At 41.8% G+C, this 120403-nt stretch overlaps 1 protein-coding gene across 6 annotated transcripts; it reads left to right on the plus strand.

The window, feature by feature from the left end:
- The first annotated feature begins 14125 nt into the window (after positions 1–14125).
- On the plus strand, positions 14126–112295 carry hycc1 (hyccin PI4KA lipid kinase complex subunit 1). Of its 6 annotated transcripts, XM_080207099.1 has the most exons (13): positions 14127–14260; positions 42567–42692; positions 43894–43966; positions 49798–49899; positions 59437–59616; positions 61325–61405; positions 63300–63415; positions 63902–63997; positions 74254–74370; positions 75635–75722; positions 96753–96912; positions 105880–106166; positions 109959–110072. In XM_080207099.1, exons 3-12 carry the CDS (start codon positions 43916–43918, stop codon positions 106131–106133), a joined length of 1245 nt encoding a protein of 414 aa, XP_080063225.1. In that variant the 5' UTR covers positions 14127–14260; positions 42567–42692; positions 43894–43915; the 3' UTR covers positions 106134–106166; positions 109959–110072. The 6 variants fall into 6 exon arrangements, with proteins under 6 accessions (XP_080063220.1, XP_080063225.1, XP_080063213.1 ...); XM_080207071.1 differs by lacking the exon at positions 105880–106166 and having other exon boundaries at positions 14128–14260; positions 109959–112295; XM_080207083.1 differs by lacking the exons at positions 14127–14260; positions 105880–106166 and adding an exon at positions 15282–15302 and having other exon boundaries at positions 109959–112295.
- Positions 112296–120403: the final 8108 nt, after the last annotated feature.

Genomic DNA, 120403 nt, shown 5'->3' on the forward strand with positions numbered 1-120403 from the left:
AAGACTCATGCAAACAGCCAACACAGATGTGACAGTTTGCGTTTATACTGTCTAGTGCATCTGTGATGATTGGAAGAAGAGAGAGAGGGTCATGTCAGTCAGCCATTGGGACTGGGGGTTGGGGGGCAGGGTGGTGGTGGTGGGAGGGGGTGGTGGGGGAGAGGGCTGGGCACGATGAGGGGCTCATGTGAAAATGGGTCGGGGTGTGGCCGCCAATGTCCGTGGTAGGGGGAGGGGGAGATTGTATATGCCCTGGCGAGGAAGGTGGGTTCTGCCAGAAGAGCTTTCTTTTTGCTTTTCCTGTGCATGCACACTTTGTGGCTCCAATCTGTGCTGCTGGCTATCTGGCAAATTAAGCCCACTACCTCAACCTCCAGCAGCTAGAAACAGTCTAGCCCATATTTCAAAGGTAAAAACTCACCCAAAAAATGGAAAAGCAACTCTCCTGTTCTTAAACTTCCTGGATATTCAGAAAAAAACTCATAAAATTCTGCCCCAAATGTTTGTTCTTGGTCAGTTTTTCAACAAACTTTTGAAAATGTTTTGTACCATTTTGGATTATAATTTGTGCTTTTCTTTAATAAAATAATTACTGCCTCAGTCTATTTTAATAAGCAGTGTCTCATATTGCCAAAATATCTGCAAAAACCATTGGCAATTGCAACATTGTAATGATGCTGCAATGAACAATTACAAAATAGCATCCTGCTGCTTAGTATCATCCAAGCTGATTATTTGAACAAACATGAAACAAGTCAAATGCATGTAATAATATTTTAAAAATAGTGCTAGATATAGAAACAAATAAATCCTTCATCCCCTACCAGGAGGGTCTGCAGGCTCTCTGATTCTTCTTAAGTAGGGCTGAACAATCCCCACCCACTCTTCTCCACCTGGCTGAACTTGTTCTGTTAATCAACAATTTCTCCAACTTGTTTCACTTCCTGAAAATGAAAGGTGTTGCCATGGGTACCCACATGGGTTTGTTTTGCTGTCTTTTTGTGGGTTATATGGAACACTCCTTTTTTCAGTCCTCACAAAAACAGAAAATGAAGGAAATTCTCAGCAGGTCTGACAGCATCTGTGGAGACAAAAAGGAGCCAATGTTTTGAGTCCACAGTATTTTTGCTTTTATTTTTGTTGCAGTCCAGCTTGCCTCCTGCAAGTCTTTTTCCGCTACATTGATGACTGTATTGGTGCCGCTTCAGGCTCTTGTCTAGACCTGGAAAAAATTATCGATTTTGCTCTCAATTTCCCTCCCTTTCTCACCTTCACCTGATGCATCTCCAACACTTCCCTATCTTTCCCTGACCCCCATTTCTGGTGATGGACTGACTTTGGCTGCAGCTCCTCACACCCTGATTCCTTTAATGAATCCATCCCATTCTCTAACTTTCACAGCCTCTGTCGCATCTGTGCTGATGATGCCACCTTTGAAAATAACACTTCTGTCATGTCTTTTTTATTAACTGTGGTCCCCCAACCAGCACCCTGCACACCCCCCGCCACCTCCCCCACAATCCTCATGGTTGACAGGGCACTCAACTGGGTTCAGCTCAAAGGTCACAAAAAGCAGTCTTGGAATATTTCTTTAAACTGAAATGAAAAGAAGCAGCTTTGTAGATCATGGGATTTTTGTAGGTTTCACTGTAGCCTACGTTATTTTGAAGAAACTGATGTACATGTTAACAACTTGCCCTTACCATTTCCAGAACCGCAACAGGGTCGCCCTTGTCCTCACTTTTAATACCAACATATTCTGCATTGAAAGGATCATCCTCCACCATTTCTGCCAACTCCAGGATGATGCCACCATGAAACACATCTTCCCTCACTCCCCTGTCAGCTTTCTGCTGATGGAATTAAGAAAGGCCTAGAAGTTTGCTCTACCACAGCAATTATGATTATTTTAATCCTTCATCTCCACATTTCGAATGAAAACTGCCTTGGAATTGGAACTCAGGAAAGGTTTATAATTGAGTTTTTATACTACAGTTTCCATCTAAAATTAGGCTCACTTTACACCACTCTGCAACTGTACAAATATTTTACATCTCTCAGCAAATTAGATGTATTGCAAGTAAATGTGTCAGGGTGCTAATATGCTAGAAAATGAAAGTGTTTTATTTTGCAAATGAGAAGAACACTAATTAGTGCTTTGTAAATTTGATGGACTTGGGGTGCTCAGCAGTTTTCTCTGAAATGTTTTTAAACCATTTATGAACAATTATTTATCTATATCCATTTCTGCTACTGCTTTTTAACTACTATAGTATTCATGTTTGATGAAATTAAGTGCAATGTTATTTCATAATTACAGCATTGTTACAATATTGCAATGGCTAATAGTTGCTGCAATGTTTTTGGCAACATCTAACCTCCAAATTATTATGATAAACTGAGGCATTCATTACACTATTAAAAGAAAAACAAATAATTATATAAGGTAATGCAAAACAGTTCTCTCTCGAGATTTATTGAAAATAACAGCTGAAGATTGAGCACATGTATTTGAACTTTGAAACACATGTCCACCATCCAAAGCTATTTTTGTGAATCGTGGTTGTTGCAAACAGGTCTGAGTCATGGTTGTTTCAGAAAGGTCACAAAAAGCACTCTTAAACTGAACTGAAAAGAAGCAGCTTTGTAGATCATGGGATTTAAAAAGGCAGGCTTTTGTAGGTTTCCCTGTAGATAGTGTACGTTGTTTTGAAGAAATGAGACTTGTACATGTTAACAAATTTACACCAGCCAGCTGAAGACAGAAGACAGTCCAAAGATGCGCAGGTTAGGTGGATTGGCTATGCTAAATTGCCCCTTAATATTAGGGGGACTAGCCAGGGTATAAGCATGGGGTTATGGTGATAGGACCTGGGTGGGATTATGGTTGGTGCAGATTCAATGGGCCAAATGGCCTCCTTCTGCACTGTAGGGATTCTATAGAATAGGAATAGGTTTTTCAGCCCTTTGAGCCTGCTCTATTAAGTTCAATTCTACTAGATAACTAAAAATGACTTAAAAGTTCAGAACCTTTAGCTAGCTACATTGAGTCACACAGCCATCACTTAAAAAAAATCTAAATCAAAAGATGTACCTTTTAGTGTTCTTGCACCCAAAAGTCCTGGCTTAAATTTTGGAGCACTCTCAAAGACTCACAAATGAGTCCAATTAGCAGACACTCTTAGTGATGATTAATTCAATCTTGGGAGGTGGCAGATTTGTGGCTAGGGCCTTCTTCGAAAACAATTTTTAAAAACTCATGTGAAAATGACAGAAAATCAATTTGCATTGTACATAATTTATGCTTAAAGTTTCATGATCTTTTACATTTTTGATTTCAGACATATTGTACCAAAATAAGCATAACTGAGTAGAATCAACTGGCCAGAGTGTCAAAACCAAGTGTAGTCTTCAGATGAAGGGTAGAAGGATGAGGAATAATTGGATCAAGGTGCACAATTCAACAACAACTTATATTTACATTGCACCTTTAATGCAATATGTCCCAAAGCACTCAGTCTTCTCTTAAAGTCACACATCCTATTCTTGTTATTATATACCAAGGCCATATGTTATTACTTGCAGATATATAACAAAAAATGGAAATTTATAAAGCAGCATAGATTGGATTGGAGCAAAAACTTTTATTTACGAACAGCTGATTTGCTGGGACACTCAAAATAATACAGAATCACCAGTGAAAGAAAAATTAAAATTCCAAAAGTGATTTTTAATCACTGGTGACTTGATGATGCAGCGACATGAAAGTTTCAAGAGTGCAAAGCGGGTGGAGTTGTGTTAGATGGGAATATCAAAAGTGCATTGAAACTGCAGTATAAAAGGTGTGTAATACATTTCCCCTGATTTTTGTTTCTGTTATATATTTAAAAGGGTTGTAGGTTGCTTTAAGATCTGATCACATGGTGATGCCACCAGGGTGTTTGCAGAGGCTACTGTTTATTGTACTCTTTGCAGTGCAGAGACCAACTCTTTCAATCAAACTTGTTGTGTATTACTTTGAATCTGTGCGTGTAAACTATAACCTTTTCTTTTCGATATCCCTTAACATAGTTAGGATATTACAGTTTCTAAGGCAATCTCCATTAGAAGTTGGGCATGAAGGTTTAAAATGAAAATCTATGCATATGGTGTTATGGACAGGGGTGAGGTGGTAGGATGGTTCTCCTTTGTTCTACCTCTACTGACCAAAAACAAATGTGCTCTTAAACAGAACAAAAAGTGTTTTAACCCCCAAGTGCTGTAACTTAACTAAAATCAAATGACATGTTTACTCGTAAGGTTTTAAAAAGGATTAAACATTTATTACTCACTACCTGAAACATATATGCAAAGCATCAACTCACACAGGCTCACACACGTTCGACGTGATTACATGCAAATTGCATACGCTTAGGTCTTAGAAGTTAATTTTTTTAAAAATTGCTGTTACATTTGAATCTCTCAAGATGAAAACTTGAAATGTTGCAAGCCTGACGGTTGCTTTTTGGGCCGTTGAAGAAGTAAAGGTTGGAGGTTCATAAAGAGGGATTTACAGTGGCTTACTGCAGTTTCAATGCACTTTCAATATTCCCATCTTACACAACTTCACCCACTATGCACTCTTGAAACTTTCATGTAGCTGCATCATCAAGTCACCAGTGGGTAAAAATGGCAGTCATTAGGGAGCAGGAAATGTTTATTACACTTTAATGCCTTCTCAGTCAAATATCCTAAAAATCCATTTGCATTTTAATATGCTGTTTGGACATGGTGACTATCTTCCATATCCCTCTGTAGTTCCATGTATATTGACAGAAAAGGAAAAAGGACCTGTGACCTTGTCTCCATTTTGTTTTAAAAGTAGTGTTTACTTTCTGTGTTTTTATTGCATGAGCATGACAAAGAACAGATGTATAATTTTAAAATGATGACCAAACTAAGTTTGCTTTAGTCCAATTATCACTGTTGGGTAAATTTGTGAAAAGAATGGTTTTGCATAATTTTCTATAATACTTTGTACTTTTGTGTACTCTCTACTCTTACTTTTGTAATTTGTCTCTGTAGGCTAAAAATGCCAAAAATGCAGAGGAAGGAACTGTCTGTCATGACATGCTGTCTCTTCCATTTAAGGCTATGTCAATTTCAGATATCCCTGAAGACTGAACATGTGGTGCGTGCTGGTATGTTTGAAACATTTCATGACTGATGGGTACTGGAGCAACTAAACTGCAAAATTAACCAAGCCAAAAACATCACAAACTGAGAAACTTTCAGATTTTAATTTAAAGGTGCAAATCCGACATTATTTGTTGATAGTCCTTTAAAAAGGGGTTAACGTTTGGTTATTTTTCACTGATTGCTGGCGCCTATCACCCCTTCCCCCCCTTCTTGTGGGCCAAGTAAAATTGAAAGGACTGATCACCATGGAAACCTATATAACTGACATGGAATACAAAGAAAAAAATGAGTCAGTTCCTATTCAAGGAAGTCAATGGGTGCCAAAGGTGTGGTCCCAATCAACAGGTAGGTGCTGAGATTTCCAATGGATGATATCATTCTGAATCTTTATTCGTTCAATGAAGTTTGCAAGGCAGGAAATTGTTGCAGGAATCCCTTGTACCCACTTCTGGTGCATCTTTGAATCCACCACAGAAGAGGTTGAACCCCAATGCGTCCTCCTTCAAATTCTTGGAGCAGGACCCACCTCCTCTACCTGGGGATCCATCTCTGTCCAGCCGAGGAATCCTGGCCAGAGAACTGGCGGGAGCTGGAGGCCAAAGTCACCACCCGCCTGGCTTGCTGGACAGGACTGATCCAAGTGCTGTCCTACAGGCCGCGGGTTCTGGTCATAAACCAGCTGGTCACCTCCATGTTGTGGTACCGGCTGGTCGCTTTGACCCCTCCCCCTGGCTTTGTCGCCAATATCCAGAGAACCCTCATGCGTTTCTTCTGGAATAACCGACTACACTGGGTCTCTGCCGAGGTTCTGCATCTCCCGATTGAGGAGGGCGGCCAAGGTCTGGTGTCCCTCCGCACGCAGATAGCGACCTTCCGCCTCCAGACCCTGCAGAGATACCTTTACGTCGAGCCTCCTCCACGATCGTGCGCCCTGGTGACGTATTCCTTCCGCCAGTGGTGCGGCCTCAATTATGACATGCAGCTCCTGCATATCAATCTGGGGCTTATCCCGTCATCGTTGCAGGAGTTGCCCGTCTTTTACCAGGACCTCCTCACTGTCTGGAACACGGTCGCCTCGCGACGCAGCTCTCCCCCGTCAGGAGTAGCAGCTCTCGTGCGAGAGCCGTTGCTCAGGAATCCGCATCTCCAGCCGTATAACTTCAGGTGGCTGATGGAGAGGGAGGCTGTGGACGCCGGGGTGACCAGGGTCGGGGATGTGCTGGATGGCGGAGGAGCGGGCTGGATGAACCCTCACGTGCTGGCTGAGTGCGCGGGGGTGGCTGTCCAGCGCACGGCCAAAGCCATCCAAGACCTTAGGACGGTCTTGCTCGGCCCCGAAAGTACATGTGAGCTCGAGGCGGCTCAGGCGTGCGGTGGGATCCCGTCCAAGCGTTTCCCTGTTCGAACGGAATTCCACATTGGCCCGAAGCCTAGACCCCCCTCCCTGCGTCAGGTGCCCCACAGCACGAGCTGTCTGGCGGAAATGTCTTCCGTGCCTTTTTGCAGCGCGCGGAGGCGTTTCCTGTACGGGCTGCTGCTGCACTCCTTCCACTACCGCGCCCTCGCCCGTCGCCCGGATACACCTTGGCAGGCCCTGTTGCTGCCAGGCGGCGGAGGTCCCCAATGGAAGTCGCTCTACGGAGGGATCTCCCCCAATTACCTCGGGGACCTGGGGTGGAGGCTGCAGTGCCGCACAACCGTAGGATTTACTGGTTCGCGGGCTCCCGAGACTGCTCTTTCTGTGGCCTCGAGGAGTCCGTGGACCACGTCTACGTTTTGTGTTATAGATTGCACTCCCTTTTTGATTTTCTGAAGAACCTTTTATTGATGTTTTGTTTGCATTTCAGTCCCACGCTCCTGATCTACGGACACCCGGTGCGGAGAGGGGAGGGTTGGGATGCCGATCTCCTCGTGAACCTGCTCCTGGGCCTGGCGAGACGGGCCATCAAAAGGTCCAGGCAGCGGGCGATCGAGGAGGCCGTCTGTCCCAACTGTCTGCCCCTCTACCGCGGCTACGTTCGCGGCCGGGTTTCCCTGGAGAGGGGACATGCGGTGTCCGCGGGCCACAGTCGAGGCCTTCCGTGCTCATTGGGCACCGCAGGGGCTGGGGTGCCTTATAGACCCCGACAATCACATTTTGATTTGACGTGTCTTAAGTTTCCTTTGTACTTTTTGTTTCTGTTTGGGCCGTTCCCCCTCCTTTTGGGGAGCCGCCCCCTTTTTCTTTGTCTGAATGTAATTTGAGTTTGTTTACTTGGTTTGTCTGGAAAATACCCTCCTTCAAACTCTTCTCACAGCCTAGATCACCCTCCCCCCACCCCTTCTACATTGTAAAAACAAAGAAAGTTCAAGGCTGTGGAGGTAATCTCTTTGAAGGCATTGTTACACCTATGTGCAGATTTATTTTCTGGACAAATCAATTGGGAGTTCCAGGCAAGTAGCAGTAAGACAATGCAAATAAGGCACTGCATAACTGGAACCTTCAATACTGCTGCTATTGCAAGCCCACTAACTACTTCCTGTAAGCAATGTGATTATTAATGTGTCCCTAGGGTAATTGTCCTACTCAGATGTTCAGTACGCATTTATTTCTTTAAACAGACAACATCATAGGTAAAGAGACGATCTAACTGAGAACAAAGATGTAGAGGAAACTTTCTCTCTCAATTTGTTGTTTCATCTGGTTCTCCACAGCAGTCCTAATCTTAAGATGAAAGCATGTGCTATTTCACTACTCAGAGGCATTAAGGCATCTAAAAGGTCTCAACTGATCTCAAAGTCTGATCCAACTTTAAGTATACTTGAAACTTTTAAGAGGCAGCGATTTTTGGGCGTGTGTGGAGGTCGTGAGTGAGGTACATTTTCTTGTTTAAATTTTTAACTTTTATTTCTAGTTAAAGTTGTGAGTAGCGGTGGTTTTTTTTTTCTTTTTTTTCAAATTAGTTAGAAACCAGAAGTTGTCACTAGGACGCTTATCGGTATTTGTAGTTTTTTGTTCGGGTCTCTGACCCTATAAATTGGCACAGAGAGGATACCCGATCCTCTACACTGGTAGAGAATCCCACCCTCCCACCTCCTCTAACCTAATTATAAGTGTGTGGGAAGTTTTTTTTTGCTGGAAATTGTTTCAGGGATGGCAGTTCAGGCAGTAAGCTGCACCTTCTGCGGTATGTATGTGGTGAGGGACACCAGTAGTGTTTCTGCTGATTTTACCTGTAGGAAGTGTGTACAATTGCAGCTTCTGGAGGAGCGTGTTAAGGAGCTGGAGTTGGAATTGGAGGAACTCCGGATAATTCGGGAGGCTGACGCGGATATCGATAGGAGTTACAAGGAGATAGTCACTCCTAGAAATGAGTCTTGGGTAACTGCTAGGAAGAGGGGAAAGAAGCAATTGGGGGACAATCCCCTAGGGCTGTTCCCCTCCAAAATAAGTTTTCTGTCCTGGAGGCTACAGTTGAGGAGGAATCAACTGGAGATAGCCAAAGGGAGCAGGTCTCTGGAGGTGAGCCTGTTGTGAAGGCTCAGGTGGTTAGGGGATGTAAAAGATTGGGCCTAGTGATTGGGGACTCCACAGTTAGGGGGACGGATAGGAGAGTCGGAAGTAATGGTAGGGACTCAGGGCTGGTGTGTTGCATCCCAGGGGCTGGGGTCCGGGATGTTTCAGAGAGGGTGTTCAGGACTCTTAAGGGAGAGGGAGATCAACCCCAAGTCATAGTTCATGTGGGGACGCATGACATAGGGAGGTTAAGGGAAGGGGATATTAAGCAGAAATTTATGGAGTTGGGGTGGAAACTTAAGGCCAAGTTGGACAGAGTGGTTATCTCGGGACTCTTGCCTGTGCCACGGGATAGTTTAGAGCGGAACAGAGAGAGGGAAAGTTTGAACTCGTGGCTGAGGGGATGGTGCAGGAGGGAGGGGTTCAGGTTCTTGAGCATTTGGGGCTCATTCTGGGGAAGGTGGGACCTCTACAAGAGTGATGGTCTACACCTGAATCAGAGGGGAACCAATATCTTGGGGGGAAAATTTGCAAAGGCTATGCAGGGGGGTTTAAACTGATTCAGAGGGGGGGGTGGGATCCTGAGTAGCAGGGATGAAAGTGAGGGGGGCATAGATGGGGACTGCAATGCACGGCATCGTGGGGGTGGAGCAGGGTTTGAAATGCGTATACTTTAATGCAAGGAGTATTCGCAATGAAGTGGATGAACTTGCAGCGTGGATCAGTACCTGGAACTTTGATGTTGTGGCCATTTCAGAGACATGGATAGAGCAGGGTCAGGAATGGTTGTTGCGGGTGCCAGGGTTCAAATGCTTCAGTCGGAGTAGAGAAGGAGGTAGAAGGGGGGGAGGGGTAGCATTATTAGTCAAGGACTGTATCACAGTGTCAGAGAGGAAGTTTGATGAGGACTTGTCTGTTGAGGTAGTATGGGCGGAGATTAGAAATAGGAGAGGAGAGGTCACCCTGTTGGGAGTCTTTTATAGACCTCCTAAAAGTTCTAGAGAGGTTGAGGAAAGGATTGTGGAGATGATCCTGGATAGGAGTGAAAGTAATAGGGTAATTGTTATGGGGGACTTTAACTTTGCTAATATTGATTGGAATAGCTATAGCTCTAGCTCATTAGAGGGGTCAGTTTTTGTACAAAGCGTGCAGGAGGGTTTTTTGACTCAGTATGTAGATAGGCCAACTAGAGGTGAGGCTATATTGGATTTGGTGCTGGGAAATGAGCCAGACCAGGTGCTTGACTTGGAAGTTGGTGTGCATTTTGGTGATAGTGACCACAATTCGGTTACATTCACCTTAGTGATGGAAAGGGATAGGCATGAACCTCGGGTCAGTAGTTTTAGCTGGGGGAAGGGTAATTATGAGGCTATTAGGAGAGAATTAGGGAGCATAGGTTGGACTAGGAGACTACAGGGTCTGGGAACGTCCGAAATGTGGAGTTTTTTCAAGGAGCAGCTACTGCGAGTCCTTGATATGTATGTCCCTGTCAGGCAAGGAGGAAATGGTCGAGCTAGGGAACTGTGGTGCACTAAAAAAGTTGATTCGCTGGTTAAAAAGAAAAAGGAGGCTTATGTCTGGATGAGACTTGAGGGCTCAGGTAGTGTACTAGAAAGCTTTAGATTGGCTAGGAGGGAGTTAAAGAGTGAGTTAAGAAGGGCTAAAAGAGGACATGAGAAGACTTTGGCTGATAGGATTAAGGAGAATCCTAAGGCGTTCTATAGATATGTTAAGAACAGAAGATTGGTTAGGGCAAGATTAGGGCCAGTAGAGACAGCAGTGGGAAGTTATGTGTGGAACCGGAAGAGATTGGAGAGGCATTGAACCAATATTTCTCTTCGGTATTCACGCAGGGGGACATAAATGTAGCTGTGGAGAACACTGGGTTACAGGGTTGTAAACTGGACACTATTGCAGTTGATAAGGAGGATGTGCTAGATATTCTTGAGGGTTTGAAAATAGATAAGTCCCCTGGGCCGGACGGGATTTACCCTAGGATTCTCTGGGAGGCAAGAGAGGCGATTGCAGAGCCTCTGGCTCTGATCTTCAGGTCGTTGTTGGTCACAGGTATAGTGCCAGAAGATTGGAGGATAGCGAATGTTGTCCCATTGTTTAAGAAGGGGAACAGAGACTTCCCCGGGAATTATAGACCAGTGAGTCTTACTTCTGTTGTGGGCAAGGTTTTAGAAAAAATTATTAGGGATAGGATTTATAGTTATTTAGAGAGTAATGAATTGATTGGAGATAGTCAGCATGGTTTTGTGGAGGGTAGGTCGTGCCTTACTAACCTTACTGAGTTTTTTGAGAAAGTGACCAAAGAGGTGGATGGGGATAAGGCAGTTGACGTGGTATATATGGACTTTAGTAAGGCGTTTGATAAGGTTCACCATGGAAGGCTTCTGCAGAAAATGCAAATGTATGGGATTGAGGGTGATTTAGGTAATTGGATCAGGAATTGGCTAGCAGATAGGAGACAGAGGGTGGTGGTTGATGGTAAGTATTCGTCATGGAGTTCAGTTACAAGTAGTGTGCCTCAGGGATCTGTTTTGGGGCCACTGCTGTTTGTAATTTTTATAAATGATCTGGATGAGGGTATAGTTGGGTGAATTAGTAAATTTGCTGATGACACCAAAGTCGGAGGTGTGGTAGATAGTGAGGAAGGGTGTCATAGTTTACAGGGAGACTTGGACAAGTTGCAGAGCTGGGCCGAGAGGTGGCGGATGGAGTTTAATGCAGAAAAGTGTGAGGTAATTCACTTTGGCAGGAATAACAGATGTGTAGAGTATAGGGCTAACAGTAGGACTCTGAATAGTGTGGATGAACAGAGGGATCTAGGTGTATGTGTACATAGATCCCTGAAAGTTGGGAATCAAGTAGATAAGGTTGTTAGGAAGGCATACGGTGTCTTGGCGTTTATTGGTAGGGGGATTAAATTTAGGAGCCGCAGCGTCATGTTGCAACTGTACAAAACTCTGGTGCGGCCGCACTTGGAGTATTGTGTGCAGTTCTGGTCCCCACATTATAGGAAGGATGTGGAGGCTTTGGAGAGGGCGCAGAGGAGGTTTACCAGGATGTTGCCTGGTATGGAGGGGAGGTCCTATGAGGAGAGACTGAGGGATTTGAGGTTGTTTTTGTTAGAAAGAAGGCGGCTAAGAGGGGACCTTATTGAAACATATAAGATGATTAGAGGTTTAGATAGGGTGGACAGTGATAGCCTTTTTCCTCGGATGGAGAAAGCTAGCAGAGGGGGCATAGCTTTAAATTAAGGGGTGGTAGTTATAGGACGGATGTCAGAGGTAGGTTCTTTACCCAGAGGGTGGTGAGGGATTGGAATGCCCTGCCTGCTGCAGTTGTAAATGCACCTAGTTTGGGGGCGTTTAAGAGATCCGTGGATAGGTTTATGGATGGATAGGGATTGGTTTAGGTTAGAGGGTCATTGCTTTTTAACTGGTTGGCGCAACATCGTGGGCCGAAGGGCCTGTTCTGCGCTGTAATGTTCTATGTTCTATATGTTTTATCTCCAAAAATAATGCATTTTGGAGTCAGAGGATTTTCCTTTTTTGTTAAAGGAATTCTAAATATAGGGGTATAGAGTATAAAAGCTGCCGTCTAATGCTTCAGTTGTACAGAACATTGGTTAGACTGCATTTGGAGTACTGCGTCCAGTTCTGGTCACCTTACTACCGGAAGGACATGGAGTCTCTGGAAAGGGTGCAGAGGAGGTATACCAGGATGTTGCCTGGCATGGAGAGGCTGGGTTACGAGGAAAGGTTGGAGAAACTGGGACTATTCTCCTTGGGAAGACGGAGATTGAGGGGGGACATGATAGAGGTATATAAGATACTGAAGGGAATAGATAGAGTTAATAGTGAGAGACTGCTCCCTAGACTGGGTACAAACACGAGAGGTCATGATTTAAGGGTGAGGGGGGAGAGGTATAATTTGGAAGTGAGAGGAAGGTTCTTTACGCAGAGAGTTGTGGGGGTATGGAACGCGCTACCGAGTAGGTGGTGGAGGCAGGAACATTGGACTCGTTTAAAGTTCAGTTAGATAGACACATGAGTGAAACGAGGATGGAGGGTTACGGTAGGGGCTATTAAATAAGGTTAGAACCTCGGGAGACACCGGAAAAGTAGGCTTGTAAGATTAACGTTTTTGTCTTTTTATTCCGCAGGTGGAGGTCCACCTCGTGTCAAACGAGGGGCATGCACACAGTGGGTCGTGCGTGGGCTGCTCTTGGAAGTTCCGGGAGTGGCCTAGTACTTCGTGTCGGTGTGTGTGCTTGATCCTGGACCGGTAGACGGGCGCCGCAACAGATCGGTGACTAGCACTGCTAGCTGTGCAGATACATGGATTTGGGCCTGTGTCTGTGGGAGTTTGTGCATTCTCCCTGTGGATGCGTGGGTTTCCTCCGGGCACTCCGGTTTCCTCCCACACCCCAAAGATGTGCTCTTAGGCTGATTGGTTTTACCAAATTGACACTATTCTCCCCTGAATCTGGCTAAGTTAGGGGTTCCATTCGTAGACATGCAGGGTAGAATAGGTGTAGGGTGATGCGGCGGCGTGGGCTCGTTGGGCCGAAGGGCCTGTTTCCCGTGCTGGGTTGTTCTTTGTTAAATATCTTGCACTTCCTTAAGTACTGATTCTGTAGATAGGTATCATCCATCTGAAATATTATCAAACTACACACTGGGCCAGAGTATGTTGGAAGGGTTCCTCTGACAGCTTGGCATTGTCCTGAGTTCTAATCAATCAATCAATGCTGCATGACTTTGGAATCCAATCACAAGGTGTCCACTGGCTCACTTAATTCTTTCTGCCAGTAGAGGCCACCACATGTTACTAATGAAAATTGAGCTTTCATTCATTATTCTAATCATTCTTTTTAGTTTGACTTATGAGTGGTGCCTTCGTTCTGAGTGTTATAACTTGCAGTTATATTTGAAACAATGGCACTTGATTTAGGACCACTCTTAGTCCTGGCAAAAAAAGCTTATGTCCTTGAAAACAGTGAGTTTCTGTGAGAAACACGATATGCATTGCAAATTAATGGAAAAAGACTGCTTTGTAAATGGTGGTGTTCCAGGAAGAGGTTGTTAGTTCAGAGGAACATTAGAGATGATAGAGTTTTTCGTAACTCTACGAAATTTGTCTTCAAAAGGCTATAAATTCCGCTTTATAACAAATGAGTGCTTTGAACCCTACTTTAGGTTGGCCATGGATGCTCACCGTTGAGCTCGTCTCTGTATACTCCAACATCATGGCCCCCATCAGCACCAGCCAACTCGACATCAAAGCCCAGTCCCCGCCTTCCTGTGAGTGGCGGGCCAGCAGAGCCGCCTTTGTGACGCAGGCGGCCTGCCATTGGCGGTCCGTTTGAAGCCGCCGCGGTGATTGGGTGGTCCCGGCAGCCAATCGGGGAGCTAGGGTTGGCTGGGACAGTCAGTGAGCGGAGCGGAATCGCGCGGCTGGAGGAAAATCGCTCCGAAAGCGGGCGGGATGGTGACTGGGAGCGGCGCTGTTGCCGCCGCCACCACCACCGCCGCTGGAGAGTGAGTTCAGGCAGAGCCAGGAGCCGGCTGGCAGGTGGGTTCGGCTTCTTGACCAGGAGTTAGCTGGGCGGGGGCAGCAGCAGCAGTCGGAGGGCTCCGAGTGGGAGCAGCTCGCTGGCGGGGAGGGAGGAATGGGGTTCCTGCCTGGTCCAGCCAGGTTCAGAGTGAAGTTTGAGTGTGTTCTGGTCCCCGTTAGTGCGTGTGTGTGTGTCTGTCTATCTGTCTGAGAGCTAACCCAGGGGCTGGGGTAGGGGGGTATTCAGTTGCTTTTTCCTGTGAGCCCGCAGGAGGGCAGCTGCTCCAGCCTCGGGGGCGGGGGTTTGATGTCGCCTCCCTGATGACTGCTAATTGGCAAGTAAACTGTTCAATTACAATTAATTTGTGCGGAGGATCGGAAAGTGGCGACTTCCTGTATGAATGAAGTAGCTCTCTCTCTCGCACGCACATAGAGACACACCCACAGAATGAGGGACCAGGCAACTGTCAGTGAAACAAAAGGCAGCGAAGCAGACCCATCGCGCACACTTTCCGTGCACAGAAAGTTCCTGGCGTTCAGCGTGTGATGCATGGCGGAAAACCGCTAACTTTTATTGTTCACATAGCCACTATCCTTTATAATCCTCCTTCTGTAGATATCGTAAAGAGTTACACCCTCCCCTCCGAGTGAGGATGTGTGCAGTTAGATAGGCGTGCATTGTAAAGCACATTTCCTATAAAGGAGTTTAGTGTCCGCAAGCCCCGTCGCATTTTACAGCTGATATGGGCAATCTGATTTGGCTGCCGGTTCTGTTGGAATTCCTCCCATTTATAGTACAAAGTGAATTGTAGTGCTGTCGAGGGCACTACATAACTGGCATGATTTATTAGTTGTAACGATGTCTCACAACCAAAATACAAAAAAAAAATTGTTGGAAGTATTCAACAAGTCAGGCAGTAGCTGTGTGGAGAACTAGTGTTTTAGGCTAATGACCTTTTCATCAGAGCAGCAGGTCATCGATCTGAAATGTTAATGTTGTTTCTCTGCTGTCAGACCTGAGTATTTCCAGATAGGAAAACCCTGAGGAAAAATGGTAGTGGTAAGTTACACAGGAGCTTTGGTACCTTGGCCAACATTTGGCCCTCCTGGACATACCTTGGCGGACCTTGTTGCCGTCGGGCAGTGGAGGTCCCTTTATGGATTACATCGGGGACCTGGGGTGGAGGGTGCAGCAGTTCCGCACAAACAAAGGATTCACTGGTTCACGGGCTCAGAAGCTTGCTTCTTCTGTGGCCTTGTGGAGTCTGTGAATCATGTCTATGTTTTGTGTCTTAGGTTGCACTCCCTTTTTGTTTCCATGAAGAACCTTTTATTACTGTCTTGTTTGTACTTCAGTCCCACACTCCTGATCTACGGGCACCTGGTGCAGAGGGGGGACGGTGACCTCCTCGTGAACCTGCTCCTGGCGAAGCGCACCATTTACAGGTCCAGGCAGCGGATGATCGAGGGGACCGTCCACCCAGACTGTCTGCCTCTCTACTGTGGCTATGTTTGCAGCTAGGTGTCCCTGCAGAAGGAGCTTGTGGTGTCCACAGGCGCAGTTGATGTCTTCCGTGCCTGTTGCGTGCTGCAGGGACTGGGGAGCATTATTGACCCTAATAATCACATTTTAATTTGATGTTTTTAAGTTTCCTTCGTACTTTGATTTTGTTTGGGCTGTTCCCCTTCCTTTTGTCCTAATGTAATTTGAGTTTGTTTGCTTGGTTTGACCTAAAAGAAACTAAAAAGTGGCCAACATTTGGCCCAATCAACATTATCCAGGAAGGGTTGTCAATTCATTTAACTCATGTTTGTCATGTTATATGATTTTCAAACTGTTTGCTGTGTTTGACTAAAGTGATTCTAAGTTAAAAATGATTAGTTGGCTATGAAGTACTTTGCAAAATCTGAGGCTATGAAAGTGCCATCTACATTATCCTGTTTTTGTTCTATGCCAATTTGCTCTTAGCAGTTCTGGGGGTCATCCTCTTGGTGAGTCTTGATGCAGACCACTAAAGTAATTTAATCAGAAGAGAACCATTTGATGAGTTATCTGGGTTGTTTCATGTTTGAATCCAGTTCTGCAAGCAACTGCTTGGATTAAATTCTGAGACATCTGTCTTGATTACACTTCATTGTGGCACCATCTGGTTATATCCCTTGTAGGCTGTAATCAGGATTCAATAATTTAAATGGTGGGTTGAAATGAGCTGACCTGTTTAATAATCATGATTGCCATATGCACTATGCTTATACAAATTCATTCAGTGGGCGAGACCCTTACATAAAGTTCTGCAGGATAGTTGTGTCCTGTCAGTTTATACTGTCTTCTGTTGGAATTGGCAGCATCATAAAGCCTTCCATGGATGTGAGAAACCTAAATTATTTCAGCACTGAGCAAGTAATTTGGTTGTCTTATCATTGAATGATTTAATTGGAAAACCAAATCTGATCTCCATCGCAAATGACGTTTGCCTACTGCACTCAGGTGCATAGATGATTCTTAAAGTCACTGTTCATATAAGGAAATGGAAGATTTTGTGCTTCCTTGCCCCCAGGATTTGTGCAAATGGGCAATTTTTGATTTGGCTTCAGGCCTGTTGGATTTCATGAACAACTTGTATAATGTCTTTTAGGGTAATGAAACATGTCAAGATACTTCATGGGAGTGGTGGGCGAGAAGGTAGTTTTAAGGAGCATCTTAAAGGAATAATTTGAGGAAAAGAGTAGGGAAGGTATTCCAGAGCTCATGGTCTGGACAACTGAAGGTGTAGTCGCCAATAATGGTGCAGTTAATATTGGGGAAGCACAAGGTGAGAATGAGGAGCACAGATACCTGATGTGGGGCTGGAGCTGAAGACCGTAGAAGACTTGAAAATGAAGATGATCATTTTAAACTCAAACTGTTGACAGGAAGCCAATATAATTGAAAATAGCAAAACTAGATTTGCTGTGAGGTGACCCAGGCAGTAAAGTTTTGGATGACGGTAAAATGTGGGAAACCAGCAAGGAGTGTTTTTGTATAGTCAAATCCAGAGGTAGCATGAGACTAAAGTTCAATGATTATTGTGGAGGTGGAAATAGTGAACCTTCCTGATGAGGTCAGAAGTCATCTCTGGATCACTTGTGATAGCAAGGAATTATCAAAGTAATGTGTGGATAATTTGTTCTTGGCCATGATGGTTGTATAGGTAGTGCCTAAACCTTGTCTTTGTGGCTGCTTTGGTGAAAATGAGATACCTTTCAGACTGTTTGTACAGTTTAAATTACTGTTACTTCAGGTATGTATCATAAATACTACCTGATATTTTGACTTTTATTAATATTTAAGATATTTAGTTATGCAATTTGCATTATTACCAAATTCTGAAATTTTTATTGTGGTAGTGTGAAAATGAAATGTGAATTTAACTGGGCAAGTTTCGTGGTCTTAACAGCCAGAAAAGAAATGTAGTTCAACAATATAGCTTAAATCATGCCACCTACACAAGGGTACACCTACACAACAGTAATGCATCATTCTGCTATGCTTATATTCTTGCATTTTCCATGAGTGATTGTGGCAGCTTTATAGATATGTACTGAGCAAGCATCATTAATATTAGCAGACTTTGCTAATTTTGCAGTAATATGTTAAATCTACTTTATGCAGCTGTGACAATTATGTAAATTCTGCAGGGCTGGAGAAACATGCACCCTATTTATGACATCATTTGTTGTTGTGCTTCCGATTAGCAATTCTTGAAGCAGCCAACAGCACTGATTCTAGCCTTGGCAACAGTCAAAGTTCAGTTGTATAATTGGTAACACAGCCAACAATAGCTTTCTTTGTAGACATGATTGCTGTTCATTATTGAATGGAACTTGTTTTTAAAAGAAAACATTTTTAAAAACAGCAATGAAATTTAACCTTTTGCTCCTGGAATTTATGCTGCAGAAACTTGTGTTAGGGAGCATTCATGGTGTCATGCAGTTTTTTTATATTAGGTATTTGTGCCAAGTTGTACACTAATGATTTGGAGAGCATAAGGGAACAGTAAATACAATTTAGGAAGTTATGAACAGGTAGAGGCATGGCTCTATTAATTAATGATGGTATTAGCATATTCGAGAGAGCTCACCAAAGTTCAAGAAACCTCGGTCGAAGCAGTTCAGATTGAGATGAGAAATTATAAAGGCAAAAATCACTTGTGAATGGTGTACAGGCCTGTTAGTTGTAACTACATGGTAGGATATAGTGTAAAATCAAAGTTTGTCATAATGAGGCTTTCAGTCTACACATAGACTGGCAAAATCAGATGTGTAAAGATAGCATAGATGAATCATTTGAATATAGAACAGCACATTCTGGAACTAACCAGAGGGCAGGTTATGTTAGACCTGGTATTGAGCAATGAGGTAGGATTATTTGATAACCTCATAGTGAAGGCACCTATAGGTAGCACTGATCATAATATCATTGAATTTTAACATTAAGTTTAGCGAGAGTAGAGTGAAAGTGTGTCTAAGACAAGTATTTTAAACTTGAAGGGTAATTATGAGAGCACAAAAACAGCTAACTAAAATTAACTGACATATGCTGAAGCAATAGATCAAGTTGTTCAGTGACAGACAATTAAAGGAATATTTCAGGGTGCACAGAATAAACATATTCCAATTAGAAAGTAACATTCCAAGGGAAAGAGCCAATCAGCCGTCAACTAATAAAGTTAAAGACAAGTTTTAAACTTTTACAGAAAAAACTTAATTGTGCAAAGACAAGTGGCAAATCAGAGAATTGAAAAGAATAGAAAGAACATCAAAAATGACAACATTGATAAAAAGGGAAAAACTAGAGCACCAAAGAAACTAGCCAGTACTATAAAGATGGATTGTAAGAGTAATATGGATATTTAAATATGGAAAGTTAACAAAGTGAGCATTGGTTCTAATAAAGTGGGTGGGGAATTGGTAATGGAATGTTGGCCTATGGTGGATGAATTAATCTGTATTTTGCATCTGTCCTCAGTATAAGAGGGCTTCAAAAGCAAATTAGGAAATGAAAGGGAGGACTCAAGAAAATTACAATCACCAGGCAAGTGCTATTGAGCAAATTGGACTTCACCCTGAGGGCTTGAAAGAAGTGGCTAATGAGATATGCGTTGGTTTTAATTTTCTTAAATTCTTTAGTTTGTTTATTAGTCACAAGTAGGCCTAGCTTTACACTGCAATGAAGTTACTGTGAAAATTCCCTAGTTGCCAAAATTTGGCACCTGTTTGGGTAGATTGAGGGAGAATTTAGCATAGCCAATGCACCTAATCAGCATATCATTGAATTGTGGGAGGAAATCGGAGCACCCAGAGGAAACCCATGCAGTTATGGGGAGAAAGTGCAAACTCCACATGGTGACCCGAGCTGTGAATCAAACCTGGGTTTTTGGTGCTTGAGGCAGCAGTGCTAACCACTGCAACTGTGTTGCCCCCTCTAGATTAGGGGAAGGTTTCATTAGATTAGGTGATAGAAAATGTAATTACTTTATTCAAAAGGTGAGGGAGACTGAAAGCAGCAAACTATAGGCCAGTTAGCTTAACATCTGTCATAGGGAAAACTTTAGAGGCCATTATTGACCATATCATGGCAGGGCATTTGGAATAATTCAAGGCAATCAGGCAGGGTCAACATGGTTTTGTGAAAAGGAAATATATTTAACCAATTTTTTTGGAGTTCTTTTGAAGATGTCACATATAGTGGGTAACATTGGCATGGATTGAAGATTGGCTGGCTAACAGGAAGCAGTTGCATAAATTGTCTTCTTGGTTGGCAGGATATGTTGAGTGGTGTCACAATCTGCTGGGGCTTCAACTTTTTAATTGACTTGGATAAAGAAACTGGTATGGTTGCTAAATTTGCTGCTGAACACGAGGCCATCAAGAGACATAGGTTAAGTGAGTAAACGAAACTTTGGCAAGTGGAGTATATTGTGGGCAAACGTGAAAATGTCCATTTCGGTAGGAAGAATAAAAAAGCTTAATATCCAAATGGTGAGTGATTTTGGAACTTTGAACTGCAGAGGGATCTAGGTTGCTAGTGCATGAATCACAAAAGGCTACTACAGAAGGACAGCAACTAATTTGGAAAGCCAATAGAACATTATTGATTTGAGGGAAATTGATAACAAGTAATATGTTTAAATTATATAGGGCATTAATGAGACCACATCTAAATCATGGTCTCAGTATTGAACAAACCAAAGTACAACACAGGAACTACCCTTCAGCCTTCTAAGCTTGTGCTGATCATGACCTGAGCGGTATCGACAGGGTGGATGTGGAGGAGATGTTTCATCTTATTGGAGAATCTAGGACTGGGAGTCGCAGATTAAAATGAAGACAGTCCAACTACAAAGCAACTTGAATTTGTATAGGACCCTTTCACATAATGAAGTCTTGAAATAGGTAAATTTTAAGGAGTGTCTTAAAGTCAGGAAATGAGACTGGGGTGTGACTTGGGACTCTGCTGCCTGAGTCATAATTCACAGCAAGTCTCAATCTTCTATCATCTCTGCGTGGCTACATGGGTTTCCAGTAAGCAACATTTTGATTTTAAAATGATCATCCTTCTTTTCAAATTTCACCATGGCATTGCCTCTCCCTATATCTGAAATTTCCTCTAGCCCCACGACCTGCTTGAGAAGTAAAGACTGTAATTCTGGCTTCTTGTGCACCCCTAATTATAATTGCTGCACCAGTGGTGACCTTGCTTTCTGTTGCCTGGATTCTAAACTCTGGAATTCCCTTCCTATATCTCCACCTTGTCCGAACTGCACAAGTGACTGAAGTCAGCTGAACCAAAAGCTATATCCGTGTCGTACTTAGTTTTAATGCTCCAATGGAGTGTTTTGGGATGTTACTTTAAAGGTGCTATGTAAATTTAATTTGTTCTAGTGTTTGCAAATTGGAGGACAAGTGGCAGATTAGTACAAAATAAGGAATGTATGCAGAAAAATAGCTAATGTACACATACTGAGTAAGCTAAGGACGAAAAATTGAAATAGATTTTGGAAGTATTAATAGAGCTGACACTTAATATGCCAACTCACTACAGAGCAGTAATCAACAGGTCAAAATAGAATCCTGAACTCGTAGTGAAAATCAGAGGATATCACACTGTGTGCAGTTACATTTTGTTACTGGGACATTTGCTTAAATGTGAAGGCATTACAGTATAGAACCATAAAGCAGATTTTTGAAATTGTTTTAGGAAATAAACCTGCTTGTTTGGTTGTGGGGCTGGGATATTTTTAAATATAATTGGGGTAGTGTAGGTGACTGAAGAGTGCTACTTCAAGCTAACTGGAAATTCAGTTAGAGGGACGTGTTTAAATGAACAAAAGTCAAACTTGAGAAGTTCCTCGTGACAGCAATCAATGTAGAATTCTGGGTAGGGTAGCAGAGGCAAAAAAAAGTTTTCAATATAATTACTACAAAACTATAAATTTTGGTCAAATGTTAGACAGTTTTGAATCCGTGAGTTCCCAATCCTGGTTGATTCATCAAATGAACATTAGCCCTCTAGTTTAAGCATTTATTTTGGATGCAGATCATAAAATAAGCATTCCTATCACCTACACTTTGTAGCAGTTGCTCAGTTTTATGCAATTTAAGTATTATTTGAGTCTATATAAAAAATGGGTGATTTGCTTTGATCTAACCAGCAGGAGTAGCACCATTGTGAAATAACTTGATAATTCTTGTACTTATGTAAGAATCTTTCTTGGCTGTCTTCAGAGACACAGCAGGATGGTGGAAATCAGTTGGATGGAATATCAAACTGATTTACCAGCAATCTGATTTGCAGTTTAAGCAGAAGTAAAATAGAGTTCGAATTCTGACTGTGTTCATTGGTTTTCTTGACTGAGACTAAAGAGGGAAACAAAAGCATTTTGTTACTTGATTGTGAACCACCGCACACCAAACTGCACTATAGAAAGTGCAAATAATGGGAAAGGAAAACTGGAAAAGGACAGTAATCCATTAAACAGTGGTCTTTTGTGATCCGGTTTCAAATTCAGAGCAGTTGGATGGGTTGGAAATATTCTGCCTGGCAAGATTTCTATATAAAATGAGCATGCCTTTGATTTTGGTTGTGATTGGACACAAGTCCCAGTGCAAAATAATCCTCGTAGGACAACAAAGAGTGACAGGTATGTAAAATGGAGAATTGAATGTTGTTTACTTGTCAGCATTCTCTTCCATTTTACAGTTCAGGAATATTGTTGCAGGGTTAAGGCTCCAATCTCTGCTGAGGTGTAGGTTTGAATCCCACTGCTGCCAGAATTAATTTCAGTTTTGGGGTGGCACAGTAGTTAGCACTGCTGCCTCAGCATCAGGGACCCGGGTTCAATTTCTGGCTTGGGTAACTCTGTGGAGTTTGCATGTTCTCCCCATGTCTGTGTGTTTCTTCCAGATGCTCTGATTTCCTCCCACAGTCTGAAAGATGTGCTGGTTAGGTGCATTGACCTGAACAGGTGCCAAAATGTGGCAACTAGTAACAAGACAGTAACTTCATTGCAGTGTTAATGTAAGCCTGCCTTGTGACTAATAAATAAACTTTAAATACAGAGCTTTGCTGTCCATCTAAAAATACTGTTACAAAATTTGAACCTGACACTTGGTGATACTTCCTGCTCCTTGCATGTAAACTTTTTATAGTGTGGTTTGATGCACTGTATGCCAGGAGAACACCTTGATTCCTGTCCACAACTTTAAATTTAAACAGACAATATATATGATATCAGTTGAATGTGATTTTAAATAACCTTACTTCCACTTCATTTTCATAATGAAGGAAAATTTGTCATGTTTCCTGCTCAGAGTGCTAAACAACTGTAGAGTACTCAAAGCACATGAGCTGATGCACCTTATTGCAGTCTAGTTTTGAACAAACTTGGATTAGTGCAGCAAATTTTATACAAGATTGAGGGGATACAATGATTGTAACAATTATTGAAGCATCTGTCTGCTGAGCATCATGAGAAAGATATTTGCCCATGTTTTCTATGTCGGACAATAGGTCTTGGCTGAATGCATCTGTCCCAAATCCCAGTGTCATTTCAGAATGGAAGATCAACAATTGGCTTGATTTTCTCAACTTGGCAATTGGAAGGGAAGTGTCATGAATGAAGAAAACCATTATATTGCCTTCACCAATTTCACCAAGATATTTTACCATGTGAGCAGTGGCTGGTCTATTTAAGCTTCTGGAGATTATCACCTGCCATTGAAGCTGCCCAGGGTGATCGCCTCTTCCCATGACAACATGATGGACAAGGTCAGCTATGATGGGGTGACGTTGGAACTCTGAGGTCTGCAGTACGATCAAACAGAATTGTGCTCTTGCACTGACACTCCTTGGTATATTCTCCTTGCTGCTGTGATATGGCTTCAGTTCATCTCCAGAGTGTCTACGTGCATACCAGAACTGGCAGAAAACTATTGAGTGCTGCTGGCCTGAAATCCAAGTTTCTATTGGAAAGTTGCTCTACGCTGGTGATACTGCACTAGCATTCCATACAGGCCCACCTACAATTGCAAATTGGTTGACTGTTTTGCAGACAATTTTTTTAACAGCCAACATCAGGAAGACAAATGTCATGATTCAGAATGTTGCCAATCTGCATTGTGTGAGGCTGGAGTTTGAAGGCTTCATAATCACCAAATCTGTCTCTTGATGCCAAAGTCAGCAAGCTCATTGCAAAAAGTGCAGCTGTTGTCCAAGTTGATCACGAGTTAAAACAGGAGCAACCTGACAATGCAAGACTGCTAGCTTAATAAACCTGTGTGCTAGGGACAATGGTGAGATGTGGACAAAATATGCTGTGCTGGAGAAAGACCGAACAGTTTCTACTTTGGTTTTTTCAGATGTATCCCCTTTCTTGCAGCACAAAGTCACCAACTCTGGAAGTTCTGGATCATGCTAATTCCATCAGCACACATTTCTTGTGTAGCTAAAACATCTGTGCTGTCATACCCATCTAGAGGATGTCAGTGATATACCCAGAGACCTTTTATAGAGTGAACAGGCTGCTGGGTGCCAACTACCTGGACATCGATACCACCATTACAATAGCATGTGCAAGCAAGACATGAAGGTGCCAGACATTGACAAAGCAACTGTGAAACAGGGTTAGCTGTGACCTTTTGGAGGCTGACTGTTTGGAAGGGGCAAACAGAAGCAAAGCTCAGGGTACCCAGAGAAAGCAAGTTGGTGGATCGTGCACTTTCTCATCCCACTGTCTTTCAAATAGAATAATAGAGAAGACAATGCCAGAGTGGGGTTTCTGAGCAACACCAGGTGATGCTTAAGAGTTGATCGCTACAGCGCAAAAAATTGCCTATCGAAGGAAGGTTGCCTGATCTTGATACTTTCACAAGTAATGCGAGGAGAGTTTTATACACCACTTGGTACATTTTTCTGCCAATTATTGCAGTAGGGACGTAATTTTACGCTTTTGTACAGTTCTGTTCTTAAGATCCGCATGGATCTAGAAATAATACAATGGGAATAGTGTGTGATGGAGTCTAGTGGGGATTGGAGAGAATAACTCCATTGAGGTTGGAGAGCATGAAATTAACAGACCACTGCTTATTATAAAAAGAAGCTTTTAACAAGTTCCTGGAGATTGGTTTTAAAGTTAGTTAATTAGTGTAATTATAGGTTCATTTATCGGTTCTGTTTTTTTCCAGAACTGGGAATGAGATTTTGAGTGGTGTGTAATCTGTCTTGTGACCAGAACAACTGAGCTATGAATGTGCATGGATATTTCTAATTGTAGATTTCAGCAGTCTGTTTCAGAATAAAATACCTGGATGCCTTCACTTTTATTTCTTATTCGTATAATTGCAATATAGAGTATTTGAGATGTTAGCCTGAAATGCTGAGGTTATTTTATTGCCCACTGCAGTCAGATCCAAAATTCTCTCCTTCTGAAAATGCTGTCTTTGTGCTGATTCTATTAGTGCTCATAGTCATCTACCTTGATCTGTGTACTATTTATTCATGAGGCTTGACAGTTAATGTTTGTCACATCCCAAAATATGAAAGACTTTGTATTATGATCTTGCTTGATATCTTGCCCTTGTCCACAGACAGTTTCCAGTAGGAGTCACTGGATACTAGTAAGGAATTGGAACCTCCCTTAAACCCAGCTTAAGGCTATTTGGACACCCCTCCCTCGTTATCCAGTTGCCCACTTTTTAATTTTGGGGAATGAGGGTGTGATATATTGGCATAGCTAGAGGATTAGTTATACGACAGAAAACTAGAGAAGGGATACAAGGTCTCAGACATGAAACATGAACTCAGTTTTCCTCTGCACAAATCTGATTGACCAACTGAATATTTCCAGCATTTTGTTTTACTGAAGGAATAAGCAGGTCACTTCCAGCTTGGAGTCCTGCAAGGATTTGTACTGAGGCCTTGACTATTTACAAATTGGGTTAATGTTAGACAAAAGGATCAAGTGTATTATAGTCAAGATTGCTGATTTTACAAAGTTAGAAAGGTAAGCTGAAAGGAGTACACAGTCCGAAAGGAATAGGTTGCTTTTTAAATTCATTCATGGTATGTGGATATCTGGCTAGGCTAGCATTTATTGCCCATCTCTAATTGAGAAGGTGGTGATGTGCTCTTAAGTGTGCACACAATGCTGTTAAGAACAAAGAACAACCCAGCATGGGAAACAGGCCCTTCGGCCCAACGAGTCCGCGCTGCTGCATCACCCTACACCTATTCTACCCTGCGTGTCTACGAATGGAACCCCTAACTTAGCCAGATTCAGGGGAGAATAGTGTCAATTTGGTAAACCAATCAGCCTAAGAGCACATCTTTGGGGTGTGGGAGGAAACCGGAGCACCCGGAGGAAACCCACGCAACCACAGGGAGAATGCACAAACTCCCACAGACACAGGCCCAAATCCATGTATCTGCATAGCCAGCAGTGCTAGTCACCGAGCTGTTGTGGCGCCCGTCTACCGGTCCGCGATCAAGCACACACACCGACACGAAGTACTAGGCCACTCCCGGAACCTCCAAGAGCAGCCCACGCATGACCCACCATGTGCATGCCCCTTGTTTGACAACGAGGTGGACCTCCACCTGCGGAATAAAAAGACAAAAACGTTGACTTACAAGTCTGCATTTCCGATGTCTCCTGAGGTTCTGACCTTATTTAATAGCCCCTACTATAACCCTCCATCCTCGTTTCGCTCATGTCTGTCTAACTGAACCTTAAACGAGTCCAACGTTCCTGCCTCCACCTCCCTCCTCGGTAGCGTGTTCCATACCCCCACAACTCTCTGCGTAAAGAACCTTCCTCTCACATCCAAATTATACCTCTCACTCTTAAATCATGACCTCTCGTATTTGTACCCAGTCTAGGGAGCAGTCTCTCACTATTGACTCTATCTATTCCCTTCAGTATCTTATATACCTCTATCATGTCCCCCCTCAACCTCCGTCTTTCCAAGGAGAGAAGTCCCAGTTTCTCCAACCTTTCCTCGTACCCCAGCCCCTCCATGCCAGGCAACATCCTGGTAAACCTTCTCTGAACCCTCTCCAGAGCCTCCATGTCCTTCCGGTAGTAAGGTGACCAGAACTGGACGCAGTACTCCAAATGCGGTCTAACCAACGTTCTATACAACTGAAGCATTAGACGGCAGCTTTTATACTCTATACCCCTACCTATAAAGGCTAGCATTCCATAAGCCTTCCTAACAACCTTCTCCACTTGTGTCGCAACCTTCGTGGATTTGTGAACCTGCACTCCCAGGTCCGTCTGTACTCCTGATCGGTGTACCTTTTATCACATAGCTCCTCTGCATTATTCCTTCCAAAATGCATCACCTCGCATTTGTCAGGATTAAATTCCATCTGTATTTTTTCCATTAATTTCCCTACCACCGATGTCAAACTCACCGGTCTATAATTTCCAGGGTTATCCCTACCACCTTTTTTAAACAGCGGTACCACATTTGCTACCCTCCAGTCTTCTGGGACCTCACCTGTGTTCAAAGAAGAGACAAAGATTTGCGCCAGAGGCCCGGCAATTTCATCTTTCGCCTCCCTAAGCAGCCTGGGATAAATACCAACAGGCCCCTGAACTTTATCCGTTCTTGCGCTACCTAAAAGCCCTAGCACTTCCTCCCTCGCAATAGATATTTCCTGCAACTGATCCTCAGCTCCCTCCAAGAGAGACCGCACGATTCTGAACCCCTCTCCTTCGTGAATACCGACGCAAAGTATTCATTCAGGAGCTCCCCCGTTCCCTCCAACTCAATACATAACTCCCCACTTTTGTCCCCAAGAGGACCAATTTTCCCTCTAACTATTCTCTTGCTCCTAATATAGGAATAAAATGCCTTTGTATTTTCCTTAATCCTACCAGCCAAAGCCATTTCATGCCCTCTTCACCCTTCTAATTCCCCTTTTTAGCTCCCTTCTCTCTCTATATTCCTCCAGCGCACTCTCCGTACCCAGTTGTTTCGACCTAACATACACCTCCCTCTTCTTCCTGACCAAGTCTTCAGTACCCCCTGTAATCCACGGCTCTCTAGTCCTACCTTTCCCATCCTTCTGCTTAACCAGAACATACCTCCCCTGCAACCATTTCATTTTGCCCTTAAAAGCCTCCCACTTGCCAACCGTGGACTTTCCAGCTAACAGTCCCTCCCAATCAGTGTCCTGCAGCTCCCTCCTAATCCTGCTATAGCTCGCCTTTCCCCAGTTCAGCACACTCCCGTTCGGCCGGCACTCATCCCTTTCCATTTTTATCCTAAAGTAGACGGACTTGTGGTCACTGTTAGCCACATGTTCGCCTACCTCTACCTCACCCACCTGCCCCGGCTCATTACCCAACACTAAATCCAGTATAGCCCCTCCCCTAGTCGGGCTAGTTACATACTGCTATAGAGACCCTTTCAAAACATATTTCACAAACTCCTCTCCGTCCGTACTCCCAGCTCTAGGCCCCCTCCAATTCACTCCAGGTAGATTAAAGTCACCCACTACAACCACCCTATTGTTCCCGCACCTATCCAAAATGCCCCTGCAAATGCCTTCCTCCACTGACCTCGGGCTGTTGGGTGGCCTATAGTATACCCCTAGCAATGTAATCTTTCCCTTTTTATTTCTCAACTCCACCCATAGTGACTCAATCCCTATCTCTTCCATCTTGTCCTCCCTCTGCACTACTGTGATGTTCTCTTTTACTAACAGTGCCACCCCTCCACCTCTCTTCAACCCTCCTCTGTCACACCTAAAACACTTGTACCCAGGAACATTCAGCTGCCAGTCCTGCCCTTCCCGTAACCACGCCTCCATTACAGCCACCACATCTAACTTCCTCACAAACATCAAGGCCCTAAGCTCATCCGTTTTCCCTGTCACACTCCTAGCATTGAAACAGACACAGTTCAACCCACGAGTGTCCCTCGGAACCTCCTTCTCCCTGATAATTTTCCTTTCACCCGACTCTCTCCCACACACATCCCCACCCCACCTCCCTATTAGTTTAAACCATTCCTAAACACCCCAGCTAACCTCCCCGCTAAGTTCTGGCCTCAGACCTCTCCATTCACCTGACGAAGAGGCTGTCCCCTCGAAAGCTAGTGAGAATATTATCAAATAAATAGGTTGGACTAAAACCTGGTGTTGTCAGACTTTTTACTGTGTTTACGCCAGTCCAACGCTGGCATACCCACGTCATGCCTCTGCCCACAGAACCTCCTATCAATACCTCTGACCCTCCCGTCCCCTACCACTATTACCTTACCAGCCCCCTTCTGTCCCTCTAAGTCAGTCTCCCCCTCCTGCCTATCTTTCTGTGCCCCTGTCGACAAACTTCGGGGGGCCTCTGGGGAGGCCGGGGGACCCTGACTACTCTTCTTCCTTTTTCTCCTCCTAACAGTCGTCCACCCTTCCTGCTCTTCAGCCCTTGGGACCTCTTCCTGCTCATGGTTCCTAGCCATTAACTCTTCGTTTTCCCTGACTAGAAACGCATCTTCCAGCCGCCCCTCGAGTTGCCTGACCCGGGCCCTCAATCGCTGCAGTTCTAAACATTTAGTGCAGATGTGGACCTTGGGGACACGTGACACCACCAAGAACTCCCACATGCGGCACCGGACACAACTTGCATTCCTCCCTATATTCCCTACCATGTCCCAACCTCCTATAAGCGCCAAGAGGTAGAAGTGAGCCCAGCGAGCCAAAGCCCTTCTCACTCAGCTCCCGCTCCCGACGCTGCCCGCTGTGTGCTGCTGCCCCTTTTTTATACCCCCCCCGCTCCCCCTTACAATCCCTCGCCTAACTTCTGGTACGGAAGTAAACTACTCTGAAACAAACCCCGAGAACCGGAAGTACAGAAAAAAAGCGGTTTTCAATTTAAATCAGGCACTCGCCACAGCCACCAGGTTAAGGAGGGAGTTCTAGGATTTTGACCCAGTGGCAGTGAAGCAATATATTCAGAAGTCAGGTTGGAGGGGAGTTTGAATGTAGTGATATTGCCCCATGCCCTCTTCCTTCTAGATGGAAGTGATTGTAAGTTTGGAAGATGCTGCATATAAGGAAGCTTGAGTTCCTGCACTGCCCCTTGCCAGTGGTATGCATTGCAGCTACTGTGTGTTGGTGATGGAGGGAGTGGATGTTCAAGGTAATGAAAGGGGTGCAGATTAAACTGGTTGCCCTGGATGGTATGAGCTTTGTGTTGCTGGAGCTTCACTCATCCAGACAGTGGAGAGTATTAAATTACACACCTGACATGCCTTGTAGATGGTGGACAAGCTTTGGTGAGTGGAAGTGATTTACTCGCCACAGAATTCCTAGCTGCTGATCTGCCATTTAGGCACAGTATTTATATGGCTAATCCAATTTACTTGGTCAGTTGTAACCCTCAGGATGTTAGTGGAGGATTCAGTGATGGTAATGCAGTTAATGTCAAGGGGTAACAGTTAGATTCTCTTGTTGGAGGTGGTCATTGCCTGGCAGTGGGTGTGATGTCCAGGTCCTGCTGAATTTGGACCTGAATTGCATCAGTGTCTGAGGATTCATGAGTGGCACTGAGCATCTCCACTTCTGACGTTATGAAAGGAAGTTCAGTGGTTGGGTCGAGGAACTCCTGCAGTGATGTCCTGGAGTTAAGATGACTGACCTCCAACCACAGCCATCTTCCTTTTTGTGCTAGGTATGACTTCAAGTAGCAGAGAATTTTCCGTTCCAGTTTTGCTACAGCTCCTGGATGCCATGATTTGTCAAATGCTCCCTAGATAGCAAGGGCAGATATTCTCCCTTCACCTCTGGCGTTCAAATTTTTTGTGCATGTATGAAACGAGGCTGTAATGAGGTCAGAAGTCGAGTGATCCTGGCAGAAGCCAAACTGAATGTCATTGAGCAGGTTATTGCTGACTGAGTGCTGATCGGCAGCATTGACTCCTTCCATCACTTTACTGATCAAGAATAGATTGATGGAATAGTAATTGGCTTGATTGAATTTGTCTTGCTTTTTGTGTGTAGGATGCACCTAGGCAATCTTCCACATGCTTGGTAGATGTTAGGGTTGTAGTTATACTGCTACAGCTTGGTTAGGGCTAGATCTGAAGTGCAAGTCTTCAGTACTGTTGCCAGAATACTGTCAGGGGCCATAGCCTTTGCAGTATCTAGTGGCTTCAGCTCTCTCAATGTCATGTGCAGGTCCAACTCTGGTGACGTTGGGAACTTCTGGAGAAGGCTGAGATCAACTCAGCACTTCTGGCTGAAGGTGGTTGCAAATGCTTCAGCCTTGTCTGTTACTTGACTGATGTAACTTCTGATGTGCTAGCCCCTTTCGCCCCCATGCCATCATTCAAGATGGGGGATATTTATGGAGCCTCATGCTCAAAAGCTAAGTGAGTGTGCAACATCTGTCACCTTGCAAAATGTGGACGTTGCTCACTTTAAGGATATAAAAACTGAATATTTTTAAATGGTGAGAAACCCTGTTTGGTTTATATATAAAGATGCCAATGTGCAGGTAAAGAAAACAATTGGGGAACTTGGATATGGCCTTTGCAATGGGGGAGGGTGGAGTACAAAGTAAGGAAGTCCAGCTTCAGCTCCAATTGTACAAGGCTTTGGTGAAACCAGACCCAAGTAGTGTAAGGTTTTGGCTTCTGCACTAAAAGAACAATGTGCTTATCTTTTGAGTTGTTTGCCAAAGGTTGGATTATATTGCTCTCCAGTTCAGAAGAATGAAAGGTGATAATATTTGGATGTGACAGCTTCTCGGAGGGCATTCGTGATTAGACGCTAAGAGTCTAGAACTTCAATCTGCATAACTAACTTTGAAGATGCCAAGAAAAAGTGAAATAATAGCACAGTTGACAAAAACCAAAAATGAATAGGCTTGTGCTGCTTTCCAGAAAGTGAGAAGCAGGTGTTGTCATCAGGACAATGGGCCATTTAAGTCTTAAGGCAGGAAATCTCTTCACTTGGAGGTTTCTGAATCTTAGGTGCACTGTTTACGGCCTGTGGATGCTCCATTGTTGAGTATATCTGAAGTTGAGGTGGATCGATTAATTTTGGGCTCAAAGAAAACTAAATATAAATATTGGGTGGAAAGATAGAGCTAAGTTTGAGAATTTGCCATGATATTTCAATGGCAAAGCAGGGGCATACTGTCAACTACTGTTTCTACCTTTTTATGTGCTCTTAGAGGATGAGGGTTAATTGTGTGCAATTTTATGACAAGTATAATAATACTGTTAAGTTGGCAGCCTGCTAAAAGTTATCCTGCAACAGAGACGCAGGCAAGTTGCCTGTTGTGGAGGAGAAACTGGTAATCAGAGATGCAGTGATGAAGGGCTTGTCGAAATTCCTGTTCCACAAACCCAAGTTGACAGGGTTATAGAATCTAGAATGATGTTAGCTGGAGATCCAAGACTAAAGGGAACCTGATGGGAGGGGTCAGACTTCAAGGAAATGCTGAGAAACAGGAAGGCTGAAAGCAAAGGATCACCATGAAGGCATAATTGGAATCTTCATTTTGTGCTCCTTCCCCTGTTGACTTTTAATGAATCCTGTTAAAGTCTGAGGCAATATGGTCGTCAGTTACTTTGTGTTCTAATTGGACGAATGCGTCATAAACAGTCTGTTCTACCAACAGAGTATAAAGATTTGGAATACGGTGAAAGTGGAAATTTGTGGAAGAAGGTAATAGGAAACACAAACGGCAGAGGGACTGAATAGTTATTTGCATCAGTCTTCATGGTGGAGGACACAAATGGCATGCCAGGGTTCCAGGAGAATCAGGAGGCACAGATGAGTGTAGTGACCATCTCAAAGGAGAAGTTCCTAGTGAAACAAAGATTTGAAGGTGGATAAATCACCTGGACCAGATGGATTACACCCCAGGCTTCTAAAAGGGATGTATTCAGAAGGGCATGATAAAGTAGGACTGAATCAGAATGGCTTAGTCAAGGGGAGCTCAAATCTGAAATCAGCGTTCTTTGAGGAGGTAGCAAGGAAGTTGGATAAAGGAGAGCCAGAGGACATTGATTTAGATTTCCAGAAGGTCTTTGACAAGGTGCTGCATAGGAAACAGTTAAATAAAGAGCCTGTGGTCTTAAGGGTAAGAATCTGGCATGGATAGAGGATTGGCTGACTGGCAGAAAACAGAGTAGGGATGAAGGGGTCTTTTTCAGGGTGGCAGCTGGTGACTTGGTGTGCCTTGTGTTGGTGCTGGGGCCACAACTTTCCCAATATACTTTAACAATTTGGAAGAAGGAACTGAAGGCATTGTTAGTAAGTTTGCAGATGGTACAAATATGTAAAGGGGCACGGAGGCTGCAGAAGGATTTGGGCTGCCTAGGAGAGTGGGCAGAGAAGTAGCAGATGGAATATAATATGGAAGAGTGAGGTTTTGCACTTTGAAAGGAGGAATGGAGGAATAGACTATTTTCTAAATGGGGAAATGCTTAGGAAATCTAAAGTACAAAAGCACTTGGGAGTCCTTGTTCAAGATTCTGAAGGTTAACATGCAGATTCAGTCAGCAATTAGGAAGGCAAATGCGATGTTAGCATTCATGTCGAGAGGGCTAAATACAAGATCAGGGATGGACATCTGAGGCTGTGTAAGGCTCTGGACAGACCCCTTTTGTGAGCTGTTTTGGGCCCCATATTTAAAGATGGATGTACCAGCTTTGGAAAGGGTCCAGAGGAGGTTCACAAATGATTCCTGGATGAAGAGCTTGCCGTATGAGGAACAGCTGAGGACTCGGTCTGTAGTCATTGGAGTTTGGAAGGATGAGGGGGGAATCTCATTGAAACCTACAGGATACTGTGAGGCCTAGAAAGTGGACACGGAGAGGCTGTTTCCACTAGTAGGAGAAACTAGAACCAGAAGGCACAACTCAGGCTAAAGGGACTTCTTTTAAAACATGCTGAATTTCTTCAGCCAGAGAGTGGTGAATCTATGGAACTCTTTGCTGCAGAAGGCTTTGGAGGCCAGGTCATTGAGTGTCTTAACATAGGTTCTTGATAAGGGGATCAGGAGAATGGGAAAGAGAAAAATATCAGCCATGATTGAATGATGGAGCAGACTTGATGGTGGCCTAATTCTGCTCTTATGTCTTATGGCCTAAGGTGTGTTTTTTTTATTTTGTCACAATACTTATAAAAGTACATACAAGCTTAAGGCAGTACTTAAAAAGTTTTGACATGTGGCTTTGTGCAAGTAATCCTGTAAGGGAGAAAAAGTAATTCAAATGAAAAAGTTGATGTAAGTAAACTAGACAAGATGTAGCAAAGCAGGTTATGTCCAATCTGCAGTATGCAGAAACCCGTGGACAATGCAGTGTCTGTGTCTCAACACAGTTCAGTTTTTAAGTTGGAGATACTCTGACACAACAGACGGGCAAGATATCTGGGCTGTGCCATGTGGAGAGATGCAGAATGGGATTGGTGTGACCAATAGTGTGCAGAGTAAGGCAAACACAAGCAAGATAGAAAGCAAGGAACCATGGCAACTGATCTGTTCAGTAGATGCTAACCTCGACAAAAAAAAATCGTCAGAAGAACAGGCAGAATGTGGACTGACACCAAATGGGAAAGGTGTTGAGGAAATCTGACATGGTATTTGTAGGGTATTCTATAATTAAATGAGTTTTTTTCATTCAGACAGTGGTAAACCTGTGGAACATTCTATCGCACAAGCCTGTGGATGCCAAATCACTGAATAGGGTAGCAAGTTGTGTTAGGATCAAGAGAACAAGATGTCTTATCTACTGTTTGCCTGGATGAGAAGTATCTGAATCCTGCTTGGAAAAGAATATTGAAGAGGGAGGGAGAAGAATCCAGTCATTATGTTAAAACCAGTGACATATGCAAGAAGTACTGTTTGGAGAGCACCTACAACGAAGAGCTAAATTAAAGGGCAGGTTCTCCAAGTATAACCCGGTGTTGGGATAAACAGATTTAGGAGATGAACATGTGGCTATCGGAGTGATGTGGGAAAGAGGGGCTCCATTTTATTGGATATTGGCACTAATAGTCGGTCAGAAAAATATCTGAACTAGGGATCTAGTAGAAAGGAAAGAAGGGTGGTCACAAGGATTTTAACCTTAAGATAGAGAGGCTGAGGTGGGAAAGGTAGTATTAATCGTTTTTAATACAAGTGATAGGGAAATGTGTCAAATTACAGTCAAAGCTTGTGCTTTAGGCATTGCAGGCTAGGGAAAACTAAAAGATGTAATGTCGTTAAGCCAGGAGAGTGAAATGAGTAATGTAAGTGATTAGACTATATCCTAAATGAGCATTCTTTCTACAAATAGATGAAGTAGAAGGAACAAATCGGAAGAACTGCAGCTACGAATTTCAACCTGGAGGGTGGGACATGATAGTCATCGAAGCATAGCTACAAGATGTCTAGGGCTGGGAATATACCAATTTATAAAGTATGTAACAGAAATAGGGAAACGGTTTTGAGGGAGGAGGAATAACCTTAAAGGATAAAATTACTTCTATATCCTTCCTTAATTATTAGTGATATCAAGCAAAAGTAAGCCATCAGTGAAATCTTTGAGTGGAATCAAGAATATGAAGGGCACTTAAGACTCCTATCAGGAGATATGTCAAGGCCCCCTTGTTATGAAGTATAAATGCAGAAATTTAACAAGCTGGTAGCCAAAGCAGGGTAGTTTTAATGGGAGATTGTAAATTTATATATGGATTGGGACAAGAAGATCTGCTTGTGTTCGAAAGATAGTGAAATTCTTGTGTATGTAAAAGCTTTCTTTTGCAACATAACTTAGAACCACAAGTGGACAATTTTAAATTTAGTAATGAGCAATTCCGATTTAGTTGACAGAATTTCAGTACAAAACTATTACACTAGGGATAGTAATATTATCAAAAAGGAACCTAGGAAATGGGAGCAGGAGCAGGCCATTTGCCCTGTTGAGCGTGCTGTGCTATTCAGTATCATCCCCTATTTCCATGCCATACTCCCACTTTTTCCCTATACCCCTTTCTTTCCTTAAGTACATTCAGTGACTTGACATCCACAGCTTTGTGTGATAGTGTTCCACAGGTTTACCACTGAATGAAAAAAAAACTCATCAGTTCTAAATGACCTACCCCATTTCCCGAGACTGTGACCTTTTCTTGTTGCCTCACAGCCAGGGTTAACATCATCCATACATCCAAAAAATTTTATGCATTTCATTGAGAGCCACTCATTTTTCCAAACTCTAATGAATGCAGGTCTAGTTGGCACAATTACTCATACAATAATCTTGCCATCCCTGGGATCAATTTGGTGAATCTTTGCTGCAGTCCCTCTATATGGCAAATATCTTTTGTAAGGAGTCCAAAGCTGCATGCACCTTTCATACCCCATACTTTGAATGCATTGCAGTATGATACATAACCCATACATACCCATATGACTATCTGACTTGGCAGTTTGGCCCCTTGAGCCTGCTTTGAATTCATGATGGCTGATCTGATTGTAGCTTCAACTCTCCTATCTTCTATAATCTTTGACTTCTGTGTCAATCAACAATTCATCTAACTCTGCTTTAAAATAAATATTTGACCCTGTCTCCACTGCTCTCTAGAAAAATTAATTCCACATACTAGATACAATAGAAAATAGTTGTATTGGTCTAATGCCTCTCCTGAAACCTGAGATCAGAACTGGCCTTCTGAAATGGTTAAGAAATAACAAGCTGTTACCCAGCTGAGGCACATTCTTGCACTTTGCCTCAAGTTTCTGCAGTGATCTGATTTCAAGGGGAATTTGGTCATATCGTTGAAAACATAACTGCGGATGAGGCCATTTTTCTGGCTCGTCCAACGTGTTTCTTGAGATCAAGTGGGCAGCAAATGTGAAAAGTTTTTTTTATGGTGCTCAAGCCCATTTGCCGGTCATGTAGCTAGATGGCTGAAAGAGGCGACTCAAACTGACTGACTATAGCATTAGTGTCTCTTTGACCTTTACAAATACCAGTTGAAATTTGTTTAGGAAATGATACATGAAAAATGCAAATACTGATTTCACTACGACAAGAAGATATAAAAATGGGGGATTTTCAAGACATTATGTGGATAGTAAAATGAGACGTGCAATCACCACAAGAGGACAGAAGTGGATATGATTCATGGTCACTATAATATAACCTTTGGAACCTGAATTTACATTTACATTGAAATTTTGGTAATCCCAGTAAGGATAATAAAGCATGTAAATTATTTACAAATTGATACTCCTCTGAAATTGGGGCATGTGAAGTGAACAAGGAAATGAATGGTCAAAATTGTAGCAAAAAAGCTTTGAAGGTTTTGGTGAATTGTGTAGCGCACTGCACAACAAAGTGAGATTGAAGATACTGGATGCTTTTTTAATAGGTACTTTTAATATGTATGCAATTGTGCTTGCAGGAGGATGACAAAAAAAACAGTTGTCCTCTTGTCACCAAAATAGAAATAACAACTGAAACACTCAAATGTGCCTGTGCTATTGCTTTCCAGATGCATTCTAAGCCTCGAGTTTCAACTCGTGTTACCATTGCAAGGAAACGCAAACACTGGATATAATTAATTTTAGAAACATCCTGTGGCTTTGTTCAATGTCTCAGATATTATAAATCCCAAAAAGATCAAATGATAAATGTAATTTGTTTATCAAATACCTTTATACTAGCAAAAGATTCTGCTTGGTTACAAGTTTAAATTTGACCTTAAAAGCCTTTTTTAATTGAATATGGTGCTGCTCATCCTGAAACCATCTTGTTAATTTTAATTTTTCCATAAAATAAGTGCAAGTGCTCAAAGTGTTTAGAATGCATATTGATCAGAGTTCTGCTCACTGACTTGATTTGTAGTAACTTTTGTAGAACACGCTTTGTCAGAATTCTGAAATAGATGCTTTACTTTTGTTTTAGTTTGTTAAATCCTAACTTTTGAATAATGGCTATCAGATTCAGAATTTAAAGCAGCAACACCTGTCCAATCATGCTATGGCTAGTATTACTGTCAATAATTCTTTTCAGAATGGCCCTATTGCCCCACGTGTTTTGAGAGCTATCTTATTGCAGCTAGTCCCTTTTTTAAGTTGTTTTGCTTTAATGTTCCTCATCAAATGAGGCTGTATTCTTGTTTAACAAAGTGCATGTTGTTTTGCGCCAGTCTGAAGTAGGGTTTGCCCATTCAGCTATTCTGGCATGGCCTCTCCCACTTGCTGATCAATCCTCACCGCTGATCCTTTGATTTACAACTTGGCTCCTGCAAGTCTAAGCTACCCCTCCTGCCTCTCACTGCTCTTCCACACTCGCAGGGAGGGTTCAGGAAACGGCAGTGAGAGTTTTCAGCGAGGGGGGTGGGGGGGTGGAAATTGGAGTGACAGTGCAGTGGGGGCCAGCATTGAGTACAGGTTAGGGGTGGGAGAGGTTGCAAGCCAGTCGGGGAGAGTGAGAGAACAAACTTGACAGGAGTGGAGATTGGAGGAGATCATGTGTGATTGGGTGCTTGGGAAGCAAGAGTGACAGTGAAAAGTAGCATATTCCTTTATATTTTGTTAAAAATAATAGCTAATTTACAAGTATAGAAATTGGGGGACATTGTCTATTTTAGTTGTGATTTGTTTATTTGTTGATTTGAAATATGAGCTGCTCTGGACTAAGGGCGATACTTTTAGGAAAGTGAATTGGTAGCGCAGTGGTTATCACTACTGCCTCACTATGCCAGGGACCTGAGTTCAATTCTGGCTTTGTGTGACTGAGGAGTTTGCACGTTCTCCCAGTGTCTGTGGGTTTTCTCCAGGTACTCCAGTTTCCTCCCACGGTGGAGATGTGGGGGTTAGGTTGATTGGCCATGGTAAATTGTCCCATAGAATCAGGGGGAACAGCAAGGTAAATGCATCTGGTTGGCTGGGGTGGGGGGGGGGGGGGTGAGGCCTAGATGGGATTGTAGTCAGTGTGGACTTGATGGGCTGAATGGCCTCCTTTTGCACTGCAAGGATTCTATGATTTGGTGTTTTAGTGCATGTTTTATTCATTACACTAAACTATTTATCTTTAATTTTGGGCACTGAACATGAGGTTAGTCAAAGGTCAGTCAGACCCTTGGACATATTTTGCCCATATTTGTAGGAATTGATGCTACTTGCCTGCAATTCCTTGCAAGAAATGGTTGAAAGAAAATTTTGTTGAATCTGACCGAGTGAGAAAGATACTTGTGATTAGTTAAACGGCTTAAGATTTGTAACCATTTTGACAAATCTGGGTTTGCAAATCATTCAGTGATTCATCATGATCTGAAATTCTTGAAGGACAAGGGCAATAATTGTATGTTCTTTCGTGATCTTTCAGTGCAATGTTTTTCTCTGTTGACTCACTGAATAGATGTGAAGTACAGAACATGCAGCTACTTATTTTCAAGTCATTAGAGGTAATATTCTTAGTCATTACTAAATAGGGTAATTTCAGAATGTTCTGAGGGCATTTGCTTAGGAATCCTTCATTAGCAATTGAAGTTTTCAGCTGAAGTTTCTGCAATCAAAATGTCAGTAGCTTAACTAAGCAAACTGTTTACTTCGTCAGTAATCATATGAATGTAGTCATAATTCAGGAACCTCAAACGAGGCTGAGATTTGATAGGGAACTTGCCTATAGGATTGAACATGTGGAACAGACTCCGAGAACATAATTATTTGTGTATTGACAACTCCAAAAAGGAGCTGTATAACTTCTTGACATTCAATGACAGTACTATCACTGAATCCTCCACTATCAATATCCTGAGGGTTGCGATTAGCCAGAAATGAAACTGGACTAGCCATATAAATATAGCAACATGAACAGTTCAGAGGTTAGGGATCCTGTGGTGTCTGGCTGTCCAAAGCTTGTCGACAATCTAAAAGGTGCAAGTCAGGAGTGTGATGGAATACTGTCCATTTTCCTGGATGAATGCAGCTGCAATAACATTCCAAGCTTGCCACCATCTATCCAGGGGACAGCCTGCTTGGTTGGCAAGCCTTCCACAAATATTCACTCCCTCTACCACTGATGCATAGTAGCAGTAGTGTGTATTGTGTATAAGATGCACTGCAGGAACTCAAAGGCTGTTGGGGCAGTACCTTCCAAACCCATGACTACCACCACCTCCAAGGAAGAGGGAAGCAGATACATAGGAACAACCCCACCTGGATATTCCCCTTCAAGCCATTCATCATCCTGACTCCTGTTGCTGGGTCAAAATCCTAAAGCTCCCTTCTAACAGCTGTGATTGTATCAATACCAACAAATGCCACATGGACTGCAATGGTTCAAGAAGGCAACTTGCCACCACACAAGCAACTAGGAATGGGCAATGAATCCTGGCTTAGCCAGTGAAGCCCATATCCCTTGAATGAATGAAAGAAAATATGAGATAGTGATTAAAAGGTAGAGATATTAATTTCATTGCCTTTTTATATTTATAAATATCTTTTCTGACTTGGACCTGTGTGTTCTGTCCAGTGAAATGAAATCTATTGTCTGAACTTTCATAATAAGATTTAATTTGATCATAAAATCCAGAAGAAGAATTCAAAAAATTCACTTTAAATATACATTGTATTCTTAAGTGAATAATTATAAGGATTAGGCCATTCAACCTCTTGAGCCTGCTCCCCCATCCAGTAAGATCATGGCTAACCTGACCATGGCTTTAACTCATGTCTGTCCTCCAAGCCCTTCACTCCTTTTTGTAGATTCAATGACTTGAATTTCACACAATTCCAAGGATTGACAATGCTGTGGGAGCAGAAGTTCCTTCTAAATAAAAACAAATAGTCAGCAGCATGGTAGCATCTGTGAAGAGAGCTAACGTTTCAGGCCTGTGACCATCAGAGCTGGGAAAGTTAGAAATAGGGTAGGTTTTGAGCAAGATAGGTGGGACAAGGACAGCAGGAAATACTGTGATCAGGTGAAAGACATAAATGAACTCAAATGAATGAATGGTTTTCAATCTTTGAGGGGAATGGCAAAAGAAACAAAGGTATGCTGCTAACTTCACAAAAAATAAGAAAAACTAAATCCTACAAAAGAAACAAAATTAAGAGATCATGGTCTGAACCTGCTGAACTCCATCTGTCTTGAAGGCTGTAAAGTGCCTTGTTGAAAGAGTCAATGCTGCTTCTCAAACGTGCATTGACCTTCACTGGAATAATGCAGTAGGCAAAAGTCAGAAATGTCAGTGTGGGAGCAAGTTGGTGAATTCATGTATCAGGCTTCCGAAGCTTGGGCTCATAATTTTTGAATGAATGGAGGTAATAGACCCTGCGCAGAGGGGGAGAAGGGATGGGGAGTGGGGAATGTTTTTGGAGATAACAGTAAATGATTCATTGAATATGGAAGCTGGTGGAGTGGGAAATGAGGACAACGGGAATCTCTAATGGGGCGTTGATAGGAGACTCCTTATTCTGTTAAAATGCCCCCAGTTGTAGATTACCCCAGTGAGAGGGGACTTCCCTTCATCTGTTGTCAAGCCTTTTCAATCTTGCATTTCAGTAAAATCACATCTTGATCTTAATTCTAAAGAGAGCCAACTTTGTCCAACTTTTCCTCATAAGATAACCCCTTCATCCCATGACTCAGTTCAACTGTCTCCAGTACAAAAATATCCTCCATTGAGTAAGGAGACTAAAACTATATGCAGTACTGTTGGTGTTTATTTTGGGTTGTGTTTTAGATGAAAACTGATATTGTCATTAGTGTTATTTACTTTGAAACAATATGGAATTAATACAAATCATTTGAAAGAACTCTTGAGTCTCTGAGTTTATAACAATATCTGATAACTTGCCACCTTCAGAAGTATTAAACTTTTACATCACATTTTGCTTTGCAACTACACAGATGTGATCATAATTTTGCAACCTGGAATTCCATCCCAATCTGATGGGGAGGGCCGTCATACCACTGGGGTCTGCAACTGAATCTTATTCCAGTGTAATGTCAGACTGAGTTTTAAAATTATCTGCGGCACTTTATGTATTTAATAAACTTATGGTTTGTAGCTTCCTGCTGGTGATCTGTCATGGTATACCACATTTTGACTGACTTGCACTATCTTAACAGATGCACAGTAGGTTGTCTGCAGCTACTCTGACAGCTGGATTGTTTTAAATGTTTTGGAAAATCTGTGCATATGTATAAGCATTCAAGTACAAAGCTCTTGTCTCCAGTGTATAAGCTTGCTACGGAGAGGAAAATGTAAGCCAAAGTCATGTCTCGAACTGATTCTGGAGTGTTTTGGTTTACAAAAGGTTAGAATTTTGAGGTAGTTACACTCGTAATTTAGTAATGCTCCCTGACACACTGATCTTTTTGCAGAGTGCCATTTATTTTTGCCGTCACTCTTATAAAAATTGTAGAGGTAGAAAAAATGTCCATTGATTTTTATCTCTCTCCTTTCCCTGCCTTAATGTTCATTGTATGCCTGCATCTAGTGAATCACTTTTAAAATGTTCTGCCTTTCCCCAGCACACATTTTTTTGGTTTCCTGCTTCTGTACCTGGTTTTATGCAGCTACTACTTTTCCTGGTTTTGACACAAGATCATCATTTTCCTTTTAAGTGATGCCTGACCTGATTATTTCCAGCCTTTTCTGTTTTTATGCCATTTAATAACTTAGTACTTTGACTTGTTTGGAGTTAGAAGTATACAATTGTCTTCTCTCCTGAAGATTCAATTTTCCAGTATTGGAGATTTTAAATTGTATTTTGATGCCTTTTGGGTACGTGTCCTAATTAAAATGTTTGTTCCATCTTCATAGTGACTGAAGATATCAAAACCAAATAGATTGAACAGAATGTACCTGCTTTGGAAGATGAAATCTTTTTCAAATTACTTTGTGGTGTAATCAACAAATGTTTTGCTGAGGATAGTGGCACATTCCAAGGTAAGGTATTTAACTGAATGTAGAATACATGCTCCGGAGTGAGTACAAGGTAGCAGTTATCTAATATGCAATATAAAGTTTGGTTTTAGAACTGCAGCCTGAACCTGAAGGTGATATATGATGTTGCTAAAGTCCTTGTGCAATTTTAAGCTAGTTTACTGATATTAAGTAGTTAGGGATCATAACAATCCAGAATGCGTAAATTACAAAGAATGAAATCAGGAAAGGACATGGGTCCACTGAACTTCAACCCATACAATAGTGTATAGTTTTTCCCTTTCATGTACTTGAGACATTTATACATTTCAGTGCATTTATGCTGGATGTAACATAAGCAATAAAGACTTTTTTCCCTTAAAAAGAAACCTCTCAACTTTCATTTTTTTGTTTAAGGTTTAAAATGCTTCAACATAAAATTATGATACAAGTTCCATCTACCTGGGCGTAGAGCTAAGAGCTGCTCAGTAGTTTGTAATTTACAGGCTTTCAGTTCCTCAGCAATGTGGTTGACTCTTGACTGTCCTCCGAAAATGGTGTTGGCATGCCAGTGGGTTTCAAGGACAATTAGGGATGGAAATGTTATCAGTGATTCCCACGTCCCATGAAAAAATAAAGGAAAGTACAATTGGACTGTGGTTAAGCAAGGTGGTGTCTGAATTCTGTGCAGTAGTTACCACGAATAAAGCTGATTTATGCATGATTAATGAAGACTGCCTTTTAAAAGGATACTCTTAGTTTGGAGAAATGCATATTTATCTTGTAAGTATTATTTAATCTTCAGTGAATTTTAGATTTAGCCTGGGCACACTGTCCCAACAGCAGGATATTCTTTAATCTTTTGAATAGAATCTAGAAAAGTAAAGAGTATCTCGTTATGTCCACAATGTTCTGTGATTTAGTTGATTAATGTTAATCAGAGGCATTATAATGTGTGAGAAAGCAGTTTTGGTTCACTTGAAGAATAATGGAAACTGCCTTTGGGCACAGAAGAATTGAAAAGTGAACCTCAGAAGATACATGGCCATTAACTAAATTACTTTGCAGTCATATCATATTTGTCTTCTATGTAGAGCCCATTTGTTAAATTATCTTATTTCTTTGGAAGTATCCTGGTTATCACTGAATTACTTTATCTGTATATTACCAGTTAAATTCATGTCATTATTTTAGAAATCATTCTAATTTTGTGCTTTTCTTAAAGTTGAACCAAGTGCAATACAAAGATGTTGGCCACAGACAAAGGAGTAGTGGAGGAATGGCTCTCTGAATTTAAGGTATAGTTCTCGCTAACTCCCTATGTTCAAATTGAGCAGACAGTGTAAGTCATTTATTGCAACATTATCTTACTAAATTGCTACTTAAAAGCATACAAACAAACTGAGTACAGTTCTAAGGAGTACTACTAGTAGAGTGTTCAGGATGTTGGATGGGCTGCCTTTTGGAAGAGGAGGAACTGGCAGAAACTGCAATAGCCTTTGTGGGGTGTGTGGCTCAGTATTGGTGAATGCTGGAAATGAGAACACGAACTAGCTGGTCATAGCTTGAGGATAAGGGGTAAAACTTTTGGGACTGAGGTGAGAAGAAATTTCTTCTGGAGAGTGGTGGATCTGTGGAATTCACTGACACAAAGTAGTTCAGGCCAAAGCTTTGAGTGATTTCAAGAAGAGATTTAGGTATAGGTCTTGAGGCTAGAGGGATTTAGGGATGTTTGGGGGGGGTGGGGGATCAGGATATTGATTTTGATTATTAGTTATGATTGTAATGGGGGAGCAGATTTGAAGGCTGAATGGCCTACTGCTTCGGTTTTCTATCCTTCTATTAAAGGAGTGGTCTCCAGATTGTGATGACATTTAACAAGTGGTGGGGGGGGGGGGGGGGAGCGCAGGGTGGTAGGAATACATTTGAGATTCCATTGTTAGGGGAACAAATAGATGTAACTGAGTCTTACATGGAATGTTGCCTTCCTGCTGCCAGGTAAAGAACATTAAGGAGACGATGCAGAACATTCTGCAAGTGAGGGGAGTGAGCCAGCTGTTGAGATGTTGGAACCAACGGAAGAGAGCACAGATACAGTACTGAGGTACTATGAACACACATAGAGAGGTTGATGGGTGTTAGGAAAAAGGACGTTGACATTGAAGTTAACAATCTCTGGATTGTTCCCAGAGCAAACTACTAGCGAGAGTGAAAATAGGAAAATGAGTCAGATCACGGTATGGTTTGAGGGAGGTCTTCAGATTCGTGAAGCATTATGATAGTACTGAGGAATGTTGCTTCAAGTGCTATTGAGGTGCAATGTCCATCCAAGGAGGTTCACAAAGGTGGCTGGGGAGAGTTTAAACTAAATTGGCAGGGGCTAGGCACCAGCATGTTGAAGTAGAAGAGACAAATCAAGTGCATAATGAGTATTGGTTAGTTCTAGAGAAGTAAACATCTTAAGAGCAGACTAATATGAACTATGGGGAATCCAAAGACTGGTTTAGAATTCTTTCATTTAATTCGCAAAATGTGCTGAACTTTGTTGGTGAGCTGCATGTGCAGATAGCCATGTGGCAATAATGGAAACGTGGCTTCAAAATGGTGAGATCACTTAATATTCAGTCTTCAAAAAAAATAGGGAAGGAGAAAGGAAGGCAGGGATGGGGGGAGGAGGTGGCAGAGCTGGTTTAGGGAAGACATTGTGGTGTTGAAAGAAGGATCTCCTTCAAGGGAAAGTAGAGTCCATTTGGTTAGGAGTCAAGATGCCATAAGGGCATCCTCATGCTACTGGGTTATGCATTAGGCGTCCACATAAAGGAATAAATTTGCAGGGAAATCAGATGTGCAAGAACAAAAGATGTTGAGATATTAATTTCCAAATATCAATTGGGATAATGTTGAAGTAAATAAAAGGCACAAGGATATCTGAAATGCTTTCTTTAAATGAGAACTTGGAAGAAGAAAATGCCACATCTGGTGCTACGGAAAAAGATGGGGTGTATGGACTAAATATTTATAGGAGAACATTTTGGCTAAATTATCATTGTGTCAAAAGATTAGATAAAAGTAAAGAACAATCTAAAATAGAATTCCTAAATTTAATAAAGGCTAACTTCAGTGTGATGAGAGAATTGAGCCATTGTGAAAGTTTGACGGGATTAAGGAGGCGATGTTTCAGATACAGATGAGGTACATTCCAAGAGGGAATGGTCAGGAACAAAAGTCAGGGAGATCAAGAGTATAGTATGCATATCAGTTGAATTCTTCAAGCACTAACCTGGCCAAATACAAGAAGTAAGAAGTGAGACTTCTTACTGTACTTACCCAGTCCATTGCTGGCATCTCCACAACACATTAAGTTCAAGGGGGAAAAGTGAAGTGGAAAATTGGTGAAGAGAATGAGAATAGAAAGGCAATAAACATTAAAGGGAACCCAAAATAATCATCTGACATGTAAATTATAAGTGGGTAGTAAGAGGTGGGGTGGACCTACTGAAGACAAAGGATGTATGCTGTTGAAGTGCAGGGTAAGGCTTGAATACTTTAATGAATACTTTGTATCAATGCTTACTAACGAAAAGGAATCTGATAAATCAAGACAAGTGGTGATGGTAGACGTAACGGTGAAGATACTGAGTATGCTTAGGATAAGTTGCTTGGTTCACATACCTAGCATCCAGGTGGCTAAGGGAAGTGGGACTAGAGATAACAGAAGGGCTGAGTACCATTTCAAAATTAACAGGTGTAATGAAGATACGGTCATAAATAAGTTAGCAGAATTGACAGATGTGTGTCAGATGGCATTGAATGTGAGCAGATGCGAGGTGTGGCAATATAACCTTAATACATGTGCATTTATCTTTTGAAGGTGGCAGGATACGTTGATAAATTGGTTAGCAAAGCATGAGAGTTTGGCTTTGTAAATGGAAATGTGTACAAAAGCAGGGAACTTGGGCTTAATCTTTTACAAAGTGCTGGTGAAGCCACAAGTTGAGTATTGCATCTACTTCTGATCACACTTTAGGAAGGATGTTTGGACCCAGAGTGGAGAGAATTTAGCTATCAGGTCGGGCTGGCAAAGCTGTAGTCTGTCTTGGAACAAAGGAGACTGAGTGGAGATATGACAGGTGTACAAACTTAAAACAGGTTTACATAGAAAGTTTTTCCCAGCAGCTGATGGTGCAAGGACTAATGGACACATTTTAGATTTTGGGCAAGAGATGCACCAAAGTTGGTTGGCGGGGGAGGTGTGGGAAGAAGGTGTGATGAAGAACATATTACACAGCAAGTGCTGCATGAGCAGATTGACCTGGATTTGCACAGATTCTTGAAGTTTGGTGGGGGGGAGGAGAGGAGGAGGAGGAGGAGGAGGAGGAGAGTGGGTCTCTTGTCAGTGTGCTCTGGCCACTTCATGTTTTTATTTGTGAGGCATGAGCAATGTGGGGATGGAAATATTTTTACTGTGGTTTGGCCATTATTGACCTGACTGCAGACTCCGGGGCTTTCAGACTGAGTTCCTGAGAGGTGTTATTGAGGGTAGTTGAGAATGCCAGTACAATATAAGAATACATTAATAAAATTGCAGCATATAAAACAGCAAATGAATTTCCAAATATGTGAATGAGGCCTTAATTTAGTCAGAGTAAGGAAGTCATTTATCCCTTGGGTTTGAGCGTCTAAAAGAGGTGGAGAAGTAAAGCAATCTAGGGTTGTAGATACACCAATCAGAAGTAGTGTTGCAGATGGAATAACATTTTTAAAGCAGTAATAGAGGCACCGATTTGACTTGCCATGTGGAATTTTGTAGCAAGAGGAAGTGACTTGTTGAACAGTTCTCAAAATAGTCTTTGCATGTTGGATTTAATGAAATCTACAGAATTGTGATTACAATGCAGAATCGCTATTCTGATTAGACTCTTCACAAACACTTCAGTGAAACTGGTGATGAATCATTTTTCTCTTTGAAGTAGAGAGCATAGCAGAGTTTGCAGGTTGAGGGGGCTCTTTTCATATAATGAGCATTACAGTTTTTCTTCCATACCCACAGCCCCTTGATATAGGCATAGTGTACTCACTGGTGTACTGTCTGAGTGAAAAAGCACTCTGAAATTGCTGCAGTTTTATTTAATTGTTGCTGTATTACATCAACATTGAAGCTTGTCAGACGACTTCCATTTTATGCGTGGTTTTGTAGTAGTTAACAACTCGGTTTTCTCTTCCCATTAAATTACTAAAAATGGATTATCCTGCTGTCATCAGTCTTTTGTCCCTTTTCGTATTGAAATCTCTTGAATAATTTGGAGTGGAAGAGATGAAATTGGAAGGAATTTGAGGAGAAACCGATTTAGCAAGAATTGGGAGTCAGAACAAAGGAAGACCTGTACCGGAGAGATGTAACCCCAACAAATAGCTTTAAAAGTTCCTATTGCTGAGTAAGCATAATAAATAGTCAAGTATTCAAACTGCAGGAAGTAATGCCATATTTTGTATGCAACCAATGGCAACAGAAACGGACCTCTCAGAGCCGGGGACCCGAGTTTGATTGCTGACTTGGGTCACACTATGGAGTTTGCATGTTCTCCCCATGTCTGTGTGGGTTTCCTCCAGGTGCTGCTGTTTCATCCCACAATCTGAAAGATGTGCTGGTTAGGTGCATTGACCCAAACAGGTGCTGTAGTGTGGCGACTGGGGGAACTTCACAACATCATTGCAGTGTTAATGTAAGTCTTACTTGTGACTAATAAATAAACTTTGCTTTCATTTATCTGTAGCAACGCATAGGTCTATAAACAAACAACATAGATTCATATAAACTGCCCAGTGTGTAAAGAGGGAAAGCAATGTTAGCATAAGAGCCCCCTCTAAGTGGTGGGGACTTCATGACTTTTGTTAGTGAGCCAGAACAGAGAAGTCTGAAGGCTCCAGCATAAAGCTGAGGCAGTTTTAAACTTGGTCAATGGTACTGATCTTGCTACGTGGCCGACTGGAAGGTCTGAACCTGAATTATGAAATAAAAAGGTGTGAAGCACCATTGTTTGTCATTAAAGTTTTTTCCGATCATACACCTATCAGTCAAAATGCACATTATTTACCAGCGGGATGTGCAATGTTTAATTTTGTAATGTTTCATAAAAGTACTGTTATTTCTAGATTCTCCAGAATTCACCCCTGGGGTAATTGACTCATCTGTTTTTAATGGGTCATTCTGAAGAATTTGCCATAATCCTTGACGTGGTGTGAAGACTTGCAGGATGTTGCCATTACCAGAGTGGTTCCGAAATTGCCCTGGTCATGGTTGGAGCTCCACTAGGTTCTTTGTTCATTGTCTTTTCATTAGATCAGATGAATGATTGATCTCCAACCACTTTGCATAGTAAAATCTGACAATAGTACATTAGATGAGCAATTACTCTTCAGTTTTAATATTTGGCTAAATGTTAGTCAGGATATCGGGAGAATTGCCCTACTTTGAATACTGGCATGGGATTTTCATGTCCTGCCAGAGAAGGATGGTAAGTCCTCTATTTAGATTCTGAAAGACCTCTGACAGTGCTGCATATCTTCAGTGCTGCATTGAATTGGCAGCTTAAAATAAGTGTTCTAGACTGTTGTGATCTTCTGTCTACCAATGAACTAAGCTGTCATTTGAGATAAAAATTACATATTAAATTATTCATATTCAAAATTTAAAATAGATCAGCAAGTTGCAATCCAATTTTAGGTCTGTTAAATGTTTTGTGGAATGTTGCCTTTTCTGAATCAATTTAAATGTTTTTGATTTGTGCTAATTTTTATCAGTATAGAGCAACATATATGATGACTTGCATCTCGATAGTGGGGGAAAAATAGAATTGCAAGTAGAGATATCACCAAGTTTCATGTGGAGAAACAAGAGCAAGTTACTGGTCTGTTTTGAGTAGAATAGTTCTGGTTTCACCACAAATCAGATGTGGCACAATGGGATGTGACTGTATAGGTGGAGGGTAAATGCCTCTCTAAGGTCCTGTGTGTAAAGCTCTTGTTAGAAAAATAGTCAAAAAGGCTTTTATTAAAGTGAAATGGACATTGGTTTTAAGTTTATATCCATTATATTATAGTTTTAACTTGTTTTTTACTTTGAATTCAGGCACTGCCCGAGACTTCAATATCCAACTATGCATCAAGTTTAAAAGGCAAGAATTCCCTGATTTCGGAATTATACACAGTCATCTCTGAGCCATATAGTGAGGTAGGAATAAAAATACAATCTAAAGTGGCTCACTTTGTATCAAAGTCTCTGGATTTCCTTCCATTTACCATCCCCATTAAGATTTTGCTTAAAACCCACGTCTTCGATCAAGCTGCTTGTCGCTATTCTTAGTCTGTGCTCTTCTGCATTGACATTCATTGTTGCTCCTGTGTTCCTATAGCACCTTTTTTAGTTTTTTAACTTTAACATTAAAACTACAAAATAAATTTGCCCTTTGGTCTCTTTCATGTCATGTCTTACCACCACCACCCCCACCCCTCTATTTGCATCGACCTACAACTTCATTCTCCAGCATTGCATTTAGGAGTACCTCCATGATGCCGTGGGAAATCCTGCTAGAAAGTTCCTTTGTAAAGATTTATCCAGCAATTGTTCAGAAGTGTGAACTTGCCCTGGCCAGTTCTACTGTAGAGGGAACCATCTGACAAACAATTTAAATCACTTATTGGATGAGGTTATCAGTTTTACCCTTTGATTTATTGTTGTCACATGTATTAGTATACATGAGAAGTATTATTTCTTGCAAGCTCTACAGACAAAGCATACTGTTCAGAGAAGGAAATGAGCGCAGAATGCGGTGTTAGTCATAGCTAGGGTGTAGAGAAAGATCAGCTTAGTGAGCAGTAGGTACATTCAAAAGTCTGACAGCAGGGAAGAAGCTGTACTTGAGTTGGCTGGTACATAACCTCAAACTTTTGTCTTCCCCTGGCAGAAGAAGGTGGAAGAGAGAATGTCCAGGGTATGTGGTAATTGCTCTGAAAAAAAAGTAAAAGGAAAAAAATCACTTCTACCTCATAACTAACCACCCAGATGGAGCCTTTCCCTGGACATCCGCACACCACCACTTTTTTTCCCAGTTAGGGGCTTTGCTGGAGATTGTCACTCTGATAGAGGTATGGGCCATTGTGACTTGTACAAACATGCTGAGCCACAGCTATCTATGCTGAATAATTCCATTTTGGTTCTAATATCTGTAATGCCTCTAACTTGATTTCTCTGTGCATCACTCCATATTAGAGCTAAATGCTTTTTATTTCCTAGTGCTTTTTGGGTCCTCCTATTCTAACTTTTTGTTGGGCCACCTTTCTTCTCACCTGACAGATATCTTGCCTCAACCCATGACTATTTTGTTGCCTTGTTATTTATAATGTTTTTGGTTAGATTTCCTTCCTTGTTTGCATGCTACTTGATGCAGTGATATTGGCTTCCACACATGCTGATAACACCCAGTTCTGTCATCCACCACCTCGTCAACTATGACTCTGTCAAACTGTTTGTCTACGATTCAGCCTTTAAGCTGTCATTTCTTTGAACATTGGGAAGACCAAAGCCATGGCTGGAAAATTTGTATCTTTTCACCAACTCTTTCCTATTCCCCTGCTGCTATCTTAGGTTCAACCAGACTGATGAGCTGTTTATTTGGATTTAATTTCAATCTGTTTGGGTTTGGTCACAAGGACTTTAAACTAGCAAGTGGAAGGGAAGGTAAAACCATGGGAAGTATTATGGTTAATGGGAAGCTAAGCAGCAGGTTAGCATGTAGGGAGGAGGGTTCAACTACATGGAAAATTATGAAAAAAGTTAAAAGGAAGGAGAGCTTAGGAAATGTATCAATGGAGGTGTTGGGATTCAAAAAGGAGGTATAAAAACTAAAAGGGCATTTTACCTAAATGCTCATAATGCTCAAAACCAGGTAAATGAGTTGATGCTCGAATGAGTATGATTTAGTGGCCATTACACAGATATGGTTGCAGGGTGGTCATGACTGAGAATTAATATCCATGGGTATCAGACAATTTGGAAGGACAGACATGAAGGTAAGGGAGGTGGTATAACTGATATTTAGGACAATTGTCAAGATCTGTTTGACACACCACTGCAGAAGTTCCTTAAGCTAGTGTCCTAGGTTCAGCTGCTTAGTCAACGACTTCCCTCTATCACATGATCGGAAGTGGAGATTGTTGCTGATAACTGCAGTGTGCCGTACCATTTGCGGTGATTCAAATATGAAGCAGTCAGTGTTTGTGTGCAACAAGACCTGGGCTGAGAAGTCAAAAGTAACATTCGTGCCATATAAATGATAAGCAATACAATAAGAGCATAAGAACATAATACGAATGAAAGAAATAAGAGCAGGAGTAGGCCATCTAGCCCCTTGAGCCTGCCCCACCATTCAAAAAGGTCATGGCTGATCTGAGGTGGTTCAGTTCCACTTACCTGCCTGCTCCCCATAACCCTTAATTCCCCTATTGATCAGAAATCTATCTACCTGTGACTTAAACACATTTAATGAGGTAGCCTCCACTGCTTCAATGGACAGAGAATTCCAAAGATTCACTACCCTCTGAGAGAAGTAGTTTCTCCTCAACTGTGTTCTAAATTTACTTCCCCTTATTTTGAGGCTGTGACCTCTAGTTCTCATTTCCTTTCTAAGTGGAAATAATCTCTCTGCCTCTACCCTATCTAGTAATAAGTCTGACAACACCAGGTTTTAGTCCAACCAATTTATTTGATAGTAAACTCACAAGCTTTCGAGGGGACTCCCTCTTCATCAGGTGAATGGAGAGTTCTGGCCTCGGACAGCATATAAAGCACAGACGGTTTAGAGATTACTGATTAGAATGCGAATCTTTACACCTAACCTGCTGTTCAAGTCCTAAAGTGGCCGACAATGTGTGTGGAAGGAGCACTGATCACAGGTTAAAAGAGATGTGTATTGTCTCTAGACAGCACAGTGAGTGAGGTTTTGCAAACCCAGGCAAGTCACGGGGGTTACAGATAGTGCGACATGAACCCAAGATCTCTGTTGAGACCGTCCTCATGTGTGTGGAACTTGGCTATCAGTCTCTGCTCAGCGACTCCGCGCTGTCGTGTGTCGTGAAGGCCGCCTTGGAGAACGCTTACCCGAAGGTCAGAGGCTGAATGCCCGTGACCACTGAAGTGTTCGCCAACAGGAAGGGAACAGCCTTGCTTGGTGATTGTCGAGCGATGTTCATTCATCCGTTGTCGTAGCGTCTGCATGGTCTCCCCAGTGTACCATGCTTCGGGACATCCTTTCTTGCAACGTATCAGGTAGACAATGTTGGCCGAGTTGCAAGAGTATTTGGTATTCTCACGTGTGATGATGGTATCCGTGTCGATCCGCATGTCTTGCAGAGGTTGCTGTGGCAAGGTTGTGTGGTGTTGTGGTCACTGTTCTCCTGAAGACTGGGTAGTTTGCTGCGAACAATGGTCTGTTTGCGGTTGTGTGGTTGTCTGAAGGCAAGAAGTGGGGGTGTGGGGATGGCCCTGGCGAGATGTTCGTCTTCATCAATGATATGTTGGAGACTCCGGAGAAGATGTCGTAGCTTCTCCACTCCGGGGAAGTACTGGACGATGAAGGGTACTCTGTCCACTGTGTCCCGTGTTTGCCTTCTGAGGAGATCGGTGCGGTTTTTCGCTGTGGCGCATCGGAACTGCCGATCTACGAGTCGAGCACCATATCCTGTTCTTATGAGGGCATCTTTCAGCGTCTGGAGGTGTCTGTCACGATCCTCCTCATCTGAGCAAATCCTGTGTATACGGAGGGCTTGTCCATAGGGAATGGCTGCTTTAACATGTTTAGGGTGGAAACTGGAGAAGTGGAGCATTGTGAGATTGTCTGTGGGCTTGCGGTACAGTGAGGTGCTGAGGTGACCGTCCTTAATGGAGATGCATGTGTCCAAGAATGCGACTGATTCTGGGGAATAGTCCATGGTGAGTCTGGTGGGGTGGAATTTGTTGATATCATCATATAGTTGTTACAGTGTTCACCATGAGGCCAGAGGAAGAAAATGTCATCGATGTATCTAGTGTATAGCATCGGTTGAAGATTCTGTGCAGTGAAGAAGTCTTGTTTGAACCTGTGCATGAAGATGTTGGCATATTGAGGTGCAAATTTGGCCCCCATGGCTGTTCCGTGTGACTGGATGAAAAACTGGTGGTTGAAGGTGAAGACATTGTGGTCCAGGATAAAGCAGATGAGTTGTAAAATTGCATCTGGAAACTGGCAGTTGTCAGCATTGAGTACTGAGGCAGTCGCAGCAGTGCCATCGTTATGGGGGATGTTGGTGTAGAGCGCCGAGACATCCATTGTGACGAGGAGTGTCCCTGGTTCAACTGCTCCATGTGTGCTGAGTTTCAGTAGGAAGTCTGTAGTGTCGCGACAAAAGCTGGGGGTTCTTTGTACAATGGGTTTCAGGATGCCCTCGACGTAGCCGGAGAGGTTCTCAGTTCAATTGCCCGATACGATGGGACGGCCAGGTGTGTTTGCCTTGTGTATCTTTGGGAGGCAGTAGAGATCTCCAATGCGGGGAGTACGTGGAATGAGAGCACGGAGGGTGCTCTGAAGGTCCGGATCAAAGGTCTTGATCAGATTGTTGAGTTGACGAGTGTGTTCTTTGGTCGGATCTGTGGGTAACTGTCGGTAGTGTTCCTCATTGTTTAGTTGTCGGTACGCTTCTTTACAGTAATCCGTTCTGTTCAGTATGACAATGGCCCCTCCTTTGTCTGCTGGTTTGATGACAATGTTGCAGTTGGTCTTGAGAGCGTGGATGGCGTTGCGTTGTGCTTGGGTGGTGATTGGGGCTGTCTTGAGTGCAGCTGATGAATCTGGTGTTGACGCACCTCCTGATGGTTTGGGCATACAAGTCCAGTCGAGGGCAGTGGCCTTCCAGAGGAGTCCAATTGGATTCCTTCCTCTTGGGTTGTTGCACTGCGGATCTCTGTCGGCTGTTCTGGTTCATTGGCTGTCTCATTGTGTTCGCTGCTGACCTCTTGGGGATTGTGGAAAAACTCCCGCAGCCTCATTCGCCTGATGAATTCCTCTGTGTCTGCTGCGAGACTGATGGGGTCCATTTTGGTGGTGGGGCAGAAATTGAGCTCTCGGCTGAGAACTTCGATTTCATCTGGTTGAAGTGTGTAGCCCGACAAGTTGACAATAGACCTCCCTGCGGTAGTGCTGTTTTCTACTGTGGTGCTGGGGGAGGCTTGGTTGTTGCTGGCGGTGATGCCAAGTTTCTCAAGTTTCCTGTTCTTAGTGTGCATGTAGGTGGTGTAGTTTCTTTGTCTCATCTGCTTGGCAGAGTTTCGCAGTTGGTCTGCATCCTGAGCGCAAGTTGAGAATATGTATTCCATTTTAGTTTCCAGGGTGTGGCATTTGCTGTAAAGCTGGTGCATGAGGTGGTTGAGGAGTGTGAGAGAAGTGCGACGGCAAAGTCTCTCAGTGTATCTAGCCCCTTCATTATCTTATGTCTCTATAAGATTCCCCCCCCAGCCTTCTAAACTCTGAGTACAGGCCCAATCTACTCAATCTCTCCTCATAAACTAACCCCCTCACCTCCAGTGTCAACCTGGTGAACTTTTACTGCACTCCCTCCAAGGCCAATATACCCATTCGCAAATTAGGGGACCAAAATTGTACACAGTACTCTAGTTGCGGCCTCAAAACCTTGTACAATTGCAGCAAGACCTTCCTGCTTTTATACTCCATCCCCCCTCATGATAAAGGCCAACATTCCATTGCCTTCTTGATCACCTGTACTTGCAGACTGAGTTTTTTGCAATTCGTGCACAAGGGCCCCCAGGTCCTTCTGCACAGTAGCATATTGTAATTTTTCATCATTTAAATAATAGTCCATTTTACTGTTGTTCCTTCCAAAGTGGATAACCTCTCTCTTGCCAACGTTATACCCCCATCTGCCAGATCCTCGCCCGCTGACTTAGCCTATCTAAATCTCTCTGCCGACTTTGTGTCCTCCACACAATTTGCTTTCCCACTCATCTTCGTGTCATCAGCAAACTTTGTTACCCTACACTTGGTCCCCTCCTCCAGATTGTCTATGTATATGGTAAACATTTAACGAGTTGGCCTCCACTGCTTCAATGGGTAGAGAATTCCAAAGATTCACTACCCTCTGGGAGAAGTTGTTCCTCTTCAACTCTGTTCTAAATTGACTCCCCTGCATTTTGAGGCTGTGCCCCCTAGTTCTTGTTTCCATTCTAAGTGGAAATAACCACGCTGCTTCTACCCTGTCTAGCCCCTTCATTATCTTCTAAGTCTCTAAGGTCTCCCCTCAACTGTCTAAACTTCAGTGAGTACAGGCCCAGTCTACTCATTCTCTCCTCAAGCTTAACCCCTTCATCTCTGGAATCAACCTGATGAACCTTCTCTGTACCCCCTCCAAAGCTAATATATCCTTCCTTAAATAAGGGGACCAAAATTGTACACAGTACTCTAGGTGCAGCCTCACAAACCTTGTACAATTGCAGCAATCCCTCCCTGCTTTTATATTCCATCTCCCTCGTGATAAAGGCCAACATTCCATTTGCCTTCTTGATCACCTGCAGACTGAGTTTTTTTGTGATTCGTGCACGAGGGCCCCCAGGTCCTCCGCACAGTAGCATGTTGTAATTTTTCACTGTTTAAATAATAGACCACTTTATTATTCCTTCCAAAGTGGATAACCTCACACTTACCAATGTTATACTCCATCTGCCAGATCCTTGCCCACTCACTTAGCCTATCCAGATCCCTCTGCAGACTGTGTCCTCCACGCAATTTGCTCTCCCACTCGTCTTTGTGTCATCTGCAAACTTTGTTACCCTACACTTGGTTCCTTCCTCCAGATCGTCTATGTATATGGTAAACGGCTGAGGCCCCAGCACCAATCCCTGCAGCACGCCACTAGTCACTGCTAACAGGAAAAGCACCCATTTATTTTGACTCTCTGCTTTGTTCGATAGCCAATCCTCAATCCACGCTAACACTTTACCCCCAACTCTGTGTATCTTTTATCTTATGCAGCAACCTTTTGTGAGGCACCTTATTGAATGCCTTCTGGAAATATAAATACCTCCACCGGTTCCCCTCTGTCAACCGCACTTGTTATATCTTCAAAAAATTCCAGTAAATTCATCAAACATGACTTTCCCTTCATGAATCCATGCTGCGTCTGCTTGATTGAACCATTCTTTTCTAAGTGTTCTGCTATTTCTTCCTTAATAGATTCCAGCATTTTCCCAACTACAGATATTAAGCTGACCGGCCTGTAGTTACCTGCCTTTTGTCTACTACTTCGTTTTTTAAACAGTGGCGTTACATTAGCTGTTTTCCAATCAGCTGGCATGTCTCCAGAGTCCAGCGAATTTTAATAAATTACAACAAATGCATTTGCTATTACTTCTGTTTCTTCTAGTTCCCTTGGATGCATTCCATCCGGACCAGGGGACTTATCTACCTTTAGTCCCATTAGCCTATCCAGCACTACCTCTAGTAATAGTGATCGTTTTTTAAGGTCCTTGTCCCATGACTGTCAATTATTGGTATGCTATTTGTGTCCTCCACTGAAGACCGACACACAACTTGTTTAAGGCCTCGGCCATTTCCCATTATTAAATCCCCCTCCTCATCTTCCAAGGGAGCAACATTTATGTTAGCCACTCTTTTCCATTTTATATATTTGTAAAAACTTTTACTATCAGTCTTTTTGTGCTGGTTTACTTTCGTAATCTATCTTTCCTTTCTTTATTGCTTTCTTAGTTTTGTTTTTAAAGCTTTCCCAAACTTCTAGTTCCCCACTAATTTTGGCCACTCTGTATGCATTGGTTTTCAATTTGATACTCTCCTTTATTTCCTTAGTTATCCATGGCTGGTTATCCCTTTTCTTACATTCCTTCTTTTTCACTGGAATATATTTTTGCTGAGTACTGAGAGCAATCTCCTTAAAAATCCTTCTCTGTTCCTCAACTATCCCACCAATTAGTCTGTGTTCCCAGTTTACATTAGCCAATTCTGCCCTCATTCTATCGTACTCCCCCTTGTCCAAGCAGAGCTTACTGGTTTGGGACCCTACTTTCTTACCCTCCATCTGTATTAGAAATTCAACCATATTGTGATCACTCATTCTAGGAGGATCCCTCACAAGGAGATCATTAATTTTACTTGGATCTGGTCCTGTGTAATGAGACAAGATAGCTAGCTCCCTTGTAGGTTCTGTAACATACTGTTTGAGGAAACTATCTCAACAGCATTCTAAGAACTCTTCCTCAAGACCACCATGTCTGACTTGAGTTGACCAATCAATATGGAGGTTAAAATCCGCCATGATTATTGCTGTTCCATTTTTACTGCATCTATTATGTTTATAGCCTGCCCCACCTCAAGTTATTATTTGGGGGCCTATAGACTATGCCCACCAGTGACTTTTTGCCTTTATTCCTTGTCTCCACCCATATTGATTCCACATTTTGCTCCTTCAAGCCTATGTCATCTCTCACTACTGCCCTGATGTTATCTTTAATTAACAGAGCTTACCCTATCAATTTCCGGTTAATATTCAACAGCATTGCCTCTGGTGAATCCCCTGCTGTCAATATCCCAGAGCTTACCATTGACCAGAAACTGAACTGAAGTTGCCATGTAAATACTGTGACTACAAGACCAGGTCAGAGGCTGGGCAGTCTAAAGCAATTGACTAATTTCTTGATTTCCACAAATCTGTCCACCATCTACAAGACCCAAGGCAGGAATGCGATGGAAGACTCTCCACTAGCCTGGGATGAATGCAGCTTTAACAACACTTTAAGCTCGATGTCATCCAGAACTGATCACCCAATACTCTTCCTCCAATGCAGTGAGACAGCAGTATGCACCATTGACAAGATGACTGCAGCAATTTACCAAGCCTGCTGCAACGTCACCTTCCAAAGCCATGACCTGTTAAAGCCTAGAATGACTAGGGTAGTGAATGTGTGGGAACACAACCATGTTCCTGTCCAAGCCATATACCATCCTGACTTGAAACCACCTTTCTCTGCCACTGGGTCAAAAACCTACAATTCCTTTTCTAACAGTATTGTGGGTGTTCCCATGCTAGATGATCTGCAGTAGTTCAAAAAGACACCATCAACTTAAGAGAAATAAAGGATGGGTGATAAATGCTGGACTTATCAGCGATGCACTCATCTTGTGTATAATGCAAAGTTCAGCATGAAAACATTCCATCTAAAGATTTGATCAAACTGGATGCAGGTAACAATCCAAGATAGGTATAGCTTATTCCTATTTGAGGCACTTGACATTTTCCCCTGGACAAATATCTGAGACACGAGCCCAAGAACACAGCTCTTGGTGTAAGTCTAATCTTTGAATAGTTGGCTAGCATTGCTGTTTTTGCAAATAAATGAAATTTTAAAGTCAGCATTTTTGCAACACACTTGGGGGAGAAAAAGACTAAGGACCACCACCTTGTTTTTGTGGCGATACAAAATTTGTACACAGCTTCACCTGAGACTACGCCAACTGCTCTATAATGGAGCTTTCAGAATAGGGTCTCAGGCTCCTAAAGTTAAGAATGCTAGGATTCTGAGATAAATGTTTGTTATCAAACTTGTGGATTTTAAAAGAATTATTGACACACTAATTTTTATGGTGTCCTTCATCTTTAAAATTGTACTGACATTTTCTGGAAACTCTTGCACATTTTATTTCAATTTTAGTTGCTGGAGCCAGTTTGCCACCAATTGTTTGAATTTTATCGCAGTGGTGTGGTTGAGCTGAAGAGATTCACGTTACAGTATCTTCCTGAACTTGTATGGAGTTACCTTTCAGTCATAGCAACAAGAGAGAAACACAGTAGCGGCTGCATTGAGGCACTCCTCTTGGGCATCTACAACTTGGTATGTAATACATATTTTTACATAAAATTGTAATTTGCTGATGCCATTTTCAGATCATGGAGCAAGAGACAAGTCATTTCAAACAACACAATGCTGGTAAATCTCAGCAGATCTGACAGCATCTGTGGAGAGAACAGAGCCAACATTTCGAGTCTAAATGCCTAAGCATTGTTCATTTTGTTTCTGTTTTGACAGGGTATAATTTAACGTATTTGCACATTTTTTTAAAAGAAGTAATTAATAGCTTTTGGACTTCTTGTGAAAAGATGTTGTGAAATTGCATGTTAACTATCTAAATTCAATTCCATCCAAATTCAGAGGTAAATGATATATACACACATGATTGCCATGCAAGGAAGCATTTTCATTAAAATAAGAGCTAAATATTGTAGATGCTGAAAATTTAAAATTAAAACCAAATGCTGGAAGAACTTGGGCCTGGAAGCATTTATGGATAGAGAAATAGTTTCGTTTTGAGTCAGATATGACTTGTTCCAAAGAAGTCATAATTGGGCTCAACGTTGACCCTATATCTGTCTTCACAGATACTGCCAGAGTTGAGTTTTCCAGCACTTTGTTTGCATTTAAGCATTTTCATTAATTTTCTCTTGTAGGGTCAGATAAATAAGCAGTTATCAAGTACCTTCTAAAAGCAAGTGAGGCTAGATTTACATGTTAGTCTTTTTACACGTGGGCATTGCTGTCAAGGAATCAAAATTATTGATCTCTCAAAACAAATTTGTGGGCAATATTAATGGCAGAAAATTGTGGACATGCACAACCATATCAGTACTGTCTTTGTAAAAGTACTGTTTATGTTAAACAAATTCATATGTGAATCTGGGTACTTCAATCAGCAGATAATGTACATCAGTTTTTAAAATGAAATAGCTCAAATTGGTTACTTCTACAGTTGGCTGAATAACCCAGCATTCCTAGATTATGATAACAAATGCCATAGCATATTGTTCTTGGAATAAAATTTCAGTCTTCTGTAAAGTTTGTGCTTAGTGCGTTTGTTGCAATATGGACACCATTATTAGTGTGCAAGAGGTATGCCATAGGTTATCACCACAAATTACTAGTCAATTGCTCTTGACCTTGAGAGTCAAGAAATTGCTGGTGAAATGGATTAAACTTGCTGCAGAAAGAGCATCCTAACAAAAATAACATGGATGTTGAAAATCTGAAATAAAAAAATTGCAGGGGGTAGGGGTGGAGGATTGGGGATGTGGGATGAACACAGTAAGAAGTCTCTCAACCAGGTTAAAATCCAACAGGTTTATTTGGTCGCAAACATCGCTAGCTTTTGGGGCTCTGCCCTTCGTCAGGTGAGTGGGAAGTGGGAACTTGTGGTGTTTGCTACCAAACAAACCTGTTGGACTTAACCTGATGTGAGATTTCTTATGTTTACCCCAGTCCAATGCCAACATCTCCACATGATGTGGGATGAGCCAGAGATGCACTTAAAGTAGGCACAAACACAGGACCAAATGGCTATTTTCAGTGCTTTCATCATTCTATACACATTAGGTCTAGCAGCATCTGTGGAAAGAACAGAGTTGACATTTCAGTTTGATGGCCTTACTTGAGAACAGGAGATTCAGCGTTTTGTTTTTAACCCTAAGCAAATCAATTGTTTGTTTACTTGCCCTTTAGCACCAAAATTGTTGTCTAAAACAAATTCAAGTTTACAATTATTTTCCAGGAAATTGTGGATAACGATGGATGTAGTAAAGTACAGTCTTTTACGATTCCATCTCTTTCAAAGCCTTCTGTGTATCATGAAGTAAGCAACCCCTGTTCTAAATCCTTTTGAAGTTTGGTACATTGCATGTATTTTACTTTTAAGGTACTCAGCATTTGCTTGAGATTATTGGAACATAAAGATAAGTGTTTTTAATTAATATTGGAAGCGCTTTTACAAGCTAAATAGGAGCTCTTTTTAATAAATTACTTTTGTAAAGAGCTAAATTTAAAATACTCTTTTATAATCCAATGCAAAAGTATCCTTTGAATGAATAAATGCTTTTTTGCAGCCATCTATTTCTTCTGGGGTTCATTGTAAAGTAGGGAAGGAATTGGAATAAATGTTTCAGTCCCCTGTGTGCCACATGGAGTGCTATAATTTGTCATTTTCTCTAGAGGAACCAAATCCAGTCAAGGTTCTCTTTGTGGATGCTAAACAGGTTCTGGTGAAAAAACACGTACTAGATATGGGGAAAGAAATCTGGTGGAGGCTGCAACAGTGAATGTTGCTGTGGGTGGGTGTAAAATCATCCAAAATATTCATTAGATGTCTGCAACTTGCTGGTTGGACCTGATACTGCTATCGCACGCTGGTTAACTCTGCTGCTTCACTGTGCCAGGGACCTGGGTTTAATTCCTCACTTGGCTCACTCTGTGCAACATCTGCATGTTCTCCCTGTGTACCTGTGGGTTTCCCCTCAGTGCTCCGATTTTCTCCTACAGTCCGAAAGACATCCTAGCTAGGTGCATTGGCCATGCTAAATTTTCCCTCTGTGTACCCGAATAGGTAACAGTATGAAACTAAGGGAATTTCACAGTAACTTCATTGCAGTGTTAAGAAGCCAACTTGTGATACTGAAATTTTAAACTTATGTGTCTCTCTGATCTATCTATTCTGACATGGAGATTGTTCCCTGCAGCCACTGCATGTTCAAATTTGTTGATTTTGTAATATTAACTTTGTGATATTAACTTGTGTGCCCAATTCATAACAAAGCCTTATGGTTTATATGATCTCTTTAATATCAGCGTTAATAATTTATAAAATGTTCTTGAGTATTTTTAATCCTCATTAGAATAGAATTACTTTGATATCTCAAAACATTTTTCAAAAATCAATTAATTTTGTGAACTCAATATTTATTAGTGTACCTGTATTCCATTATTTTTTGATGCTTTTTTGTATCAATTCCTTGCTTTCCTTTTGTACTTTAGTGACCTTTCCTAGTTTCTAGAAGGTGCAAGTGATTTTGTCACTTTTTTTTTGCTGAATCTTTACATTTGTTGTACGTATAATTTGCCCAAGCTAATTTCTTTTTACAAGGGAGCAGTGAAACTGTTGGTTTTGGATACTAGTGTGCCTTATTTAGGTGATATGAGTGCTTTGAGTGGCAGTTTGTGTAAATTTGAGATTATTATTCCCTCCACTTGGGTAAGTCAGATTTAATTTGGGTAAATCTGTTTGCTTGATGTGATACTTCATGTAAGAAGTGGAAAAATATTTAATTCCATACCTTAAACTTTACACACAACTCCATTTGGTTTCTTTTTTTTTAAGAAAAACTGATTAGTTGCATTACTAGACTAAATGTTGAATTCTAAATTAACCTCAGAACCCATAATGGTATGGCAGTGTGAGCAGCAGAGGCAAAGAAATGAGTCATTTTATTAGCTGTCTAGGAGATGGTTATGCAATACAGCTTTTCAGATTACCTTCCCTATTAGTGTGACCGTGATTGTGATCTCGTTAACGGGGCTCAAATTTGTATCCTAGTACTCCATGGCATGATATTTTGATATTACAATATGCTGCATTGTGCCCATTACCAAATGGTGGTTATTCAAAATATGTAGTAGATTTATCTTTCCTCCATGTCTATATTTTGCATTTAATGTATATTCTGTTGATTAACCTTTTTCAAATGGTGCTTTAGCCTTCTAGTTTTGGTTCTATGGCACTTACAGAAGGCGCTTTATCTCGACATGGCCTAACTAGAGTTGTACATACCGGACCTTACTGTCAAAGGGAAACCTTTACAGCACAGAACAGGTACAGAATAATCTGGGTAAAATACTACAGTTTCAATCATTTACAGTCTAATTGAAGTAGCACAAGAAACAACTGAATCCATGTATTATAGTTTCAAAATTTGGTTGTAAAAGTTGATAATTTTGTGTCACTATTTAAAAGAATATTTCATGAATAATAGAATCTTGTTTTTCATGTTCACTAAATGAATGCGTGGATTTCAGATTGGATTTGCTTTCACACTACTGTTTGGTCTTGGTTGTGATTTCCTCTTGAAGTACAAAAGTGATTTTTGGAAATAGATGATCACCATAGAAATGAGGCTGGGCAAACAATTTGTCAATGTAAAATAATTGATTCTGTATCACAAACTTTTCATTAATTTATAAGTATTAGCAAACAGCTATGAAAATTGATTTCAACATGGGAAAATGTAGAATTGTAAACTGGTATTTATGCTTTGTGATGCTCTTAAGTTAGATTAATTTTTCTTTACTTATTAAACAGGTTTGAAGTGTTGACATTTCTATTTCTCTGTTACAATGCATCCATAATCTACATGTCTTCTCCTTCTCTGCGATCATTGTGCCATACTTGTTCCAGGTGAGTTTCAGAGAATTTGCAAATCAATTTGAGAGTTGAGAAAATAACATTTACGTTGAGTTTTTTAAAGAATAATGGACGTACATTTGGGTTGGTCTCCTGCTAGTTGAGGTAATTTCAAGTCCTCAAATACAAGTTGGTTTAGATCCAAGGTTAACGATCTGAAACAAGAACCCAAATCTACCTTTTTTGATTTGTGTGAACAGATAATCAAATTCCTCCCAGGAGGCAGGTTGGCCATTGCAATCTTTTCAGGAGGCTACAAGCCTTCATTTGAAGTGCTTTTGTTTAACCATTATTGGCAGGGTTTCTTGGGACCCAAGGCACCCTGGCAAATGAAAGGTCAGAAGTCTTGTGTCCTTCAGGTTAAGTGGCTTTTATGAAACCTTTTTTGTTTCTGGGATAGGAGGAGGAGCACTCCTCCAAACCTAAAAAAAACCTTTTCAACTTGCCCTAGTGCCTCCACAGCCACCACCTGAGAACATTGCCACAGCCATTGACCTCCCTCCCCAAACCAGTCTCTTTCCCAGATTTATTCTCCCCCATGATTGTCTCCACTCGGCTCTGCCTTCTCACTGACTTAGCCCAATCCTGCTGCATCTTTGCCCCCAATATCTAATCTTCCAAACTTTTCTGTGTACTAATGCTACAAATTATCCTCTGAGCCTCTGTTATCCTATGCTGATCTACCCCTGAACTGTCTTCATTCCCATACCATTTTTTTTCTCCAATCTCTATTACTGTCCCAGGTCCTTCAAACTACGCTGTACTCCCTGTCCATCATTCCCTGGCAGTCTCAATGCCCAGCAACACTAAACTTAGCTGCTCCTGGGCTGTAGTCTCTTCTGTAGTATGTCTTGTCTAACAGGAAGCCAAGCTTGTGATTAAATCTGCCTTCCAGGCAGGGACCTTGTTTAGCTTGGTGAATAAATTCCAACACACTGGTATTGAAATGCCTGGTAATGGGAAAAGTACAGACCTCCAGGCTTTGTGATTATACTTAGTTTTGAAGAGCCTCCTCCTCTCCCTCTGCCCCCTTTAGAAATCCCACTCCAAGTAATGGCCAAAGTGTCTGGAATAGGTGACTTGAAAAAAACTTTAATATCTCAACTTGGTGTTACATAATTACTAAACAAACTAACGTGCAACTCAATACCCCAAGAACTGAAGTACTTGACTGCCAGCCAAAAGTTGGATTTGAATCACAGCTCAGATCAAGGACCGCATTCAACTGCCCTCACCATGTTGAATTTTCAGCACAAACGCGCCGTTGACCTAGCAGTGTTTCTGCATCATGGTTTAGACACATCTTTGTATTCCTTTTGCTTCTGTATTTAGTTATTGCCCTGAATGGCATTTTTGCTATTCATCTCAGCCACTCCCATGTTGCAGTGAGTTACTCATTTCCACCCATCTCTAAACTGAATTCCTTATTAGATTTATTAATGACAGTCTTGTGTTGAGTCCCTGGTTTTGCACACTCCAAGTGGAAATATCTACCATATCAAGCCCCTTATAATTTTTTATAGCTGTATCAAGTCATCTGTCTTTTTTAGAGGAAGAAGCCTCTGTCTGTGCAGTCCATTTTATAATTTTATCCCTTCAGGACCTGATGGCGTGTAGTTTTTTGCCAAGTTTCTGTATTTCTGTAAAAGGGAAACTAGAATGGTGTATGGTTGGCCAAGGTTCTGTATGTTTAACACAACTTCTCTGCTTTTTTTTTTTGCACCCCAGTGTTTTATTTGCAGCTTTTGTTCTATCAATCTGTATTGGCATGTTTGTGATCATTTGGTAATGATTCATATTTGTGTGCCTCTTGTGCTTCCACTCCATTTAGCTTTCTATTTTGCAAGTAGTACATTTTTAAAAATTTATTGAGATGTAGATATTGCTGTGTAGGCCAGCATTTAATGTCTGTCCCTAATTGAGAAGGTGTGATAGGCTGCCATCTTGCTGCAGTTGATGTGGTACAGGTACATTTCCCAAAGCTGTTTGGGAAGAAGTTCCAGAATTTTGACCCAGTGACAGTGAAGGAACAGACATATTCACCATCCTGACATGGAAATATGATTTGAAGGGAAGCTTCCCTATGATGTTCCCATGCATCTGCTACCTTGCCCTTCTAGGTGGTAGAAGTTGTTTGGAAGATACTGTTTGAAGGAGCCTTGCTGAGTTACAGCAGTGCATTTTGCCACTGATGAGAGGTGCCAATCAGATGGACCACTTTGTCCTGGATGGTGTCGAGCTTTGAGTGTTACTGGAGTTGCATTCCTGCAATACGTTGAGGTCATTCCAGCATGTTCCTGACTTGCACCTTGTAGATGGTGGACAGAATCTGGGCAGTCAGGAGTTGGATTACTATCTGCAGAGTTCCTGGTTTCTGACAGGCTCTTGTAGCCTTCCAATTCTTTTAACTAAAGTGCACCACCTTGCATGTATTCTTGAATTTCATTTGCTGTTTCCACATCCTTTCTGCGTGTTTGATATTTGGTTGTATTTTTTCGTTAACTCTGCATTGTTAACCATACTTTTTTTAATTGGGTGAAATCTAAGTTTTGACAGTGTTCTCTGACATCAGATACCCAGAGTAGTGGAGAAAGTGAAACTGCAAGGCCTAGTCCCTGCTAGTATATGTCTTCTGAGTGTTCTCGGAATTACATTGACTAATTTGCACCCTGCTGTTTGGGGAAATGAGGTAACAGCTATAAAAGAGCAAAACTTATGCAAATGTCTCAGATCAATATATACATCTATACAGGCCCACGTTAGTCAGTGACTTACAGGGTATGTCGGCATTAGCATTACTCATCTATGGCAATATAAAGACTGAGCAGTTGAAATTCTACGGTGGTCAGTGTTTTGTTTTTGGTGCTTCGGCTATTATGTAATCCTGCAAAATGATTTAGCTGAAGGTGTTCATATCACAATTGGTTGCAATCTTAAAAAATTCCCAAGTTCTGGAAAAGTCCCAGAAGATTGGAAAGCTGCAAATGTAACACCATTTATACAGGCTGGTTAGTCTAACATCAATCATTGGAAAAAAAAATACTAAAATTAATTAAGGGAGATTGTAGAAAATTAGAAAATCATAGATCAGGCCACACCAACGTGGTTTGTGAGAAGGAACAGTGTTTGCCAAATTTATTATAGCTCTTTTGAGGCTGTAACAAGCAGGGTGGATATAGGGGAATCAGTAGAGGTGGTTGGATTTCTAAAAGGCATTCAGCAAGGTGTCAGGCAATATTTTCTGCATAAAATAAGAGTTCATGAGTGATGTTGGGGAGATACGTTAGCATGCAAAGAAGATTGACTAACAGGAAACTGAATACAAGAGCAGGGAGATTGTGATGGAGCTGTGTAAAATACTTACTAGGCCACAGCAGTTCTGTTTGCAGTTCTGTGTCACCATGCTACAGGAATGATGTGATTGCACTCAAAGGTGCAGAGGAGATTCACCAGGATGTTGCCTGGGCTGAAACATTTTAGCTATGAAGATGGGTGAGGTTGTTTTCCTTGGAGCAGAGGAAGCTGAGGGTGGGCTGGGAGGGGGAACCTAACAGATGTACAATATTATGAGGGGGACACAAGGTAGATAGGAAGAAAATTTTTTCCTTGGGGTCAACCAAGATTTAAGGGAGGGGATTTGAGGAAAAGTTTTTGAGTGATGGGTATCTGGAACTTGCGGGATAGTAGAGGTGGGAACCCTCAACATTTGAGAAGCATTTAGATTAGCACTTTAGATTATACAAGGCTACAGACCAACTGCTGGAAACTGGGATTAGATTAGGTGCTTGATTACTGGCACAGACCATGGTGGGACATAGAAACATAGGGCTAAATGGTCGCCTGCTCCACCATTCATTACGATCATGGTTCATCAGCCAACTCAATAGTCCTGCTTTTTCCCCATAACCTTTGATCCCATTAGCCTCAAGTGCTATATCTAGATGCTCCTTGAATACATTCAATGTTTTGGCATCAACCAATTCCTGTGATAATGAATGCCATAGGCTCACCACGTCATCTCCTCTAAATGGTCTACTCTAAATCTTCAGACTGTGACCCCTGGTTCTGGACTCTCCCACTATCAGGAACATTCTTGCTGCTCTATCCTGTCTGGTCATGTCAGAATTTTAAAAGTCTGAGATTCCCCTGTCATTGACCTGAACTCCAGGAAAATAATCCTAATGTAGTCAATCTCTCCTCACATCAGTCACGCCATCCCCGGAATCAGCCTGGTAAAGCTTTGCTACACTCCCTCGAGAGCAAGAACATCCTTCCTCAGGAAAGGAGACCAAAAGTGCACACACTATTCTAGGTGTGGCATCACAAAGGCCTTGTACAATTGCCAAACACATCCCTACTCCTGTACTCAAATCTCTTGCAATGAAGGCCAACATACCATTTGCTTTCTTTACTGCCTGGTGTACAAGGACACCCAAGTTCTACTGCTCATTCCCCTCTCCCAATTTACAGCCATTCAGGTGTAAACTGCTGCCTTGTTTTTGCTTCCAAGGTGAATAACTTCATATTTATACAGATTGTATCTGCTATTGAGTTTCTTGATTTTCAGAAGGCGTTTGACAAGGTACCTCACAGGAGGTTATTGCAGAAGGTCAGGGGACATGGAGTTGGGGGTAGGGTGTTAGCGTGGATAGAGGATTGGTTGTCAAATAGGAGGCAGAGAGTGGGGGTCAATGGGTGCTATTCGGATTGGCGGATGGTGACTAGTGGAGTGCCCCAGGGGTTGGTGCTGGGGCCTCAGCTATTTACCATTTATATAGATGATCTGGAGGAGGGAACCGAATGTATGGTGTCGAAATTTGCTGATGACACCAAGATTGGTGGAACAGCAAATTGTGCGGAGGGTGTGGAGAGTCTGCAGAAGGATCTAGATAGGCTGGGCGAATGGGCCAGGAAATGGCAAATGGAATTTAATGTTGGCAAGTGCGAGGTGGTCCACTTTGGTAGGAATAATGGTAGGAAGGATTATTACTTACGTGGTGAAAAACTGCAGCAGGCGACGGTGCAGAGGGACCTCGGGGTCCTTGTGCATGAGTCGCAAAAACCCAGCTTGCAAGTGCAGCATGTGGTCAGGAAGGCGAATGGGATGCTGGCCTTCATAGGGGGATTGAATATAAAAGTAGGGAGGTCTTGCTGCGGCTGTATAGGGCATTGGTGAGGCCGCAGCTGGAGTACTGTGTGCAGTTTTGGTCGCCGTACTTACGCAAGGATATTTTGGCCTTGGAGGGAGTGCAGAGGAGGTTTACTAGGCTGATACCGGAGTTGAGGGGGTTGAGCTATGAGGAGAGGCTGAATAAACTAGGCTTGTACTCGTTAGAGTTTAGAAGAATGAGGGGAGATCTCATTGAGACGTATAAGATGATGAATGGGATGGATAGGATAGAGGTGGAGAGACTATTCCCGCTCAGAAAGGATAGTAGGACTAGGGGGCACAGCCTCAAGATAAAGGGGGGGTGGTTTAGAACGGAGTTGAGGAGGAACTTCTTCACTCAAAGGGTGGTGAATCTCTGGAATTCTCTGCCCGTTGAAGTGGTGGAGGCTACCTCGCTAAATATTTTTAAGACGCGGGTTGATGGGTTTTTGATAAGTGAGGGGATTAAGGGTTATGGGGAGAGGGCGGGAATGTGGAACTGAGCCACGACAGATCGGCCATGATCTTATTGAATGGCGGGGCAGGCTCGAAGGGCTAGATGGCCTACTCCTCCTATTTCTTATGTTCTTATTTGCCCACTCACCCAACCTGTCCAGATCATTCTGAAGGATTGCTGCATCCTCGTCACAATTCACCCTCCCACCAACTTGGTATCGTTTGCAAAATTTGTGGTGTAACATTTTGTTCCCTCGTCTAAATCATTAATATATATTGAGTAGCTGGGGATCCACCTATTCCCTTTGGCACCCCACTAGTTACTGCCTGCCAAATTGAAAAGCACTCATTAATTCCTACTTTGTTTCAAGTTTTCTATCTATCACAATGCACTTTTCCTAATCTCATTTGTCAAATACTTTCTGAAAGTCCAAATATACTCCATTGCCTGGCTCATCCTCGTCAACTCTACTAGTTATATCTTCATAGCATTCCAGCAGATTTGTCAAGTATGATTTCTCCTTCATAAATCCATGATAGTCTGATCTTGCCTCTGCCTTTTAAACGCTATGCTAAAAAGTCCTTGATGGATTTGAGAATTTTCCCTACTACTGATAAGCTTACTGGTCTATAATTCCCTGTTTTCTCTTTACCTCCCTTTTTGAATATTGGAGTGACGTTAGCTACCTTCATTCTGCAGGGACTGTTCCTGAGTCTATAGAGCCCTGGAAGATGACCACCAATGCATCCACTATTTCTAGATTCACTTAAGTAGTCTGGAATGTAAATCATCATGCCCTGAGGATTTATCCACCTTCAATCTCTAATTTTCCCAGCACCATTTCTCTACTAATATTGATCTCCCTCAGTTCTTCCCCCCCTCTCAATCTTGCATTCACCGTTATTTCTGGCATCTGATTTGTGTCCTCTTTTGTGAAGACAGACTGAAAGTATGTATTCAGTTGCTCGGCCATTTTTGTCCCTTATGTTCCCCTATTTGTCTGTAGCGGACCTACATTTGTCGTCTCCATGTATCTTTAGAAACTTAGTGTCAGTCTTTATGTTCCCTACTAGCTTACTTTCGTGCTATATTTTCCCCTTAATCAGTCCCTTGTTCTTTGCTGAATTCTAAACTGCTCCCGATCCTCAGACCTATTATTTTTCTTGGCCAATCTGTATGCTACTACTTTGAATCGGATGCTCTCTCTAATTTCCTTAAGTCATGGATTGGCCCTCATCTAATTTGATTTTGTGCTGGACAGGAATAAATAGTTGATGCAGTTCCCCATGCGTTCCTTGAATGTTTGCCAATAGCTATCCATTGTCATCCCTTTTAAGTAAATCTTCCCAACATATCAAGGCCAACTTGCACCCCATATCTTTATAGTTTCTTTTACAATTCAGCACCCTAGTCTCTGAATCAACTACTTTACTCTCCATCTAAAATTCTATTATGTTATGGTCACTCAAACTTAGCAGTCTCGTATAGCTAGATTGGCAATGATTGCCTTCTCATTATGCAGTACCCAGTCTAAGATGGCCTATTCTCCAGTTGGTTCCTCCACATATTGGCCAAGAAAATCATCTTGTGTATACTCCAGGAATAATTCCTCCTATGGCTTTGTGGTTAATTTTATTTGCCCAATCTGTGTGTTGATTAAAATTGATCACAATCACTGATATTCCTTTATCACAGATCAAAGGGCCTCTTTCTGTGCTGTAAAACTGAGTCAGTAAGTGGTCATTTTCAGGTTGGCAAACTGTAACAAGAGGATACTGCAGGGATCAGTGCTCTGCCTCAACAATTGTTGATCTATATTAATGATTTGGATGAAGGATCCAACTGTGTTCTCTAGACAAACAAAGATGGGTAAGAAAGCAAGTTGTGGTGATGATACAAAGGGAGATGGATAGGCTAGATTGGTATGTTATTGTATAAATGTGTAATGGCATAAAGGAACCTGACTAGTTTTGTTGCACTTAATTGGAATGTTAAGGGCACATAACCTTTGCTCAAACTCCTTATCAAATAGAACAAAAGCTTTTATCTGTTTAATAGCATTTATAGTGGTTGGGACTTTAGGAAGCTGTGAGTTAAGATTGTTGCTGGTAAGTGTTCTGTTGGTACTATTGACTGAAATTGTGGCAAACATGCTTGCTTTGTGTTTAGCATGTGTGCTTCACTCATTACGGTTCAGGATGTAATTGGTTCTTGGTGCCTCTTGTTATTTTCCTGATTGTCTACCATCATTCTTGACTGGGTATGGTTGGCCATGGGATTGTTTAGCTTTTTATAATTTGCCCTTTGTTCCTCAGCGTAAGATACGCTCAAGATTGTTTAAAAAAAAAAGTACTGGAAAAATTCAGGCCTGGCAGCAACTGAGTGTGAAGTAGAGTTAACATTTTGTGTGCAGTTTTGTAAAATGTTATACTTTAAGCTGCCTATTTAATTCCAAGGCCCAATAAATTTGGGAGTCTGGAGCATAGCTTATTCACATTTCTTGGGTGTAAGTCTGGAGCAAGTTGGCTAGAGAGAGGATTTCTAATTGTCCCTCACCCCCTGGGGAGCGCATGTAGAAGTTATCTGGCTGGAAAAGAAGCTGAGCATAGTTTCAGACTGGTGATTCCTGGAGAATGAACTGTCCACTTCAGGACAAAGTAAAATTCAACCATGGCAGGGGGATTTTGATCATAGAAAAGATCTTTCATTAAATTTTTAGTCATTTTAAAATGTAGGTTGCCTACTGAAGGTGTTTAGGAAATGCAGCATTTAGTTTGTAATGGTAAAAGTCGTGAAACTTGCAATCTTGTGATCCTTTCAGTCATCTACTTGAAGTTCAAAGTCTCTAGCCGGATTGTAACAGCTTTTAGTCTTTGTGATCCTTTTGTATTCCTTTAGTCTGGCTAAGATGCTTGCCCTGTTCATTTTGACCATTGTCTGGTTTTCCTTGCTCTGACTTTGATTTTTACAATGTGTTACAAATTGGATGTCCATGGGAAAACCTAATCACTGGCAAAAGTCATTAGATATCTTGCTGCAACAAAATCTGGAAAATTGGGAAACGGGCAGCACAGTGGTTAGCACTGCTCCCTGACAGCGCAAGGGACCTGGGTTCAGTTCCAGCCCTGGATGATTTATGGAGTGTGCACATACTGTGTCTGCATGGGTTTTCTCTGGGTGCTCCAGTTTCCTTCCATGGTCCAAAGATGTGCAGGTTAGGTGGATTGACCATGGTAAGTTACTCTTGTGTCCCAAGATGTGTAGATTACATGGATTTGTAATGGTAAATATGTGGGGTTACAGGGATAGGGCAAGGGACAAAGAGATGTCAAAGAAATGGTGCAGACCTGATGGGCTGAATGACCTCTTTACATGGTCAGGATTCTTTAATGAGTAATTATCTGAAAAACATAGAAGAACAACTTAAGACAGCATGGTAGCACAGTGGTTAGCACTGCTGCCTCTCAACGCCAGGGATCCAGGTTCGATTCCCAGTCTGGGTCACTGTCTGTGTGGAGTCTGCACGTTCTCCCCATAACTGTATGGGTTTCCTCCCACAGTCTGAAAGATGAGCTGGCTAGGTGCATTGGACATGCTAAATTCTGTGTACCTGAACAAGTGCTAGACTGGCGATTTAGGGATTTTCACAGTAACTTCATTAGTGTTAATGTAAACTTACTTGTGACACGAATAAATAAATGTAAACTATTTTGCATTCAGCTCAACTGTATGCTGTTGAGTTTTTGAGGGCATTTGCAGTGAGGATGATGCACTTTGTCTAACCTGCTCAAGAGTACTTAATTACTATACTGCTATTTTCAACTTTGGAGCTTTCATTTGTATATTTTTAAAACTCTGTGCTGCAATAGCATCATAATTTGATAATTAGCCTAAACCCAGGGTGGCAATGTCATTAATGTGTGACAGCAGTGACATTGAAGGATCCACTGAATTTGCACAAAGGCAAGAAAATCATGTTGCAAATCAGGGATGAAACCTGAATTACTGTGCATTGCTGAGTTGAAACTACACTTTTTTTCAGACTAACATCATCAAAGATTTAAGTCAGTGAAGTGTTTCTTTTCTTGTGTATTCAAACGATTCAGTGAATTATTTGGAGTACACCTATTCATTGTTATCATAAGTGCTTTTAATTACCAAATTGTAGAATCATAGAAACCCTACAGTACAGAAAGAGGCCATTCGGCCCATTGAGTCTGCACCGACCACAATCCCACCCAGGCTCTACCTCCATATCCCTACATATTTACCTGTTAATCCCTCTAACCTATGAATCTCAGGACACTAAGGGGCAATTTTTAGCACAGCCAATCAACCTAACCCACACATCTTTGGACTGTGGGAGGAAACCGGAGCACCAGGAGTAAACCCATGCAGACACGAGGAGAATGTGCAAACTCCACACAGACAGCGACCCAAGCCGAGAATCGAACCCAAGTCCCTGGAGCTGTGAAGCAGCAGTGCTAACCACTACTACCATGCAGCCAATGTGCCTGTGACCATTTGCATTTCATGTTTACTTACCTACATTTCACATATGGGAGTTAGGGAAGGAAGATGAAATATTTTTTAAAAATCAAGTATATTTTTGAATTTCTGGCACTGTACTTTTTCCACTTACAGAATATGTATTAGTGGGTATCCAAGGAAGTTGCAGAAGAAATACAAAGATGTTGATAATCGAATACCTGTTTCTGCTGAGTTTATGGTGCACATGCTAACGGCTGTTTATTATGCTATGTAAGTATAAATATTACATTAAATCTTTTGAGTTGCATAATAGGCTGTTTTAAGAGTCAAAAAATATGCTGGAATGAATAATTGACTAGTTAAAATGATAAGATTGAGAAATAGGAACAGGAGCAGGCCATTCGATCCCTCAAGTCTACTGTCATTATGTAAGATCATGGATGATGTAATTGTGGCCCTAACTCAACTTTGCTACTTGTCCCCATAATCCTTGACTCCCTTGTCAATCAAAAATCTTTCTAACTTGATCTTGGACACATTCGAGCACTCGTCCTCCGCTGCGCTGTCTGGAAAAGAATTCAAGTCCAGTCACCACCTGAGAAAATAACTTCTCTCCATTGTCTTAAATGGGGGACCACTTATTTTTAAGCTGTACTTGCTAGACTGTCCACAAGGGGACATGTCCTTCCAGTATCCACCTAATTAAGTCTCCTCTTTCAATGAAGTCACCTCTCATTCTGCTAAGACTTAATATGGGTGTAACCTGCTCAGCTGTTTGTCAGAAGAAAGATCTTTCTTCTCAGAAATCACTCGAGTGAACTTTCTCTGAACTGTTTCCAGTGCAATTGTATTCCTCCAGTAGAAATCAGAATTATATATCGTCATAATGTCACAACAACACAGTGGAATGCAGGTTGGCCCATTAAGCCTGTCAACTCTGTAGAACAATCTAATAATTTCCATACAACCCCTCTTCATCCCTATAATCCTGCAAGTTCATTCCAACTTTGTTTTAAATAATTCTGTTTCTGCTTCTGCCATGTAAGCAGTGTACCAGGTCATTACAACTGACTGATAAAATGTTCCTTGCTTGCTGAGATCTGAGGGAAAATCCTGGAGTGTTAGCAACCATCTTGATGAGGTGGAATCTGATTTCAAACCAATAAATATTTTGCTTTGATCTGAATTACTTGTGAATGATGTATGGAAAAGAATTATTAAAAACTATTAAATGACAAATTGTAATTTTGCATCTTTGGCCTTGCTTAATATGTATGAAAACCCCACAGAATCAACTTCAACACATTCCAAAGATGGATCACTGTTTGCACACCATAATTAGTTATTTCTTTAGCAGTCTTTTTAAAATGTCTTCATCACTGCAAACAGACCGAAGTTCATGTCAGCCTTTAAATAAGCTTCAATATTCCTTACTATTATAGATTAATATCAGGTGCTGCAATGTAGTCAAGCAGAATAACTGCCTAAACAGTGCATACAATTTTAACATAAGCTTTATTGCATGTTTCTGCAGGTATAATGGAGAATGGGACTTGGCTTGCAAAGCATTGGATGATGTATTATATAGAGCACAGTTGGAGATGTTTCCAGAACCTTTATTGGTGGGTCCCATTCAACTTAAATGGATGTCGTGTACAGAACTGTAAAAGCAAGAAGTCTTGGGAGAGAAAGTGCATTTGTTACTACTGTTGGCAGTCTTATAGACACTTCATTCCAATTTTCTTTGCAAAGATCCTTGTTAATGAGTCTCTTTAGGCACAAGATATGATAGGAGTAGGTTTCTCACCTGTGAATGTTTTGTTTCATTGAGAGCCGTACAGAGCCGAAACATTAACTCTGTTTCTCTTTCCACAGATGCTAGTCCTGCTGAGTTTATCCAGCATTTTCTGTTTGTAAATCAGTTATTGACAGTGATTAAGGAATGTGGGCCAGGACCTAATGACAAACCATGTTCAATGAATCATGTCATGGCATCTGTAACATTCTTCTATTCACCTGATGTAAATTTACCATGGTTTAATGAGTCATTGCTCTTCTGAAGGATTGTGATTGAGAGGAGGTGAGAAGAGAGTGTACTTGACATCTGAAGAGCGGTTTGGGGAAAATCTCATAACATCAGTCCTTTAAATTTTACAAGTTAACTTATTGAACCATTACTTTTTGGATTATGCGTTCTGGATAGAGCAGCTTTTTTTAGATGTTGCATAAGCTCTTAACTTCTGTTACTCCCTTTAAGTCATTCAGAATTGCAGCACAGTCTCATTGAACTTTTCTATTGGGGAAGGGGGTAACTTAGGATTTTCATCATTGGGCATTCATCTTAATTGGCTGTGTCTTAAATGAATTAAAGTGCACCTATTTCTAAAGCTACACCTGAAGAGTGCTTTTTAATCAGCATGAGTTAATCCAGAATGCGCACTTGTGTTCTCCTGCATTTAACTGGCACTGAATCATGATCCTATTTACTTTTTTGGAGGTGCAGATCTAGATCTCTTTATGCTTATTATCATTCCTGAAATAGAACTGTGTTCATAATAGAAATGGGCTGCCAGGTTTTTGACAGCATTAACAAAAAATGATTTTACATGCTAATATAGAATTTGAATACATGAACAAAATTAATAAATTTCAAGTTCTTTGAAGGCATTTTAAGCAGATTATCTCAATTAAAATGACAAAAATCATTGTGTCCTTGCCTGTTAGTATCACCAGCAGTAACTCTAAGTTCTTGCCTTAAAATGAATCACTGCTGCAAAATATAGAATAACAAATTACTTTTCAATAGTGCATAAGAGCATGAGTAGGAGGAAACCCTTGAGCCTATTCTGCCATTGAATAAATTTGATCTGATTTTTGATTTGTTTTATTATTGTTGCAAGAATTGGGATTCAGTGAAAAGTATTGTTGCATGCTATACAGACAAAAGTGTACCATTTTTATAAAGTACATGGGAGTGAAGCAAAGGAGGGTGTAGAATATAGTATTGCAAGTTACAAATAGGGTGAAGAGAAAGATTAATGTATAGTGGTTCCATTCAATAATCTGGCAATAAGGAAGAAGTTGTTTTTGAGTTGGATGGTACATGTTCTCAGAATTCTCTATCTTTTTTCTGATGGAAGAAGGTTGAAGAGAATATATCCAGGGTGTGTGGGGTCTTTGATTATGCTGGCTGCTTTTGAGGCAGTGGGAAGTGTAGACAGAGCCAATGGATGGGAGACTGGTTTGCGTGATAGACTGGGCTTCGTTCACAACTGTTTGCAGTTTCTTGCAGTCTTGGACAAAGTAGGAGAAATAACCAAACTGTGATACAACCAGAAAGGATGCTTTCTCTGGGAGATCTGTAAACGTTGGTGAGAATCATAGCGGATGTGTCGAATTTCCTTAGCCTCATGAGAAAGTGGAGGTGTCGGTGGCTTTCTTAACTATAGTGTTGGCAGATTGGTGATCTGGACAGCTTTCGACCATCTCCACTTCACTGCCATTGATGTAGATGGGCATATCCTCGATTTATTCTTCATATAGTTGATGACTGCCTTAACTCTTTTTTTAATGTATTCTTCATTTTTATCATAGTTGATAATACTCAATGATTCAGCCTCCACACCTTTAAGGTAGTGAATTCTTTAACACAGGAAATTCTTCCTTTTCCCAGTTTAAATGAAAGACCCCTCATTTTAATCCTGCCACCCAATTCTAGATTCCTGAAAAGAAACAATCACAAAGCATTTAGCCTGTTGAATCCCCTTAGTATTTTGTATGTTTCAAATAAGATTGTCCCTTGCTCTTTTAAATTGCTGTAAACATAGGTCCAATCTGCTCAACCTTTCTGCAAACACAACACCATTATCCCAGCAATTGGGATAATGGTGAACCTTTGCACTAACCATTTCTTTCCTTAAGTATGGAGACCAAATCTGTACATCATGCTGGATGCGTTCTTGTCAGTGCCTTTGTAGTAGCAAGACTTGACTTTTCTCAACTTCCCCTTGCATGTTGGATGATCTCTCATTTTCCACATTGTTTCATCTACAAATGTATCCCATTCTTTAATCTGTAGTCCCTTGCAGACTCCTCTTTGGGCTGAATTTTCAAACGGCCTGGGAAACTCATGCCCAGATGATTTCAGAGGCAGGATTGTATGCCTGAACTGTATGCTGGTATGACACTTTTCAAATGTAAGGAGGTAATCTTGATACCTTTAACAGTGCCAAGGCCTCAGAGGCAAAGCTGCCTGCCTGGCACCAACAGCAAAGACAAATGGCAACTATATTGGGAGCTATCATTGCCTTGCTGAGGAGACCAAGCACTTAGGAAAGGACCAAGGGGGAAAGACAACACAAAGTTGCCATGGACATGAGTGTTGAAGTATAGCTCTTGACCCAGTTTTAGTTGATCAAATTTCTCAAAACCCCGCAAGGTGTGCAAGACAATGCACTAGACTTTTTGGCTTTATCTGATAAAAGATTGGAAGTCCCTTTCTGACCTGGAGAGGCACGTTAACCATCTCCATAATAGGCTGCTTCTCGGTGAACTAGTTTCCCATTCCTTCCCTGTTAAAGACCTTTGAAAATCTCACTATCATGGAAGCAGTGGGATCCTGTGGTGACCTTCAGGAACACAATTTTCAAATAGTGTCATAAGATTTACAGCATGGAAACAGGCCCTTTGGCCCAACTTGTCAAGTTGCCCTTTTTTTTTAAACCCCTAAACTAACTCCAACTGCCCACATTTGGCCCATATCTCTCTATACCCATCATACCCATGTAACTATCTAAATGATTTATAAAAGATAAATTGTACCTGGCAGCTTGTCCCAGACACTCACCACCCTCTGTGGGGAAAAAATTGCCCCTCTGGACACTTTTGTACCCCCATGATCAGTTATATCCAGTCCATTGTGTCCCCTTTGTTTTCTTACCCATCTTCATATTGTTGCTAATTTTTTTAGCAATACCCCATGTCCTTTCATCTAAGTCATTAATATACATTATTAAAAAACAAGGTCTCAGTATTGATCCCTGTGGCACCCCACTAGTTGCAATTTCACAACCTGAAAACCACCCATTTGTTCTGTTTTCTGTTAACTAGACAATCATCTTTGTTAATGTGTTACCTCAAACCACAGCTCTTGTGTGGTAAGCCTTTTTTGGCACCTTTATCAAATGCATTTTGGAAATCTAAATAGATTACATCTTCTTGTTCCCCTTTATGTACCCTGCTCATTATATGCTCAAAGAACTCTAAATTTGTTAACATTCATTTACCTTTCATAAATACATGTTGACTGTGTCCCTCTTTCCTTGAATGTGATCATTGCATTTTCAGTAGGTTCAGACAGAACCCATCATCCATGATATCTGAAACCACTTCTTAGGATCATGGGGTGCAGGCCATGTCTAGGGCACTTGTTGGCCTTTAGTCCCATAGGTTTTCATAGTACACTTTCTCTAGTGACTGGTTATTTTAAGTTGCTCCCTTTTCTCCTTTTGTCCCTTGATGTTCTACTTTGGAATGCTTTTTGTGTCTTTTATCATGAGGGTGAAGACAAAATAGCTGTTCAAAGTATCTGGCATTCTGTTATTTCATGTCATTAATTCCCTCAGTTTCCTCTATTGGAGCCAATATTTACTGCTGCTGCTTGCTTCCTTTATCTATGTCCTCTGAAGTTTTTAGTGCCTTTACTATTATGGCTGGTTTGCTTTCAGTTTTTTTGCCTCCCTATTTTTCTCTCTCCCATTTGATGGTTTCAAAATCTTCTGGCCTGTCAATAATCCTTAAATTTGGTAAGTTTTGTGGTCTGTTTGCTATCATCTTTAACTTAGCTATGTAGACTTTCTGATTCAACTGAATATATCTTTAACAATTACAGATTATCTCCTAAAATGTCAACCACTGCTTTATCTATCTATCAATCGTCCTATCTTTAATATATTTTGCAAGCCAACTCAGTCTTGTGCTTTTTAGTTAAGCTTCATTGTTCTAAGAAACTGTCCTGCTGTAAGGTTTAGGGTTTTGAAATAATAAGCAAAGAAAACTCCTAAGGCCTGAATTCTTACCTTCTAACAATAGGGTTCTCGGTTGTGCTTAACCTATATGGTATAAATAAGTAGTATTTGTGATTCCAGTAAAATTTATTAAGTGAGATTTTACATGTACATAAGCAGTGAATCTCAGAATTCTTAAAACCATGGAATCCTTAGTGCAGGAGGAGGCCATTCAACCCACTGAGCCCCACCTCGCATCTTATCCTCATAACCCTGTGCATTTACTATGGTTAATCTCCCTAACCTGCACATCTTTGGACTGTGGGAGGAAACACATGCAGACATGTAGAACATGCAAGTTCCACAGTCCCCCAAGGCTGAAATCGAACATGTGGCCTTGGTGCTGTAAGGTAGCAGTACTAACAGCACAGCTGTTGTGTGTCACTCCTTGGCCTTTGAAATGTTGAGCTCTCATTATTCTCCCTTCAAATGCAAATCATTTCATCTCCTGTGACTGGAGCCATCTGGTCTAAAAACAAACCTCCGTTCTTTTTTCCCAGGTCCCTTGAGTTTAGGTTTCCACCACAAACATGCAAGTTTCCTTCCAGATACAAGTCCTAAATGAAATCACGTTCTCTTGTCAACACAAGAATCCCACAGACATCAAGAAACAAAGGTCCCCTCTGCTACAGATCAATTAAAGCAATACTTTGTGAAGTTAGGATTAAACAAACTCTGTTTTTAGCCATTCCTTCAAGCTGATATTAAAAACAATCTACTTGTGGCAATCAAGATGCATACTGCTACTTCAGCTCCAGTGTCAAGGAGCTCAATGATGAAACAAATCCATTTTGTTTTTTCACAAGCGACTTGCTCTCCTGCAAAGCATTCTAACTAGCTTAAATGCTGAACGATTTAATTTGAAATGTGGTCACAAAATAAAACCCATAAACATTAGATTCAAAAAATTAGAACCATCAAAATCTTACACATCATGACTTTGAACTTGTCCTTATGACTGCCTTTGCTATGTTAATTTCTCCAATCCATATGAAGATTCATATTGACTGTGATTAGTATCCCCACAGTGCAGAATGAGGGCATTCAGCCCATCGATCTTGCACCAACTTTCTGAAAGAGCATCTTATCTAGGCCCAGCTCCCCACTCTGTCCCTGTAACCTTGCAACTTTTACTGTGGCTAATATACCTAACCTACACACCTTTGGACACTAGAGCGTAGCCAATCCACCTAACCTGCACAGCTTTTGACTGGGGTAGGAAACTAGCACCTGGTGGAAACCCACATGGACACCAGGAGAACATGCAAACTCCACAGTCACCCAAGACTGGAGTTGAATCCAGGTGCTGTGAGGCAGTGATGCTAACCATTGCCACCATGTTGTAAGAAAGGCACTGTAACAAGAAATAATGGACGCTTGTACGTTCTGTCTTACTGCATAGTGCCTGTTACATGGTATATACACTTCCACCATTGGTTTATTTCCCATATTATTTCTGATCTCCAAATTGATTCTGTCTTCATCTCCAAATCCAAGAGTTATCAGTGGGATTTTACAGCCTCACTCATCCCGAAACCATAAAATCCCACCTGAGATCAACAGACCGTCCCATGTTCTGCCCCTCGCCCACTCTGATTCCCATGGCGGGCAGTAAAATTCCAGTCCATGTCGCCATAATGTATTAATCTCATCCTCATTAACAATGCTACCCTACCTTCTTTTCCTTTTTTCCCATCTTTTCAAAATGTCACATACCCTTGAATATTCAGTTTCCTTGTAACCAGTCTGTGGGTTATCCTAGCATTCATTTATTTGTATTTGTGCATTAGTTAATCTGTCTTGTTGCACCTTTTTTGGTGCGTTCAGATAATGAGCCACTAATTCCATCTCCGGTATGACTATTTGCTGGTGCACTCATGTTTGTACATTCTGTCCCTCCCTGTTGCACTCTGGTTAACACCTACCCTACACTGACCTCCTTGCAACTTTCTAAATTTTCCCTTAATTGAGCTCGTTTTTCTCTCTTCCCATACATCCCAATGAGTTTGTCTACAAATCTACCGACAGCGTCAGATATTCAATTCACCTGGGTGATGGTCTAAGCGCGGTTCTAGTGAACCCCATTCCTCTCTTCCAAGTTCGGGTGCCAGTGCCCCATGAATTGAAGCCTGTTTCTCCCACAGCAATCCTTCAGCCATGTTTTAACTCCCTGGCCTTGTTGACCCTAGCTAATTTGCTTCTGATTCCAGATCTTACTGCCCTTAGTTGTTTTGGTTGCAACTGACATATCCTCACATTCTTCATTAAAGATGGTTGCCAGTATGTATTGTTATTTACCATGTTCTTTGTATTTCACAAGGGAAGAAATGGCTGATTCCACTTTGCTGTGGAAATTGCATGTTCTTTATTTTCCTGCCTAACTTTGTTTAACATGAAAGCAGAATTGGTTTTGTAATTTTAACAACTATTGTTACACTGCTTCAAACCAGTTAATACTCTTAGTGGTTTTCAGTGTTATTAGAGACCTCCCACAGGAATTCTGTATCTGGAGGAAAATTCATTGCTGCTGTAGGGGCAAAGCAGCTGGTTTGTGCCTTAAACTGCAATGCCTGAGGCTGGTTCTTGACATAATTTTCAAACATTCTTTAGTTAAGGTTTTAATACTTGTAGTCCAGCAAAGGAGCACCCTTCCTTTTGCTTCTGATGGAAAGAGACATAATTTTTGCAATCATATCCAAGTAATTTATGCTGTAGGTTCAGCTGAAAGAGACTTGGCAGAAAATTCTGCAGTGAGGAATTTATAGGGCTGTTCTAAAGCTGGAAGATGTTCAGTGAACTGTCCAAAGCTGCCAATATAACAGGAAGCGCACATTCCTTACAGCAATGTTAGTGAATGTGTTTCTCAATTCCACTGAGCCTTCTCTCTTTGCACAATTTGCAACAAACAAACTTTTTTTATAATTCTTTATACCCACTTTAAGCATTACTTTTTATATTCCTTTACTTATTTGGAAAATGGCAGAAGATTGGCAAATTATATCAAGAAAATCTACACTACACTGGACTGATACCTCTCTAAAGATAACACGAGGGAAAAGTTACCTTGGGCAAAGGTGGAACAAGTGGAATGAGAACCAAGAAAAACATTCCCTTAATATAAAGCTGTAAGAAGAGAGGTGGACTGAGATAAGAACTGGCATTTTAGAGTCTTTAACATGGTAAAATGTCCCAAAATGCATTATCAAATAGAATTTGATAGTCACAAAATGCATTAGTATAGCAAATGGGTAAATTCTAAATACCATCTTAAATGAGGAGAGAGGTGATGATCTTTGTGTAATATTGGTCTGATGTACAAAATTGCATGCACAGTGATTTAAGAGTGGCACTGTATTCTCTGGTATCAGAGTAGTGTTAAATAAGGTACATGCAGAAGCAAGTATGGAGATAGCTCCTAGCTTGAACCTTGTACCTGTGTCCATGGTTTCCACTTTTGAACAATGTGAGACTATGAATACTTTGAAATTTATCAAACTACACTGAATGCCTTACAAACATGGTGCCAATGAATGGAACAACTCAATTTTGCACAGACTGCAAAAGAAAATTCAAATTCTTGAGAAAAATCAATGTAGTATTTTGACCTGAAGAAAATCTCAAGAGAGAGGTGCAGAAGGAAATCACCAGTGAACAGCTCCAAGGATAGATTTGGAAGCTGAAGGCAGAAATTTAAATTTCTCACATACAGCAGAAGACACCATTGAATCCCATGGAAGTCCAGCTTCAATGTCCAGTGTGTGTGTGCACAGAATCAGCACACTTAATGTGCATGAACAAAGAATGTAATATTTTCTCAAGACTTAAACTGAAGTAATCAAATGTTTAGATCATTTAGGAAGCTCAATTTCTGAAAACCAATGCCAAACAAAGAAGAAGATAATTTAAAAATCAGTTGTGACTGAGCAGACAGCAGTAAAAACCTAGCAAAAGCCAAAATGCACAGAAAACCCCAAGAGGCTTCACAAGATCAAGACAGCACACCAAGAAGACCATGCTGCTTGGGTGAATCAAAGATCCTGACTTGTTTTGGAATGAGGACATCTCAGTTAATAGCCGATTCGAACTTCAAATTTGATACTACAGCAAATGTTATGGTGCTGTTGGACAAAAGTGTGGTGATAGCTCTACAAGCAACAGACACACTAACCTACATGTATGGAGGAATTTGACTTCAAGGTGTAGGCATTTTCTAGAACTATTAAAGTATGGTGGCAAATAACTCTTAGTGCTAATGTATGTTATCCGTGTCTGGTCTTTTTCTCTTGAGCAGAGATGCTTATGTGCCTCTGAATCTCCTGAAAACTGCAAAAGACATCAAGACCATCACTGTTATAAGTTATGCCAAACTGCAAACTTCAACAAAGATTCTGTCAACGGGGTCTTCGGCTCTGAATTATCATCTTTTCCAAACAGATTGGTCTAATTTCATTCGTGCCACAAGTCCCTCATTGGTTGGACTGGTCAACCACTCAGCTGGTTATCAAGACATCTTAAGTAGAAGACAGCCAAGCGATGACCTGTGGTTGTGATGCCAGTTGGAGAGAAACCCAAAAACCACCGAGCAGATTTGCAATCCCCAACCGGCATTACATTGGCATAAATAATACTGAAAGTGAGTAGCAGCCATCCATTGACCCCAGTGCCTCTCACAGCCAAATGTGGATGTGACTTAATAGTAAACTCAACAAGACGAGTTATCTTCACCACAGTATGCATCGTGGCGAGCTGCAGGAACATAAGAATATAAGAAATGGGAGCAGGAGTAGGCCACCTAGCCCTTTGAGCCTGCTCTGCCATTCAATAAGATCATGGCTGATCTGAAGTGGATCGGTTCCACTTTCCTGCTTTCTCCCTATAACCCTTAATTCCCTTGTCTGTCAAAAACCTATCTATCCATGAATTAAATATATTTAGCGAGGTAGCCTCCTCCACTTCAACGGGCAGAGAATTCCAGAGATTCACCACCCTTTGAGTGAAGAAGTTCCTCCTCAACTCTGATCTAAACTGCAACCCCCCCCTCTCCTTGAGGCTGTGCCCTCTAATCCTGCTATCCTTTTCTGAACTGGAAGAATCTCTCTACCTCTACCCTATCCATCCCTTTCATTATCTTATGTACTATAAAATTTCTCCCCACCCCACCCCCTCCATCCTTCTAAACTCCAAGTACAGACCCAGTCTATTCAGTGTCTCTTCATAGTCCAACCCCCTTATCTCCGGTACCAGCCTAGTGAACCTCCTCTGCACTCCCTCCAAGGCCAAAATATTCTTGCGCAAGTGCAGCGACCAAAACTGCACACAGTACTTCAGCTGCGGCCTCACCAGTGCCCTGTACAGTTGCAGCAAGACCTCCCTACTTTTATATTCAATCCCCCTCGCTATAAAGGCCAACATTCCATTTGCCTTCTTGATCACCTGCTGCACCCGCAGACTGGGTTTTTATGACTTATGCACAAGGATCCCCAGGTCCCTCTGCACCGTAGCATGCTGCAGCTTTTCGCCCTTTAAATAGTAATCCCTCCTACTATTATTTCTGCCAAAGTGGATAACCTCACACTTGCTAACATTGTACTCCATCTGCCAGGTCCTCACCCACCCACTCAGCCTATCCAGATCCCTCTGCAGACTTTCCACATGCTCCACGCAATTTGCTTTTCTACTCATGTTCGTGTCATCAGCAAATTTTGTCATCCTACACTTAGCCCCCTCCTCTAGATCATCTACATAAATGGTAAATAGCTGAGGCCCCAGCACCGATCCCTGCGGCACTCCACTAGTCACCAACCGCCAATCAGAATAGCACCCTTGCATAGCAGGAATGAAAAAAAAGACATTTGACCAGGGGTTGTTTGCCCCGTAAAGACCCAGATAAACCAACTGACATCTATCATTACTGATGGGGAATCGCGTGGTTCAATGCCAAAGAATGGAGGAGTGGATGAAAAACCATCCAGATTCCCAAATCGTCTCCAATTCAATAAAGTTCGCCTAAAGCAACAGACCGTCTCACTCTTCTGACAGTAGTGAGGACAAAATATGAAAGTGTTATAAGGCCTCCAGATTGATTCAGGCAATGAACTTGGGCTTGAGGGTGAGATGGGACAGTAGTAATGAAGTAATGCATGTGTCAAACCGCGATAATGTGCATACATTGGATAAACACTTGTGAGAAGTGTAGTAAAGGTCTGGCAAATAAAGGATTAACATGGGACTAAGTACAGTACCCCCCATGCAGTGAAGTAAGAACATGTGACCACCTAAAAGTCAGTGTCATGTTGGACAGAGCCATGTGTAGAAATAAGCACGGAGAAGGCTCTTGGCCTGGACCTATACTGTACCTATGTAATTTCTAGCAGTTGATAAACACTTACTGTTGAGGTAACTAAGACCACTAATGCCTTACAATCTACAGAACTGTGCCCAACAGCTTACAGTAGTTTGAGGGAATATGAATGTTTGGGCCATTGGCATCTCTAGACCTAGAGACCAATGGTGAAGTGATTAAATTGTACGTGCAAAAAGGCCAGAATTGGAGCAGTGCAGAAATTTTAGTGGGTTATGGCTAGTGGAGTTTGCAAATTGGTATATTTGTAGTCATGAATTTTAAAATCGGGCATTGGTAGCTTGGAAGTCAGTGTAGCTCATTGAGTAGAGTGGTGATGGATAAATATGACTTTCTTGTGGGATGTGGCAAGGCCTGCATTTATTGTCCACCCTCAATAGTCCTTAAATTGAATGGCTTACAAGGGCAATTAAGCATCAACTACATTGCTGGGGATCTGGAGTCAGGTAGATCAGATGAGTTAAGGATGACCATTTCCTCTCTTAAAAGTGACTCGTGTACCAGATGGGTATTTGCAACAATGAGTTTCTGAAATAAAAGAAGATGCTGTTTTTACAAACTCAAGATCTGGCAGCATCTCTGGAGAGAGAAACAGTTAACGTTTTGCGTCCATATAATCCTTCTACAGAACTGAAGAGGTAGAAGTGTGGTGAATTATTTACCTGCAAGGAGGTGTGAGGCACAATAAAAGGCCAATGATGGGTCGGAACTAAGGTGAGATTGATAAAGATGTCATGGACATGAAACAAAAAGGGCTGCTAATGGTGCCATTAGGGACTTGAGTGTTAAAAGTGGGAGAGATAGAATAGCAGAATGTGTTTAAGAGCAGAGGTCAGTGTTCAGTGGGAGCAAAACTGAACAAGGGACAGGGAGGGGGTGGGGTTGTTAGGACAAGCCAGAGGAACTGAATAATAGAGAACAAAAGAGGGGAATCAAGATGGAGGGGAAATTTCAGTCTAAATAGTTGAATTCAGTGAGTTCAAAATGCTGCAACATGCGTGATTCTAAGATGAGGTGTTTCAGTTTGCATTGAGCATCATTGGAGTATTGCAGCAAAACAGAGACGGACATAAAAACAAGACGCTGAGTTGAAATAGGAAGAGAACAGAAGGTTGAAGTCATGTTTACTGACTGAGCAAAACAGTCTGCGTTTAGTTTTTCCAAAGTAGGGATCACATTGGGTACAGTGAATACAGGAGAGCAAATTGGAAGAGCTGCAAGTGCAATTCCTCGGCACCTGAAAAGAATGTTTGGGGCCTTGGAGAGTGAGGATGGTGGAGATGAAGGAGCAGGTGTTGCACTTTCAGCAACTGTATGGGGAGGGGATAAAGTATTGGTGGTGATGGAGGAGTGGTCCAGGGTGTCAAGAGAGGGAATGTGGAATGTGGGGGGAGGGGGAGAGGATAGGGGTGGGGGGGTGGAAACAGGGGGGTGAAGATGTGTTTGGTGGTGGCATCATGCTGGAGTTGGCAGAAAAGGCAAAGGATGATCCTTTGAATGTGGAGACTGTGTGGGGTGAAAAGTGAGAACAAGAGGAACCCTATCCTTGTTCTGGGAGGGAGAGGAAGGGGATGGTGGAAGTAGTGCAGGAGATGGGTTGGACATGGCTGAGTGCCCTGTCAACCACAGCTGGGAGAGGGGGTCAAGGAACCTTTATTGTTTGGAAGAAAACAGACATGTCCAAAGCAGATTTTGAAGGTGGCATCATCAGAGCAGATACTGCAGATAGTTTGATGGGACGATAGTTTTATGGTCTCTAATGTTGACTAATTTTGTATTCCAGATTTACAAATTTCATTTAAACTTAGCCAGCAGCAATAGTGGGATTTAAAACCATGTCCTGAGAGCATTAGGCTCAGTCTGTCAATGACTGACTAGTACAGTGACATCACCATTACACCGCTGTGTCTCTTTTCTCTTCCCCTACCCGCCGCCACCCTTTGCAAAGATAGAGAGGTGAAGGGTAGGTTTTTTGAGGGGGTCATGGTGGCAGATTTGAATGAGAGGGGTAGGAGCAGTTCCTGGGGAGATTCTACCATCCATATCTGCTGACTTCAGGCCAGTGTAAGGGAGGTTGAGTTGTCAGCAGTTTGGGAATGGGATTATGGGAGTAGGAGATGCATCTGTTGGAGGGTATGAGGAGAGATTGGAGTGAAATTAGAAAAAGATGTTAAGATAGAGGGGAAGCTTAGGAATAATTTGGCCACTTGTACTCGTAGAAAAGATGGAATTGGCATTTGAACATATGGTTTAAATTTCTGTGACAGAAGTCCATCAGCTCCTCGCACTTGTTTAGAGGTGTGAGCAGAGGAGGCACAAGAAGGGATTAAAACCATTTGTAGTGAAGAAAGGTGGAGGCTATCTTGGCTTTACAGGATCTTCCTTGAATGCAGAGCAGTTTTGGCAGAGGACAGCAGGACCTGATTACCAGGAAGATCTGGTAATTCCAGACCAAACCATAGTGTGCTACATGACAAAAAGGCCGGGATTCTCCCCGAAAATATTAAAAATGCCGAATTCACCTAAAAATGGGAGTAACTCTTGCTGGTTTTTTCGCAGGATTTTCAAAATGTATCTCCTACACTGTGCGCAGCAGAATGCCTTGGAGATTCACAATGAAAATCTGGGAGTGGGAACCATTCTTGCTGGAGAGGCTGGCAGCATAGCACTGAGTGGGCCACTGCGTGTATGCCACTCTGTAACAGATTGGTGCACGTACAGTAGCCCTGCACTGCTAGCCTCCTGATCACTTGCCAGCACAGCAACCTCCACACCCCCCCACCCCACCATTGCTAGCTTGCAGAGCCCCCTCCCCCACCGATTGCTGGCCTCCCAGACATCTCCATGCCAATCCTGATCAGCCCCTTCCCTCACTCTACTACTGATCCCTATGCAGAGTGGCAGCAGGAGCCCTGCTCCCTTGCCACTGAGGTCAGTGCCAAGGGGCACCTTCGGCAGGGTCAGGCTGGAAATGCACAGCGGGCACCCCCTAAACCCTGGGGAGCCTCAATAGCCTTGCTTCACTCCAGTGTGTTCAGCCTGCCAGCTCCTGGAAAGTGGGGATCAGGTGTAAACCTGTTGGAGTGAACGACTCCTTGCCGGAGAGGTAAAAGCTAGCAGGTCTGGTAACTTTAGTTCCGGGCCTGCTAATAAGATTTAAATGAAGACTTTAATATTCAAATCAGGACATGATAACTTCTGGTGTGGAGTTGATGATGCTGGAAATATGGGATCGGAGACGTTGAGGTTGTGGTGCCCAGTGGGAAACCTGCTAAATGACTCCGGTGATGTCGCACAGAAGGCTGGGAGAATTGCCCACAAAGTATGCTTTGAGAAAATGCTGTATTTGTTTAAGTATAGTCTTGTGTCAAAAAAAAAAATTACAGGAATTATTTTAAATAATACATCCTATTGGAAATGTAATATACTTTGATTTCAGCAGTGTTTTTGATGTGCTACATAATTAGTCTGAGTTAAAAGACAAAACTTTCTAAAGTGCATTGCTAACCCAGATAATCTAAAATTCCAATCTTCCATCCCCTGTCCTAAAGTCCAACCTTTTCTGAGCACACCTTTCAATATTATGCACTCCCCACCTTTGTTCCCTTTTGAGGGGCTGATTTCATATGACTAATTATAAATATTAATTCATCTGAATTCCTTATTGGAAAGTACCACAATGAGCTCTTTTGCAGGAAAGGTGCTCTTTCCAGCTTTGCTGCAATCAATAAGGGTGGTAAAAATGATTATATCTGTGCGCAAACTTGAAACGGAATTTCCCGGAGAACATAGGTAATCCAATATAGATTTGTGCCATAGTAAAAGAGAGGCAAAAATAGACATTGGACTGCTGGAAAATGAGGCTGGAGAAATAATAGGAAACTAAGAAACGGCAGAGGAACTGAATAGTTATTTTGCATCAGTCTTCATGATGGAAGATACGATGGGATGCCAGAGCTCCAGGAGAGTCAGGGGGCACAGGTGAATGTAGTGGCCATTACTAAGGAGAAGTTCTGGGGAAACTGAAAGGTCTGAAGATGGATAAATCACCTGGCCTGAATGGACTACAACCCAGAGTTCTAATAGAGATAGCTGAGGAAATTGTGGAAGCACTGCTGGTGATCTTTCAGGAATCACTGGAGGCAGGGAGGGTCCCAAAGGACTGGAGAGTAGTTAATGTAAAACCATTGTTTAAGAAGGGGGGGGTAGGTAGTAGAGGGGGATGTTATAGGCTGATTAGCCAAACCTCAGTCATTGGCAAGATCTTAGAGTCCATTATTAAAGATGAGATGGCAGAGTGCATGGTAAAGTAGGACTGAGTCAGCATGACTTTGTCAAGGGGTCGTCATGTCTGACAAATCTGTTAGAATTCTTTGAGGAGGTAATAAGGAAGTTAGATTAAAAAAAAAGAATCAGTGGATGTGATTTACTTAGATTTTTAGAAGACCTTTGACAAGGTGCCTCATAGGAGACTGTTAAATTAAGAACCCATGATCTTATGGGTAAGATCCTGGCATGGATAGAGGATTGGCTGACTGGCAAAAGGCAGAGTGGGGATAGAAGGGTCTTTTTTGGGATGGCAGCTCGTGACTTGAAGTGTGCTTCAAGTCAGTGCTGGGACTGCACCCTTTCACAATACACATTAATGATTTGGAAGAAGGAACTGAAGGCACTGTCACTAAGTTTGTAGATGATACAAAAATATGTAGAGGGACAGGTAGTATTGAGGAAGCAGAGGGACTTGGAGGGTTAGGAAAGTGGGCAAAAATGGCAGATGGAATGCAATGTGGAAAAGTGAGGTTGTGCACTTTGGAAGGAGGAATGGAGGCATAAACTATTTTTTTGACTGGAGAACTGCTTGGGGTATCAAACACAAAGGGACTTGGGAGTCCTTGGAGATTCTCTTAAGGTTAATGTGCAGGTTCAGTCGGCAGTTAAGAAAGCAAATGCAATGTTAGCATTTATGTTGAGAGGGCTATAATACAAGAGCAGAGATATACTTCTGACGCTGTATTGTGACCAGTTTTGGGCTCCATATCTAAGGAAGCATGTGTTGGCCTTGGAAAGAACATAAGAACATAAGAAATAGGAGCATGAGTAGGCCATCTAGCCCCTCGAGCCTGCCCCGCCATTCAATAAGATCATGGTTGATCTGTCGTGTCTCAGTTCCACATTCCCGCCCTCTCCCCATAACACTTAATCCCCTTGCCTATCAAAAACCTAACAACCCGTGTCTTAAATATATTTAACGAGGCAGCCTCCACCACTTCAACGGGTAGAGAATTCCAGAGATTCACCACCCTTTGAGTGAAGAAGTTCCTCCTCAACTCCGTTCTAAACTGCTCCCCCCTTTATCTTGAGGCTGTGCCCTCTAGTCCTACTGTCCTTTCTGAGTGGGAAGAGCCTCTCCACCTCTATCCTATCCATCCCATTCATCATCTTGTATGTCTCAATGAGATCTCCCCTCATTCTTCTAAACTCTAACGAGTACAAGCCTAGTTTATTCAGCCTCTCCTCATAGTTCAACCCCCTCAACTCCGGTATCAGCCTAGTAAACCTCCTCTGCACTCCCTCCAAGGCCAAAATATCCTTGCGTAAGTGCGGCGCCCAAAACTGCACACAGTACTCCAGCTGCAGCCTCACCAGTGCCCTATACAGCCACAGCAAGACCTCCCTACTTTTATATTCAATCCCCTTCGCTATGAAGGCCAGCATCCCATTTGCCTTCCTGACCACCTGCTGCACCTGCAGGCTGGGTTTTTGCGACTCATGCACAAGGACTCCGAGGTCCCTTTGCACCGTCGCATGCTCCAGTTTTTCGCCATGTAAGTAATAGTTCTTCCTACCAGTATTCCCACCAAAGTGGACAACCTCACACTTGGCAACATTAAATTCCATTTGCCATTTCCTGGCCCATTCGCCCAGCCTATCTAGATCCTTCTGCAGACTCTCCACATCCTCCGCACAATTTGCCTTTCCACCAATCTTGGTGTCATCAGCAAATTTCGACACCATACACTCGGTTCCCTCCTCCAGATCATCTATATAAATGGTAAATAGCTGAGGCCCCAGCACCGACCCCTGGGGCACTCCACTAGTCACCAACCGCCAATCCGAATGGCACCCATTGACCCCCACTCTCTGCCTCCTATTTGACAGCCAATCCCCTATCCACGCTAACACCCTACCCCCAACTCCATGCCCCCTGACCTTCTGTAATAACCTCTTGTGAGGCACCTTGTCAAACGCCTTCTGAAAATGAAGAAAGACCACATCCACCGGCTCTCCTCTATCCACCATCCTCATAGAACTCCAATAAATTCGTCAGACACGACTTCCCCTTAACGAAACCGTGCTGCGTCTGCTCTATCAAACAATTCTCCTCAAGATGCCTCGCTATTTTCTCCTTGATCATGGATTCTAACATTTTACCTACAACAGACGTTAAACTAACCGGCCTATAATTCCCTGCCTTTTGCCTGCCACCCTTCTCAAACAACGGCGTAACATTAGCCATTTTCCAATCTTCCGGCACTTCCCCGGAATCCAGTGATGTTTGGAAAATAATCACCAAAGCATCCACTATCACCTCTGCCACTTCTTTCAGAACCCTTGGATGCATTCCATCCGGTCCTGGGGACTTGTCCACAATCAGTCCCTCCAGTAACAATAATGTCATTCAGGCCCTCCACTCCTACCACCTTTCCATCGCTAACACCTGGCAAATTATTCACGTCCTCCTCCGTGAAGACCGAAACAAAAAAGTTATTCAAGGCCTCAGCCATTTCCCCATCCCCTACCCCATCCCCCCTCTCATCCTCTAAGGGTCCAACGTTTACCCAAGCCAGCCTCTTCCTTTTTATATATTTATAAAAACTCTGGTTCAGAGGAGGTTCACAAGACTCTTGGAATGAAAAGCGTGTCATATGAGGAACAATTGCGGACTCTGGGTCTGTATTCATTGGAGTTTGGAAGGACGAGGGGGATCTTATTGAAACTGACAGGATACTGCGAGGCCTGGATAGAGTGGATGTGGAGAAGATGTTTCCATTAGAAGGAAAAGCTAGAACAAGAGGGCACAGCTTGGGCTAAAGGGACAATCCTTTAAAACAGATGAGGAAGAATTCCTTCAGCCAGAGAGTGGTGAATCTGTGGAACTCTTTGTTGCGGAAGGCTGTGGAGGCCAGGTCATTGAGTGCCTTTAAGACAGATGGATAGGTTCTTGATTAATAAGGGGATCAGGAGTTATGGGGAAAAGACAGGAGAATTGGGATGAGAAAAATATCAGCCTGATTGAATGGCAGAGCAGACTCATTGGGGCAAGTGGCCTAATTCTGCCCCTATGTCTTATGGTCTTATGCTCGATAGACCTTGCATTCAAACGTGAGGAATGTATTTGCTTTTGCTGCCTTCTTGAGACGAGCGAGCATCCTTCTAAAATACAGCTAGGTACAAGAGATTTTGATAATTACATTGACTTTATTAGATTTCCTCTGGTTTACCAGTGTTGACAGAAGGAATGGCTGAACTGTCAGACAGCTCCCCAGAGACCCTGGAAAGTGGCACATTGGACTGGGGACCAGAAAGTTCATTAAGGCAGAATCAAAGCAGCTGGCACCAGTTGGAGGTTGATGATGAATATTAAACACATATGGTGAAATTCCTGCAGCAAGACCTTTAAGAGTTTTTTTGTTTTAATGTCATGGTGGCACAGTGAATAACACTGCTGCCTCACAGCAGCAGAGACACAGAGTCAATTCCCAGCTTGGGTCACTGCAGAGTTTGTATGTTCTCCCTGTGCCTGTGTGGGCTTCCTCTCAGTCCAAAAGACATGCTGGTTAGGTGCATTGGCCATGCTAAATTCTCCCTCAGTGTATCCGAACAGGTGCCGGAGTGCAGCAACTAGGGAATTTTCACATTAATTTAGTTACTGTACTAATGTAAGCCTACTTGTGACTCTAATAAAATAAACTTTGAGTTGGTGCAGAGATGGGCCGAATGATCTCCTTCTGCACTATAAGGATTCTATGAAAAGTATTATCCAGATGTCTCTGCTAGCCATTTGATTGGCTTATCCACCTCTTCTGCTTTGAATATCATTTCCATTCTGGGCTATGTACATTGCTTTAAAGATTGTGCATAAGTAGATTTTCTGGCCTCCAGTCAAATGTGCCATGTTCTAAGATTTCTGGGTAAGTTTTACCTGAGTTTGTGAACTATTCATATCAGATCCTGGGAAAGGTATCTGAAAATTCAGCCAGCACCCACCCGGCACAAGTGAGTCTGCATGTTGGGCAGACACAACCCCAAAGTTTCCATAAATGGTAAAATCAGGCTAATACTTAATATTGCACTGCATGCTATAATGTTGTAAGAAGTCCCACAACACCAGGTTAAAGTCCACCAGGTTTATTTGGTAGCACAAGCCACCAGCTTTTGGAGCGCTGCCCCTTCATCAGGTGAGTGGGAGCTGTGTTCACAAATAGGGCATATAAAGACAAACTCGATTTACAAAATAATGGTTGGAATGCGAGTCTTCACAGGTAACCAAGTCTTAAAGATACAGACAGTGTGAGTGGAGAGAGGGTTAAGCACAGGTTAACGGGATGTGTATTGTCTCCAGCAGGAAAGTTAGTGAGATTTTGCAAGCCCGAACAGAGGGATCTGGGTGTATATGTGCATAGATCCCTGAAAGTTGGAAATCAAGTCGATAAGGTTATTAGGAAGGCATACGGTGTCCTGGTGTTTATTGGTAGGGGGATTGAATTTAGGAGCCGCAACGTCATGTTGCAATTGTACAAAACTCTGGTGCGGCCGCACTTGGAGTATTGTGTACAGTTCTGGTCCCCACATTATAGGAAGGATGTGGAGGCATTGGAGAGGGTGCAGAGGAGGTTTACCAGGATGTTGCCTGGTATGGAGGGAAGGTCCTATGAGGAGAGACTGAGGGATTTGAGGTTGTTTTCATTAGAAAGAAGGCGGCTAAGAGGAGACCTTATTGAAACATACAAGATGATTAGAGGTTTAGATAGGGTGGACAGTGATAGCCTTTTTCCTCGGATGGAGAAAGCTAGCACGAGGGGACATAGCTTTAAATTAAGGGGTGGTAGTTGTAGGACGGATGTCAGAGGTAGGTTCTTTACCCAGAGGGTGGTGGGGGAATGGAATGCCCTGCCTGCTGCAGTTGTAAATGCGCCTAGTTTGGGGGCGTTTAAGAGGTCCGTGGATAGGTTTATGGATGGAAAGGGATTGGTTTAGGTTAGAGGGTCATTGCTTTTTTTCTTCATTGGTCGGCGCAACATAGTGGGCCGAAGGGCCTGTTCTGCGCTGTAATGTTCTGTGTTATGTCCAGGCAAGTCATGGGGGTTACAGATAGTGTGACATGAATCCAGGATCCCAGTTGAGGCTGTCCTTGTTTGTGGAATTTGGCTATCAGTCTCTGCTCAATGACTCCATGCTGTCGTGAAGGCTGCCTTGGAGAACGCTTACCTGAAAATGGGGCTGAATGTCTGTGACTGCTGAAATGTTCCCCAACAGGAAGTGCACACACTTGCCTGGTGATTGTCGAGCGGTGTACATTCATCTATTGTCGTAGCGTCTGCATGTTCTCCCCAGTGTACAATCCTCAGGACATTCTTTCCTGCAGATGTTACCATCGTAATATATTACATCCTTCAGTTCACCATGAGCCTTGCTATAGGATATTTCCTGGTTTTAAAAAAAAATTCAAAATGAACGGCTCGCCATATTGTTTCCATTGATTAAAAAAAATCAATTTTCCCTTTCCCATCTTTGAAAGACACAAGTTTTTTGTAAGGATATTATCACCTTGTGCTAAGTGATCATTGTCTGTATATGTGAGACTTGATGGTGAATGCAGACTGGCTGCCAGATTGTGTGGGGTATTACAACAGTGTCTCTATGTTCAAGCATAGACAATTGTTTCCAGCAATCTGAACGCTTAAAATCAATATGAAATTTCTTTACTGCAATACCCAAATCTGCTCAAATCCAGACAATTCATCTCTTTCTATATAGTCGTAATTCTGTCCCACATTGAAAGAAATGATTTAGCAACAGTCTCAAGAAGCCCATTTACCTTTTGTAAATGAAAACCAAAAAAAAGGTTTGATATGTTATCCAGCTCAAACATGTTTTTAAATGGCAAAAAATGCTAATTTAACATCTTGCACCTCAATTTTTGATTGTGATCCTTTTTTATGTAGGTTGGCAATGCAATCAAAAACATGTTACCCTTTAGTGCCCTAAAGTCATCTAAAGATGCTCCACGATCTATTCAGGTGGAGATAACTCCAACATCATCCAGAATATCAAGAAATGCAGTCACCAGTTTATCAATTCGAGGACATCGATGGAAGAGGAATGGTAAGAAAAAGATTGTTCAGAGTGGCTAAGGTTCCAAATTTCTGAAATGAAATTTCATTTCTAAAGCACAACTTCAAATAAACATTTAATATCTTGCCATGAACTAATTTCTTATTGCAGGAAAGAATGCTTTCAATTGATTTCCAATAAATCTGAATAGTTAGGGGTATAAAATTAAAAGGCTAGTCAACCTGTGTTCCTCATCATACATCCCAGATGTCACTTGTTTTGAGACATTGACTTGGGCCATGGAGTTGGTTATTAATGTTTTAAAACATTATGCAGAAGAAAGGAAGATGGACCTTGAATGCGAGAAAAATATGGGAATTATTTTTCCTAATTTAGATTATAAGCACAAACTTAAATCAAAAATGATGTTTTAATCATGTTCAGCATCTCACTGTTTTAAGATCAAATGTGCATCCTTTTAGGCTGTGTTAAGGGTACAATAGCTGTAACAACTTTGGTACAAAAATAAATAAATCAAAGCGAGTTTATAACCCCAGCATGACAAAATTGAATTCAACAAATCTGGTCATTTGTGGGCTTGTACCAGATAATGAACCTAAAAGTTGTTTGTAAGTTTGAAAATCAACTGGTTCACTAGAGTCTCTGGGGTCAGAACATGAAGCTATCAATGAGAACTTTAATCCCACATTGATTCATCATGGCCCAAGGGCAATAAACACAGCCTTGCAGTGTAACCCATGAACTGCAAGCTCTGTACATGGAAATTGTAATGTTTCAACTTTTGTTTTCAGAAAGTTAACCATTCAATTCACTTGTGACCATCTAATACACAAACGTGCAATGCAAAATCAATACTTTTTGAAATAAGTTCATTCTTCTGGGTGGAACAAACCTAATTGCTGATCGTTCAGTTTAATATTTCAAGTATTCTGCAAGATATTGAACTCAATGAAACAATAAATTTATATTATGGTAACAAAGTTAAATGTCTTGCAAGTTCTGGAGGTGATACCTCCACTCACAAGCAACAACTTGGAGAAAGTGGGAAATTATTACCAGTAGATAAGCTGCTTCCATTGTTGGAGATTGTATGATGTATAGAGAAATAACTTTGTGGTATGAGAGCCAAAGGAAGGCAAAGTTTGGCAATATGAATTCTGACCTCCCTTCCCCCAGCTAAGAGTTGCCTACTATACCATAATACTGGTTAATAATTTTAATGCTGTTTTTTGTATTTGATGCCATAATGAATGGCTTCCGATTTCTACGCAGTGTACAATTTGGTTTAAGATTACAATAGTTTTGATTTGTTTCTCCTTTCTTGTCCCACGCATCTAATGCTTATTCTGTTTTCAGTGGTGAAAGTATACTACTTTCAAATTGCAAGGTGAAGCAGCATTGTTTCTCCTTCCATTAATTGTTTGAATATATCTGAAGTACAGTAAGAATTGTGTAGTCAAATTGGGCAACAAGGGAAATTTGTCACTCGCCCTTAACCAATCCTCCGTCCATGCTAATATATTGCTTCCAATTCCATGAGTCCTTATCTTGCATATTGGTTTTTCAGTGGTATCTTATGCCTTTTGAAAATTCAAGTATTCTGCATCTACTGGCACCCCTTTATCTACCCAACTAGTTACATCTTCAAAAAAATTCTTACTCTGTGAAAATATTCCTTTCATAAACCACTTGGGCTCATAATCTAATCATACAAAGTGTTTTGTTCAGGCTTTCTTCATAATGTTTTCCTGATAACTGGTCTATAGTTCCTTGTTTTTTCTGATCCCACTTCCTGATTTTCTGACCAAGTTTGTTTCTCACTGCCACCCTTATTATCACCTTTTACTATCTGGGCTGCTCCTCCTTTTGTATCAGTCTGTCTTTTCCAGACCTTTGAATATTTATGTTCCAACCTTTTGGTTGCTTTGAAATCATGAGGGCGATTTCTCCCATCGCAACCTGCAAATTTTCTGGTGGATCCGGTTGGGTGATGCACGTGTCGGCTATTTTGCGGGATTCACACATGCATTCCCGATGCATGCATGTTTCCCAGAGCCGGAGAACAGGTGTGGTCGGGGCCATGCTGGAAACTGGCAGGAAGAGGCAAGTGATTTTAATCTGTTTTAAAATGTATTTTTAATCTATTTTTAAATATTATTGGGCCTGGCAAGGGATTTGCTGGGCCCAATCGCATTCCTCATCTCGCCAGGAGTATTTCACTCCGGTGCGCTTTAGAGTAGTGCCCCCCCCCCCCCGCCAATATGTTTGAGGAACTGCTGGGGGTGAAGGCGGGGGCAATCAGGGTGGTGCCCTCTGGGCATGGGCACCCTGGCAGTGCCAGCCTGTGCCTCTGGCACAAACTAAGGGACAAAGTGCCCATGCCTAGGGACACCTTGGTATTGCCCAGAAAGCACGGGAAGTACCAAGGACGTGTAGCCTATTTTGAGCAGTGCCAAGGGGAGATGAGTTGGGGGGCTCCTGCTGCCACTCTGCATGGGGATTAGTCTGAGCTGGAGGGAGGCCAGTGACTAGGGCGAGCTGGGGTGGGGGTGCTGTGGTGTCTTGGTGAGGGAGGTGGAGGGATCGCCACAGCTAGGGAACAGGGTCCCGGAGATTGGGGCACTCCTGGACAGGGGCTGTGGGGGGAGTTGGGGCTGACCCGGGAAATGTCATGGGGACTGTATTCGGGCTGTGGCGGTGTTGGGAGGTACAGTAATGGGGGTCCCGAGCTGGCCGGCAAATGAGGAGACTGATAGATTGGGGCCACTGTGCATGCAGAGTTCTAGATCTGTCAACCTCTGGCACAAAAAGGCTCCATCTCCCTCACCCCCTTGTTTTTTAATGAGATTCATTCTGTGACCAGATTTGGGTCTGAAGTTGCACTGAAAAAACAGTCGTGATCTAGACCAATTTTCTCTCCCACTCAGCAGTGTTGGGAGAATCGCTCCCATGTTTCTATAATGGCAATTAGATCGAAACCATTTATCTCTCTTTGCACCATTAATTTATCTACCTTTATCTCAACATATGAAGCAATCATAATGAGTCCTCCATTTTTATATTCTGTTCTTTGTCTGAACCTTTTTGCAGATGCACTTACTGAAATCTTACTCCTTTTGTAAGATTCAATGCACCCACTGATGTGGGTTTCCCTGAGGCAGTGTGTATTCAATGGGAAACACTGGGATCACAAGATCCTGCTGCCAGCAAGCACTTACTACCTTCCACTGCTGTGAAATGGTGGCACAGTGGTCAACACTGCTGCCTCACAGCGCCAGGGACCCAGGTTCAATTCCAGCCTTGGGTCACGGTCTGTGTAGAGTTTGCACCTTCTCCCCTGTGTGGGTTTCCTCCAGGTGCTCCGGTTTCCTCCCACAGTCCAAAGATGTGGTGTGGTTAGGTTAGGTTGATTGGCCATGCTAAATTGTCCCTCATGTTAGGGAAATTAGCAGGATAAATGCGTGGGGTTATGGCGATAGGGCCTGGGTGGGATGTGGTCGGTACAGTCTCGATGGGTTGAATGACTGCCTTCTGTACTGTTGCGGCTCTATGAAACACATTGCAGAGTGGGACAAAAATCCCACCCACTATTACCTTTTTAAAGTCTGTCCCTTTCAGTCCCACTCTGCTTGTCTTTTCCAGAATCACTACCTTACTCGTTACTTCAAATTTTCTTTCAATTCCTAAAATTCACTGAACCCTTCCTCTCTCCTCGCCTTTCAGTTTAAAGCACTATCCACAGAACTGTTTATAGACACTGATCCCAGGTTGGATTGAGTATTAAAAAGGCATTTGGGATCCTGGACTTTAAATGAGGCAGAGTACAAAAGTAAGAAAAAAGAGGCTTTATACATCTGTGGTTCAGCGTCAAACTGGGCACTGCACTTTGCGAAGGCTTCAGAAAAGATTCATGAGAAAAATTTCTCATCCAATGAAGCAAGGCTATGTGGATTGATTGCAAAAGCTGAGGTTTTTCTTTGAGCAGAGAAGGTTGGAAGAAGATTTGATTTAAAATCTTGAAGCTTGACAATAGAGAGAAACTAACAATTGATAGGTTGATAACCAGAGGACACCAATGCATGGCAATAGTGGTGGCAGTGGCATATTGTCTATACAGAGCAGCCGGCTAGAATTTGAAACACACGATCAGAAATTCTGGTTAGAAGCAAATACAAACTCAAGCTTTCAAAAGGGCTGTGGGTAAGCAGCGGAAATGAGGGAGCTTTTACAAGCTGATAGGGGAAAAGAAGGCGAGCTGTTTTCTTGCAGACAGCAAGCACGTACAAAACAGGCTTAATTGCTGCCTGTAGTGCTGTAGTCATTTTATGACTCTAATACATTGCCTTAGTCAGTAGACAACTATCATTGTTGTAAAAAACCAATTTGCCTCCCCTCTGTCTCTTGGATAAGGAAATCACCATCCTTACTGAGCTAAATGTGACTTCAGGCACACAACAATGTTGTTGACTCTTGACATGTCATTGCAGAGGGCAGTTAAGTTGTTCAGTTCACCATTAGGAATGGGTAACAAATGTTGACCCACATCTTGTGAAAGAATAAGAAAAACTAATGCCTTTGTTACTCTATTCTTTCCTGGACCTCTATTTTATTTTACCTGCTTGTTGGATATTTCCCAAGTAAAGAAAGCTATCTGCAAACTCCTACATAGTGCAGTTAGAGCATCCCACCTCCTCCAATGCCCCCTGCCTATTAATTTTTTAATTAAAAATTTAGTTTTCAACTTGTGCACAACTTATTTGGCTCAGCAAAAAGTGCCTTGTATTGAAAATTTTCTATTTGTAGTAGGATGGATGAAATCTGCTTTTGCTTGGTCTTAAATTAAGAGTTTTCCTCTTTATCGCAAACACTGACTTAATCCAAATTATTTGCACTTGTCTTTTCAGTTACCACTTGGTTTAAAATAGGTGAATCAGATTAAAGGAGCTTTTGCTCCTCAAATGTGTGCAACGTTATAGCCTGCCTTAGAGCTTAAGATTAAATTCCTGCACTTTAGAGCTGAAAAGTAATTGGTTAAAGATTACAAGTAAATCTTGTTCCTTTTGTATACTGAAGCGTGATAGAAATTAGTCTTCAGTTCTGAGCACTCCTACTAGGAGACATTAACAAAACACAATTGATGAGCTTGGCACAGAGAACTGGAAGTTAAAGACGTGACTTGATCAAAGGCCTTCTTGACATGTAAAAAATAGCTGCTACTGAATAAAACTATCATCTTATAATAAATACAAGATTGCATGTATATTTGAAGACACATTAAATAGTGTACACAATTTTCACTGCTAAATTTTAATTTTATTAATTCATTGGATTTGGGTGTTGCTGGCAAGACCAGCATTTATTGCCTATTCCCAATTGCCCTGGAGAAGATGGTGATGAGCTGTTGCCTTGAACCTTGTGATTCAGGCAAAGAGAAATGTGAAAATCTGTTTTTTAAAAAAAAAATTGTGGAAAATTCTATAGTGATTGGTGTAATCTACAAGTCCTTTTCCCAATTCCGTGTGTAAACTTGGGCTTCGTTAAGCTAATTAAGTGATGCAATTTAGTGTAGTCCTTTTATTCAGTGGTTAGCACTGCTGCCTCAGCACCAGGAATGATGTGGAGATGCCGGCGTTGGACTGGGGTAAACACAGCAAGAAGTCTCAACACCAGGTTAAAGTCCAACAGGATTATTTGGTAGTAAACGCCACTAGCTTTCGGAGCACTGCTTCGTCAGGTGAGTGGGGAGTTCTGATCACAAACAGGGCATATAAAGGTGCACACAGTTTACAGAATACTGATTAGAATGCGAGTCTTTACAGCTAATCAGCTAGTCAAGCCTTAAAGGTGCAGACAGTGTGAGCGGAGATAGCATTAAGCATAGGTTAAAGAGATGTGTATTGTCTCCAGACAGGACAGTGAGATGTTGCAAGCCCAGGCAAGTCATGGGAGTTACAGATAGTGTGACATGAACCCAAGATCACGGTTGAGGCCGTCCTCATGTGCAGAACTTGGCTATCAGCTCTGCTCGGCGACTCTGACTATGTCGTGAAGGCCGCCTTGGAGAACATTTACCTGAAGATCAGAGGCCAAATGCCCATGACCGCTGAAGTGTTCGCCAATAGGAAGGGAACAGTCTTGCCTGGTGATTGTCGAGCGTGTTCATTCATCCGTTGTCGCAGCGTCTGTATGGTCTCCCCAGTGTACCATGCCTCGGGATACCCTTTCCTGCAATGTATGTGCTGTGTACCTGGTGAATGGCGTTCTCATGTGAGATGATGGCATCTGTGTTGATGGTCCGGCATGTCTTGCAGAGGCAGGTTGTGTCACTATTCTCCTGAAGGCTGGGTAGTTTGCTGCGGACAATGGTCTGTTTGAGGTTGTGCGGTTGTTTGAAGGCAAGAAGTGGGGGTGTGGGGATGGCCTTGGCGAGACGTTTGTCTTCATCAATGACATGTTGAAGACTCCGGAGAAGATGTTGTAGCTTTCCGCTCCGGGGAAGTACTGGACGACAAACAGACCATTGTCTGCAGCAAACTACCCAGTTGTCAGGAGAACAGTGACCACAACACCATACAACTCTGCCTCTGCAAGACATGCTGGATCATCAACACAGATGCCATCATCTCACATGAGAACACCATCCACCAGCTACACAGCACATATTCTTGCAACTTGGCCAATGTTGTCTACCTGATACGCTGCAGGAAAGAATGTCCCGAGACATGGTACACTGGGGAGACCATGCAGACGCTATGACAATGGATGAATGAACACCGCTCAACAATCACCAGGCAAGACCATTCCTTCCTGTTGGTGAACACTTCAGCAGTCACGGGCATTTGGCCTCTGATCTTTGGGTAAATGTTCTCCAAGGCAGCCTTCACAACATAGGAGTCGCTGAGCAGAAACTGATAGCCAAGTTCCGCACACATGAGGATGGTCTCAACCGGTCTCAGCGACGGTGCAGAGGGACCTCGGGGTCCTTGTGCATGAGTCGCAAAAACCCAGCTTGCAGGTGCAGCAGGTGGTCAGGAAGGCGAATGGGATGCTGGCCTTCATAGCGAGGGGGATTGAATATAAAAGTAGGGAGGTCTTGCTGCAGCTGTATAGGGCATTGGTGAGGCCGCAGCTGGAGTACTGTGTGCAGTTTTGGGCGCTGCACCTGCGCAAGGATATTTTGGCCCTGGAGGGAGTGCAGAGGAGGTTTACTAGGCTGATACCGGAGTTGAGGGGATTGAGCTATGAGGAGAGGCTGAATAAACTGGGCTTGTACTCGTTAGAGTTTAGAAGAATGAGGGAAGATCTCATTGAGACGTATAAAATGATGAATGGGATGGATAGGATAGAGGTGGAGAGACTCTTCCCGCTCAAAAAAGACAGTAGGACTAGGGGGCACAGCCTCAAGATAAAGGGGAGGCGGTTTAGAACGGAGTTGAGGAGGAACTTCTTCACTCAAAGGGTGGTGAATCTCTGGAATTCTCTGCCCGTTGAAGTGGTGGAGGCTGCCTCGCTAAATATTTTTAAGAAGCGGGTTGATGGGTTCTTGATAAGAGAGGGGATTAAGGGTTATGGGGAGAGGGCGGGAAAGTGGAACTGAGCCACAACAGATCAGCCATGATCTTATTGAATGGCGGGGCAGGCTCGAAGGGCTAGATGGCCTACTCCTGCTCCTATTTCTTATGTTCTTATGGGATCTTGGGTTCATGACACACTATCTGTAACCCCATGACTTGCCTGGGCTTGCAATATCTCACTGTCCTGGAGACAATACACGTCTTTAACGTATGCTTAATACTATCTTCACTCACATTGTCTGCACCATTAAGACTTGATTAGCTAATTACCTGTAAAGACTCGCATTCTAATCAGTATTCTGTAAACTGTGTGTGCCTTTTATATGCCCTGTTTATCATCAGAACTCCCCACTCACCTGACGAAGGAGCAGCGCTCCAAAAGCTAGTGGCATTTACTACCAAATAAACCTGTTGGACTTTAACCTGGTGTTGTGAGACTTTTTACAGCACCAGGGACCCAGGTTTAGTTCAGGCCTTGGGTGACTTTCTGCCTGTGTGGAGTTTTCACGTTCTCCATGTTTGCATGAATTTCCTCTGCGTACTCCAGTTTCCTCCCACAGTCCAAAGATGTGTAGGTTATATGTATTAACCATTGTTAATGCATGGAATTAAAAAGGGAATCTTTGAATTGATGACAAATGCAAGTCTTTCGGGGAATCGCTGCAGAGTTGAAGGGCCGAATGATCTCTTTCTGCATTGTTGGAAGTCTTGGTCATACCTGTAATGCAAATTCATGATGTAACTAAGTTCACTGGTCTAGATATGTTTTATTGCTGTATTTTTCAATTAAGAACTACATTTTTATATAGTGCCTTTCATGACCTCCGGATGTCCCAAAGTGCTTTACAACCATTTAAGTATTTTTGAAGTGTAGTCACTTGTAAAATGCACATTGGGATTTGTACACTGCTAATTAGGCCAAGAATAGTTGGAACAGCTATAACTTGTAATCAGTTTGAGACATCAAGAAAATGTGCTTGCACAAAATATGTAAGAATTAGAATATGACTTTCAGAAGATTCCCCTCTTGACCTCAAGTGAAGGTGAGAGTCATGGTTGTTCCTATGAGCTTTAACCAGGCAGTAACAACTTAGTTGGTCATTCACTGCTGATCTGATGTTAAGGAACAGTAGATATGAAAACCATTGTTGAAAGATACAGTAATCAAATGACTTTTGCAAATTCTTAATAAGAAATGCCACCCTCTGTACTAGAATAAGAGGGAAGGTCATAAGAATACCAAGATACTGTGCATCAAGAGTATTAATTTTGAATAAGGGTGCAACTTCCACTCCGTCCATTTCTTTGGAAATGTTCATGAATCAGTGATCCACCTAAAACCAAACTTGTTTGCCATGTATTTTTCTACATTTTTGGTATTTTGTGTTTTAGCCATCATACGTCTTGTCATTTTCAATTCTAGATGTATCTACCAACCATTCTGACTCAGTCGAATCTCAAACGCTTCCTTTATCAGACTCTAACGTGACAATTGTGCAAGAAGATAAGCATGATAATGGGGAGAGAAGCAAAATACAAACAGAGAATGATGCTCAGCATTATCAGGGTATACAAGAACCAGCTTCAGATCCTAAGGCAGATGGCAAAGAAATCAAGAGACAGAAATCTCTGAGGAAAAAGATGGAGGATGGAGTACATGCCTCTAGCAGAATCTAGTCCTAGCTGAGTGCTCTATGCTAGCACCCAAAGGTACCTGGGAGTTGAGGGTTAAGAACCTCACTGATGTATTCTGGAACTCCAAAAAGGGAATCTTGAATTGATACTAAATGTAATGTAAAATATCCAGTTTAGTAATATGCCAAGTGTGCACGTTCCACAATTCTAACAATTAACATAGAGATTGCATGTTTCTCAAAACTGCACTGATAATTTATCCAATAGAAAGTTAAAAGGAATGCATTAATTATTACTCAACTATTTGAAGGATGTTGAGTGACTGAGTGAACCTGATTAATCTATTGCCGATTCTTGAGTGGAATTTTTCAAAATAAAACTCTGCCAATAAGCTAAAAATAACCACACAATTCTAAAACTTGAAATCAACAACTAACCATTTGAACAGAAATGTACTGCAGCCTTCTGGATGGGAAATGTATAACAACTAATGCCACTCTTTCTAGCTAAATTTATACAGTAAATATCTAAACTTAATTTTATATTTCATTTTATCAAGCAAATAGATTTGGCTATTACAACGCAAACTTGAATTTTGTTGTTTGAAATGTTCGCAGAACTCTGACATATTGCTTTCCCATAATACATTTCTCCATCTATAGTGATATGCCATCAAATGAATCTAGGAGCGCAACTTCTGTTGGAAAGTTTCTCCTTTCACTATCAACTTTACTTATTTGTAGAAGTAGAAATCAAAGCCCATGGTTAAATTTACATTTCAGCTAAACCTTCAATAGGACATCAGTAATAGAAAACCTTGTATTTGGGAAAGCACTAATTATATTAAAGTCAATCGTTGAAATAAAACTTATAAATAATTATGATAGTCTTTGGAATTGAGTAGCCTTCAAATGTGCCTTTTGACTTTGTTCCATTAGTGCAAATAGAAATTATGCTCCTTGTGAATTAAAAAAAAAATCATGGGACGTGGGCCTTGCTGACTAGATGAGCATTTATGTTGTTCTTGAAAAGGTGGAGGTGAGCTGTCGCCTTGAATCACTGCAGTCCATAGTTGTAGGTGCACCCATGGTGCTGTTTGGGAGGGAGTCCCAGGATTTTGATCCAGTGACAATTTGAGTAGATGAAATCACAAAGCCATACAAACTAATTTCACACTTGCAAAAAGCGCACACCCTAGATGTACAGCTGAAGAAAAAGATTGCTACGTATAGTAACTTTTCCAACTAATTGATTATATAATCGTGTGCCAATCATGTTGGATTTGTTGACCTGTGCTTGGTTGTATTCTGTTTGGATGAAGCTAGAATTCCTTGTTCTTAGATTCTTAACGTCCAGCTGAAGTGCCAAAATTGCAGATAGTTTGGCATCTCCTATAAAGGATGGCACCCCAATGAAGCAGCATTTGCTCAGAATTATAGTAATGTGTGCCTAGAATTAAGCACTTAACCCACAAACTTCTGACATGAAAGTGAGTGCTACCAATTAAGCCAAGCTGGCCCGATGGCTAATGCTATTTTGATATTTAAAAGCAGCTAAATATACCTTGTGCAATACTCAGGATTTTTCACTTGTTACTAAGCTGCCATTAAGAGAAAAGCGAGTGCTAACATAGTGATTCTCTCGTTCTCCAAACAAAAAAAGTTTCAGCTTGCTGTTTAAGGTGAGTTTTGCGTCATGGAATTTGGATAATTGTGTGCTGTAAAACGGCATTGATCTTGGTCATGATATCTGGCAGCAAAAGCTAAATTAGGCAGGCAGAATAAAATTAAGCACTGTTTATCATTGAATTGCAAATCCTGTTTGTTCACCACATGCTGCTACTGAACATTCACTTATGCTTTTAACCTTTCTGCATTCAGCACGTTTTCCTACAATCCTGCTTACTTTCACCCAGCAATAACAGTAACCTGTTTAGCACTTGCTTGCACTGCTGAAAGTCGATAATAAGTATTACTTAAACTTTGATGTTTATGTATGCTTTAATAACTGTTATTCTTTGCTCACATCCTGTCTGGCAAGATTTTCCTGGCACTCGGCTGGGAGATGGTTAAAGAGCCAGTGAAGTGTGTCAGGAGGATGCGATCTCATTGGCAGTCCATTTTACCAGTGGCTGGAATTGCATCAGCTTAGTTGCCTGCTGACTGAAGCAGGCAGCAAATTTGGCCAAGTTTCTTTAAAAAAAAAGCAAAATACTGGAAATCTGAAATAAGTGCTGGAAAATACAGATCTGGCAGTGTCTGTGGAGCAAGAAACACTTAATATTTCAAATCCAGTAGGACAGTAATTCGGAATCTGAAGAAGAGTCATATTAGACTCAAAGCATTAACCATGTCTCTCTCTGTCTCTCTCCATTGATGCTTTCCAACCTGAATTTTTCCAGCATTTTCTTTTTATTAGAGCCAAATAAAAGGGTCATCATTCCAGACCATCAGCTGCACGACAGTGGCTTCCAGGGTTAGGTGGGCCATTAGCTCCTGGGGCTTCATGGCCCCAATGCCAGTTGCTATCAACTACCCACCTGGCCCCAGGAAAGAGAAAAAATGAACTCCTCTGCACCTCAGAGCCCTTGGTGGTAAGGAAGAGTTGAAAATCTTCTGGGCTGGCAACGTGAAGAGCCAGCTCATCATCCTGCACATTACGATAGTTTACAATGGATTTACCTAATTATGTAAACTCAGTCCCTTAGCTTGGGGAGGGGAAAAAAAGTCCACACCAAGAAAATATATTAAGTACTCACCCAACTATTATCCATGATGTGGCCCTGTAGAGATTAATGGACTGCCTCAGAATTCTTTTACACTTTGATTTTCTTCTCATTTATAAGTGGGTGGAACTATCATCTAATTTTGGGTCCCAACTCTTCCACTGAATGCAGTCTACAATGGGTTTGTAACTATCTTGAGCCATACATCAAACTGTCAATTTGTAACTGAAGCTGTTTTACAGCTACACAAAAATGCCAGTACAGCTGACTATATTATGATGTGCTAGCCCAATTAGAGTTAATAGAAAACAAAATGATGTTGTTGTTTCGCATGCTGTTAAGTGCTTTTGTGTATAATGTTAAAAACTTCTTTGCAGCTTTTTTTGTTGAAGTTCACATGGTGCTGCTTTTCAAGAGGAGAGTATTTTGGCTTGTATTCAGTGTTAGCTGATGCTTCCTGCAGAGATCGCTTCATTTCAACATTAATGTGGTGTTTCGAAACTTTATTATGCCACAAGAGGAATAGCAGGAGTTCACATTGTTTCTGTATTGAGTCGCTGTAGGAAGGTGGGAGGCCAGATACCTTATGATCTTCCTGAAGGAGCAGAGAAAACAGAAGAAGTCTCCCAGAATGGAAACCTCCCTTGAGAGTAGAGAAGTTAATCAGAAAAATTGAGAAACTCTAACCTGAGTCACATCAACTAACTATGAAAGCTGGTGTACAAGACATTGGGCTTCACTTGACAGCAATGGTTTAGTCTGGATACTCGTTTTGCACCCCATCCTATTTCGCAGTCAAAGTCAAAATGAAGTATAAAACAGATGCTTAACCAGAAACTGCCTTGTTCTCTCCAGGCAGATGAGGTTGAAACTGGAGAAATGTCAGTGAGCGTGTCTCCCCCACCATGTTGACTATTTAGGTAGCTCTGACAATTATGTTAGCTTTCACGTTTTCAGTTTGTGTTTTTGTAGGAATAACATTGCCCCTTTTAAAATCTTTTTTTTAGAATGAAATATTTATTGAGTTAATCCTTCTACCCATTAAAATGTAAATTTATTTTTGTGAAGAATGAAAGGTGGCCAGATTGAATCAGTCCTAACCTATGAGGTTGGATCTTTTCATCTTTGTTGTCTTTTTCTAGAAGCAATTGATTTAAAAGCCCAGGAGGATCTTGTGGACATCTCTGAAATGGATGAAGGATTTTGTTCTAAGGCTACAAACACCAGCATTACAATTAGTAATACAAGCAGCAAGGCCTCTACTGGGAAAAGTCAATTGAAATCTTTAGGCAACAAATCTTGCAGAGATCGAGAAATGTCAGACGAGACCTGCCGGGAACATCTTGCTCGTAAGCAGTCTCGGAGAGCCGTGAGTGAGAATCTAGAGCTCGTGGCCATGAAAAGATTGACTCTGACTAGTAGTCAGTCCCTGCCAAAGCCAGGAAGCCAGAGTCTGGCTAACACATCTACAACCCTCTTCAGTAAATCCTTTGAACAGGTTAGTGGTGTCTTTATTGGAAGCAGTCCAGCTGGTGCCACAAATAGGAATACAGCAGAATGCAACAGATTCTCAGCTTGCAGCCTTCAGGATGACAGACTTGGACTTGTGGCTGACGGAGACCTTCAAACTTCCATCACACATCACCAAAAACAACAATACTCACTTGGTTTTAATGTTCATCTGTCACCAGATATGTAACTTTGCAACATGAACATTAAAGGAAAGTTTCTATTTTTTGTAGTCTGTATAATTTGATTTTGTCAAATGCAAAACTGTATTTTTACACCATATAGGAACTGTGAGGTTTCCTTTTTTTACATTTAATGTGCCTGTAAAAACACAAGTATTAATTGAGTATTGGTGAAAAGGACGGTGCATAACTTTTCAGAACACTTCATTAGTGTGCATTTGGCTCTTTATTTTATCCAGATACCATCTTCTGAACTTTTATAATGAATAACCTAGGACCTTCTCATTTGAAGAAACACTTAGAATGTTTGTTTTGATGTCTTGTTTTTTATATGACTGAGAACTTGTTATTTTGTTAGCTATTTCTACCACATTTAATAGAATTGTAATTTTAAAAAATGCTTCAGTGTAAAAAGTTTGTGAGTTCAAGGTACATTGACAATGTAGAATTTGGATATGGATCTAGTTGAACTGAATTATGTATAGTCAACTTCGATACACCAGGAGTGAAAAATACTGACTTATGGAACCAAGTGGCCTGAATGGATTTTTGCAAGAATCAGTCCTAGTATTGTGGTTCATGCTGCCAATTTAGCACTTTGAGCAGAAATGCTCATTTTAATGTAACCATTTATTGACTATTACTGCCAAGCTAAAATACAGATCGCAAAACTAAATATAAAATTACTTGGTACAAAATTATTGATCATTTTTGTTTTTTGATAAATTGCTATTATCTTTAAGATTTTTATTTCTCTGTTTTTAACTTTTTGTGTGGCAACAATATTGCAGTTACTGAAAAAATAAAAGCCATTTAAGTGGAATTTTTAAAGTTTAGTATTTTCTTGAAGCATTAAGTCTTGATTGCATTATTGTTTTAGGCAGCTACATTTATGCATTTATTTTTGTACAAAAGTGAAATATCGTTTCATAACCTAGTTTAATTTCATTTCAACTTCTTCACAGGAGTTTTTTTTGGTTGGATTATAATCAGTAAGAGCAGGAAATTGGCTGTTTACTTTCCCTTGTCTAGTTCAAGGCAAATTTTAATGTCCAGATTAAGACAGACTATTGGGTGCAGAACAGGACAAACCTTGAGACTTGGTTCCAATAATACCACCTTAAACTAAGCCATGTAGATACCTACATGATACCTTTTTAGTGTGAAATGGCATAAGCACTTAATGATTTCATAAACCTCATGTTTATTTTGAAGAATAAACAGAATTGAAAAATGTAATGGTTGGTCTCAATAGTGTTATGTTTCGACCAGCAGATATCCTATATGTAAAAAGAGTTTGACTATTGCTGCAACATTGGTTATCTGTGTTCCATGCATCTGTTATTTCATATTTCCAGAATACGTAACATAGCACTTTATTATTCAGATTTATTGCATAGAGTGTAGTAATTGGAGAAGCCAATTAAAGAGACTCTGTACATTCTATTAAAAAATGAAGTCTGGATTAAAAGGTGAATTGATCCAAGTATTAAATAATGCTGTTAAATATCACATTGTAACACAATTTGGATATTTTCAGACATGCACTGTAAAACATGAGTACACGTTAAAATAACTGCATAGCTGTTTCTGAAAGGGATAGATAGTAGAAATGTCTGCTTTTGCTATCTTGCTGGATTTTGTATATTTGCTTTGGCTTTTATAATGTTGGTTTTAAGAATCCAGCAATGTGTTTGTCACTACTTTATTTGTACTGTCAACAACTATTCAGAAACTAGTATTGTACACTTAAGATGCCTTGGATGTAGGGATGCCTTGAGTAACTGTTTCTCTTACAGAAAATTAAAGTTACTTTAAAAATGTTACCATTGCCTAGTTATCCTACTTCTAGACAACTAATATACATTAGGGAAAGATAAAACAGATCCTGTGTGACCAGTCAGTTTCAATAAAATTAAAGACAAGGGTCATGGAATTGGGCTCTGGCTTTGGTACAGCAAATATCCTAATGGCAATGGACATGTTTTTGGCACTGTTCATGTGGCACCCCATTCCAGGAAGGGTGTTAGCATAGGTGTACATGTACTCACCTGCACTGTCATGACGACTGACATCTATCCCAACTCATCTGATATGCACTTGTTTAGCAAATTTGATCTTGTGTATGCACTGAGCACCAGTGCTAATCAGCAACATGAAGGAATACCCCACTAAAAAGAACCAGCCCTCAATTTGTGGTTGAAGTACTTCTAACATTTCTGCTTAAGCCAAGTCATTTGAAGTAGTGTGCTGTATTTTTTTTGGAGAATTGTTACATAATCAAGGAGGAAAAAGGATTTGCTGACCGGTCCTTTGTGCTATGGCTGTACAAACTCTAGGTCTGCAATGTGACCAGTAAATGAATTGAAGGTTGCAGAGAGAAAGCTCTGAAGAGGGACGTGGAGAACTGTTCTCCACAGAAGAGACAAGTGTCTTTCTAAAGCATTTTTCTCTGCACCTTGTGCAACAACAGTGCCCAAGGTAAATCAACTTCAGAAAGGAAGTAGTCTCAAAACTGTAGCTGTGCCAAAGTGACCAAAAGTTGATATGTATGTCCCTATCAACTTTTGGTGTATAAAGAATCACAAGGTAGGCTTGGTAACTTGAATGTTGGGGAGCTTTTTATTAAAGGTATGCACTGTTCCGTAGTCAGATCTAACACTGCACAACCAGGTCCCTACTGGGAAGAGCTAATCCTCCAGTTGTCACCTGACCTCACTCTTAATAGGGCAGTTCGCGCCCCAAACCCCAACATAGATACATATCAAGAGTGTTTGTCAATCTAAAGACAGTGCTGCCGTTAGTATTAAAGGTCACCCACTTATTGAACTTTTATGCACCATAGATTTCCATGCTACAAACCTAAACTTGAGTAATTAGGACTAGCTTAGGGGTTTTAGTAAAAAAAAAGGAAGCATGGACAAGTTGGGCTGCAGGATCTGGTTCTATGATGTAAACCTGACTCTGACTATATCTTTCCATGTAGGAGGAGGCAACAGCTTAGACATCTCCTAAAACACCATCCATCAGAGCATTCAGGATATGATAGAGGCCTGATGTGCCAGAAGAACTGAGTGCATTGTTTTCAAGCAGACCATGACTTTGCTAGAATGGTGGCACGTCCAATGATGTGTGTGCCAATTGACATGCAAGGCTGTGGGCTTCCCATGTCAACAGGGAGGGGTATAGGAACAGTAAGGGCTACCATTCTATTAACATGCAATGGTGTGCAGCCAGTTACATTACATGTAGGTGAATGGCTGCTATCTTGAAAGAAGCCATGACATATTGATTCATTGTGAGGCAGCTGGCTAACTTTGGGCCCTCCACTGAGGGCCAGTAGATGACTGCTTGGAAAGGAAGTCTAACTGGGACACACAAGACTCTCAATCTTCCTTACCCTGCCATATGAGTAGCATGTGCATGATGAGAGCCTTGGAGCTGCCAGGCTCCATGTGGAGCAGACAATTAGTTTGTTTTAATGGTCTAGACTGCTTGAGGAGAATTTTCCAATATATGCTGGAGCAGGTGTCTGAGTTTATGGTGGCTAGCCTGCCATAATATAACCATCGTACAAGTGCATGCCCTGCCACTAGGAATCTGGACATCACTGTGGAAGGAAGCTGAAGCAGGGGATGGTATTGTGTCCTTCCTTGATCCAGATGGCTGTTAGCACCTTCTGAGACTCTGGGTGGAAATATCCCAAGGGCAGGTTTGATGACTGAAATCGATTTCACATTGGAATGATTTTAAAGCAGGATCTTCCACTGATGCCTTCCATGGTGGTTCAAAAAACTACCAGAGGACAGCTGAAACTTCATTTGTATCTCATTATTTGGACCAGATTTAAAACCAGATTCTCTGTGACTATGATGGCAAAAATTACTAGTGTAAAACACATTCATACAATATGGTGGGCAAATGTCAGAACTTATCTGAAAAATGCTTGGGACTGCTTCTGTAATTGGGAGTGGAGGCTGCCTGTAGCTCTGAACACTGGAACAATACAGAGTGGGTCAGGGGAGCAACTGCAGGTGGACCTTCCAAACACAGTGCCCCAGACGGCATCCATCTTGCAGCCTCCAAATGTTTCTGAAAATGAAGATGGACCTCCAGAATATTCCTGGAGATCTGTCTTCACTTTTAGGCAGTCCATCTTCTTTAATAGTAGGTCAGGGATGTTGGACACCTTTTCAATATGGTGCCTGGATACGATGCAGGACTACCCAATATCCAGGCCTGCCCTACCATTGAATATAGCATGAAACACTTGCATGCATAATTGTTCAGGTTGGGAGCAAAAGAGTCAGCGTGTTTTCTTGCCTGTTGCTACAGCAAGAAACGTTCCATGTTTCTGCCCCTGTCACAGTACTCGGTCTCAAATTGGGAGAATTTCTCCCTCTGTTTCAATAAAGCTGCTATCTTAACCACCATTGTCTGTTATTTGTTCCCTTGGCCACTATCAAATAATAGAAGCAACTCACAAAAAACTTCTTCACTTAATACTTTTATTCAACATCAATTATAAAAATGGAAATGAACTATTCAGCTTTGTAAATTGCCTGAGTGTCCATGTCTACTGCCATGTTCTAATGTAGTGCAACTCTAATGGTTGCTGCAGTAGGCTGCATATGGCTTAAAGATGCCCTTGAAGTTCTCTAGATCTTCCAATAGTATAGTCCAGCTTCGGGCTACACTATTAGGGCATGAGTGGCAAGGTGCTGGTGGAGTGAGTGTGTTAGGAGTACTAATGCTGTCACCCTGAAAGAGGACTGCAGGTCGCTCATTTACAGAGCTACAATCACTCCCACAGAGTCCACAAGTAATTCCAGTAATCTGCTGGAGGACATTTGCTGGATAGCTGGCATGTTACTTGGAGTGTATCTAAAAGCATAAATCCAGAACAGAAGAGGAAAAGAAGACCTCCATGATCACACCATCTGTAACTTGCACATCATGCCAGATGGCAAGCAGGGTGAGGTGAGAGATGAGAAGGCCATAAGGCTATCATCCTGGATGACCTGGGTGATGTCTGATGCTACACATTCTGTCAGAGATGGCCCTTTGATGCAGATCACTTTGTCTTCTGTTGGCATATCAGACTCCTACTAGTTTGATTGTGTTCCCCTCTCTTGTCAGCAAACTTGCCCTGCATAAAAGACAGCTTGGAAAGTTTGAATAATGTTCCTATCTGGAAGTATGTAGAGATGGAGAGAGGCATGTAAGAGTTTGCATTAGGTGTGTGAGGGTGAGGTGGAGTATCTGAATGTTAGGCTGAGTGCTGAGAACTGCTGATTGTTGAGTAATGGTGTTTTGATGTAATGAGCAGTATGAGAGGTTGGTGGTTTTGAGGTGACATATACAGATGCATTCACTGACCTTGACTGCCTGTGTGAAGTCATTAAACTTCTTATGACACTTGCCAGATCCTATGGGTTCTGAATCTGGCCACTAAGGGTCTCCTAGTTCTCTCAGAAACATGGTCTCTCTTCCCCCCGTCCACTTTTTTATTCATTTACAGGATGTGGGCCAGCATTTATTGTCCATTCCTTCCATTACTAAGACCTCCAGCACTACAACAAGTGAACCATGGGGGCCCTCTTTCTGCTCCTTAGTTCCATTTTCCTTGTGTAGAATTGCAGCACTTCCAGTCTAGAGGAGCCTCCTTTCATTTGGTGCAGACCTTTACTGAGGAACTGCAACAACTTGCCAAGGCTCATTCCACAACACTTTCCAAACCAGTGATCTCTACCACCTTGAAGGACAAGGGCAGCAGACACGGGAACAGCACCACTCAAAAATTTCTCTCAAGCCATTCCCCATTCATTGTCATTGAGCCAAAATCTTGGAACTCCCTCCCTCCCTAACCACACTGTCGTTGTACCTACACGACAAAGACTGCAGCAATTCAAGAAAGCACCTCACCAACACTTCTCAAGGGCAACTAGAGATAAGCAACAAACCCTGGCCTTTGATGCTTCAATCCATGAAAGAATAAGTAAAATTAACAACTTGTATTTATATAACAATTTTAATGTGAAACATTCCAAGTTGCTTTGCAGGAGTGTAAAAATGGTACATTTGGGACCAGATCACAAGAAGATATTGATGCAGATGGTCAAAAGCTGGGTCAAAGAGATGGTTTTTAAGTAGCATCTTAAAGAAAGAAAGAGGAGAGGTGTATATGAGGGCATTCCTAAGTTTAAAGCTTTGGATAGCTGAAGGCATGGCCACCAATGGTGGGGCATGGCAGGTGGGGTGGTGGGGGGAATGGTCTAAGGCAGGTGCCAGATGGGTGGCCTTCAGCTGCTCTCTCTTGCCCTAAGCTGGGTCCCTTGATTGGATACAGAATGCCTCACTTTGAGGGAGCCTTTCAGAGGCTACTGGCAAACCTGACAGGTTTGGTGGTCTTCTGAGGGCCTAGGGAAGAGTAATGACCTTCAGTTAATCCCTGAATCTCCACTAGATTGTGGTGGACTCAGTGGGTGAAAGACTTTATCTGGAGTGAGATTCAGCCAGAATAAGGGTATCGGAAGTTTGGAGTTGAGTAGGAAAGGGATGCTTTCTGCTGTTTCCTTACTTTCTAACTTTTACATCTTACCTATGGTCTTACCTTACTGATGCAGTAGGGAACACAAGGGAAAGAACTGATTGATAAATGACTAGTTTGGGTAAGTATTTATTCATTCTTTCACTTATAGTTTCAGAGGTAATTTTTGTGGTTTATAGTTTGTAAGGGTTATAGTCGGAAAAGTGACAATTGTGCTAAATTTGAAAAAAATGCAAAACTAATTAATACATTAAGTAGAGATGGCTGGGTAGGTGATATGCTGCAGCTGTATGACATGGGAGCTGACAGATCCCACAGAGCTGCAGTGGCCACATTTACAATAAGTGTTGGTTAGTCGAGGAACTTCAGCTCAGAATTGATGAGTTGGAGTCTGAGCTTCAGAGCTGTGGCACATCTGGGAGGGGGAGGGTTACCTGGCTGCTTTGTTTCAGGAGGCAGTCACCTCTCATAGATTAAATACCTCTAATTTGATCAGTGGTCAGGGTGTGACTGCAAGTGAGGCAGGTAGAGGGACCCTGAATTCAGGAACAGAGGAACCTCAGCTCTTGACTTTGTCCAACAGGTACAAGGTAGTTGCTCCTTGTGTGGATGAGGGAAAGGGCTATAGGGAGGATGAGCTAGATGAGCAAAAAGATAATTGGTAGTTTTAGCAGATTCTATAATTGGGGGGATTGATAGCATCTTTTATAAGCAGGTGCCATCTCTGACTGGCTTGAAAGGATATTAGAGTAGGAGGGGGGCGGATCCAGTTGTTGTGGTCCACATTAGGACAAACAATATAGGTAAGCCAAGGAAAGAGGACCTGTTTGAGCATTATAGGAACAAGGAACTAAATTAAAGAACGTTAGGTTAAAGGGTTATAATCTCTGGATTGTTACCTGAGCCACGTGCAAATTGGCATAGGATTGAGAAAATTAGGGAAATTAAGACGTGGCTAAAGAAGTGGTGTGGGAATGAGGAGTTCCATTTCATGGAGCATTGGCATCTGAATTGGAACAGGAAGATCTGTACCATTGGGACGGTCTCCACCTGATCCGATCTGGGACCAGTATTCTAGTGAAAAGTATAAATAGGGTGGTGGCAAGGACTTTAAATTAGCAAGTGGGGGTGAAGGGAAGGATGATACTCAAAGAAGAATAATGGTTAATGGGAACCAAAGCACCAGTTTAGTATGTGAGAAGATAGAGGTTAATAGGACGAACAGGCGGGGCTAATCTAACAACCAGCGGAGATTTGAAAAAGAGGTCAAAATGTGTGAAATGTGTAGTGCACAAGGAAATCCTGCAAGGGAAAGACAAACCAGTAGAACATATTTTAAAAACCCAGTAGCTGAATGCATGCAATTTTTGGAAGAATGTCAATGAGTTCATGGCACAAATGGAGACAAGTGGATCTCACTTGGTGGAAATTACTGAAACAAGGTTACGGGGAAACAGGGACTGGGAATTGAATGTCCAAGGGTACTCAGTATTCCAGAAGGAACAGGAGGTGGAGTTGCTTTATTGATTAAAGATGATATCAAGGCTGCATTAAGGAATGACATTGGCACTCAGGCACAGTAGTAATCATGGGTGATTTTAATATGCATATTGACTAGATGAATCAAATTGTCAAAGGTAGCCTCAAGGAGATTTCAGCATGCAGGAAGGATTGTTTTTTGGAGCAATATGTTATGGAACTAACCAGGGAGCAGGCTATTTTAGATTTAGTATTATGTAATGAAGAAGGGTTGATAAGCTGTCTTGTTGTTAAAAATTCTTTTGGAAAGGGTGATCACAGCTTGCTAGAATTCCAGATTCAGATTGAGCGACAGAAGACAGAGTGTCATACCAGAGTTTTAGCATTGGGCAGAAGTAATTATACAGGCCTGAGGAAAGAGTTGGCCCAAGTAAACTGGGCACAAATAATTGAGGGCAGGACAGTTGAGGAACAATGGCGGATGTTCAGAGGGATATTGAATACCCTTCAGTTAAAGTATATTCCTGAGAGGAAGAGGAATTGTTTTTCCTCCTTTTACATTGGTAGATTGAGCTTTGCCTTTCCAAATGCTCATTCATCTCCTAACTAGTGACTGATTCCAGCAACTTCCCTAACACAGAGGTCAAGCTAACCATACTATAGTTTCCTACTTTTTGCCTCTCTTTTTGAACAGGGGTGTCACATTAGTGTGTTTTCAATTCACTGGGAGCTTACTAGAACCCAAGGAATGTTGAAATATTACAACCAATGTATCCACTATCTAATGGTTCTGGCTGGACAAGAAGTCAAAGAGGACAGAAAGGCAAAAACTGGTGCACACCAAACTGCAAAAGCTAGTGGTAAACTGGAGGATTGGAAGAACTTTAAGGTTCAGCAAAATGCTACTGAAAATAGAACCAAAAGGCTTAAGGGGAATTATGAAAGGAAATTAGCAGAAAATAAACACAGATACCAAAATCTCCTATAAGCGTATGAGGACGAAATTAGCTGAAATAAATGTTGACCCTTTAGAGGACCATACTGATGAGATATTAATGGGCAACACAGATGGCAGAGGCACTAAACCAATATTTTGCCTCTGTCTTAAAGATGGAGAATAATAAAGATTTTCCAAAAACTTGTTAATACAGAGGAACTTGGTGCAATAACCATCACTCGGGAGAAGGTATTGAATAAACTAATGGGATTAAAGGCAGGTAAGTCTCGAGGAACTGATGGCTTGCACCCTAGAGTATTAAGGGAGGTGACAGCAGGAATAGTGGGTACATTGGTTGTAATATTTCAAAATTCCTTCGATTCTGGTAAACTCCCAGTGGATTGGAAACACACTAATGTGACACCTTTATTCAAAAAGAGAGAGACAAAAAGTAGGAAACTATAGTACGGTTAGCTTGACCTCTATGTTAGGGAAGTTGCTGGAATCAATCACTAAGGAGGAGACGAATGAGCATTTGGAAAGGCAAAGCTCAATCTACCATTGTCAGCATAGTTTTATGAAGGGTAGACAAAGTGCTTGACAAACTTGCTTGAGTTCTTTGAGGACATAGTCAGCCAGATGGATAATGGGGAACCTATGGATGTGGTATATCTAGACTTCCAGAAAGCGTTTGAAATGTGCCACATAAAAGACTGTCCAGAACATGAGATTGGAGGGGATTGGGGGTAGAGTGCTAAAGTGGGTTTATTATTGGCTGACTGACAGAAAGCACAGGTTTGGGATAAATGGGCCCTTCTCTGGTAGGTGAAATGTAACCAGTGGGGTGCCACACAGGGGTCGGTTCTCAGACCTCAATTGTTTACAATCAATACAAATGATCTGCAAGCAGGGACAGAGTGTAACATAGTA

The sequence above is a fragment of the Carcharhinus amblyrhynchos genome, chromosome 2 (assembly GCF_965287045.1).
Source record: "Carcharhinus amblyrhynchos chromosome 2, sCarAmb.v2.hapA, whole genome shotgun sequence".
NCBI classification, from domain to species: Eukaryota; Metazoa; Chordata; class Chondrichthyes; order Carcharhiniformes; family Carcharhinidae; genus Carcharhinus; species Carcharhinus amblyrhynchos.

Excerpts from the sequence above, each read along its gene's own strand:
- hycc1 (XM_080207071.1), top strand. The coding sequence starts at position 43,916 with ATGTTGGCCACAGACAAAGGAGTAGTGGAGGAATGGCTCTCTGAATTT. Across the intron at positions 63,416-63,901 it reads ACCTTTACAGCACAGAACAG|GTTTGAAGTGTTGACATTTC; the intron begins GTACAGAATAAT and ends CTTATTAAACAG. Across the intron at positions 63,998-74,253 it reads TTGTGCCATACTTGTTCCAG|AATATGTATTAGTGGGTATC; the intron begins GTGAGTTTCAGA and ends TTCCACTTACAG.